Genomic DNA, 136,490 nt, shown 5'->3' on the forward strand with positions numbered 1-136,490 from the left:
AAAAATATACAATATTAATATACCAGAATACTGCACTCCAACTTGACGCAAAGCTCAACCTTATGGAATAAGACAACATACCTTAATGTTTAATCACTCAAGGTAGAAGGCCATCACCTGGCCCAGTCGATTCCAAATCGTTCCCAAAGCACTGTCCCACAATAGTTATGTACTTTTGTATCCAGCAAGAAACAGGTAGTTGCTATGGCAACTATACTGGAAAGTTGAAGATGGAATTTAAATTTGTTAAAGTTAAATTATTTGGGGGGTTTAGTGGATTCAGTTATAGATTAGATTTTCAACTTGGACTAACCTTGACAATCAGAAAATCACCTGTTGCTCCAGGTCACTTCCGGTTTGTCGGCTTCGCGAGCGGCAGGGATTTGCGGCTGCGCGATCCCTGCCGCGCTAGCGTTTTGGGGCTCCGACCCACATGGGTACGGAGCCAGGCTGCCCCTGCAGGGGCAGCTGAAGGTAGGGGGATCCGGAGAAGGGACTGGGGGTGTTGCAGACCCTCCCTGGCCGGCAGAACCCCTTTTCCCAGGACGGTGCAGCGGCGGTCCGTAATGGCCGCCACAAAGAAGCTGGCAGCCGGGTAAGAATGCGCAGGAGGAAGTGGAAAAAGTGATTGAGAGGAGAAAGTTTTTCTTGGCTCCTAGGACTCTAAGACTTATTTAATAAAATTCCTGAAAAGTATGACTTTCTGAATAATACCTGCCAGAAGAGGAAAAAAGCGGCTGTTTGAAGGTGCTGAAAGGATAGCTTTCCTCTTTTCCTACGGAATAAATAACTGGATATTAAGAAACCTATTTTTAGGTGGAAATTGGTTTTAAGCGATGAGTGGGAAGAGAGAGGATTAAAAAGAAAATATTTGTATGCTAAGATTTGTTGGAGCAGATGCCTTAAGGATTTGAAGACTAGAATATATTGTAATAAGATTTTAAACAGATTTGGACTTTCTTTCTCTTTGATTGATATTACCCCAGAAGGAGAAAGTGAGAACTCTGCCTTGGTTTGGACTGATTGATAACTTTGGGACTGTTTTATCTTTTTTATTTTCTTTTGAATATTCTGGTTGTTGTAAGAAGAAAGAAGGAGAAAAGAAAAGAAAAGATTTATAATGGCTCTTTCTGTTGAGGAACTAAGAAATGGTGTGGAAGAAGCTTTCCTTTTCTTAGAAATGGCGCTTACTAATTATCAACAAAAATTACAACAGATGAAGACAGCAGAGGAACAAGAAAGAAAGGAAGGAGCCATCTTTAATGAATCTCAGAATTTGATCCAGAAAAAAGGAAGAGAGAAAGAAAAGAAAAGAAGAGAAAAGAAGAAAACTAAAGGATTTAAGGACTTAAGATCTAAAAAACATTTAAGAAAGGGAAAATAAAGTGCAAAACCAATATGATGATTGTAAACAAAGGGGAAAAGAAATACGACAGAGAAGGGAAGCCGGTAAGGCAGAGGCTAGAAGAAGGGGGTAGAAAGGTTTGTTGGGAAAAGAAAGAAAGGGAAAAGATGGAGAAAAGCTACAATGTTTTGAAATTAAATGGAAAAAAGGAATTTTTATGGATAATGGATAAAGTATAATTTTTTTTTTTAAAAAAAAAAGATTTTGCAAGGTACATAAGATGAGATGGTAGTATTGCAATGGTTTAAGAGTTGATAAGAGATTAAAATGTTAAAATGTTTAAAAATGATTGGTTTTAAAACTTATAATAGGAGAGGTTTAGAATATTGTTTTAATTAAAGAGTTTAATAAAAGTATGGTATTGATGTTATTATAAAATTTTTTATTATAGTATTTCTTTTTAATATTTGGATTTATTGTCTAATTATGCACTTAATTGTGTTGGATGTATTAGTTAGATAGAATGTACCAAGCAAAATCTGATTGGGTATTAGATATTATTTTAAAGATTAATTTGATTAACTGAGGGGGAGATAGAAAGGTATCATACTCTGATTAATGATTTCAGGAGAAACTGATTTTCTTTTTTTTCATAAGGGATGAGACAAAGGGATGATAAAAATGGACAAAAGATACAAATATAATGATTTAAACTAAGATGATTAATTAAGGTAGAATTAAGAAGTGTGAAATATGTGGAGAAGTTAATATAGAAGGCTTAGAATGGTAAATAAAATAAGTAATGATATGTAAGATGAGCATGAATATAATTGAAGTCCATGAAGAGAGAGACACCTGGGTCCAAGTTACTTTCAAAAAGATTTTTTTTATGTTTTGTGTGTTGTGTGTATATGTCTTTTTGGGGGAGAATTGGTAAAAACTTGTAGAAATATAGAATGAGAATAATGGTAACTAAGTCAGAAAGAATCAGATGAAATAATAATAATGATATTGAATAAGAGTAAAGAGAAGTAAAGAGAAATTGAATAAGAGGTTTTGGTATATTATATGGAAATGGTTTAAAACAGAATCATAATTTATCTGACTTGTTAAATTTACAATGGGAAAAGGTTTAAACATGTAATGAATAATGATAATTTGTGTGTTTTAAAAATTAATAAAACTTGTTTAAAAAAAAAAAAAAAGAAAATCACCTGTTGCTCCAAATGACAAATTTAAAATGATCTGTATTAGTTTCTGTTTAAAATTATTACTCATTGCTAGACAGACTGAGGCCGTAAATGGACAAAGAAGTCTTCCCTAACACCAAATTGTGATCAATTGATTTTTCTTCTTCTTCTTCATCATCATCATCCCATTCCTACTTCATCAATTTTCCATTGATTCTTATTCAATTAATTGGCTTATCTAATTTTCTATTCATCTCTTTTGGTCTATTTTTTCTTTCTTCCCTTTTCCATACTAAATACATTTACTTCAAACTTTTAGAATAATTCTTCACTTTTATTACTTTTAAAGTATTTCACTGGTTAGTGGTCTCTCATACATCACTTATTAATTCACTACTTATTGTTTCATTGTAAAATATAATTGTAATTGATCTGTCTTTGTCAGAGGGAGGGAGGAGGGGGGAGGGGGGGGAGGGAGAGGGAGAGAGATGGAGAGAGGGAGAGGGAGAGAGAGGGAGATGGAGAGAGGGGGGGGGGAAATGATTATTTCCTCATAGTGACGCTGTATTTTTCATGATTCATATATTTGAACTGAAAACAAATTAGAATAGTTTATATCTTGAATTGCTATAAGATGGATAAGCTACTTTGGGACTCAGGTCCAGTCATAAATATTCTGTATTTTGATCCAGTTTTCTATGATTTCTGCATATGTTTTAAGGAATAGAGGGAATAAATGTCATATACTTAAATGCTGACTTTAGCTCTCCCTCCCTCCCATCTCTAGCTTATGGGAATAAGTGTCCAGAAACTAATACCAATTTCTATAACAAAATCTTGCTTACTTTTTAATTATTTGTACAATTAGGTTCATACCAAACATTCCATATCTTAATTAGCATTACTGCAATGTTTTCTAACTTCTATATATAATATAGAAGAAGAGGCTCAAACTTATTTAAAGTAGTCATTTTAAATAATATGTAATACCAATTAATATTTTGATACCAGATGCTTAATTTTTTTTTTGAATTACCAAATATGATATATTATTTAGAAGATATATGCCTTTCAGTATCCCTATCTACATTCTTATAAGAAAAGCCATTAAGTTAGTCATTGTCAGCATAATGGGTTTTGAAAGTTTATACCAGACATTTACATATTCCGTGCTTTAAACATGTCTAAAATATAAATTTACAATAGATTATAATATTTCTGAAATGTCACTGCATCTCATTAGATCACCTCATGCAAACTTCTAGCCCAATATTTGGGATTCTTTCTTTATAGAAATTAAAAACAAGTTCTTTTTAGTTAACTAATAAAATCTAGTATTTCCACATATGTGAAGAAATACAAAACCTCAGAAAAAAATTAATTTGTAACATGATACATTTATTAATACCCTCCTTAGGGAAAGGGAAAGGAAGAATTATGTGTGTCACAATGATGCAGTATAATCCATATGACTAACGTACTTGATATGGCACCACAGCAAAAACACGGCCAGGATCTGCATCATTATATTGCAATGCACTTTTCATTATTTTTTCATCACCATAGTTTGCTCCGAATTGCTTACGCATTTATTCCATGAGTACATTTGCTTATCATAAATATATAAATTTAATAAGCAGCTAAAGTCCTATACTATGAATGGAAACGCACCAATCTCCCCAGAAAAAAGACAATTTTGTGACTATTCCCCCTTTATTCATAATGAGTTCTCAAAATGTGTCCAACAATCCAACTGAGGTAACTCCTCATTTTTACAAGCTGGCTATTATAAGTAGCATGAATTCTCTACTTGGAAACATCTAACATAAAGCAGATTTTATTTGGGTTCCTCCCTGCATTAAAAAAAACACCTTAACATTACAGTACAGAAACTAAAATCTGGTGAGGGCGTTTTTCCCCCTGACGTTTTAATTATAGTTGTTAACAGCTCTATAAATGAACAGAGGGGGAAAAAACTCAGAGAACTGAGACAAGACTTGTCTATTAAAATAATAATGCCAAAATGCTAATCTCTTCTTCCATTGAGCTCTGAGCAGTTCTCAAGCCATTAAAATATAAAAATACTGTAGGAAAAATACACCTAGGTTTGAATCTGGGGACTACTATCAATAGGGCTTAAATTCCAAAGTTTCAAGTTACTGATTTTCTAAAGTATTGTTTTTCAAGTATCTGCAATAAAAGTATTTCATGGCAACTGTGTCCTTGAATCTTTCTCTGCTTACCTTCTAGTCCAAGTATCTGCCCTGTTTAGAATGACAATTCTGTTCCTAACTATTGCATCCCTACTTTTTAATGCTGTGTTTTTCCAAATCTTACTATCACAGAACTTTTTTTATACCTTACCATGGATATATCATCAAAGTTACATAGGGAAACATTGTAAACTTTGGCCATGAGTCAACATATTGAAAACAATGCTACATAAATGAAATAAATAATCCTGACAGTGCCCATCTACATACACCTTAAACTCTTGTTCCTATAAATGGGCATTGGTAAATTTACCTGAGAATGCCCTTTCTATAGATGCTGCTAGAGAGCCCAGGATGGGTTAGACTCCTCCTGATGACGTCATCAAGCTGGGTCTGTCTTGTATAAAAAGGACTGCCTGTAGGAGTTTCCCCCCAGCTTTGGTGAAGGTACTTGACAGACTGTAGGAAGTGTCTCTGAAAGCCAAACAGAATCTTTAACATTAACATTAACACATCTTACCATGGTCCGGATGAAATAAGGGAGGGGCTGGGCTCTCTAGCAGCATCTATAGAAAGGGCGTTCTCAGGTTAATTTACCAACGCCCATTCTCCTAAATGCTGCTGTGAGAGCCCAGGATGGGACATACCAAAGCCCGCATGTCCATGGGAGGGTCCTTGTCCAGTAAGTCTCTCCAAAGTTGGAACCACTCACAGAAGCAACCATCTGCCAAAAGCCGCATTCCTCGAGGCACAGGAGTCCAGACGGTAATGTCTGATGAACAGAGACGAAGAGGTCCACGTAGCCGCTCTGCAAATTTCCACTAGGGGTGTCTGGGTGGCCCAGGCAGCTAAAGTCGAAGCACTCCTAGCAAGAGTGTGCCGTTAGGCCCTGGGGTACTGGAAGGGCTCTGGTTAGAAGACCTGTGTGATGCATGCCATGATCCACCTACTCAAGGTGGGAGGAGAGGCTTTGTTGCCCCCAATGGGAAGGGGAAAGGACACAAACATGGCTTCAGTTTTGCTAAATGTAGAGGGACGTCTGATGTAAATTCGAAGTGCCATGCTAACATCTAGGGACTGCCACTTGCACTCTAAGTCGTGGAATGGAAGGGGACAGAAATCAGGTAACACTATGTGTTGGGAGCTGAGGAACCCAGTATTAATCTTAGGTACAAAAGGTAGGGTCTAGATGTCTTTCCTGACAGACAAGACCGCCAGGATCGAAATCCTTCTAGAAGGGGTGATCGCTACCAGAAATGCCACCTTACAAGACAAAAAAATGCAAGGGAATTGACCTCAGTGGTTTGAATGGGGCCTTAGTCAGCAACTGCAGTACTTTAAAGAAGTCCCATGTGGGATCTTGATGACCACTGGAGGCCTCAGGTTTGTAGCACCCTTCAGAAACCTGTGGACCGCAGGATGTCTAGACAAAGGTTCCACTCCCCCCCAAGGATAGAACAGAGCGCAAGGCTGCAACCTGCCTCCGCAGAGTGTTAGGTGAAAGTCCCTTGTCTAGGCTCTCTTGGAGGAAGTCCAGCATCTGGCAATTAAGGCCCCAGAAGGGGCAATGTCATACTTACGACACCAATTGCTGAAAGCCTTCCAGGTTGCATCATAGATGCAGTTGGTGGAGGGTCCCCTGGAGGCTTGGATAGTTCTTATTACTCTGGAGGAATGATAGTTCCAGATCAGGGATCCCCGCTCAATCTCCAGATGGCCAACTGAAGCCACTGGGGCTCTGGAAGCAATATTAGCCCCTGTCTGAGCGACACTCTGTCTACCAGAATCCTCCCAGGACTGGAGATGGAACGGTTTACTAAGTCTGCGAACCATGGCCTCCTGGGCCAGTGAGGGCTACAATTATAAGTTCTGCTCTTCTGCCCAGTTTCTGGAAGACCCCCGGAATCAGGGGCAGAGGAGGAAAGGCATACAGGAGTTCCCGTGGTCAAAGGCTGCATAAAGCGTTCATTCCCTCAACCCCCGGAACCGCACACCTGGAGTAGAACCTCGGGAGTTGTGTGTTGTCCTGGGAAGTGAGGAGATCCACTGCTGGCAATCTGAAGCACTCCGACAGCTCCTGAAATAAATTGGGGTGCAAACGCCACTCTGCCTGGTCACTGGTGGCTCTGCTAAGCCAGTCAGTCTCAACATTGGCCCCACCTGCAATGAGCTCAGCTCTGAGCGATACCTGGTGTATCTCTGCCCATAAGCAGAGTTGATCTACCTCTAACATCAGGGGTCCTGAATGTGTCCTGCCTTGGCAGTTAAAATGTGCCTTGGTTGACACCTTGTCAAGCAAGATCAGGATGTCCCTATTTGAGACAGCATCCTCTAATTGTGTCAGGGACAAATGGACCACTCGAAGCTCCAGCCAATTAATATTATGGGCCAAATTTGCCTGGGACCATGGTCCCTGGACCACCCTGGATTGAAGGTGGTCTCTCCAGCCATGCAGACTGGCATCTGTGGTCAGCACTAACCTGTCCGGTTCCTTGAACAAGAGTCCCATGGAAAATGCCTTAGATGACCCCCATCGAAAAGATTTAAGGACCAATGGAGTTAATCTGACCTGAAAGAGGAACAACTCCTACCTGTCTTCTGATAAGGTAGAAGAAACCATTGGAGTGACCTGGCATGGAATCTAACCCATGGCACTATATTAATAATATTAATTATTATATTAATATTAATTATATCATTTTCCCCAGGAGCTTGGAAAGCATAGCCAGGGGCACTCTAGGGTTAGATTTTATATGGCCAATTAACTGATACTCTCCTGACGTTCCTGGGACAAGGACACCTTGCAGGAAAAAGTATCTAATACAGTTCCCAGATGAAGTAAAGAATTGGTGGGAGTAAAGTGGCTTTTTTGGCCTCTTTAACAGAGAAGCCGTGCTCTTGGAGAACTTGAATGTTGATATCCAAACCTTCTGCTGCCCTAGATGGGGAAGATGACTGGACTAGTATATCATCCAGGTAACACTGAACTCTTACTGGGACTGCCCTAGTAAGGGCTGGCAGGGTTGCCACCAGGTTAGTAAATGATCTGGGGGATGAAGAAAGGCCAAGGGGAAAGGTCCTATATTGGTAGTGTCCCCCATTATAACAGAACCTGGGGAGTTGCCGATGGGTCATAAGTTCAATGGAAGACAGGAGATAGCCCTCCCGAACACTCTCTAGAATAGAATGTAGCATCTGCATTTTAAGGCGCCTGAATGGGATAAACGCATTCAGAAATGTTAGGTTGAGAATAGCTCGCCAGCCCCCCAGGCCTTGGGGACAACAAAAAGCCGAGAATAAAACCCACGTCCCCGTTGGAGTTCAGGGACTGGTTGAATGGTCGTTATGTCAACTAGGTATTGAATGGTCAATTCCATAAGGGCCCTTTTTTGAATTGTCCCACGAGATGGGGCAGGGCAGGAAATTTCCTAGGGGTGATGATAAAAATTCTAGTTGTAACTCTGACCTTACTGTATTGAGTACCCAGGTGTCTGTCATTGACTCCTCCCATTTGGATGAGAAGGCCAAATGACCTCTGATGGGAAGAACAAGGGATTATTTAGAGCGACGGAATGAGCGACTCCTTCCCCCATGCAGTTTGTTGTTGTCTGCCTGGTTTTACCCGCAGTTTGTTGTTGTCTGCCTGGTATGTCAGGGCATTGCTCTTGGTGCTGGGAATACGCTCTCTGCGGCCTGAAGAAGCGAGAAGTAATTTTGGGCCTAAATGGAGGTAGCAGGTAAGGGGCAGGATGGAAGTCTGCCCTCCAGCCTGGCGAGGAAGGAACTTTTCCTTTGACCCTCATTTTGACGATGAATGGATCGAGAGCATCATTGAACAGCTTCTCACTGGTGCTGGGGCCCGAAGCCAGCTTCCACTTGTGCTGAGGCTTTGCTGCCAAATTCATAACCATAGCAGTCTTCTCCTTGCCACAGACGAAGCCATGGTCCTGGAGGAGAACTGGTGGAAGTTAGGGTGGTGTCCCCGTGAATTCCGCTGCTGCTATAATCTTATTGAGATCTTGATGCGATCTCAAGTCTGATGGAGATATGCGGTCTTGTAGCTGGTGCAATATCAGTTAATTGGCCATATAAAAACGATGCAGCAGTCGAGGCCCGGAGAGCCGAAGCAGAGGCCTGATGGTTACATTTTAATGTCTGCTTGGAACGTTTGTCCCCTGCCTAAAGTCCATCCTCGGGCTCAGTTGGAGTGCCCAAGGAGAAGGAAGCCATGACTGGAGCGTCTACAGAGGGAACTGTAAGGGCGGCAGCGAGGGAAGGGCCCACATTGTAGAACCGCCTGTCATATGAAGATGGGTAGGGGCCTGCAGCAGGAGAGGTGAATTAATTCTGATCAGATCCAGAAAAACTGGGTGATGGAAGGACCTTCCAGTGGACTATGTTTTTGGAAAAGAGGGAATCCCTGGACCCCTACTGTACCACCTGAGGTTCGGGGGCAGCCTTCTCTGGGGACACTGGGCAGTAACCAGTGCCTTGTGGAGGAGAGGCTTTAATAAAGCCAGTTTGTGGCTGATGGGGGTTGATCGGGTAGCAGATCTTCCTCTTCCTCAGAGAGGTTGGAGTCCCAGATTTCTCCCTCCTCCTGTTCAGAAGCAGGAGAGTGGCTACATTCCAATGGTTCTGTATAGTCTCCCTGCTCTAGCACCACCCCCCCATTCTGATTGAGAAGGAGCCTTGGGCTCCTGTGGGTGAAGCAGTCCCCTCTGGGGGATCTGGCTTGTAGTAGGCCAGCAAAGGGGGGCTGAGTCCCGTTTGAGGGTCGAAAAATTCATAGCAGCCCTTCTGTTAGGCCCTGTCTGATGGCAATGGAGACTATATCTTGGGTGTAGTTGGGTCTGCCACCAAATGATGGAACTGAGGGGTGAAGGCCTGCAGCGGGGGTGAAGGAAGCCTCAAGTTTAGGTTGAGAACACCTTGGGCCATGGAGGGCGAAGTTGAAGAGAGGTCCCACAAGGCCTGTTTAAAAATTGGGGCCTGATCTGCTTAACAACTAGAGGATTGGCTGGTTGGGAAGCCTGTTGTAGTTGACCCCTCATTTGCTCAATAGTTTTGTTGAACTGCCTTTCTAAGGCTGCATGCCTTCGTTTCTCTGCCTTTAATTCGGCCTGGGATGTTTTCTTAGGGCCCAAAGCTTAGGCCCTAATCTTGGCCGCCACCTCCTTTTGAACAGACTGGGAGCATTATCTCCTTCTCTTTCTTTTGCCAGCTTGGGGTCCTAGAGAGATCAGGCCTGAAGGTTCTGTGTGGGCCTTGTCTTGATCCATAATATGCATAAACAGACACAAAGGTGCTGGAAGTGATCCTTACTATGTGTTGTCTATGCAGTAGCCTGAATAGGAGTTTATGAATAGTAGAAGCTTGCCTTTTGGGGATGATGCCAGCTAAAACGGTCGCTCACTACTTTCTTTAAAAGAAGAAGCTTTCAAAATGGCCACTGACCACATGCGGTTGAAGAAGCCTCCAAATTGGCCACTCGCAAGAGCTACAGGCTATGCAGTGGTTAAATTGCTCCTTAGGCTGTAAACAGCCTTGAATGGCTCAGCAATAAAGTGAAAATTTATGATTAGCTGAGAGGCGCTGTTATCACCTGATGCGATCTTTACAATTGTGGAGGCCGAAATCGCTGAGGGAAGACTGTGGGGGAGGATCAAGGGTTACTCCCTATTTACAGTCTCCGTCAGTTGAAGAAAATGTTGAATCCTCATTGCAGGAGAGTGGGTGTTAATGATGAAGATAGCTTTTGCTTTTGCTAACTAAACTGCTTTCAGAGACACCAGCTTATGGTCATCAAAAGAAGCTGAGTCAAAGCTGGGGGGAAACTCCCACAGACAGTCCTTCAGAGGACAGACCCAGCTTGATGATGTCATCAGGAGGAGTCTAACCCATCCTGGGATCTCACAGCAGCATTTAGGAGAACTTTAAGTGCATTATAGGGCAACCATTTTTGATCCATGATATATCAAATGGGCTAACTTATAGAATGTATCCAAAATCTGGGATCCATGATGTTTTATGTAATTTGGCAAATTTCATAAAACATTTTATGACAACAAAATTATCATAAAACAGTTTATGATATAATACAAAATGTCATAAAACATTTCCTGTGCTCATGTTTGACTGTGCTATACAATTCTACATGGGCTATTTTGAAGGTAAATATATCTCTAAAGGAATCCCAATGAAGTGCATTAGAAGCTCTATCACTGTTGAAGGCATTGAGGAATCTGGTAAGGATGTATCTCTGAAAGCATGACCCAATGGTTCACAGGTTGGCTAATATTAGATGTTGTTCAAAACAACATCTCAAAACAAGTTGTTCTAAGAATGCGGAACAGCAAACCCATTCTTTAAAGACTTAGAATTTGTATAGATAATTTTATCTCTGATTACTTCTGATGGGTTGATTAAAAAATAAAGGCCGAGAGTCATACCATCGCTCTTAGAATTTTTGAATTTACAATTGTCACTTTCAGTCCTTCGTCCTTTTCTTATCAGATCATTATTTTTAAGTTCTCTAAAGTTAAATGTATTGCAGAAATGTTTCACATCCCAATTGATTAAAAAAAGTGGGCAACTGATCCTTTCAAGTGCCTATTAATAATATCAAATGTAATTTATGGTCAAACTATTGAAAGACAAGGGGAATCCACAAACCCTTTTGCATTCCTAAAACCTCAATGAAACAATCCCTTTTCATTCTTATTTTATAATAGAGAACTGAAGCTAAGAGCATGACTAGCTTGCAATAATTTGCAGCTGGGATTTGTACACAGAACTCCATGTTCAGTTCCAATAGTCCTTCTATTGATCGAAAAATTGTTCACAATAGACTTAACAAAAACTGAATAGCTATTTTAAAAAAATCTCCTTAAAATAGATTGTACTGTAAAAGCACATTATGATATGTTTTAAATCCCAACTAAATATACTGTGCAGATGTCCATGGCACCATTTATACTACCAATTAAAACAAACATCCATCTCATGGCAGAACTTTCCTTAATGGTATAAGAATATAAAATTAGCACTTGATAGTACTATTTTGTAAAAAAATTCAAGCAGCTGCAGAAAAACAAAACAAAAAAATCACTATAATTTACATTTCTTTTAGTTAAGGAATTAAAGTGAGCTAAATGTGAATAAGTACTTATGAACATTTCAATCCTGTATAAACTAATAACTCATTATATACTATTAGACATATTTGTACTATGTAGTTAAGTACATAATTTCTGCCAAATGTTTCTTTTGTTACACAACTGGCAATAAGTCAATCTGATAATGCAGTTGTGTCACAGTAAGCTTCTTTTAAAAACCAGATGCTAAATTGATTTATGGTACATTTGAACCAATATAGTGTTATGACAATAGTTGAAATAAATAAATAAAGGTAGTTATAGACAGCCATCTAATCAGTCGTACTGTTCATCACTCATGTTTCCCTACATAAGTTTTTAAGTATACAAATAACTTTCTACAATGGAGTAGTTGTTTTTTGTATCTTCTGAAAACATGCATTAGTTGTTTTCTGAAACCTCCAGAATATGTTATTAATTTCCAAAATATCAGGTAGTCCTCAACTTATGACCATAATTGGAATTAGACTTACTATTGCTAACCAATTTGGTATTAAGTGAATCATCACATGACAACTCCCAATTTGACAAATGTCGTTATGTGGTTATTAAGGGAAACCAGTTTCCTTTACTGACTTTGTTTGTTGGAAGCCAGTTTTGAAAGTCACAAATGTGACATCAGGATGCTGAAACCATTGTAAACACATGTAAATAACCAAGTTCACAAATTGCAATAATGTGACCACTGGAACACTGCAACAGTTGTAAGTGCAAGCACTGGTCATAAGTCCTTTTTTTCAGTGCCATCATAAGTTCACATAATTGCTATACGAATGGCTGTAAGTTGAGGACTACCTGTAATAATAATGTATACAGAAAAAGTAATGTGACAGATTTCATGTGATCATATAGTTTATCTACACCAATATGTGATACAAGGCATATAATTACACCAACAGACTATTTATAGAAGTTGCAATGCTAATTGTTTAAAAACTGTGCTCTGTCAAAAGCATATTTTATTTTTACTGTAACTATCTCAAGTGAAAATGTTGTAGTACATTTTACAATTAAAGGACATTAAGGCACTGCAGTATGCAATGGTCATTCTGGATAAGTATTACATTTGAAGCATACATATGTGTCTAAAATAAGCAATAGATCACAAATGTGAACATAAAGGAAATCTTTACAAGTTTACAAAAGCTATTTGTGCATATCTTCTCAGATATCAATTGACTGCTTTGCATTCTAGATAGCAAGACAAGCACCAAATTAATGCTATCCAAAGAGTCAGCCAACAGTCACAATAATAACTTGAGAAAGAAAGTCATTAGTTACAGCCAACAAAAAATTATGAATGGTTTAGCTGAAGTTCAGTGGCCTGTTTGCAACATAGCTCATTTCAATTACTATAAACGAATGAAATCAATAAATGGTGGTAATTAACAAATTATACAGAATGTTTCTTCTGAAAAGTAAACTATGTTTCTGCTCTGCCTGTATCTTTCAGATTATCTTTTTTTTAAATGCTACTATCATCTGTGGGAGGATCACTCTCTGTACACTGACAGCTGCATCTAGTGTCGGGAGGAAAAAATAGACAATGCTAGATAATGGGTACAATGTAAGCTAGATTTGCAGTGCTGTCAAATTTCTGCCAAGATTTTATTATTAGACACTTGGATGAATCTACATTCTAAGCCTTTCTGTTCTGTGTCCAGAAACAATGAAAAGAAGATGACATATTCGTATAAAATTACACATTTCAATTTCTCTTATTATTCAGATTTATGTTAATAGATACTGAAGAAATTAGCTCTGCAGCACTTTACCAAAGCCAAAAGTTATTTCAGAGGACAGGAAGTGGCCACCTTAACCAGTTTCAAATACCTATTGCAGTTTTGCCCAGATGGTGTAACACCTGGGGTGGGATTCAACCGGTGTTACTACCGGTTCGATGACTATGTTTTGCCCGCGCGTCTAAAAAACCTTAAGCTGTGCCGCTCGGACAGCTGAAAAGCACTGTGCACGGGTGCGCAGCATTTGAAAAGCTACTTTTTTTCCTGCTTTTTCAACCTCAGCTGTGCCACGCAAAGCAGCTGAGGTTGAAAAAGCAGGAAATGAAGGACAGGTAAGAGCCCAGGCGGGCAGGAGGCGGGTGGGCCAAAGAGTAGCAGACACAGAACCAGTTTGGTATCTGCTGCTCTTCAGAGCTACTGGTTCTATAGAGCCGGGCAGAACCGGTAGCATCCCACCCCTGTGTGACACAGTGTTTTTACCTTTGAATCTGAAGTATTACATACCCTCAGTGATTAGGTCAAGTGAGAATCATTGGTTAGTTTGAATTTCCTTCCTTAGGGTTGATTATGTACCATCAATCAGTATCAATTCTTAGTGACCATATAGATCAATTTTTCTCCATGAAAGTGTCCCTAATCTGCCTTTAACAGGTAGAATTGAAGTTATGTTATTTTGGTTAGTTAGCAAAAGGTATCAAATGCCAGACGTCTGGGTTACACATTAATCTGAGGTTTAAGAAAATGAAAAGAAAATTATGACTACTCATGGATAATGGTGCCTTTACCTCTGAAATATACAACAAGCAGTGCTTGGCAGACTGTCTTATTTTTCAGAGTTAGAGATTTTGACATCCATTTGCCGCAAGGATCAAAGCAAGATTAACTCCTCGTTTTACTTTGGAGAAACCTTCTCAGCATTTTCTACCTTTCTTCCTTTTTAGAGCTAGTAATACTGTGAAACAACATTTCAAATTGTTGCTTTTCAAATTTGCATATGACAAAAAGAGGCTGGAAAAAAAGTTTCATTTATTTTTCAGACAAATAAGAAAAAAATTGCAACAAAAAACATAAGTCATCCACTTACAGCTGAAATTGTATTTAATTATTTCAAGGAGACACTCTCAAGTGACTTGCTCTCTGTATACACCAGATTACTATGGGAAGATTTTTAAGCATTAGCCAATTTCTTTCTTCACTAGTTATTTCCATAGTTGTTCTTAGCATACTGTCTTGGTAGTAGAATGGTGTACCATTTGGGTTTAAGACATTTTGGCATATTTCATGTTGAATCAGCCTTCCCCAATCTGTTATTCTTCAGGTATGTTGGATAAGAAGTCTAAATATTTCCAGCCAATATTAGTCCCCACACTTGGTAAGGATCAGACTTAACAAAGGTATCCATGGAAGAGGCCAGATAAATAAGATGGTAGCTTCTAATGTGTCATCAATTCTTTGTCCTGTTTTTATATGTGCCACACACATGACACATGTAAGAAAAAAGAGTGGGGTTTCTGCCATGCAGTCATAGAAATCATCTTCTTTTTTATCCAGCACACACTCATAAACACCCCTGAGACTAAGGAAAGCCGTGTCACAATTTCTAGAGGTAATCATATGAATTTGTTGCAGAAGAAGTGTAAATACATTGTGTTTTTTTAAACCAACATTGTTATCAGAGCATAAACCTTTGTAGATTATATGTACAGAGCAAAATGAATCATAGGAAAGGAAAAGGAGAATCTAGAGGAAAACAAAATGTTGCTAAGTGACAGAAGACTCTTCATTAAATTGCTATACTTTCTAGTTGAATGATTTTCTTGTGAATCTACATGGCTCAGACCGGTTGTTTGTATACCGTACTATTTCAGGTTGATCCTAACAGAATTTTATGTACAAGCCAGGCTGTGTTTTGTTAGATGGGCTGCTATACAAATGTGACTAATAAATCCATTTAATAAATACACAGGAATCTCTCATAGACTGGCCTCATCCTATAATAAACAGAAATTGCATGGTTTCTTTCACTCAAAAGATAGGGAAGAAACAAAACTCAGTAGTTCAGTCCCTGGTTCTCCAGTTAAATACTTAGAAAGTAATGAAAAATCTCCTACTAGAGAACATAAGAAGAAGTATGCAACAGTAGAGGTAGCCCTCCACTTATCACCACAATTCAGCCCAAAATTTCTGTTGCTCAGGGAGACAGTTGTTAAGTGAGTCTCCATTTTACAACCTTTCTTGACACAGTTGTTAAGTGAACCACTGCAGCTATTAAGTTAGTAGCATGATTGAGTGAATCTGGCTTCCCCATTGACTTTGCTTGTCAAAATGTTGCAAAAGATGATCACATGACATTGGGACACAGCAACGGTCGCAAATATGAACTAGTTGCCAAGCATCTGAATTCTGATCACATGATTATGAGGATTCTGCAAGGATCAGAAGTGTGAAGAATGGTCATAAGTCACTTTTTTTCAGTGTCATTGTAATTTTGAACATCGCTAAACAAACAGTTGTAAGTTGATGATTACCTGTAGTTTATTTATAACTAAGATCCAGTTTGGTGCACTGTAGTCCTTTATTTATGATTATAATTGAGCCCAAATTTCTGTTACTAAGCAAGAGAATTGTTAAGTGAGTTTTGCCCCATTTTATGACCTTTCTTGCACAGTGGATTAAGTAGCCATTAGGTGAATCACTGTTAAGTTAGTAACATGGTTGTTAAGTGAATCTGGCTTCTCCATTGACTTTGCTTGTCAGAGGGATGCAAAAGGTGATCACATGGCCTGGGGCACTGCATCCATCATAAATAAATGCCAATTTCCGTGTGTCTGAATTTTGATCACATATGGATGCTACAATGGTCGTAGGTATGACAAAATGGTAATAAGTCACCTTTTTCAGTACTGTTGCAACTTTGAATGGTCACTAAATGAATGGTTGTAAGTCAAGGTCTACCTGTAGTGGTGGTTAAGGCTCTGGACTAGACCTTAGGAGACTGTGAGCTATAGTTCTCCCATATGTATGAATACCCGCTGGATAACTCTCTTTCAACTGAACCCACCTTACAGAGTTGTAAAGAGAAAATAGGAGGCGAAAGGTTTATGCACATTGCCTTGAGTTGTAAAAATAATGGCAGGATAAAAATCAAATAAAAAACAACTCAATACAGGGTAGTATCTTATATTCATAAGATATATTTATATCCTTATGGAAACCCCAACTCTTATTTGTATGCATTTCATGTACATATTGAGTTCTTATGCAAAGAGTAGATTGTTGTATATCATAATATATATAATCTACTCATAAAAATTTAGATATACAAAAATGGGGCATAAGGAAGTATAAAAATGTTATCTATTTTAGCTTTCCCTCCCCCGCCCAGTATTAATATCAAAACTTAAACAGGCAACATTGTAGATATTATTTGTAAGATGCTGTATGGTATGCAATCATATAGCTGAAATATGCCTTGTCATTGTGAACAAAGAATATGAACCATTGAGAAAACTCTGATAAAATAGTTGTTTCTCTTTTTTTTTTCCCCCAAAGAAAAACTAGTAATAACTACTACATTTTTGTGGCTTTCTTGTCACTTTTGATATGCCATCCCACATATTTAAAATCCATTGAATATCTACAAATCCTGAGCATGGTTTAATCATTTTTTATATCCACAAGTCCTGAGCATGATTTAATAGTATCCTATGTGGTCATTCCTATTGCAGTAAACCAGAATATATTTTTTATGACTAAATCCACATTTTCTGACTACATCCATACATAGAAGATATCTGGCACAAAGTGGTTTTTGGTAAGGTCAGTCGTGAACTGGAGGACAGAAGGAAATATTTTAACATCTAAATTGGGATTTTAAAGGCATGGTGTGGTACTCCAGAGGAGACCCGTCTGACCACCCTACAAATTACACAGAGCATCCATCCTCTACCCTGCCTCTGAAGTGCAAATGATAACAGGATGCCCACACGGACCTGATGTGACTGCATCCCAGCTTTCTACACCTATGTATTCCTCCCCTAATGAGCCCTTAAATAAAGAGCAAAAAAGACTAGCCGTTTGGACTTAGAAAAAGTGGCTGTGACTGACATAGCTTGAGCTTCCAGAACTCCTCTAAGATCTTTCAAGTCCCCGAAGGGCTGTTCCCAAACCCCACGTCCCTGAAGCATTGCCTCTTTCTTCAAGAGTTACTCGAGTCCCCTCAGCTCTCATAACCCGCAAATTCACCCCTTGCTTTTCCTGCCTAAAAGGTTCTTGTCCCCCCCCCCCCCACACACACACACACAAACACCTTTCATCTCCCTCACCTCCGCCTCCGGATTTATTGCCCTCAACTCCTAGATAGTAACATTCAGCAGGAATGGTTTCCATTCAGTCAGAGCAAAGGGGGCAGGAAAGCCAGTCCCAGCTTGGCTACGTCGCGACCACCCAGCCCAGAAGCGCTACCCCGGAGGGGAAGGCTCTCTCCATTCTCTTCTGCCAGCCGCCGCTCCGCCTCACAGCTACCCTCGTCTCCAAAGCCTTGTTCTCCCCGGCCCATGCCTGCCCAGTCCCCGTAGCCCCAACCGGCCAATAATTCCCCTCCCTCACGGGGGAGGGAGACAAAGCAGCGCGGGTGCACCTGCCCCCACCCCCAGGGCTGCTTCCTCTTTCTCCTCAGCCGAGTCCTCGCGCCCGAGAGGAAAGGGCGAAACGCACCGGAGTTCTCCTCCTTCTCCTCCTCCCCCCCCTTGCCTCGCGCAGCCCGAGCCCCAACTTTCCGACCTCCTCAAGGACGCAGCAACAAGCCGCCTTGGCGGAAGAAGGGGAAAAGGGGGAACGAGGCGGCCGGAACGGGGCTCCCCTCGCTTTGCTTTCTCTCCCCCCACACACAGGGTAAAAACAAATAAACAAACAAAAAAAAAAAAAACTCCGGCAGCTGGATGCGCGGGCTGAAACAGGCCAAAAATATCCAGCCAAGCCGCCCGGACTGGGTTGCGGCGCCGAGCGCGCCCTTCAGCCCGCCTTGCTGTGCTTTTGCAAGCCGGCCACCTGCCTTTCCTTTCCTCCTTCAGCCCGACTTACCGTAAGGAGAGCCCGCGGCGTCCCCTTTCCTAGCCATGGTCCTCCACCGCCTTCTGGGCTGACGGAGCTCGGAGCCAGGGCGCCTCTCCGCCCGCTGCTCAGCGTGCTCTTTGTTGCTGTAATGGCATGAGAGGCGGGCGGAGGGGTTGGGGAAGAGCTGCGGTGAGGCGAGTAACCGAAACCCAGGTGCTTGTTTTTCTCCTCCTCTTTCTCTTCTTCTTCTTCTTCCTCTCGCTGCACTTCTCTGGCGCCCCCGAGCGCCTCCCCCAGGCTCCCCTTTGTGCCTCTCGCTCAAGGCAGAAGAGCCGCTGCCGGAGAACAGCGAGGCGAGCTCTCCGAGAGGTGGCAGCGGCGGCGGCGGCGCTGGCAGCCGCAGTTGCTAAAAAGCTTCCTCGGCCTTCGCAGGCATGCGGAGGAGGAGGAGGGGGCACGTGGGACTGCCGCCCCCCTTGGCTTCAGCCCGCCCCTCGATCCGTATGCAGCGAGCCAGAGCTCACCAACAGCCCCGGGAGGGCGCCACAAGCTCAGCCCCTCGCGCGGGGTGCGGCTGCCGAACTTCAGGCGGGAGCGGAGAGCAGAACTTCACTCCCCCCCCCCCTGCGGTAGCTTTGGGCTGGCTTGCAGGGCTGCCGGTGGGGATGGGAACCAAAGGCATCTTGATCCCGATGGCCTTCCCTCACCCCCTTTCCTCTTTCCGTTTGCATTGTTTTCTGAAATTTAGGAAGGGTGGGGGGAGTTTCGATTGGAGGCATCTTGGTACGAATTTTCTTGCCTTTACGAGCCTTGGATTGCGGGCCAGAGGGAACCTTAACCGTTCTAGAAATCTTTCAGAGATTTATATCCAACTTCGGGGGGGGATGACTTAGACTTAAATCAATAATTTGGGGATAGATCGACTGTATTTTTCGGAAGTGATCGGCCGCTTCTGACCAATGCAAAGCGGGCGGTCTGCCTTGGAAAATTGCCCGAGGAAAGTTTTCAATTCCCCCCACCCTCCCGATTCCGGAGCTGTCCTTTGCTTCTCGTGCTGATATCCTGGATTTTCTCTTTACACGAAGATCGCGTGGTTGAATTCTTCCATTTGCTGTCAAAAAGAGGCCTGGTGAAAATTCTATAAATGAGGTTCGATTCATTGGGTAGCACTTACCTTTAAAAAAAAAAGTATTCCTGATTAAGCAAGGGAGGAGAGAAGGATAGCAGTCTGATCGTACGTTCCAAATGACCCGTATCAGATTAAAGTAAAGAAGCACTCTGGCATTTGAAAGGCTAACTAGAATAGGATAGGATAGGATAGGATAGGATAGGATAGGATAGGATAGGATAGGATAGGATAGGATAGGATAGGATAGGACAGAACAGAACAGAACAGGAATGGAATGGAATGGAATGGAATGGAATAGAATAGAATAGAATAGAATAGAATAGAATAGAATAGAATAGAATAGAATAGAATAGAACAGAACAGAACAGAATAGAATTCTTTATTGGCCAAGTGTGATTGGACACACAAGGAATTTGTCTTGGTGTAAATACTCTCAGTATACATAAAAGATACATTCATCAGAATCATAAGGTACGACACTTAATGATAGTCATAGGGTACAATAAGCAATCAATCATACTAGGAAACAGTCAATATAAATCATAAGTATACCAGCGACAAAGTTACAGTCATACAGTCACAAGTGGGAGGGGATGGATGATAAGGAGTGATGACAGTAACAGTAGTGCAGACTTTGTAATAGTTGAACAGTGTTGAGGGAATTATTTGTTTAGCAGAGTGATGGCTTTCAGGAAAAAACTGTCCTTGTGTCTAGTTGTTCTGGTGTGAAATGCTCTATATTTTGAGGGAAGGAGTTGAAACAGTTTATGTCCAGGATGTGAGGGGTCTCTAAATATTTTCACAGCCGTCTTTTTGACTCCTGCAGTATACAGGTCCTCGATTGAAGGCAGGTGGGTAGTAATTGTTTTTTCTCCAGTCCTAATTACTCTCTGAAGTCTGTGTCTGTCCTCTTGGGTTGCAAAACCAAACCAGACAGTTATAGAGGTGCAGATGACAGACTCAGTATTTCATCTGTAGAACTGGATCAGCAGCTCCTTGGGCAGTTTGAGCAGTTTGAGTTGGCACAGAAAGAACATTCTTTGTTGTGCTTTTTTGATGACGTTTTTGATGTTAGGTTTCCCTTTTAGGTCATGTGATATAGTAGAACCTAGAAATTTGAAGGTCTCTACTGTTGATACTATGTTGTCTAGTATTATAAACTTCAGTATTTTAACAGGTGGATCGTTTGAAATGCAGTCATTGGTATATAGGAAGAAGTGGAGAAAGCACACAGCCTTGGGGGTGGGGGGGGGGGGCTGTGCTGAATGTACAAGTATTGAATGTGATTCTGCCTAGCTTCACCTGCTGCTTCCTGTGTGAGATTTCTCTAGTCTGTGGAAAGTTTATGCCATAATAAATTGTCAGTTGACAAAGCTCAGAGTTGTTTTGGAATTGGGCAAACCAAATTGAATTAAATGTTTATGTTACTTCTGAAAGTCTAAAATTGCCACCCTTTAGGTACATTTAATGGATACAAACAGTAATGTGTAAAATATAAGAATATAGATATATTATATATTCTCTTCCTGGTTCTATATTTCCATTGGGCTACATTGTTTCTCTCTGTGTATTAGTGAGTCTGTTTATTTGAACAACTTCTATTCTCACAGAAATATTGTATTTTGCATCTTACAATTTATAAGCAGGCCACTTTAATTTAACCATAAGAATGCAATTAATCTGTAACCTGTACTTTCCAGGTCTGTGAAATATCTATCTAAATAAGGATTGAGTTAGAAAATATATGAGCTTTTGTGTGACATAAGATGGTTTGATGAGACATTGATACCCACTTTCAAATGCATTAAAATCCTGGTTTTCTTCATTGATTTTTATGGTTGCACTAACTTCTGCCCATTAATAATGTAAAAATTATTTTTTCCTGGAAATCACATAGTTTCATCTTATACGACTCTTTTCCTTTTTTACAACCATTCTATTCCATTCCATCACTTTTTCCACAATCTTTTTTATTACTCTTGCTTGTTGAATTCTCTATCTATAAGTATAATTGATTTTACTTCCACAAAATTCAAGATCAGCTAAATTAGCTGGTAGTTCCTCTTGCACATGGATACTGCCATTTAACCTACATCCCTATTTTTAGCATTAAAAGCAAGACTATACACCTGGTGATATGAAAACATAATTGGAATGTATGCAAATGCAACAGTAAAGCATGTTGAGATAACAATTGATTCGACCACATTTCATTACATTGGTGATTCTTTTATGTGAATTACAGCAATCTGCAAATAGTATTTCTATTTTCATTACTGAATGGTTGACTCCAGTTGCCTACTTCAGGTAGCAATTCATCAAACCAGTATAAACTCATCCAAGTTGGGCTTTGTTATATTTAGTATATTGGATATATAATACATCTCTTAATGCTCTTAATGCTTACTCCTTGTGTAAGGAAATGATGCTTGCTTGCTTTGGATTTCTTTCCCTACATTGAAATTCCTTTTATTCTTCCTGGTGGAAACTCTGCATCCTTTATTCTTCTGAATATGTACATTAGGTTATATCAATCTAAATGAAAGAATCTCTACTATATGCAAAGATATGTTCTTTCTGAAATCCCCTGAATATTGCTATTTATTTCATAATAGCCAGTATTATTATTTTAAATATATTAAGGGATGTATAACCGTTATCATTTCTATTAAACAGAAGAAATATCTGCTGATATATATTGTAAAATATACAGCTTATTAGCCTCACTTGTCAGTACAATTTCCTGCTATAGCTCCCTCTACTGTTGCTCTACAATTTTACAATGAAGCTATCTTTAGTTAGGTTTCATCCATAGGTTAGATGAATTGTGGGACTATCTTTCATTTGACTTTGAAAATAGTTAGCTTCCTTTTATCTTATTGCCCTTGGCAATAATTACTTGAAGACTAATTTATATATGCATTCTTCCATGCTGATTTATATTTTTAAAAATACAAATTCAGATGTTCAGCTTTCATGAAATCTGTATCGATACGTTCAAAACAAAATAATTTACCAAATAAATTGTTATCACCATGACCTAAGAAAACGGTTAAAAAGTTATTAATTTTAGAAGCACAGAAGAAAATTCTTCACGTAAATCAAGTATAACATAGTGAAAGAACACATTTTTAATATTACATGAGCACCATGTTTGACCACATTTACTATCAGCATATTGTGTTCAATATATAGGGAAGTTCAGGTAAGTTATTTATTGGTGTATATATACTTGGCAGTTGGATACAATCAGTTACTTTTTAATTGAAGAAAGTCTGCAAATAGAGCGAAGAGAGAGAACAGAAAGCAAGATTTCCCACCTTCCTTCCCAAAAAGAATAGTAATACCATAGCACAATACAAAAATTAATTTATCTTCCAGCATTCACTTTCAAGGACCAGATTGTGAAGCCCTGTTTTATGACATTAGAGCCGTGAGAAAGAAACACTAGGCTTATCTATGGGATGTATTCTCACCACTGTAAGTATGGAGCTTCCAGGTTCCATAATGGTTACTATAAATCGGTAGTTGCTGAAGGAAGTAGCTGAGACATTCTTGCTAATATGTTCCTCAGCTTCATTCCTTATGGCTATTTGGCTATGTTCTCTTTACCCCTTACACATTGATTGGAGTACATATCGATGACAATAGCCTGGCCTTGAATGCCACACTAAAATATATTTCTTATATATCATATGTGAAGGCTTTAATCTTGCCGACTCTCAATTTCTTTCTAGCACAACTGCAAGGAGATTGGAAGCTTTTAGTTCAATTTTCAGCTCATTATATCTGAACCATGAGAGACCATGGTATGAACTATGATTTAATGGAAGAGGTCAATGTTAATAATTGTGCCTTGTTTCAATAAACCCATTCCCATTTTGGATATAATGAGAAACAATAAATTAGCGGGAAATAAGTTTTGGGCCTTCTCATTACTATGCAGCAGAGGAAGGAGGAAGAATGATCAATCATGTCTCATGCTCATAAAATGAAATTGTAGTTTAATGTCATATGGGAAGGGAGCAAATTTAGATTCTCCATTTTTAAGAAGGGTGAATAAAATAATGTCTACATAATTCTGTATAGTTTTCAAATGCTAAATACAAGTAAATTGTTTAGTATATATATATATATATATATGTACAATAGCCTACTGTTGTTTTACTAGTGTAGTGGAATTCATTATATTACAAAACTGCTTTTATAATGGTTTTTAACTAAAATTAGAATTCTGTTTCTCCTTGATTTTCAAAATAGGTACATTAACAATCGCACATCAAATATTCATGGAATGAAATTTTTTAAAAATTGTATTGGGATGAGATGGAGGGAAAGAGTTGAGTTTTTCCCTCCTCCAATCTCCTGCTGAATCCATTCCATTATTGAAAGTAATTATGTCTTTCATTGGCTCCTCCCCCACCATACCAAATTCTCAGTTTTCAGAATTATAATCATCTATGAGCCGTGGTGACACAGTGGTTAGAATCCAGAACTGCAAGCTACTTCTGTTGATCGTAGTTTGGCAATTGAATTCTTACTTACTCAAGGTTGACTCAGCCATCCTTCCAAGGTCTGTAAAATGAGGACCCAGACTGTTGGGGGCAAGATGCTGATTCTGTAAACCGATTATAGAGGGCTGTAAAGCTCTGTGAACTGGTATATACATCTCAGTGCTATTACTATTGCTTAGAAGACAGATGATAACCCCTCATAGTATAACTATTGCAAGGTGTTTTACATGGGGCTGCCCTTTAAGACCATTTGGGAGGCTCAACTGATCTAGAATTCAGCAGTGTTGCCAATCATAGGTATGCCTCAATATGCCTATGTCACGTTCCACTTTCACAAGCTCCATGAGCTGCTATCAGGTAGTTGATTTTGGGTGCAATTCAAGGTGCTGGTTGTGTTCTCTGAAACCCAACATAGCACAGGGTTTAATTATTTGAGGGATCAGCTATCTCCTCTGGTATATGTCCAACTAGTAGGAGCAAAGATTGGCATGCTCTGAGTCCCTTTGGTTAAAAAGCATAATCTAGCAGGACTCAGGAAGTATGTCTATCATTGTGCCTTCTTCCTAAAAGAAGATTCTCATAAAGATCCAAGCGCTTCCCATTGTAACTGTGTTCTGGAAGACTTAAAAGAATTGGCTGCCCTGCCAAGTCATGGAATACAGTAGTTAGGAATCCTTGTTGGATATGTTTGTTACCGGCAGATTCACCATCTTGCTATTTTTTCTATTTTCTATTGTATTTTTATTCTGTATGTTTATGCTGTGAGCAATCCAAAGTCAGAAAGCACCTAAATCAAATAAATCAAAGATAACTTAATTCCTCTATATAATTTCCTTCTAATTAATCTACAGGGAGGGAAGGTGGGAAGGAGGATGGACAGACATAGGAACCAATTACTTCAGTTTAAAAAAAAACTTCAAAGGTACAAGAAATATGCTTGGTTAAGCAACATAGAGCACAATTATGTTAAAATTAATACCTGTGCTTTCTAACACGTTAGCCATACTGGTTGCATCAGCTTTATAATACATTATAGTTTATAACAAACTTCATTTTACACATAGTACATTGATATTTGGCTATATCTTGCTTTCGACCTATTCAGGACTAAGGGGTCATCCATGTACCTACCATGTTCCAGCATCAAAATAGTTTGCATTCCTTTTATTGTGTTTCTGACAATGGAGTTTTCATCCTGGTACTAGCCCTTTCTCTATACATTTGTCTTCTACATTTGTGAAGAAAGAGCCTAGAAGAGGCTAGTCATCTCCAGGGCTCCAATTGGCTTAATGCACAACTGCTCCTACACAATCTGACCAAGAGGTTGTGCACCTCCATGGCCAATTCCTCAACTTCCAAGATCCAGTGCAGGGGTGTCCAACCTTGGCAACTTTAAGACTTATGGACTTCAATTCTCTTCAACATGACTGGTTGGGGAATTTGGGGGGTTGAAGTCTACAAGTCTTAAAGTTGCCAAGGCCACTTCCCCCCTCCCCCCATTCTAGAGCTTTCCTGGCAACTAATAGTTCTGTTTCTAATGTAAGAGGAATGTCCCACAAGATTGCATTCAAACTATTGAACTCTGCACTACTCACTACCATCTCCTATGATGATAGTCTTCCCATTTGGAATCTTCTTAGTTATCCCAACCTCATTCCTTTTTATATCAGCCTACTTTTCTCTCCTTCACTCAAGCAATGCAGATGCTTCATCTTCAATTTATTAGAGAATACCCCAAGTTCCATCCCTAATATTGACAGCAGCAGCTGCTGGTAACCACCATTCTTACAAGTATTTGGACACTGGAAAATGTAAATCTATATAACTCACTTGTAATTTAGTGAGCTTTTATGTTAAAAATACATAATAAATAAATTATAAACATAGAACAGATTATTGCAATAGCTAACATAGCAGCAACATATTAGGAAAAATCATGGAAGTGTCTAAACAAATGGGTTTTTAATATATATCTGGTTGATAATTCACATATACTTATTAGAATAAAAAGGGGGATTCTGCTGCATTAATGAAGCTAGTTATCCAATTTATATTCCACCCAGTAACAAGAAAAATTCTCAAAATACAAATTATATACCAAGGAACTGAAGGCTTACGAGCAAAGTAGCCCAATACTCAGTTATAAGCAGTGTAACTAACACTGTATCTCTTGTGAGCTCTTAGGGAAAATGTGAGATTGGGAAGCCAGAAGCTATTTTTCTTTCTAATTATATAAAATAATATGAGAAAACTCTAAAATACTGAGCTATGTAAAGCAGCCTTATTCCTTAAAATAAATATAGAATTGATGCCTCTGCATTCCCCATGTTTGTAATTCAGAGCAAGTTCTACAAATGCAATTCCATTCCCACCTGTATCATAACAATAAACTCAGCATACTTCCATATTTTGCAAGAATGTGGTTTTTTACTCAGATTTTTATTTTCTAATCATGGCATAGTTAGATAAAGTTACTATGAACAAGTTCTTTCCTATAGAAACTGGAAAGTTACATAAGGATTCCATGAACAAGTTCTTTCCCATGGAAACTGAAAAATATAATATGACTAGAGTTAGCAATGGTGAGCAATTGTTCAACCAGTTTACTGAATTGATAGTGGTTGAATTTACACATCACACAGCCAACACAAAACACAGTGTCAACTCATGCAACATTTTCTATACACGTTTTATAGTTGCCAACAGAAGAAGGGGGGGAGTTTCAAAGAGCAGGCAGCAGTGTGGAATTGAAAGTACATTTCATTCATATTTTCTTCAGAGACTGATTAGATGACTGAAGCTTTTGCCAGGAAAAAATCTAACTGGAGAGCATGATCGATGACTCTTGGCTATGGATGTATTTCGTTGGAGAATATGAATTATGAGACACCCAGAGGGGTGGGGAAAAAAGTAGGGTCAAGGGTGACAGTAAATTACATGTCTCAGAGTTGGCTACACACAGGTCATGCCGACATGTTGACTTCCAATAAATCCTTTGAAGTTTTGGGAATTTGGCTCGAGACTCATGCTTTAATTGGGAATAACTGCCGGAATCCTGACACACAATGCATTAAGCTTAGTACTATATGAGAACCCAGCCTACGAATTGTAATTTAAATGGAGAACAGATAGAAGAAAAAAGTATCCCTAATGAGCAGATCCTCTGCCTAAATCTTTGACATAAAAGGCCTTTCTTTATTTGCATGCTACATATTCCTAGACAATACCTTTATTTAGCCACATCTTCCTGACAATTGTTTTTGCTTCATCATCAGTCTATGCATAGCATCATCTTAACTTGTGGCTAGTTATGCTTGTGTTTAAGGAGTGTTTTGCACTTATGCTAGCAGAATCTTGTAGTGGTTTCAAAGTGTGTAACATCTGGTACAGGTAGTCCTCAACTTACAACAGTTCATTTAGTGCCTATTCAAAGTTACAACGGCACTGTAAGTTTTTATTGATTAGCCCTTGGGCCATATCAAAGTGCAAAGTTCCAGCAACATTTTCTTACTAAAATTTAATAAAAGCAATTCAAAATGGAACTTGATAAAATACAATTTAAAATGGAATCTAGACAAAATACGATTTAAGATGAAATAGTAATAAAATACAATCCAAAATAAAATTGTAATAATGTACAATAATTTAAGATATAGATAAAATATAATAACATTATATTTCGGAGTCACCCTTGCAATCTACCCCAATCAATCCCACATATGCAGATCTCAACCGAATCATTTTGTTTAAATACTGTGCTACTTTAAATGTTATTTTCAAGTTCTGGCCGGACATAAGGTAAGTTATTTTGATATGGGTATCCCAATGGGTCATTCGTCTAATATATAGACCAAGATATCTGTCTCTCATCCTCTTATACAGTCAAATAAGATGTGAGCCAGGTCCTCTACCTCTGCCGCTCCACAGATGCAGAGATGCTCATTGTACGGTATTGCATGAAATCTCCCGTATCTAACCATTGTGTCAAGCTGTTCAAATCTCGCTCTCGTGAATATCTCCCTAAGATGTTTTGGGAGTTGTGACTTCAAGTAGCTATCTACTTGGAAAGTACATTTGTATTTACTCAACCATTTCAAGTTACCTACCTTACTAAGGATAGCTATATTAGTTTGTGCATCTATATCCTTAATTCTTTGGGCAACTCTTTTTTTAGATTGTTCTCCTGTTAGACAAGAGATAGGAAGACCACAACTTCTTACAAAATTTGTTAGTTTAATGATCCAGGAGATTTGTGATTGTGGTTTGATTTGCTCTAGTAGGCATAATTTGGGTAGTCTATCAGTCTTCATTTCATTAACTTTGCACCAGTAGTTATAAGCTCTAATTTTAGATAATGCCTGAATTATATAGATTCCCAATTCATCTCTAACTGCTGCAGCAGATGTTCTTGGGTCTACACCCAAAATACATCTCAAATGCTGGGACTGTGTTTGTTCTAGGACTGTGGTTGAGTAAAGACTCCAAATTTCTGCTCCATACAAGAGCATTGTGGTAACCTTAGCCTTATAAGCCTTGATTAATGGGACTAGGGACCCTGGATAACTATGTTTCTTTTAGTTTGAGCAATAAATTCAAACAGGCTTTTGCTCTAAATGTACTCCGTTGATGATGGCAGGCCCAAGATCCAGTCTTGGAAAAAATTACGCCCAAATATACAAAGGAATTAACCTGTTCAACTGGTTCACCATCCAACTGCCACCTATGTCTCTGATGGTTTCTTCCAAACACTATTATTTTTTATTTAGATTTACTAATGATTAGAGAGTTATCCTGGCAATAAGATCTAAATCTTCTTAATAGCCTACGTAATCCTACTTGTATGATAATAAAATAATATCATCAGCATAAAGCAAGCTGTTACAGTAAGTATTTAAGATCATCAGCATGTGTACCATGGTATCATTCATTAACCCTGGCAAGTCATTGATGTATAAATTAAATAATAATGGGGCCAGGATACACCCTTGCCTTATCCCTTTATTTGTGCAAATCCTGTTAGTCAGGGCCCCGTTAACCCCATACCACACACTCAAACAGGTACTTGTGTAAAGGGCTTTAATCAAAGCTAGGAGTCTAGGTTCTATTTTAAGAGATGTCAGTTTATTCCATAGTACGTCTCTATTTACCATATCAAATGCTGCTGTAAGGTCTATGAAAGCAGCAAACAGGGGTCTTCTCTAAAAGGCATATTTGGCAATTAGATGATTCAAGACAAAGCAGTTATCAATAGTAAATCTGCCTTGTCTAAAACCTGCTTGTTCTTCTGTGAGGATGTTGTTTTCCTCTACCCAGATTTCAATTCTGTTCAAAAGGTACCTAGCATATATTTTTGCTACAATGTCAACCAGGCTGATGGGCCTATAATTACTAGGATCCTTTTTATTCCCTTTTTTATATATGGGGACAACTATTGTCATCTTCCACCCATCTGATATATGGCAGATGTTATTTATGTGTGTAAAAAGGCCTGCTAATACAGGGCCACACTAGTTGGGAAATTTCTTAAATAGTTCTGCTGGTAGAAAATCCTCTCCTGGGGCTTTATTGCTCTTTAAGCTTTTAATGATGGACTGTATCTCCTTTTCTGAGACTGGTGGCCAAGTGGGGGGGGGGGGGAGTTCTAGGGTTTATTAAAAATAATTTCTTTACCGGTTCAGTGGAGGCAAACAAGCACTGATAATAATTCTCCCAATCCTCAGCAGAGATTGGTATGTCAAATGCAAATCTCAGTTCCTTCAGGATACCTGCTACAGAATGCCAAAATAATACTGAGTTATGACTTCTGGCAGCCAACTCAAGTTCTGACCAGATTGAAATGGCAAAACTTTTTTTCTTTAATGTTATAGTTTTTTTATATTCCCTTCTTGTGTGCAACATCTTGGCTTGTATATAAGCAGTAGGGTTCCTCTGGGCAAGCCTCATGGCTGTCTTCAATTTCTTTTTCAGTCGCTGGCAATCCAAATCAAACCAGCGAGGTCTACCCACTTGGGCTCTTTTTGTAGCAGGTTGAGGATAACAGGTTGTTAGATGTTTCTTCAGTATGTTACAAAGATTGGAGAATGCATTGTAGGCTGACATCTAATCAGTAGTAAATGACTGGATTGTTCTAGCCCGCTTAATAGTATTCTCTGTTTTAAGGCATTCTAATATTGCCTTAGTATCAACCTTAGCCCAAATTAACCTTTTATTTTGAGTCACTTCTATCTTTTTAGTAAGCCATCTGTCAGCTATGTTATATGGTCTTAAATCTGAGCGGCCTCACAATGTCACACTTATAGGCTGATGGTCGCTATTGTCGCTAAGGTGTACTGTGACCTCCGAGAAGAGGTCAGCCTTATCTCTAGACACACAAGAGATCCAGTACACTACTTGAATTAGTTGAGTGGTGTGTATAAGGGTATATGTAATTCTTATCCTTACCTCCCAAAATTTGGAGATTACCCTTAAAAATTAAGGAGACTAGGAGCAAACCAGTGGCATTACTTTTACAATCTCTCGAGAGCCACTGAGGATGGTTCTCAAAGAACTCCCCTGGGATTCCCTTCTTCTGGGACAGCTCATACAAAGAGGGACCCAGTCTAGCATTCAGATCTCCTAATAAAACCACTATGGACTGATGATACAGTATTGCTATATCTTCTAGGATAACTTCCAAGCACATCCAATATTCGGAATTATAGTGCTGGGATGTGCTTGGGGGAATATACACATTTACCAATATTAATTCAAACTGGTCATATTCAAATGTGACAGGATACTTATCTTGTTTATATAATTTCTCTCCCTGCCATTGCAACTCTTGCTTTATAAGAATGCATAGTCCACCAGAGGGTCTCCCTTTGTTCTTTGTTTTTTTGGGCTGGGGAGGCCCATCCCTGAAAGCTTGGCAGTTGTACTGGTTCGTCCACTTCGGTTCGCCAAGTTTCTTGAAGGGCTATTACATCAAGTCTAGAGAAAAAAACTCATTAGTCCACTATCAACTATCCCTTTCCAGCCCGTTATGTTCCAGGTCACCAACTGTATGGGGTTCTCAGAAGCAAGATGATCTGGCTTGGTTAATTGGCTGGATGATAAAGATGTCAGATGTCAACTTGACATTGGAGCCAGATCAATATCATCTAAGCTTCCCATATAAACACAATTGTTGTGAGGTTCGATATTTCTCCTCATGGGTTGCAGAGCTTGTTGTTGCTCCTCTATATCTCAGTTGCCAGTATGCCTTTGCTCTTGCTCCAAGAATGATTTTTTTTCCCATGGGCAGGTACTCTGTTTTAAATCTATAAATGTAGATTTATGTCCATTTTTGGAGTGGCATAGCTGAGGATTCATCTTGTGGAAAGCTGTTATGGGAGCTTCTAAATCAATTGAAGGAGGAAGCTGGATTATCTCCTTAGTGTTTGTCAGCTTAGGGAGCACTGTGTGATGAAGCCCTTTGTCTTTCAGTTGTTTCTCAGAGGTTGGGTCAGTCAGTGCAGTTACCCCACAGTCAGCCTGTGTGACAGTACCTTCTTTTACTGTAAAGGTAAAGGCAGTTTGTTGATTAAATACATTGTCACAAGATTGTGTGGTTAGTGGAGCCAAATTAAATAGAGGCTTTGCTGTAGATTGAGTTGTTGTCAATGCCTCTTTTAGGTCATCCAATCTTTGAATGATGTTAACTTGCTCAGGTTCTGACAATGCACTGAATAAGTCAATCAACGTTTCCTCTGGCATATTCGCAGCAGTTCCTACAGCTGTGGGTAACAGTTTGGATATTGCTTCTTTGCCTTCTGGGGTCAGTTCAGTTGCAGCATCAGGTTTAGCAATGTGAGAGCTGTTGCAACCTAGATTTAAAGCAACAGTTTCCACTTGGTGATGATATTTCAGGAGTGGGTACACTTTTTCTGAGCAAAAAACCCTTATTGGAAATATTGAGAAGGTGCTCAGAAAGGGTAGGCACTAAAAAAAGTGACTTATGGCTGTTTTTCACACCTATGACTATTGCAGCATCCTCATGATCTCATGATCAAAATTCAGATAATTAGCAACTGGCATGTACTTATGGTGGTTGCAGTGTCCCAAGTTCTTGTGATCACCTTTTGCAACCTTCTGACAAGCAAAGTCAATAGGGAAGCCAGATTCACTTAACAACCATGTAACTAAATAAACTGTGATGCACTTAACAACTGTGGCAAGAAAGTGGAACAAAACTCACTTAACAAATGTCTCAATTGTGGTCATAAATCGATGACTACCTGTATTCTTCACCAATTAGCGTGGGCACATTTCCCCCTTAAGATGTTGAATATTGCCTCCTTTTGGCATGGTTTCCCCTTTTGGGGATTCTCTCATTTTACCATGCCTACTTAAAAGCTGGTCAGTAAACTTGTTTTAACTGCAAGTTTAACTTGTTAAGCACAGATCAAAACAAACAGATGCATGGCAACGCAGAAAAGTTCTTTCAGAATCTGGCAACACCTTTCTGCTTTACCAGACAACCCTCTCAATACATGACAATATTTGATGGGCTTGTTTTGACTGTGGACTTGTTAATCACCAGGATGCTTATTCCATGGTTCCGCACTCAAAGCAAATTGGTAAAGAGATGAAGATTAAGGATTCATGAACAGAAAACATCTGTTGAGGAGCAACACTTGCAATATAGAAAAAACCCCAGAGTTGCTTGATACTGAAATTATTTAACATAATAAATAAAAGGAAAAGTGAAATTTGAAACAAAAAGGCTAGTAGAAGGGAAAGGAAGCAGAAATACCCACAAAAGATTGGTTACTGCCTCAAGTTCAGTATCAATGAGGGGAGAAGGATGTGTGAAAGTTAGAGTGGAGGATTTTGTGGATCCTTGTCCAATCCTGAGACACATAATTTTTCAAGTAGTAGATGCTTCTCCCCTTTAACTTGACTTGAAAGAGAGGCTTGTGTCACTGATATTTACAATTCTTTCCACAGAAATACAATTTAAACATTTCATGAAAGAGTTAAATAATAAATGGTCAAATATGTGTGTCAGGTTTTAAGTTATTCATAACCAAAATGAAAGTACAAGAAGATATTAAATATTCTGATATCCACATGCATTTCTACATAGAATCTAAAATGCAGAAATTAGTAATGGAAAAGAAAAATAATGTCAAATGAATAACTGGAAATATTAAAAGGATAAATTATTTTTATTACCAGTTTAAGGAAAAAATAGATACAGATAAGAGGTATAGTTTAAAAAAATATTTATTTAAAATCTAATTGGTAGAGATAATATTTTCAATGAAGCAAACTATATTACATTTTGAAACTGGATTCTATACATACTTGGAAATAAGACTTACTGAATTCAATGGATAACTATTCTACAGAATTCATATATACTGTACATGACATTGAGATCCTGAAAACTGTTTATACTTAACTTATATTTTAATAGTTACTATGAATATTGCCAAAATAACTTAATGAAAGGAAAAAAGGGATAACATTACATTTTTCTTATTCAAGAAGCATTTTTTTAAAAAAGCAACATATTAACATATTGTGTACTAAGAGAAAATCACAACTGTCTATAAACTGGATGTGTTACTGAAATATCTTTTTTTTTTTTTCCTTTTTAAGAAAGAAAAAATTATCAAATTTCTTCTTATTTCCCCCATTGGCTAATTTCCAGCTAATATTACTTTCAATAACCGACAATTTCTTTGGGCATCTTTCATTCCATTCCTTTGTTGCTCTGACACAGAGAAGAATAAATCCACAATAAATATTCCTGTTAGTTCTGTGTCACAACCCTTTCCATGCCCTTAGATTTTGATAAAGCCAAGACAGATAAAGAAGCAATAACTTTGCAGACCAAGAAGTTTTCAAGACACAGATTTATTGCTTTTTCTCCATTGTATAACTTTGAATAAGGGTGTGGAACTGCCTCAAGAAACATTGGTTGTTGTACTTACTTAGCTGCTTCCAGATCTTAAGATTGTCTGTCAGTAACTAGTTGAGTTGTTGTAAGGTCATGCTAAAGTTGTTTATGATATAATAAAGAAAACAATAAATCATGACTAAGTTAAGCATTGGTAAGCATGTTGTACAATCATGGCATTATGACAAAATCTGTCATATTAGGAACTAACCTACTTCGAGATGTATCATTTTAGCATCTGCACAAAGTTGCCCATAATTGATGAACAGTTATATTTGTTACATTTGCAAGATTGGCTTACCCCAACTACATCCATCTGTCTCATCTGGTCCAGCAGGAGTGGTATATGGCAGATCACATCAGCAAAGAGCTTCATGCCCAAATCAAGACTTTTTTCTGCCTTGGTACATCATTCCCCACCCACTACCCCATGAGGCTGGTCACAACATGGCTTAGCTATTAGGCCTGGGGATCCCATGGAAGCATGGAGCCCTTTAAATGGCTAGTTTTCACTATTCTCTGACTTTTGTAATTGTGGTTTACTGTTTAATGGAAACATTACAGAGCATTTAGTGCTTTTTAACTGTGAAAGAGTCACATGCAAGTGACAGAGGTGGCTATTTAAAGTAATTAAATAAATAAATAAAATAGTAAGTGCCTATGTTCTCCTTCTAGGTACTACAAGATTTCAACATCCCACTAAGCTATGGTTTAATCATGGTTTATCAAGTAAGAACCAACTAACTAGGGTCAATTCTTTGTGGCCTAAGACACAATTTATTGACTAGGTTCCCACAATAAATCCCAACTCAAACTATATTTTATTCTACCTTAGCAAGGTTACAGAAGGAAGCCTTTGGGCTGCTTCAGAAAAACAGCAGGGATGGTAGCCCATGCAAAATAAATTATTGTGGATTGGCATAAAGTGTAGTCAATCCAGATGCAAGAACTTCACACTCCTAATGCATTGAATCCATTCTTCCTTCCTTCTTCCTTTCTTCCTTCCTATCACCGTTCAAATGCATCCCTTCCTTCCTTTCTTTTCTTCCTTCCTTCCTTCCTATCACCGTTCAAATGCATCCCCATCTTCCTTCCCTCCTTCCTTCCTTCCGATCGCAAGTCGAATTTATCCCGGTGCTGTAAAACCAAAAACAAGACTAAGCCGGGTTTCTGGACGCGCTTTCTCATGATTTGGTCTGCCCAGGGCACCGAACCACAAACTAACCCCTCACGCTTGGATCCGCGCACCCCGCGGCGCTAAAAACGAGACCAACTCCCCTCGAAGTTGATAACCAAGGCAAGCACTTCAACAGCAGCCGCCACACCAGCCAGCCACCAGCCTTCCTCCTCCTCCTCCCTCTTCTGTTCTCCGCTTCAGCCGCCCGGGGCCTCCGGAAGGGCCAACCTCTCTCTCTCTCTCTCCCCCCCCACCGCCCGCTTCGCTCGCTGGAGGCGGGTCTAGGCTCGATGTAAATCGGTGTGAAGCTCAGTCACAGCAGGTTCGGTGAGGAAGAGTAAAAGAAAAGCTTTGTCATGGCTGCTCTGAGAGCCTGTCGGGTAAGAAGAAAGCTGCCAAGAGAGGACGCGGGCTCTTAGGGGACGCGGAAGCCATTGGGGAGGGGGGGCGTGGGGAGGGCGACTTCGGCTCAATCTTTCTGATTCTTCTCTGCCTTGCTGGAGGGTGTCTCCGTTTGCAGGATTTGGAGACAGCCGCCCGGGTTAGGTTGGGGTGGAACAGGCTTGGGTTGTCCTGCTTGAGGAAAAGTCCAGGGATTGAAGAGGAGGGTCGCCAAATCTCGACTGCAGCCCGCAAGATGACACTCATTGGTAGTCAGTTGCGGTGGAGGAGGGGAGATCTGGGTGTCTTTTTTTTATTATTACGATTACGGTTACGATTACTATTACTACTACTACTACTACTACTACTACTACTACTACTAGCAAAATTACGGGATATCGTATCAAAGTATGTCAAAGGTCGCCTATCTATTCCCCCTCCCCCACTTCTGTCCGCCCGAGTAAAGTGACTCCAAAATCACTCCCATTGTTTTTGCTTGTTTTTTCCCCCCCAAACTTCCCCACTTTCTTTTAAACTTAAACATATAAGATGAACTTTCCGAAGCAGGTAAGCATACAAATAGAATAGTATTGTTTGCCATCGCAACTGGGCTTCTGTTACTTCCTACCTTAGTATATGTGAAAATAATCCACGTCAGAAACTATCATAATCTCAGAATTATAAAAATGTTTTGCTTTATCTAAAATATATATTTCTACATCAAGAAATTACCTAATCCCTGGTAAAATTCAAAGTGTTTTTAGGATCTTATTTTAAAAGTTAATTTTTAAGTTTGTCAGTTGGCATTTTTGTTTTTTTTTTTATATTTTTTTTTTTTTTTTTTTTTTTTTTTTTTTTTTTTTTTTTTTTTTTTTTTTTTTTTTTTTATTTTTTTTTTTTTTTTATTTGTGTATATATGAAATGTGTATATATAAGAAAATAAAGGAATAAGGCAGTAGGCAAAGTTGGTGCCTTGTTGTCGTTACATAGCAATGCTGCATTATTTTATCGTTTCATACAGATTATTATAGGGTCTGGGAGCCTTTGTGGTGTTTGAAAATATAAATGACATATAACAAATTTTGAACATATTATGTTCAAAATGATTGCAAACTTATATAAAAATATTTCTCTAGAAATTGTTTGCAATACTTATCTATATAATTTGAAAGTCCGTAGTGTTTATGGCAGAGTACTGATGCTAATATAATATGAAGAATCATTAGTCATTTGGCATGATGATATGTGTGTTAAATGTCAAGTAAAATGTTCTGAACAATTAATATATCAAGGTTGTAAAAGAATAACATAATGTAATTAGTATATTACTGTCAATATTCCTGTTGCAATATTACTGTCAATATTCCTGTTAATTTTCTCCTAGGAAGTTCCAAGAAATTAGTTCAGGATAGGGTATTTTTTACCAGGGATCAGGTAATTTTTATTTACATCTGTCCAAATGTGCAAAGATTTAGGAAACGAAACAATTCCTATGAATTTGAAAAATAAGTTATTTACCATAAGGAAAATTGGAATATAGCCACAATAGAATGGTCCAAACAAAAACTATTGTGATGTAATAGAATAAGGTGACACTTATGAGCAATCTGCTTTTTAAAAAAAATGTGCCACAAGAAATCATTCAAAATCTTGCAAAACAAGATATCAAAGGTCTGCTATACAAAATATCAAATTACAAATATAAATGATTTTTGTAACCAGTAACAAGTAATTAACAAAAAGTGCTTGCTTTCTAGTTAATATTATACTTTAGAATAGATATTCCAGGGAGTTACTTGCAGCCGTCTTGTGTAAGATCTATTTTTGTTCTTCTTAAGGTCTTTTTGCTTATGGGTATTCATTTTTTATTGAGCTAATTGTGCATTAACTTGAGTAGTTTAGGTTTGTCGTTCACTTGCCATTTAATTTACAGTTTATATACCAAAGACAAGATGTGAATTGGAGTTCATGTAGTCTTGCACATTTCTGCTTTATCCAGAGAAAAGTAATTGAATCAAGGCCAATTTTGGGAAAGATTTTGTAGTCTTAGGGGATGAAATTGGTTACTCCCAAGCTGCCAAAAATGCAAAAGTGAGTCTTTGGTTGCTGATATAAAAAGATATCTGGTATAAAATATTGCACTTGACTTTCTGTTGAGTTCCTTCATTCTTATTAACATTTCAGATACCATGTCTAAAGTTATTATTTCATATTTAATATATAAGGGATAATTATTTTCCCCAAATCATCTTGTTCATCTCAAATTATGGCATTCTGCAGTCTTTCGTGCAAGCTGTGAGTTAATGTACTTTTTTTTTTTTTGCTCATTAAATTATTGCTTTTGCTTTACTTATACAGCACTTAGAACAATAGCACTTAGACTTATATACCGCTTCATAATACTTTACAACACACTAAGCATTTTACAGAGTCAGCATATTGCGTGCAACAATTTTATTTTATTGATCTCGGAAGAATGGAAGGCTGAGTCAACCTTTAGCTGATCAGGATAGAACTCCTGGTAGTGGGTAGAGTCAGCCTGCAATACTGCATTCTAACCACTGCGCCGCCATGGCTCCTATATCTTAGATTGCATTTTTTCCTTTCCATTTGATTCTTAATAAAAAGAAATTTATTTTTTATTTATTTAATTTCTAAGCCTCCCATCTCACTGTTGAGAGATTCTTATAACCCTAAAATAAGTTTTCTTATGTTGATTTATCATAACTGAATTTTTGAGGAACCTTTTACATAAATTTCCCTCTTTTAAGGATTCTGTTAAGGATTCTTAACAATTTTGCTTAATTTTTCTGTTTTTTTAAAAAATCCATTTCTTATTTGTGTTAACTATTGCGTAACTGCAAATTGTTTAATACTTTCTTCCTCCCCTTTTTATCATCAGCACAGAAAATTGTTTTCATATTTGTTTTTTTTAAGTCCTGTCTATTGACTTTAAATTACTAAGCGGAGTACATAGAATATGCATGTACTGTGAAATGATAATTAGTAAAACATTGACTTTGACTTTGCTGGGTCACAGTTACAAACAAAGTAACTACAACTACTGTGAGCCATCAAATAAAATTAACAAAGAACCAGCATTTGGAGTCCTTGGTGCTGTCTGAGCTTGTTTGCTTGCAAATATTTCATTACTGCCTGCAATGAAGAATAACATGAGATAACATTAGTGCTAGTGGGTGTGGTGTTTGTTTCTTGTTTATATTCACTAGCTTGCCCTCTAGGTGTTGATGTGGGTGTAGTTTTCTCCTTGGTAGTTCCTTAGAGCAGCGGTCCCCAACCACCGGTCCGCGGACCGGTACCGGTCCGTGGAACAAGTCCTACCGGGCCGCTGGCTTGCTGGCGCCGCCATCTTGTTTTGATGAAAAGTGCTTCCGTGAGCTTTTCCGGGTAGAAAGCTCACCGGAACCACTTTTCATCAAAACAAGATGGCGATGCAGCTGATGTCGTACCGGGCGCGCCATAAAAAGGTTGGGGATACCGGGCGCGTAAAAGGTTGGGGATCACTGCCTTAGAGTATTGTTTTCTGCTTGTTTGGTATAAATTTTGCTTATCTGGATATTGGTTGCTGGAGAAGATGTGTTCTTTTTGTTTCCTTCTTAGCCTTTTTTAATTGTCTCTTTAGAATGGTATGTAAATGTGCTTTATGTCTACAGAAATTCCTCAACTTACAACCACAATTGAGACTGGAACTTCTTTCACTAAGCACTGTGATCATTAAGTGAGTCAGTTATTAAGCAAATTATGCAGTTATATGAATCTGGCTTCCCACATTGTTTTTCCTTCTTGAAAGCCAGCTGCAAAGGTTGCAAATGATGATCATGTGTCCTCAGGATGCTGCAACCATCATAAATACACTCCGGTTGCCAAGCATCCAAATCATGATCATGTGATTGCAGGGACACTGTGACAATCAGTAAGTTCAAGGATTGGTCGTAAGTTACTTTTCTGAGCATTGTCATAACTTTGAAGGGTCTCTAAACAAATGGTCATAAGTTGAGAAATACCTGTATGGACAGCTGATTTATATGCCAAGTTTCCAAGAATCCTCTGGCATTTTTGGATTTAGTTGGTCTATTTCTGCCCATGTGTTATGAGATTAAGGACTTTGCATCATGTCTTCTATTTGCCAGTTGGTGTTCAAGAATGCTCAATGCTAATCTTCTGCCTGTCTGGCCTACATAGAAGCTGTTGCAGTCATTACACTGTATGTTGTAGATAAACCACTTTATTTTAAAGAATTAATACTTCATTTTTTTTAGACAGTAGTTTAACAGTAAACAGTAATGTTTTGTATTCTTTATAATAGTAAAACAAAATGCATTTTATATTCTTTCCCCCCTCTTTAGATTGTATTTATATTATAAGTTTAATAATTGACATATGAAAATTTTTAACCATATCTGGGATAAAAATTGTATTTCATTCAATGCATTGGGCTCTATAACCTTGCGATGCTTATGCATTGGTAATAAAGTTTGGGACATTTATTGAAAGCTTCTGTGACACTTCTTTTTCTACATTAAATTTCAGGTTGGGCGAAGCATTGTTGCTAGTGGCTTGAGAGCACAATCCAGTCATGCTACTGCAACATCACCAAAAAGCAAATCTGCCGCTGGTTATAGCTTTGGTATGTAAAACTACTCCATAAATGCTTCACCTGAAGGCCCTGAATTGGCAGCTTCTAGTATTATAAATCTAAATTGATTCCTTTGTCATGATTTGCTATATACTATGTGAGTATATTTGCTATCCAGTATATGAGCATATGCAGGCATGTTCTGATACATCCAATTTTTTCTTATGGTTTTTATACATCAGCCTAGGAAGAAAAGGATAGAATATTTAGATAGGATAAACCATGAAGATGTAAGGCTGAAATGTATTCCTTTCTGGACATTTTATTCACCTGCTTTCCCTTATGTGCATTATCTACTGCAGCTTGTTAAGAAGCATTTGCAGTTTCTAGACAGAGTGGAAGCGGTTTGTAATAAAAGGTAATACATTTCCTGAATTACTTGAAATGCTTCAAAACTATACTTGGTTTTTGGACAATTACTACCAGTATGTAGGGCAGAATCCTAATACATGTTGCTTTAAGGTTTAACATTGAGCATACATATTTCCATATATGTGTTTTACACATGACTTTTGGTAGACTAAGTTTTGGATCGATATTTGTGGTTGAAGAAAAATAGTGTTTACTATAGGAAATGGGATATGGGATGCATATGGTTAAGGATGAGAGTGATGAAAGTATTTCATGTAAATTAGTCTGCATATTTTTCCAATTCTAGTTCTAGTTTAGGCATGAAAGCCAGCTGGGTGATTTTTGAGCCAATCACTGTCTCTCAGCCCAATTCACTTTACAGCCTATTGTTTTGTGGAAAATAGGAGAAAAAAGGAGCATTATGTATGTTTGTTACCTTGAGTTATTTTTAAAATAATAAGGATAAGATTTTAAAATATAAAATAAAATAAATATTTTATGGCCTACTAATTTTTATGTATATCTAGGAACTTGAAATCTTATGTTTTCTAGAACTTACAGATGAACAGAAGGAATTTCAAGCCACAGCTCGTAAATTTGCTAGAGAAGAAATTGTACCTGTTGCTTCTCATTATGACGTAACTGGAGAGGTAGATATACAATAAATAGTAGTAGTTAAATAGTTTTAACCTTGTTTAAAATTTCAGTGAATAAGACTCTAAGCAGAAGAGCTCTGCATCTTATTTTTCATATCTGTTTCCTTTTTAGTATCCTGTTCCTCTCATTAAAAGGGCATGGGAGCTTGGCTTGATGAATACACACATACCAGAAAGTTGTGGTAAGTAAAGTACTTGATAAGCTATAAAATCAAATAAACAGTGCAATATATTCATAAGCAATAACAACACAAAAGATACTACAATCCAATCTGATTTTGAATATATGAGATAAGAACAGGTCTTGAAGAGATAAGTTACAGTATGTAACATGTTACAGATGATATGTAAACATGAGAATTGACCTCATTGAATGAAATTCTGTTGAGCTCAAACTGTTTCTCTCCAACAATTATTAATTATAAATATAATTATTTACACTAGTATTCATGATATTCTTTGATACTGTATTTAAGTTGGAAAGATTTGCAACTAAAGGATAGCATATTTATAATAAATCTTTTTAACACCCGTAGAATTAAATCGGTTATCTTTTGTGTGTGTGAAGGACAGTATTTAGTATATATCAAATTTGGCATATCTGTTGGTTAATGTACAGCCGCTTTATTTGTAAACTGTATTTATAAATACAGTTCACAAATACATAAACAGTAATAAAAAACATTTTCTGCTTTCATGACCTGACAACAAAAAAGCTTCAGTGTGAAAATGATCAATGTCTAGTCAGTTTCAGGCAGCAATAAGAGTTCTAATTAATTAATCAAAGTAGAGTTAGCTTGTTAACACAAGGGTGCAAGGAAAAGCAGCTCAGGAAAAGATAGCTTGGTTAAGCAACTGCACCACTCTACAAGGGGCAAAAAAGGGATGGAAATGGATCAGACACAGAGTAATTTTATCTGAATGATCAGCAGCAACCAGGAATTTTGCATGTCTTCCCCCCACCTCCCCACTACCCGTAAGCAGACATTTTGCTTAAGTTGCTGGAATGGCTTGCATCACTAAATCAGGAGAGGGTGCAATAGAGCATAAAATAATTAAATTTGTGACATAACATTTATTTGTATGGAATATTATTTGTTATCCAAAACAATTTCTGTAGGTGGTCTTGGCCTTGGCTCTTTTGATGCTTGCCTTATTACTGAAGAATTGGCTTATGGATGTACAGGAGTTCAGACAGCTGTTGAGGCAAATTCCCTAGGTGTAAGTGTTTTGCTTTAATTTCACTTACTATTTACATTATTTTAACATTGGCATTAGGCTATGTCTTGTCTTCCCATGTTAAATAATAAACTTTTTTTATTATAGCAAATGCCAATCATAATTGGGGGAAATGAGCAACAGCAGAAAAAATATTTAGGAAGACTGACTGAAGAACCCCTAATGTGTGTAAGTGTTTTTGCAATATTGATAGAATGGTATTTTGATTTCTGTCGTGAAAGAAATCTACAAAAGTATATTATGTTATACTTATGTCATAGTATGTTATGTTATTATTCAGAGTAATACACTGAACTTTAACAACATAACTTAATAGTAATCAAAATATTTATGTGAGCATGAAGTCATACCTTCCTATAATAACTATAGAATTCACTACAGTACTAACCGAAATGAACAGCTATTGTGTTTACACAAAGTAGAAATGGCAGTTGTTCATTTAGGGTCAGTAATGTCCAAAATTGAATGAGTCAGTGATAAAATAAATAGGCAGTTTGTGGTCTTGGAGTGTGTGTGTATGCACACCAGTGGTGGGATTCAAATTTTTTTAGTACTGGTTCTGTGGGCGTGGCTTGGTGGGCATGGTATGACTTCGTGGGCATGGTATGACTTGGTGGGTGTGGCGGGGGAAGGTTACTACAAAGTCATCCCCATTCCCTCCCCACCCCACTAACCTGCTTTCCAGCTCTGTTCTGTGCATGGCAACAAAAGAAGACCCAGCTGATCAGCTGGGACTCGGGAGACAGAGAATAGATGGGGGCGGGGCCAGTCAAAGGTGGTATTTGCCAATCTCCAAACTACTCAAAATTTCCACTACTGGTTCTCCAGAACTGGTCAGAACCTGCTGAATACAACCTCTGATGCACACACACACACACACACACACACACACACACACACACATACAGTTTTAATGGTTGAGCTATATAGAGTTCATTTCATAAAATGGTTCTGCATATTCTCAAGAATTTAAATATGAATTGGTTTCAATCTTTGTGATTAACAAAGTAATATAAACATTTAGCAATAAAATAGTGATGTTTCATTAGGATTTCTTCATATTCTCAGTAGTTCTCCACAATTTAAAAGTTTTTATAATTTTAAGTTATTAAGTTATTCATTTCTTTATCAATAAAATTATAATGAAAGTTAACCAAATTACTGATGATTTTGTATTATGTTCATGTAGAATGGATTTAATGTTCATTTCTTCACATTTTAGTATGTGTAATACTGTATAGTTTGTAATTTGATTATTTGCATTTTTTTCTTTAAGGCATATTGTGTAACAGAACCTGGTGCAGGCTCTGATGTAGCAAGTATAAAGACAAGAGCTGAAAGGAAAGGAGATGAATATATTATTAATGGACAAAAAATGTGGATCACCAATGGTGGCAAAGCTAATTGGTATAGTAATTTATTTAAGATACTTAAATAAGGCTCAGTGATACAGTATATCCCTTACATTTTTTAAAGGAAATGTATAGAGGATCCTACTATATCTTTATATTTTCAGTAGTGGTCATAATTTAGATATAAACATTTAAATGTTTATTTAAACATTTGAGTATTTTCATTCTTGTATCACACTTGTATCATTCTGTAAGAAGCGATAGAGTGTTTGAACCTGAATGGTGTGATATTATTAGATACCAATTTTTATCCCATTTGTTTGGCCAATAGTACTATTTCCCTCATTCTAAAAAAGAAGAGAATAATTGAGTAGATGAGCGTGGGCTAAAAAGAAGATAAATTTGTAGAGGTGAAGTCATTCCTTCATCCAGAATCAGTGTACAGTATTGACATATCTAGTTTTATGTATGAATTGAAATTTATAATCAAAATCATATTAAGGTCCACTGAATTTATTGGGGCATATGTCTGAATAAAAACAAAGGATTATGCTATAAGACTATCTATCTTTTCATGAGAAATGTGTGATCAGTATTTTATACGTTATAAGAAAGCTACAAGAGATTTAATAGTTTTTGATGGTCTGTGAGCAAATTTGTAAAGCTAATATTGTGCTTTTATTATGTTCCAACTAGGTATTTTTTATTGGCACGTTCCAATCCTGATCCAAAAGCTCCTGCAAGTAAAGCTTTTACTGGATTTATTGTGGAAGCTGACAGCCCTGGAGTACAGATTGGAAGAAAGGTAGAAGTGGAGCATTTTAATGCTAATTTAAAAATTTAGTATTGGCTATTCTTAGTCAGTAGAATTTGTTCCATTCTGTTATAAATCATTTTCCGAAATTGTTGAGCTTTGTGACATTGCCACCAAATCTGATTTCTAAAAAACTTTATTGAATTTATTTTTAATATATTTGTAAAAACAAATACATGGTGGGAGGAACAGGTTTTAATCTTAGCTTTCTGATGAACCTACTTCATTTTTTTTAAATTTTGTTGAATTAAAAATGGTAATTATTTATCGTATAAAATTCCTTTTCAGGAGCTTAACATGGGCCAGCGCTGTTCAGATACGAGAGGGATTGTTTTTGAGGATGTAAGAGTACCCAAAGAAAATGTACTTATTGGTGAAGGAGCTGGCTTTAAAATTGCCATGGGAGCTTTTGATAAAACAAGGCCTCCAGTAAGTATTCAAAGTACATTTGAAAGAGGAATTTTAATTGTAGAAATTCTGCTTTGTAACATTTATTACTGACCTACAGGTAGCAGCTGGTGCTGTTGGATTAGCACAGAGAGCTTTGGATGAAGCTACAAAATATGCCATGGAAAGAAAAACCTTTGGGAAGGCCATTGTAGAGGTATGTGGAATTCCAATTATGATGTAATATGGTGTTAAATAAAATATTCCATTAATAAATTTAAGCTCAATTAGCTTCCTTTTTTCTTGCCCCATTCCACACCCTGTATCTTCTTGTGCAGGGGTCCGCGGACCGGTACCGGTCCGTGGAACAAGTCCTACCGGGCCGCTGGTTTGCTGGGCGCCGCCATCTTTTTTTGATGAAAAAGTGCTTCCGGTGAGCTTTTCCGGGTAGAAAGCTCACCGGAAGCACTTTTTCATCAAAAAAAGATGGTGGCGCCCAGCTAATGCCGGTACCGGGCCGCTCCATAAAAAAGGTAGGGGATACCGGGCCGTGGCATAAGAAAGGTTGGGGATCACTGTTCTTGTGGATTTTGAGCAGAGATAGAACAGTGTTTTTCAACTTTGGCAATTTTAAGCTATGTGGGTTTCAACTCCCAGAATTCTCCAGTCAGCACTGGGAACTCTGGGAGGTAAAGCCTACGCAGTTTGCCAAAGTTGGGAAACCCTGGTGTAAAGAGTTAACGAGGAAGAATCATACCATTAAGTGGAACTTTTTTCCTGTTAATGGAAGCACGTATTTGAATTTTTGTAGTTTGTAGGAGGTAGGTTTGAAATATTTATTTCACAGAGTACTTACAGTTTTGTATTTGGAAATTTTCAATAATGCAAAAGTCACATTAAAGTCACAATAATGTCATAATAAAAAATATTAAGAAAATAATAACTACAACAAAATACTCAGACACAGTAACAAAATATTCATTTAGGTTTACCAGACTCCGCTTACTGTAAATGAAGAGAATCAAGAAATTTAAAAATGGCTTCACTTTTACTTAAGGCCAGTGATGGCTAACCTTTTCCATGATGCGTGCCAAAAGTGTGCGTGCATGCGTGCACTCTCATGCCTGCACCCATGATGCAATGCGCATGTGACTCCCCCGCCCCTGCACATGCGCACATGATCCCTGCGTGCGTACCACGCATCTCTGCACATGCGGCGCAACCTCCCACACTGCACATCTCTGCCCATTCGCACACTCCCTGCACACCTCTGCGCATGCACATGCATCTCCCACATGTGCGTCTCCCCATGCGCATGCACAGCAGATACCCAACAATCAGATGACTGACGGGGATCGCGTGCACATGTGCAGTGGGGCTCTTTGGGGCGACTTCTCACATGCCAGCATCCCTAGGTTCGCCATCACAGTACTAGGCCAATGTATTGTACACCTATTGCTGATACTTCCATATGTTACATTGTATGTTCCATCTGAAATAGTGGTAGGTAAATTCCTGGTCTTCGGCAACAGTGGGCCAATGGTTAAAGATAGTGAGCATTGCAATGCAATATCCCAGCAGGAAGCATATACTTACAGAGTGACTTTACAGAGTCACTTATATTTGTATTGTGCTTGCTGTTTACTAACATACGTTTTATGCATATTGATCAATAAGCCATTTAAGGACTTTCTTATGGAGTTCTTGGTGCCCTTGAGCTTGCACTTTTCATAACCAACTAGGTAACATCTGTGCTAGCTTACCCTAGTTGTGAATGAAATATCTACACAAAATAACCAAGCTCAGAGAGCAGTAGACATATAATAAATAAGACTGAATTGTATATGCTGCTTAAATACATTCTACCATTGCATATTTGGAAGTCAAGTTTTCAACACTAATTTTTATCTCTTCCTCAAATTATCCCAGCACCAAGCAGTGTCCTTCATGTTGGCTGAAATGGCACTGAAAGTGGAACTGTCTCGCCTGGCCTACCAGAGGGCAGCATGGGAGGTAGATGTTGGTCGTAGAAATACCTATTATGCATCCATAGCAAAGGCATATGCTGGAGACATTGCAAATCAAGTAGCTGCTGATGCTGTCCAAATTTTTGGAGGAAATGGATTCAATAGTGAATATCCAGTGGAGAAACTAATGAGAGATGCAAAAATATACCAGGTAAGTAACCTTAGTCAACTGCATTAGTATATTTAAGCTAAATTTACATTTATATACTTCTAAAGAAAATGTGCCTTTTTTGGTTGATGCGCATGTAGACTATCTGTATTAACAGGACTCATGGCAGCTCTTCTGTTCCCATGTTTTTTTCTATTCCCATGTTTCTATTCAGCATGTTTAATATGCCCTTTTTTCATTTTAATTAGAATGTTTTTCTTTTTTCTATTAACTAATTGTAGATTTAGTAATACAACAGATTTTATCATAGCACTGAATAGCAATAATACTTAGACTTATTTACTGCTTCACAGTACTTTACAGCCCTCTATAAGCAGTTTACAGTCAGCATATTGCCCCCAACAATCTGGGTCCTGGTTTTACCGACCTCGAAATGATGGAACGCTCAAGACCTTGTGTCTGCTAAGATTCGAACTGCCAAACTGATGGCAGCAGGCAGTAGCAGAAGTAGCCTGCAGTACTGCATTCTAACCACTGAGCCACCACGGAATAAAGAAAAGGCCATTTTTATATGGAAAATAGTGTAAAGAGTTTAGCTTGAAAGTATGTGTCAACTCATAAATCATTCCTATGCCTGCTTCTGAGTTGCCATAAGGAGATGGGGAAAGGTCTGAGGGAGCAATCTGATTTATGACACACCGGGGGGGCGGGAATCAGGGTCATAGGTGGTAGTAAATTACCTATCTCAGCGTTGGCTTCATACGGGTTAATGCCAGACATGTTGCTCCTAATAAATCTTTTGAATTCCTTTGAAGCTTGGCTCGAGGCTCATGATTTAATTAGGGTAATTGTTGGAATCCAGACAGTATGTCCTTTGTTGTACTCACTTCTGGTCCCATTAGAGTTGCTGGAATCTTATTTTATTCAGTAGTATAAGTAGTCCTCACTTAATGACTACAATTGAGACTGGTAACTCCATCATTAAGCAATGTGGTTGTTAAGCAAAATATCTTATGACCATGTTGGTTTTGTGATGGCAATTCCGCTTCAGTCATAAAGTAAACCACTGTGGTTGCTAAGCAAGACACCACATGACCACGACTTGTGGTTTTACTGCCCACTTATCTACCAACTCTCCTTGTTGGAAGTCCAACTCAAATAGCAATCATATACTATGAAACACAGTAATGATTGTAAAATGTGCATCAGTTGCAAAGCACTCAAGTAGTAACCATGGGATATCATGTCAGTTGCAAATTCAAGGACCAATTGTAAAGTTACTTCTTAAGTGCCATCATAACGTTATATAGTCATTAAAAAGGGTATTTGTTAACTAAGGACTACCTGCATGTATTTCCAAGTTGAAAAATATAACATTGCTATTTCTGACTTAAAAACACCACTTCTTGGTGACTATTTTTCTTCCTGTGTTTTGCTTTGCTGAGGCGTTGCAATGTTTTGTTTAATAATAGTTTCTAGAATATGTAGCAATGCAGTTTTTAAATATACAGATGCAGATTTCATCATATCTGCTTGTTACATATTTTCACATTAGACAATATATAATTAAGCTTAGTTTTATACAGAGTAGGAATTTTGAGTGTGATGTGCCATGGTAGCCTATTCATGAGAAAAGGAAAAACATCCTAGTACCCCTAGGTTCAGGTTTAATCAAAAGTAGCTCTTTGGACTATCAATTAAGTTTAGATTTTAGTTCTCTCATGTTTTATTATCACAATTATGCATTTATAATAATGTTTACATATTACCCACAATAATTTAAGCTGTACTGTTTTCATTAACATTTTGTCTTTGTCCTATTTTAAATTGACTCAACACTATATTTTCTCTTTTCAGATTTATGAAGGAACAGCTCAAATTCAGAGAATAATTATAGCTCGTGAACATATTGGCAAGTTTAAAGCTTGAGAATGTCCCTGATGTACATTATTAGCTTGATTTACAAATGTTGGGCTTTTTTCCCCCTGATGCTTTACTTTTAATATTGGACAAAAATGGCATCAACAGTGGCAGTATCAATACTTAATACATGAAAAAGCCAGTCACTTAATTTCTAGAACTATTCAAGAGATTTCACATTTTTGTTCAGCTTTATCATGACATGATTATCTCTGTTCTCTGAAATCTCTATAGTATATTTAAAGTGCCTTGGATTTTTGTAGTTGAACAGGTCACTGACATAGATTAGATGAATAATTTCATAGCAGATTGAAGTCTGGGAGCCATGTGTAAATTAGATGTTGTTAGATCTGTATTGCATATTACATATTGACTACATTAAAAATATTTTTGCAGATAAATTAGTTGTATTGCCTGGAGTTGGATTCATAAAGAATATATAAGTTATTCTTGTTTTACAGAACATAATGAAATTTAATGAAAGTTCCTTATTGAAAAATGCAAAAAAAAAAATCTATCCCAATTTCCTTTCCCATGCCTTAGCTCCACTATTTGGAATCTACTTCAACTCTCTAGGATAAATTTTTGAGGGTGTTGTAAAAGAAGAGAGATAATGGTACCTTAAATGTTATGGTATTCCTTGATAGGTATTATTTGATCTTTGATCAATCAACAATTCCAAGTTACAATGCCACTTAACGAATGGTGGTTACAACTAATTCTTGGAGTTTTGGTCATCCTAGCACCCTGCTAGTCATGTGATTACACTCTGGGTGCTTGACAATCAGTTCACACTTACAGTCAGTTGACATGCATCCCACAATCATGATTGCCAGCAATCTTTCCTGCTGGCTTCCCCAGAAGGCCAATGGAGAAGATGGAAGGGACGATTGCAAGTTGCTGAGGTGTTTCTTATCAGTTTCCCAGCCTCTGTGCACTCGCTTCGCATTAGCCACTTATCCTCTGATCCATACCCCGTGCACACCCTTTGAGCTGCATGAACACTTTGTACACCTTTACCAACCCCTCCTGGCACCTCGCATACTGTTCCTGATCCATGCAGCACCTTTCATGCACCCCCATACATCACATCACTTGAGAATGCAAAATTCCTTTCACAATTGCTGTTGCGAGGACATGATAAACGTATCAAATATGATATAGTTATGCAATGCAATTTTTCCCAATGATTTTATATTTATGGTATTCTTATGAGCTGTGATTTCAAATTACTAATGAGCCAAAATTCTATATGCTTAAATATGACCTTTTTATTATAATGGATGTATATAGTTACTTTGGTACTGCTCCCAAAGTTTAGCGAATACCATATGGAAGTTTTAAAAAATAGCAAAACCAAATGGAAAATTTAAAAAAATGTATTTGGGCTTGATTTTATTTCCCCAATAAAACATTATTTGCTAATGTTCTTTTTTTCCTCTCTCTTCTCCCACCCTTCACAAGCCCTAGGGTCCTCATTTATTTTTGAAAAGCCTCCATCATACCAGTAGAAATCTGTTAAAATAACATTAGATTTATAACAGGAAGACGAATATACTTAAGTTATGTTTGCAGAGCTATACAAGCACTGAAAGTTTTTACTTATATAGGCTCTTTACCTCTAGCCTGTTTACTGTTCATTGAGAACATTAGCACAGCAATCTTGCTGGATTAAGATTATTTGGAAGAAGATTGCCATTTTCTTTTGGAAAATGCCAGAAAACCTCCTGATCGAACATTTTTGTGCAGTATTATCTCCCATCTATTGCATTTGGTCAAAGGGGGATAAGTGTTGAGGTAATTCCCCGTTAGGAGAATGAGCGTACACAGGGAGACGTAGTGAGAGTGGTGAAGAATAACACACAAACAGCACACAGCTACATTGTATAGTAAAATGTAGGTTTTTACTTCCAGTAAAACAGTTAAGCAAAGTACAAACACAGTCCAAGTCATTCAAGGTTAAAGCAGTCAGTTTTCAGTCCAGCGATAATCCAAATAACAAAGTCCAGTATCATAAACAGTTCAGTAACAGACTTACATCAAATCCAAGACTAATGATGATCAGTAACAGTCAATAGGAAAATGTAGGAACGGCAACACTCTAGGAAACAGAACAATCCAGGTTTCTGGCTCCATCTTACGGCAGTTTGAGGAATCACACCCAATTACCATTTTAGCATTCCCTTAAAGAGACAGTATTAAAATGTCTATCCTGGTTTATATATTTTCCAACCCAACTAACTATTAGGTGACTTACATTCCTAACAGTAAGGACAAAGTAACTTGCTGCTGAAGAGCTATACCTCTTTTGTATAGCTTTTCCTCCCCTTGGTGGGGGTTCAATCTGGGGAATGTGAACCTTGTTGAATACCTTTTTTTAAATCAGAAAACAGTAGACAACACTTATTGTTACCCAGATCTGCGAAGTGCCCAGGCTAAGCACAGATTGTTATGTTTCCCTACCTGCCTATCAATGAAGCCATCATGGGTACTTCAATAGATGCAATAACTACTATTGTGAGGGCAGCAACACTGCAGACTTTGACATGGAGCCAAAGTAAGGAACTGAGACTGATTTTCAGATGACATACTTTTCCCCCTATCCAGAATAGGATGAAGGTATGGTACAGAGGATAACAATGGTTTTGAATGTCCTCCCTGTGTACTCAGTCTGCCTAATAGTAATGGTGGAGTCCAATTTCTTCAAAAATAGTTTTGTCACCTTTCCTAGGCTGATGAGTGTCAGCAGCTATTTTTCATAGATCCTCAGAAATCTTTCTTCCAGCTGTGACACAATTATGTATACCTGTCATGAAGATCTCATTTTGATAGTGAAGAACCTGAATCTACTCTTGAGCTAAGGTAGGATCTCCCACACTCACACCCAATTACCATCCCATTGAAACACCTGACTAATTTCACCATCAAATGAGGGTGAGATTTATATACTTTTGCCACACAGAAATATATACCTTTGGATAATTTTCTTCAATAAATGAACAAGTCTGTTTTTGAGTCCTCTGTTTAATTTGCTTTTCTAATTGTAGGACTTATATGGAGAACAAATTTTAAATTATATAAGTAATATCACTTTTATTTCCTTTTGGCATTTTAAGAAAATGATCTTGCATGATTCAACCTTAAAACCACAAAGGCGAGGAGGTGGGAATCAGGAATAGGGCAAAAGCAAGTCAAGGGTAGTCCTTGATTTACAACAGTTCATTTAGTAACCATTCAAAGTTAAAACAGAACTGAAAAAAAATGGCATGACCGTTTTTCACTCTTCCAACTGTTGCAGTATCCCCATGATATCATAATCAAACTTCAGATGCTTAGCAACTGGTTCATATTTATGATAGTTGCAATGTCCTGGGATCATGTGATTACCTTTTGCAACCTTTTGATAAACAGTCAACTGGGAAGCCAGATTCACTTAACCACCCTGTTACTAACTTAATAACTGCACTTAACTGTCAAGAAAGGTCGTTAAAAGGGACAACGTTCACTTAACAAATGACTCAATTTCCCAAACAGAGAGAAATTTTGGGCTTGATTACAGTCGTTAAGTCGATACCCTGTAAAGAAGGCACGAACCCCACCCCCCCACTACCAATATCTACCTTCTATAAAGATAGAAACCAGATAAGATTATTAAATGAAATTGATAACCCCCCAATTTAGTGTTCCCCAGTATAAAAAGAACGTCTCAGAATAATTTCTTTCAATAGAAACAAGCACCAAACTCCTTCCTCTGCTTCAATAAGTAGCTTTCGCCGTACAGCTGTTGATTAAAAATAATAATAATAAAATAAAAATGAAAACAACGCCGCGGAAACAAAAGTTTTCTCTGTACAGGAACTTCTTAGCCAGCTCCACCGGATCCATTCGGAACACCGGACGGAAATCGACTTCTTTTTCTTACTTTTTTTTTTCCGGTGAGTGATGCGCATGCGTATGGGAATCACGTGAGCAGCTATCGCCGATGTACCATTATGGTGAGTGTCCACTTCCTTTTCCCGCTCTTGTCGCTTTTCGCGCCCTCGCTGCTCCTGCCGCCTCTCTCCCTCCTCCCCGCACCCCTCTGTTGCTTTCCTCGGGGAGGGAAAATAGTCGGCGGAGCCCCCTTTGTTAGGCCCGTTGGCCATTCCGCGAAGGGTTGAGGCTGAGGCCGAGGCTGAGATGGTAGCTTGGGGGTGGGAAAACCAGCCCTTTTCGCGGTCTTTGGCCGGGATTTGTATTTGCTGGCGAGCGAGAAATTGGTCACGGCTGCTTAGGGGAGCCACGTTTTCCCAGGTGCCATTTTCCCCCCTCCCACATAATCTGCTGAAAAAGGCTATCCATCACGGTAACAATTGATGATTAAACCGAAAATGCTGCGCGCTTTCCTTTATAGTCCACAAGTCGTAGCCCCTAGCTATTTGCGAGGTACCTTGGCAATTTTCCTTAACTTCTTGCTGGGTGAGTACAGCAATGTTTATATAGGGCAGGGATTTCTCTCTGTATATATAGAGAGGGTGGGGGAGGATGAGACTGTTCAGGTTGTGCAAAAGCCAAAACGTAGCATGTAGTTTAAGCAATTGCTTTGATAACTTTTTTTGTTCTGGTTTAAAAAGAAAAGCCTTGGCGATCTGCGAATTAAATCCTAAACTTTTCGATTTGCTGGGCATGTTGTTTTTTAGCCTCTTCACCCACAAAATCGTTAAGGGAAAAGTGGAATGCCATGTGCTTAACTTCAAAATGGCGAGAGTCAAAAGAGTTTACCATGGGACAAACAGCATCAAGAGAAAGAACTAGAATGAGATAACTAAAATGTATGTCCCCTGAGAAAAAATTAACTGTGAGCAAGATAGTAAATTGTTAAAAAATAAAAGAAGCAACCAATGGTCAATCACATCCACTCATTCATTAACTAGGTGGCCATCTTGGTGGGAAAAACAGTTTAACCTTTATGAACATAGTATAGTTCTCTGTTGCTGACAGATTTATGTAATATGTATCTTTTTACTAATGTTGATAAATGGCTTAAGAGAAAATTTATTTTTTTCTGCCTGTAGGAAAATATGTACAGTAAAATTTACATTATTATTGTATCCAGATTTTTTTTTACTTCTATGAATGTTAGCATTTTAAAATTTAGTTTACTAATTATAATAAATATATGTAATTCATTGTTTGAACATAAGTTGGGAAACTCTATTATGTAATTTGATTGCAACAAGTTTTTTGATAAGTTTTACCATAACATTTTTAAGGGAACACCACAAAAAGATGTCATAATAAAAAATGATGTTCCATCAACATTACTGTTAGAAAAACATGCAGACTACATAGCTGCTTATGGAACGAAGAAAGATGATTATGTGAGTATATGTTAACAAATAATATTTATTTAGCTCTCCGTAGAATATGTAGATATATATGGAATATAGAAGAGGTTTTCTTTTTTCATTATTTAATGTTAATTTTTGTATGGTGCACATCTACTCTATGAGGCAACTCTCATAAACATTGCAGATAGTTTCTTTAGGTCAATGATGTAATCTGGCATGTATTATCTGACTTCAGCTGTAGAAGTCTTTAGAATGATACTGAGACCTAAAAAAACCTATTTTTAAATTAATTGAACATATTTTTATGTTAAATACTTGTTTCTGGTTTTCAAAATGTTCTTTGCTTAAAAATTTGGAACAAAGTAATATGCTACTTTAGCCAATTAAAATGGTTAATTATAGGCAATATTAATCCATGATAGCCAAAATCTGGTAGCACCTTTCTAGGCTAACAGATTTTATTAAAAGGCATAAGCTTTGAGGAACCACAGCTCATTTAACCAGATGCATGGAGATGCTAATGTAGATTTAAATAGGATAGGATGGGTGATGGCTGAGGAAGGAAAGATGGGATGATTATACAAATGGCACTATGAGATAGATTACCAGTACCTAGCATTTAACAATTGTCAGCTTTAAGAAATTATATATACACAATTGTTAGTTTAGTGAATGAGTATATAAAGTATATATGAATATATAAAAATATATAAAAGTTCACAATAAATAATTGGGAACTTTTAGCAATTTGCAAGATATTCTATGTGCAAATTTGTTCCATGCCTGGAACAACTCCATCTCAGACGTTTCTGTACCTGAATGACATCATACTTGTTTTAGGCTCTTCTATACTTGTAGGTTTAACAAATCCTCAGTGTATGTATGGTAAAATAAAAGTTCCTGTGTTGGGAATTCTTTCCCTAATCATTTAAATAAATAGTCATGCTATCTTTTACATTCATTATTTCTTTATATTCTTTAGATTAGAAACTAATATAAATGTGATACTTATTTCAGGAATACTGCATGTCAGAATATTTAAGAATGAGTGGCGTCTATTGGGGATTGACAGTAATGGATCTCATGGGGCAGCTTCATCGAATGAACAAAGAAGAAATTCTAGCATTTATCAAATCATGCCAACATGAATGTGGTGGCATAAGTGCCAGTATAGGCCATGATCCTCATCTTTTATATACATTAAGTGCTGTTCAGGTAAACATATATGTTATTTATACAGATTCACTGATGGTTTATCCATAGTGTTAATGTCTAAGTGAATTGTTTTCTAGGCTCCAAGATACGATTTTCTTAAAAAAAAAAAAAAAATTCCTTACATTTACTGAGTTTTCTTTAGATTCAGCATTCATTATTGGCTAAAAAATAATGCACCTTCTTTTGTTTTTTACAAACTCTAAAATAAATGGTTTAGCTTATTTTTTGTCTTAAGTTTTTAAACTGGAGAAATGTAAAGTACAGTTGAATTTTTGATTGTTTGATTGGATTTGTATAACAACCCATCTTATACAGTGTAACCCTGGACCAATCATAATGATATTTCACCCAAACCAACTTTGGCAAGTTTAAGTAACTTCCTATAACTAATACTGATGCTTTTAACACAAAGCATTATAGCTTCTTGGGTCAGTGATGGAATGATGTTTTATCTGAATCTGCAGTTGATGTGGTTCAACACTCAGCTCTAGAATTACTCTGAGACCTGAGAATTTTTTTTTAAATTATGTATTAGATTTCTGGATTTTGTCAGAGCAACTTAATTCTAGAATCTTAATTCAAAATTCCAGAATATCTTAGACTTGGATAAATAAATCATCTGCCTTCCAGATTGTAGCTCACATCATATTAACCAACACAAACTATAGTAAAGTACATACAAGACATATTAAATCACCTGCCTTTTATTAAGTTAATCAGATGGGAGCTGCAATGATCAAATCCCAAATTAGCATAAGGAAGAGTAGAAGAAATGTAGATGTTTCTTGTCTATTCTGTTTCAAAAATTATTGTAAGTTTGTTAATAAATTCTATTTGTTTTACATTCTAATTATTGTACACCTACACATGCCTAAAACATGGAGTAGTAATTTCATCATGCAAACTGTTACTATAATTAAAATAAATGCATGATAATTGAATAAATGTTTATGGTATTCTTTGAATTCCCTTAGATTAAAAAGATTTTATTAGTGGAAAGAATTACTGTAGGCAGTTTGAAAAAAATAATATTTGCATATCAGTTATTTAAGTACCGTAGCTTGGAATTATTTACTATGACATACTTGCCTTTTTAATTAAAAAAACAACTTAGGTTGGATCTTAAGTCATGCCTAACATGGAAAACAGTCTTGTTAGTCATGCCTAACTTTCTATTGATTCATATAAGTCTTAAGTATAAATATAGGTTATAACTCAGCATATTTTGGATATAATTGGAAACTCTTAAAATTTAATGTACCTTTAAATACTTCATATTGGAGGTAGAAAAATAGAGAAAACAAGATTGGATTTTTTGTATATTTCAGACTAGTGAAATAAAATAAAATTCTAATTAAAATAGTTTTGAATTGTTTTCAAATATATAACTATGTTCTCATGTATTTTTATATTCTAAACTTTTAATGATTGGTTTTGTTTTCCAGATTCTAACACTATATGACAGTCTGGATGTTGTTGATGTAAATAAGATTGTTAATTATGTAAAAAGCTTACAGAAGGAAGATGGATCATTTGCTGGAGACATTTGGGGTAACTTAAAGTATATTGATTTCCATTTTCTGATGAAAGATTTAAAATCATAATTCAAGAGGATATGTGATGGTATTTCTACTTTTTTTCTGAATTGTAGTTACTTAGATCTATGATGAGATTTTATATACACCTGATTCTAAATGTGATGTATATCACCATTTTAGCTCTAGAATTACTCTGAGATCTGAGAAATATTGCTTAATACTAATAATTACAATTTTTTGCATAAGCACAATTTTTGCCAGTCTTATTGTGAAAATATAGTTTGGTTGTGCATTTCTATGTAAATTTAACAACAGTAAGACTTGTGTTTAAATAGGCGTGCGTGTATATATGATTGAATTTTTAATTTGTTAATATATTTACTTTTAAATACAATAGTTTCTTAAAATGTTTTTATCTTATTTGGGAATATTTATATAAACAAGCTAACCTTGTCTATGATGTCTTTGTTTTTCCTTGAATTGATACATACTTGTTTTACTTTTGTATTTCTGAACTTAACTCAATTTTATAAACTTTTTTCATGTCATGTATATAGCTACTCTTATTTCTTCCTCTAGGAGAAATTGATACTAGGTTTTCATTTTGTGCAGTAGCAACCTTAGCCCTTCTGGTAAGTCCTTTGAAACAAATATATATATATATACTGAAATGGTCAAGATATGTTTTCCAATATTCTGTATTTTATTTTTTTGGACTTTAAAAAAACTTCCCAGGATATTATTAGGAATGTAACATTTAAAATATTCCTAGAGTGGAAAACTAGTATTAACCAGGTTATCTAGCAATGCCAGGAATTAAAGCTCAAAAATTAAATTAAAAGATTCCAAGTTTGAAATTGGTATTGTCAGATTACAGGAAAAAGAATAAAGTATAATAAATTTAAAATGCTATCTTTCTACCACCAAAAAACCCATCATATTCGGTAGATGTCTTCAGTCCTTTGTTGACGTTTGTTAGTTTTGCATTCCATGTTCTGCATTCAGAGCTCCTTGTTCATTCAGACACTGGAAATTATGAATTTGCTAAATTGTAGAGCAGTCAATAATGGAAATTAACTGCATTGACTTTTAAATATTTCTGTTAACATTAGATGTGTCAAATTGAGTAGAAAGTCATTGCAGAAGGAGCACCTCTATTTTATTCTACAAAAAAAGTTGTATTTTCCTCTACCAAGTTGAGTAAACAACAATGCTTCGTTGAGTTTTGCCAAAGAAGTAATTTTCAATTTTCTGCTTTTCAGGGGAAGTTGGATGCAATTGATATGGACAAAGCAATAGATTTTGTGTTATCTTGTATGAATTTTGATGGAGGATTTGGTTGTAGACCAGGATCTGAATCGCATGCAGGACAGGTAAATTGTAATTAAAGCTTAGTAATAAAATAACATGCTAAATTGTCTTTGATTTTAAGGTTTTTTAAAATATTAATTAGTCCCCTAAATATTAAACATACTAAATCCTTCTGCATAATTTTATCAAAACCCCGGGTAAGGAAAATCTAAGAAGAAAAGTAAGGATATCGTTAATGGCATCCATTGACCCTGTGCATCACTATTGATTTTTAAATGTTACTAGGTTAAATTAGTTTCATATTTTAAATACTTAATTGCAAGTATGATAGATAAAAGTTGAGAGATTTAATTTGTCGCATTTATTATATAAATAATTGATATCCCGCATTGTATTTTTCTTGGTTTTTTTCTGAATATCTTTCTAAAATAGACATGAACTTTATATCTGTAATTTTAGATCTATTGTTGCACAGGATTTCTGGCTATAACTGGCCAGTTACACCAAATAAATGCTGATCTTCTAGGATGGTGGCTTTGTGAACGTCAATTGCCATCTGGTGGCCTTAATGGAAGACCAGAAAAGGTATAATTTGCCCACATTTTGTTTTTCAGAATTCCATAATTTGGAAGGAAGCAGAATTTTGTAAAAAAAAATGACTGACTGGTTCTAGCCATGTGTACTATTGTTGTAAGACAACATTTGGAATTCATTGATACTTCCATTAACACTTTCTATTTTCAGCAAGGATTCTTGATTCAATAGAGGTGGTTATTTTCTTTATGCATTTGCAAATAACCTTGAAACATTACTCTAGATCAGGGGTACACAACATACAAACTACCAAGCAGCATTGGGTTTATTCTAGACCAGGGTTGTCAAACTTGTGGCCTGCAGGACAGATGTGTTACACGCTGGCCTTGCCCACACCCAATTTGGCAAAGTGGGGGAAAGTTGTGATATGTCACGTGACAACTCAGGTTTGACACTCCTGTTGTAGTCGTTCACCATAATAAAGGAATAGCACTAAAGTCATTTTCTCCTGCCTTCATTTGGAAAACACCATGAAGCAATGCTTGGATGGTATATTTATAAAATGGTTTTGGGAGTAGATTTGACAGATAAACTATTCCTTAATGTAACAGGGTGGTGTTTCCCCTAAAACAAGACCCACCCTGAAAAGAAGACCCATCATGTTTTTAAATGCATGCGCTCTAATTAAGCCCTATCCCCCAAATTAGCCCTAATTAATACCCCACCCACTCGGGTGCACGGGTGGGGCGTGGCACACAGATTAAAAAGTAAGCTATGGGGGGTGGAGCCACCCTACTTACCAGGCCTCCCACACCCTGATGCCTGCCTTGCCTTCTGCGGCCGCTTGACGCCACTTGCCCCCAGCCTTCCTTTCGTCATCAGAGTCTTCCGGAAAGCCCTCTGCAGCTGTGAAGCGAGCTTCAGACGGATACGTGCGGCACCCACAGCCTCTGTTTTGCCATCAAAGCCTTCTAGAAAGCTCTCTGCAACTGTGAAACTGACTCTGAATTGACACGTGCAGTGCCCCCTGGCTTCCGTTTCACCTTCAGAGGCCTTCTGCAACCAATAACGGCTCTGAATCTGAAGCTCTCTTATCGTTTGCAGAAGGCTTTCCAGAAGGTCTCTGAAGGCGAAATGGAAGCCAGGGGTTGCTGTGTGTGTCAATTCTGAGCTCGTTTCACAGCTGCAGGGGGCTTTCCGGAAGGCTCTGATGGCAAAATAGAGTCCAGGATTGATGCATATGAGTGGTGGCAAGTGGCCACAGAAGTGGGCCAGCAGCGGACTGCTGGATGGGGCTGTCAGTGCCACCACCGTAAAGTGAGCCAATAATTAGACCTTTCTGAAAAGAAGCCCTAGCCGTTTTTTCGGGAGTCAAAAGAAAAGTCTTATTTTCGGTGAAACACAGTATCAAATTTGTCAAGACACTAGAAAGCTTACAGGTCTACCTTATCAATGTGCTATGACTAAACAAGTGGTGGAGTTTCCCCATATCTTACTAATACTATATATTGGTTTATTATACTTCCATTAATTCAATTACCTTGTTATCTTTTTTGAATTTAGTATCTTGTTTCTTATATTCTTTTATTAGTTAAACAGAAACAATCTAATCCATACATTTTAGGAAATTGCAAGTCCATGCATATGTATTTTAATGCATTCAGATACCACAATAAAATCCTTTCTCACTCTGTTAAGACATAAAAGTACTATTTAAAACAAAGGCTGAATTACACGAAGAACTAAGCTGCAAAGCAACTGCATTATGACTTCATTCAAACATAGTCATTGTAATTCTAATTAACCATTTAGAAAAAGTAAGGCAGTAAGAACATTTCAAGATTTACTGTAAATTTATGATATGCTTTTAAAGATTTTGTTTTAATCTATATTTTTATTCATCTTGTTAGCTATGGACATAATAAACATAGGTCAATATTGCATGGAAGATTTCTCAAAAAATTAAAATAGCAAGCATAACGTAATTTTAGGTAAACTTTGTACAGCTTAATTTAATTGTGCATGTTTGGTTTTAAAAAAAGACTCCAAATTTTTCTGCTCAGTGATAGAAGGAAAGACTTCCCATGTCTTTTTAAATTTTTATTCAGGGAAAATATCTTATTTTGACTTAAATCACATTATTCTTGCTCTTAACAATCACAATTGCCTTAACATACTCTGCTGTCATTTCATTTGGCAGTTACCAGATGTATGTTATTCATGGTGGGTATTAGCATCCCTGAAGATAATTGGCAGGTTGCACTGGATTGACAGACAGAAATTATGCAATTTTATCTTGGCTTGCCAGGATGAGGAAACAGGAGGATTTGCTGACAGACCGGGAGATATGGCAAGTAGTCTCAAACAGTTTTGATTTTACTAAATCATAGCAGTATTTGATGCTTAGAAACACATGTGCATTAATTTCATATTATCTAGAAATCTATAACAAATGATGGTGTTCATTAAAGGATTTTTCTTTTCAAATTAGATTAGTTCCACTTTAGTGGATGATCCGAAGATAACATTATTATATTTTGTTTCTAATCATAAGTAGTTATTACTAGGGAAATTTGTTACCAGAATCAAGGATATAGCTAATCAAATGCTTTGGAAATCTTGAACCAGTTAGAGGAATAAACCTTCTGAATAAAATGTCTCTTGAAGATGTAACACAAAGGCTTTCAAATAAATGCCAGTAGATATAACCTTTATTCCTTGCCAAGATTTTATCGCAATCTGACTTTAGATATTATTTTAATTCAGAATGAGAAGTGGGGATATTGCAAGGAAAACCACTAGCCTATAAGTAAATATATTGTCAAAAATATGTGGGGCCCTTAGATTAGTAAAACTGATCAATTTAACTTCACATTTAGTATAGAAGTACATCTTCCTGACCAGAAAAAGTATAAATATAGGTTTCATGATAATAAATCTCTGTTTGGAGTACATAGGTAGCAAGGAATAGTATTTTGTTAACATTGTCATTTTGGAATGGCTAAGCCCTAGAGCCACATATTAAAATTATACATGAAATGGAAAATATATTTCATTCCAAGCTCAAAACAAACTACAAATAGTTCTTGACTTGCAATCATTTGTTCAGCAAGCATTCAAAGTTTACAATGGTGCTGAAAAATGGAACTTACAACCTGTGCCTAAAGTTACAGCCAGTGCCAAAACCAAGGTATATCATACATGAAACATACCTATGCTCTTAATGTTAAAAGTACTCCTACCAATCTAGGAACCCATTCATTTAGCTGCACTGAATTTGAAGTTCAGAGGCAATGAATAAATTGACAAATGATGAAGATAGTCCCTACCGTCAGATTAGAATATAGTAATTTCAACCTATTGCATGTATAGACTTCTCTGAATTTTAGCATCATACCACAAATGGAGGTGCCCTGTTTCTTTTCCTCAACATTTTAAAGTATATACTTTGGAATTTAAAAAGAAGCTACAGTATTATTGATATATTGTATTCTGGCTAATTAGTTTGCATTTCCTTTAATTAAAATACTTCAAGCTTTTCCTGGTATTCTAAAAATGATTTGTTAATAAAATGTGTATCTCCACTGTTTTTAATTTGAATCTTCAAATTTACTTCATAAAGAAGACTGCCTAATCTTTTAAAATATATTATCCCATGGAAAGTAATGTTTTCAATAAATATACCTTAATATATTCTAGGTGGATCCATTTCACACCTTGTTTGGAATTGCTGGACTATCATTACTGGGTGAAGAACAAATTAAGCCTGTAAATCCTGTGTTTTGTATGCCTGAAGAGGTCCTTCAAAGAATAAATGTACAGCCTGAACTTATTAGCTAGGGTACAGTATGTATAAAATACTTTAATCAGCAGCTTTAATTTTTTCCATCAAGGCATTTCTAAATGTGTTTACATTATAAATTGCTACTTTACTGTAAGCACTATCATTTTGTACATGTTACCATAAACAGAGTAAATGAACAGAGTGTGACATGTACTTGAGGTTTTCAGTAACAGATATATGTATTTAAGTATTTTGCCTCCAGTGCTGCTTCACTTTGAAAATAACATACTGTGTTAGGTGCAGTAGATAAATACTTGAATTATGATTATGATACAATCATTCATCCATCTGGGTGATAAGCAACAAGTACTAGATAGTAAATTGTCCTAGGTATTCCTTCTGTTGATAAAATTTACTTGTTTATTTTGCCAGTGACACTTCATGCACTTGAATTCCCCTTCAGGATATGCAATAATTAAATCCAGTTTTATTTATTTGTCAAACCATAATAGAAGTAATACAATGGTATCCAAATAGTTACTCTCTATTAAAGACATTATTTAATGAAAGCTAATAATACAATTATAATGTAACTTGGTTTTAACTAATGGCCTTGCTGAATTCTACAACTTGTTTTCTTTGCTCTAAAATATTTATTGTACGATGTGGCTTGAATCCCAATTTTAGCAGACTTGGAATAATTGTATATATTCAAGAATAAAGTTGTATAAGATTGTTTTCTGCAAGAGAAAATACTTGTTTCCATTAGAACTCTTGAAATACCTCTTTCACACGTCACAACTGCATTTGTAAGTTGACTGAATTTGAAGTATAAATAAATATGTTTTGCTTAAAACAGATTAAAGTTAATTGTAATTATAGAAGTATTTGTCCACAGTCCATTGGAGGTAAGAAGATTTCAGGCTTGCATTTTTGTTGCATTTCTGTTTTCAAAAAAGTGTCCCACAAGGTTTTTTTAAAAATCAAATATTTAGGTTCTAGCCTTTATGCTACATATGACTCATGCACATTAGACCTAGAAAGACAAATTGTACAAGTGGGTCTTCTGGTTATACAATACTTGTTTAGCAACAATCCAAAATAATCACTAAACAAGTAATTTTGATCAGTTCTCAGCTTTCTGGCTACTGCAGTGTATCCACAGACATGTGATCACAATCTGGACTTGGTGCCGTATTCATGATTATGTAACAGCAAGCCATAGTCACCTGAATATGATTTCCAACATTCCCTGCTACCTTCTGACAAGCAAAGCCAACAGAAAATCTGAAGTTATGGTCATGTGAGATTATGGCAACCAGAATTGCCATTGGTAAGCAGCATGGTCATAGGACATCACACTTTGCAACCACATCACTTAGTGACAGCAATTCCCATCTCAAATACTGTAAATGAAGCACTAGCTATATATTTTCATTTGATAACTTTTTTTCCCAATAGCTGAAAACACAGCAAGATGGGGAAGTGGATTCGTGGGATGCTGAATTCTGGACCTGCACCATGTGCAACTGCAGAATTAAATATTCAGCTCTATGTCAATTCTGATCTTTACCAATGGACTATTTTCATTTGCTTTCAGTCTGTGGACATAGATGGAATATTAAAATAGCTACAGATTATACCAGTCCCAACCATACAATCTTCCATTTTTTTCATTCTTGCCATATGGAAGAAGAAAGTAAAATGGTGCTAAAAAAAACAAAATCATCTTCAATCTTTTCTGCAGTAGTCACTCAATTTCTGTAATTTTAATTTTTAAAGAACTACAAAGTTACTTAAAGTGTGGCCTAAACACCAACCAAGATGTCTGATTCCAATTAAACTGAATTTTATTAGGTTATATGGTCAAACAATGTGTCATGCAAACATCCATTTTCTGAACTGATAATCCTATAAATATTGTATATTTTTAATGTGTCTTGAAAATCAATTTCTGGTACTAATAAAGTACATTGCTGCTAAACTGGCTTCAAAGAATATCAGGAAACCCGTACCACCATTCATTTGTACTGAAGAAAATGTATCCATTCTCCATTATCAGTCAATTTGCAACTGCTGCATTTTTAATTTTCAGTTTTCTTTAACAATGTATTTGGAAAGATTTTCCCTCTCTTTAATTTTATCTACATCTATCTGGATTAGATTAGCCTGTAGTATAAGCAATAGTTAGAAACAAGGATATGAAACCTTCATCCCCAGTAATGCTAAGGCTACTGACAGCACCGAGGGGGCCTTACTCTGGACGAAACAATCTAAAATTATTGAAGTTTAAGTGCTATTACTATCATTTCCCTTGCATTCCTGCTACAAATGAACTCTGCAATGTTAACTGCTTTCCTAGGAAGCGCCTTTTTTTAAAGTACTTTTTTAAAAATACAACTCTGGGCTAGTATACTTGAACGGCTTAACCAAAGGTCCTGTGTAAACTCTGGATTACGGTTCCCATCATCTGAAAGTGGTGACACGCATCACGTTTGGACAACCCAATAGATTGTCAAAAAGATTTGTCAGAAAAGCCGTCCCGCTGAACCCTCCACAGTTAAGGGTGTTCTTTTCTGGTGGGTTGTTCAATTTTGAGACAACGGCTGGAAATGTTAAGAGGGAGGGGGCATACTTAAATCATACTCTCAAATGTTCACCTGTGTAAGAAAGTTCCTCCCCAAGGTTGAGGAAACTCGGATGAGAATTTTTTTTGTCACCTAGCGAAATCAATTAATTGGGAGACACCCCTCTATGCTGTTTGAAATAGTACAGTCCGCTTTCTCCATTCTGCACAGCGGAGGCACGGGCTGACTTCTGAGGCAAACTGGGCGGAAGGCTTCTTCAACTGCCTCGGGCTGGAGTTTCCCAGAGGCGATCCTCGAATCAAGTAGATCATGCAGGAAGCAAGTGCTGCTTCCACCTCTTATTCGGGCCGCTGCTCGTCTTCTTCTGGCCCCGAGCGTCAACCCCGTTACCAATTCGGTCTTCAAGAGACGCCGGGCTTAACTGACGAGCCCTCTCACCCCCAGCCGCGGAAAACGGCCACGAGGGGCTCCAATGGCGCCGCGATCTTCCCTCCGAGAGGGTTGGAAGGTGGGCATTGCTCGAAGAAAATCCGATCGCAGCTCCCGAAATAGTGAAAACAACGCTCTCTTCTGGGCGGAAACCTCAATCCCCAACTCGCCTTTCAAGGCTTCTCTAATAAGTGAATGGGAAGCATTAGAGCAACTGATTCTCAAAGTTTAGGTCTCTTTGTAACAAGTTACCCAGTTTTTGAATGGGCAAAACTGCAAAACTTCAATTATTATTTATCGAATATACTTTTATCCCACCTTTGTCACTTCATTAGTACAGGTAGTCCTCGACTTAAAACAGTTTGTTCAGTGACTGTTCAAAGTTACAATGGCACTGAAAAAAGTGACAACTGTTTTTTCACAATTACCATCTAGCATCCCCTTGATCGTGTGATCAAAATTCAAATGCTTGGCAACTTACTCATATTTATGACCTTTTGCTGTGTCCCAAAAGGCCATGTGATCCCCTTTTGCGACCTTCTGACAAGCAAAGTCAAATGGGGAAGCCAGATGCATTCAACAATTGATTTACTAACTTATCAACTGCAGTGATTCAATTAACAACCAAGTCAAGAAAGGTCATGAAATGGGCAAAACTCACTTAACAAATATCTCACTTAAAACAATAATTTTAGGTTAAATTGTGGTTGTAAGTGGAGGACTAACTGTAACTCAATTTGGCAGACATACATAATAGTCCTCCCTCCTATTTTCTCCATATGAGAAGGGTTGACTGAGAGAGTCATTGGTCCAAAGTCCTCCAGTCAGGTTTTTAGCTTTTTCTGATGACTCTGGCTATTAAGCATTTTATTTTATTCACATCCTTCCTTTTGGTCAGTAGCTCAGAGTTATGCTTAGTTTCCCCTCCTTTTTTTTCCAGAACAGCCCTGTGGGGTGGCTCACAGGCTTTGTTCTCTTTTATGGCAATTCCACTTTTTAAATACAGTCTACTGGCTCTCTCTATTGATCTGATCCAGAGGTCTCCAAACTTGGCAACTTTAAGACTTGTGGACTTCAACTCCTAGAATTCTCCAGCCAGCGTCTTATAGTTGCCAAGTTTGGGGACCCCTGATCTGATCACACATCTGACTTGTTAACCCTTGAATGCAGAATATTTATCTGAATATTGGAATGATGAATTTTATCTTGGTAAAAGTATCCCGAAGAAAGCTTTTCCTATTATTTTTAATTATGGGTAAATATATATACATATTAATACATATAATTAATACATATAAATACAGCTCATGTACTAAGATAACATGTCCTATATGAGGGAAACAACCATTTTTTACAAACTTGAATAAAATATATAATTAGTGGATGTTGCATTGGACAACTTTCAACACTATTAGATGGGGTTAAAATTCTGAGGTAAATTAAGCCATATTAAATATCAAATAATTTATTAAACATATAATTTAAGGCTATAATTATAAATATGCACAGACAATTTGACTAATGGATCTGATATGTAGAAAATAAAAGGTGGAATTCAAAATAATTTTTAAACTAGGACATTAAAACTCTAAAGGGGCTTAGTTTTTTTCTAAATAAACTTGCAAATGATCAAGCAGTTAGAGAGCAAGAAGATTCTGCTCAGTTATATTACATTATATTGATTGATTCACATACAAAATATATTTTTATAAGAGGCATTATAGTTTGTGTGTGATGCTAAGAAAAAATATGTATATTTCTGACTTGATTATTGTAGTTTAAATTAGCTTACCTATTTTATTTGTTTTAGTGGATCTGTTCTAAATCTAGCTCCAGTCCATAGGATGATAACCAATGATGACATTCTACTAGCATACTTTTTTATGGCTAATTGAAATATTTTCTCTCACACATATGTCACTTATCTAGTCGTAATCTTAATGTAAGAATGTAACCATACACAGCTTCTAAATAATAATAAGTCTTTATTGATTAGCCCTTGGGCCATATCAAAGTGCAAAGTTCCAACAGCAATTTGTTACTAAAATTTAATAAAAGCAATTCAAAATGAAATTTGATAAAATACTATTTAAAATGGAAATTAATAAAATACAATTTAAAATGAAATCTAGACAAAATACGATTTAAGATGAAATAGTAATAAAGTACAATCCAAAATAAAATTGTAATAATGTACAATAATTTAAGATATAGATAAAATATAATAACATTATATTTCGGAGTCGCCCTTGCAATTTACCCCAATCAATCCCACATATGCAGATCTCAACCAAATCATTTTGTTTAAATACTGTGCTACTTTAAATGTTATTTTCAAGTTCTGGCCGGACATAAGGTAAGTTATTTTGATATGAGTACGCTTCTAAATAAGCATGCATAGAATTGTCCCACAAAACAAAGAAAAGTACATATTATTGAAAAATATAAAATGGGGAAGTATTAGTGGGCTAATACAGGAGGTGAAACTATTTGTGGCTTTGCTTTCTGTTTTTTTTAAGATTCCAGGCTAAATTTGGATTGTATTCAGGTTAAATTAGTTATACTTTAGTTCCATTGAAAATAATGGGATTAAGTTATTAACTTGTTCTATTTGTTCAGTGTAACTACATTTTCTTCCTTAATTAATGGACCTATGAATTTTATATATCTGTTCCACTGTGTAATTGAAAAGGAAATCTTTTCTTAGGTGAGCAGAACCTAGTAATTTAGGAAATAGAACTTTGTGACTTTGACAAGGAGTACTTAGAAATTGGTTAATGGATTGGCTCCATTTTATCTCCAATGTGGGTGTCAGTAATCTGAAAGTATCATTATCTAGTTTTCTGCAGTATCAGGTGTCCCCAATTTTTAAAAATGTAGGAAAAAATTATCTTGAAAAGTTTAGAACTCTAATGAGAGGTAGATGAGTTTCAATTTATACTATATTTAAGATATATTTATATATCATATATTAATGTTGGATATCCCAGAGCATCTAAGGGTGGAAATGCTATGGCACTCACAGGCACCAAATTTCCAAAAAACTTCTTTAAAAGAATTAAATGTTTTATTACTAAATAGTGTTTCAAATAACTGTCTTAGAAATAAAGAAATGCGACTACTTTATATTAAGTGCTTTCAAAGGAAATTTTTTATTTTTATTAGATTCATATTTTGGAGACAAAAGTTCTTATGCAGAAAACATTAGTACAGTAAATATGACAAGCCCTTCTTCCACTAAGGATATAAAGATTTCTAGAGTACGGAAAACACCTGTCTCATCCAACAGACCAGGATGTAGAAACTGGACTCCTTTCATGGGATATTCAGGTAAAGAAGCTGGTTTACTTCATTTCAAAAGCAATATTCATACTAAATATACATATATTGTATCCAGATTGAAATTAATTTCAGTTAATTTACTTCTATGTTACAAAGTGATTGTAAAGATCTCTAGAAGGATCTTTTTAAACTGGATAAATGGTCAACCAAATTGCTAATATAGAGCAATTTAAATACACAAGGTCTTCAACTTACAACTATTCATTCAGTGACAAATTAAAGTTACAACATAATAGCAATAGCACTTAGACTTATATACCGCTTTATAGCTTTACAGCCCTCTCTAAGTGGTTTACAGAGTCAGCATATTGCCCCCAACAATTTGGGTCCTCATTTTACCCACCTTGGAAGGATGGAAGGCTGAGTCAACCTTGAGCCTGATGGGATTTGACCTGCCAAACTCTAGGCAGCTGGCTGCAGAAGTAGCTTGCAGAACTACACTCTAACCACTGCGCCACAGAGGCTCTATAAGTTGTAACTTTACAACTCTTTTCAGAAACAGAGTCATGTATGATTGTTTTTTACACTTGTGACTGCTGCAGCATCTCTGTGGTCATGGGATCAAAATTGGATGCTTGGCAACTGCCATGTATTTATGACGGTTGCAGTATCTGGGGTCATTTAATCACATTTTGTGACCTTCTCAAAAGCAAAGTCAGTGGGAAACCAAATTCACTTAACAACCATTTTTCTAACTTAACAACTGTAGTGATTTACTTAACAACTGTGACAAGAAAAGTCTTAAAATGGGTCAAAACTCACTTAACAATTGTCTTGCTTAGGAAAATAAATTTTGGACTCAATTGGGGTCATAAGTCAAGCACTATCTGTTCAAAATATGCACATTAAGAGAAAAAAAGTAATTTTGCATATATGCTGATTTAGGTCCGAGCTAACTATGACTAACCAGAAAAGAGATCTTGGATTCATAGTCCATAGTCCATTCAATAGGTCCATAGTTTTAAAGTTAAATTCCATGATGGTATGGATCATAGGAAGAGTTGAAAATAAAAGCGAACAATACTGTAATTACATACACATTTATTGTAGAACTGTATCTAGAATGCTATGTCTGTTTGCCACATCTGCAAAGCAGTATTATAAAGATGGAAAAAGTGTAAGGAGATAGCTGTCAAAATTGCCATAGGGCTTGAACTCTCCTGTGAGAACAAGCTAGAATGTTTGATTTTAAAAAATCATGACTGATAGAGGCAGTTGTATAAAATAATGCATTATTTGGATGTCTCTCTTTCCAAAGTGTGCTGAATGCAATGAGATTTAGAACAGGTAATCAAAAATACTTCTTCACCTTATGCATTTGTGAAAATAAAAAAAAAGTGGTGATAGCTACTGACTTTGATAGCTTTAAAAGGGCATTGGATAAATTCCGAGTACATAAGAGGCTTGGGGTACAAGCTTCTTCTGTTAGCTCTAGTTTGTTTGGGGATGTGGGGGAGGCAGCATATCATTTGCAGAGGAACAATAGCTGGACAGGAGTGTCCTAAAGGAACATGGCTTCTTTGAGACATCAATTATGGTAGCAGAAGGAAGGAGTAGGTTACTGTTTAATAAGTCCAGCAAGGTAGCCAGAGCCAGAAGACCCCTCTGAGTGCAGTCTCTATTGACATGGAAATAAAAATGTTTTTGTAGGCAAGAAGTGGCTTTTTTCAACTAAAGAAAACACATACACACACCCCTCCATGGCACTTTATGCAGATACTGTATGTTTGTTAGTGTTATGTTACAGAAATATCAAAAATATCAGTTAAAAACAATGGCTGGTTTTCAACATCACATTAAGCTATTTCTGCCCTATGGCTTAATGAATAAGACAAAATTAGCTAGGCCATTAATTCTAACTATGGCTAATATACTAAACACCTTCAAGGTTCTGAGGTTCAAATAATTCCCATTTAATGAATGCAAAAAGAGCAAAATGGAAGTAATAGGTTAAATTTAAAATGACATTGCCAATTAGCATTTTCCAACTAGCGTTTTTACAGTGGGGTTTAGAAGCAAAACCAACAGGAAATAAAAACAGCAAAACTCCCCAAGATTACTTTGGTATTTCAAAGACTGAGGAGAGTGTAGAAAATCTAAGAAGAAAACTAATAGGTACTTATAATGGTCATAAACAAAATAAAGCATAAGGTACCATCTTGACATCTTCAGATTTTCTTACGACGGAAAGCCCAACCAAATGCCCCACCTCAGTCTTGGCAACTTGCCCATGGCATCTGTGGCACATGCATATTGTTTATAGTCAGAGATGTGAGAAAACAGATGCTGAGTTCTGGAGAATAAGATGTGGGGATGATCTAGTCATAGATTCTCTAATAAGAGGACTTTCTATGGAGGATTATACTAACTTCTTGTGTATGGAGATTCTCAATCATCCAGGTCATGGTTGTCCCAAAGGTGCTTTTTTTCAAGAGGCAACTGGACTTTCTGGTTTTTCTTTGATTCGCTTCTCACCCAAGAAGCTTCTTCAGCTCTGACTGGATGGTAGGGAATGAAAGGATTTATGCTATGCTATGTTATGCTATTCTATGCTATGCTAAATCCTTCCATTCCCACCATCCAATCAGAGCTGAAGAAGCTTTTTGGATGAGAAGCAAAATGTCTTCAAAGAAAAGACATGTCAAACAGACAACAAATGATCAAAATCGGGAGCGTCCTATCAAATCCGGTACCTGTCAATAGTGGTGTCCCCCAGGGCAGTGTTCTAGGACCAACTCTCTTCATACTCTACATAAACGACCTCTGTGATCATATTAAGAGCAATTGCGTTCTCTTCGCTGATGATGTAAAGCTGTTCAATACCACAGACAATACTGCTACCCTACAAAAAGATCTTGACTATGTATCTGAATGGTCAAACAAATGGCAACTTCAAATCTCAACAAATAAATGCTCTGTCCTACATATTGGCAAAAAAAAATCAGAAAATAAAATACAAGCTGAATAGCCAAGATCTTGTTGATGACCCAAGCTCTGTAAAGGACCTTGGAATACTCACCTCTAATGATCTAAGTGCTAGAGCCCACTGCAACTACATAGCCAAAAAGGCATTAAGAGTTGTTAACCTAATCCTACGTAGCTTTTTCTCTGGTAATATCACACTACTAACCAGAGCATACAAAACATTTGCTAGACCAATACTCGAATACAGTTCATCAGTCTGGAACCCTCATTACGTATCTGATATTAACACAATTGAGAAAGTCCAGAAATATTTCACAAGAAGAGTTCTCCACTCTTCTACTCGTTGTAGAATACCTTATGCCACCAGACTTGAAATTCTAGAACTAGAAAACCTTGAATTACGCCGTCTTCGGTCTGACTTAAGCATGGTATATAAAATCATACATTGCAATGTCCTACCTGTCAATGAATACTTCAGCTTCAACCATAACAACACAAGAGCACACAATAGATACAAACTCAAAGTAAACCGCACCAAACTTGATTGCAGGAAATACGACTTCAGCAATAGAGTGGTCAATGTCTGGAATACTCTACCCGACTCTGTAGTTTCTTCCCCAAACCCCAAAAACTTTAACCTTAGACTGTCTACTATTGACCTCACCCCTTTCCTAAGAGGTCTGTAGGGGCGTGCATAAAGCGCACCAACGTGCCTACCGTCCCTGTCCTATTGTTTCTCTTATTCTTTTATTTTTCTTATATGTACCCATTTCATGTATTCACAACTATGTATACACTTATACTTATTATCTTGTAAACAATTGGCAAATCAAATAAATAAATAAATAAATAAATAAATAAATAAATAAATAAAAATAAAAAACAAGAAAGTCCAAAAGCACATTTGGTACTAAGTTGTTGCAGGTGAATTCTGCAAGAGGCAACAGTTGTCCTATTTTAAGAGACATCCATCTTAAGTATTGGTTAAATAATTTATTCACTCTTTATGACTACCTTTCCTAGGTCAGAAGATACAAAGATGACATTAATTTGAATGTCTAATAGTGGTTTAGAAAAAATTGTGTCTCTTCAGCGAATGAAAAGTCCTTGCAGGAATAAACACAGTCACTTTGCTGTGTTTTGCTCAGTGACATGCACGGCAGGATGAAACATAGCCCTCAACATTTATTCTCACTCTCAGCTACTCGAAGTCTCTTGAGAAACCTAAAGCAAGGTTTTAATTCTCCCATGTGTTCTATTGTCATGGCATGGTTGCAATATTTCTTCTATTATAGGAAAGGGAGCATATGAGTTGCTGTTGTGATGCAACTATCTGTCAATCATAGAGAAAGGGGATATATCAGTCAGTGGGGGCTCAATGGAAATAATCCATCTGAGACCTGGTTAAGCCTTTATGGTAGTCAGATCAGGAAACAGGCATCCCAAGGAGTATAGGAATACTGCTTTATTGTAAAATATAATAAAACGATGTTGAATGCCCATCAATAAAAATAACCTAGTTTTGAATGTTAATTAAAAAAACCATTGTTATTTAGAAAGAATCAGCATAGTCATACTCCATTTTGTGTTAAGGCTGCAGCTGTGGAGATGGTCAATGGCATTAAGTATCTGGGGGTGCAGATAATCTGACTTGGTCTCTATATATGTTATCTTTAGTGAAGTGTGCAAACCAGCATTTGCATTTCCTGTGTCGGATGAGGAGACCACAACTCTCTCCTTTCAGTCCTGCCCACTTTTTACAGAGCCACGATTGAGAACCTTTTAACAAATTGCATCACTGTTAGCTTTGGTGGCCGCAGTGCCTCAGATAGAAGATCCATACAGAGAGTGGTAAGGACAGCTGAGAAGATTATAGGAAGCTTGCTTCCTGTTATTCAGGATACTGCTTATAATGTGCTCTAACTATGTGCTTAGAACTTGATGCATTGTTACCACACACTCACTTCATGATCTGTTTCTATTGCGCCATTCTGAGAGGGAGTTTCAAAGTACCTATAACAGGACTACTAAATTCTGTAACAGCTTTTGTTTCTTATGCCCTGTCTTGTAAATTCCTAGGATTCCCCCCCGCCCCCAATGTATATGCATACATTCAAACTAGACTGTGATGTTCCTCTGTCGTGTGTGTGTGTGTGTGTGTGTGTGCATGTGGGTATTTGCATAATGGTTATCATTTGAGAGCTGAATGCAATGAAATTCCATTTCAATGTTTGCTGAATAATGTACATTCAAAGTTATAATAATGATCTATTCTCTTCCTAATCTATTCCTATTCTATTCTAATTCTTTTAAACTCCTGTTTGTAGCAAATAGCATCATGATAGGTTCTTTGTTTTCTTCCCCCTCACAGCTCCTTTCACAGGACTGAGTTCTGTTTAGTTTTTCCTAAACTGTTCGTTCAAGGTTATCTCTGTGCTCCTTTATAACATGATACCTTAGTAGAAAATTATGCTGAAGGCAGTATTATTAATAAGAGTCAGCATTACTCTGGAGCTCTTGTAGCATTTCATTTTTACATCAGAGATACTAACAAAGATCTTCATTCTCATGGGAAAGAGAAATTTGTTAATAAATCAAGATCTCTGAAATGTAAATGGAGTAATTCCAGTTTGTATTTTTGATCAAATTCTTTTGAGTACTGCAAAAGAGAAATGCAAAACATAAAACAGGTTCTAAACTTTTATATTACAATCTTATTCAAAATTGTTACATGACCACCAACTGACCTAAGCAAACCTACAGAGCTTTTCAATAAATTACAAGATGCCAGAGATCAATACTGTACACTATAGTTTAGGAATGTAGTTTGGCAATGGCCCAGTTCTGGGAATATATCTCAGAAATGTCAAAATTTATTGGTGTCGTGGGTGAAGAAGGCATCCTTTGTGAGGGTCAAATACCAACATCTGCAGAGAACATATACTGTACAGTAGGCATAGTCTTTCCTGCTTGAATAAAATAGTTTTTGAATGTTATACTCTATAGCCATTAACTATGATATCAGCAGCTGATGTCACTATCTTCTATTTATATATCTGGAGAAATTAAGAAATATAGTCATGACATTGGATACACTTCCATGAAAATTGCTCTCATTCAGATCATTTGATACTTCTTTACAAATCATAAGTAAAGGAAATGGTAGAATGTCTTTGGATAGAAAACTATACTCTGTCATCAAATGTTATTGAAGTTTGTCCTGAAAGTCTGGTTTTTAAAAAACAAAACAAAAAACCCATACCTATTACAATGACAACTGCAGATAGGTAATTCTTTAAACTTAAAACTGTAGAAAACAATGCAAGGCAACATACCACAAAAATAAGAATAAGCTGGTTGGTGCTCTCAACTGAGAATGAGCATGCCAGAAAACGGGAAACTCTGAAGATAGTCACTATGTTTGCAGAATAAAAGACATGGCAGAAAAACTTTTGAGTAACCCTGTACAACTCCACTGCCTGCTTGCAAACAATAAGAATAATGTTGCTGGGCCCTGATTACTGCCCACATGATTTGTAAAAAGTTGTGCTGTATCTGAGACCATGCAACATTCATGCAGTGTGGATACTCTGACTAGCAAATCAGACAAGCAGAAGAAAAGGAAGAATGCCTTGCCTGCACAGAAGGAAACCTATCACTGTTGCTGTTTCTAATTTATTAAGATTTGGTTTGACATACTGACATGTTTTATTTACTATTATTGTACTCGGCACATGCTGAGTCTCACGTTTGCATTTACATTTACATTTTTAAAAAAAACAACCAATTCAGTTTGGTTTACTGCTGAGCTTTGTATTGCTTATCATTGCATTCTGTATATTTGTTCACCACTCTGTGGTTTAATTAGACTGCACAGTATGATCATTGATAATATCAGTGTTCCCAAAAAGTTGCTGAACAATATGGTGCCCCTCAAATATGTTGAACTATAATTCACTGATTGTTATATAATCTACTAGGTGGCTGTAATAATTGGTCCAAACTGTTATTGTTTGGACCAGTAATTGGTCTTTCTGTAATAATTGATCCAAACTGTTTTAACAAGAAGAGTTTGGACCAATTATTACAGCCACCTAGTAGATTGAAGAAATTCTCTATTTTTTCCAGAACTTTCCTTAATTTTAAGAGACATTGAAGTGTGGTCCAGTCAGTTGTCAAATTACTTTTTGAAATAACCACTTGACGTACACTTATCAGTTCAAATGGACAAAAATGTCAGAGTATTCATTTACTGGCAGAGACATAATTAACAAAGTCAGTGAGTAGGCATGGTAACAGACCAGCCAATGGGAGCTGACCTGGAAAGTGAAATTGGAAGTTCTCTCTCTGTTTTTGCTCCTGTGCTGCTGAAGTTACTTGCAACGTGTTTCTGTTTGAGTTTACTCCATGTTGGAGAAATCTACAACTGGTTTGTAAGACATTAAATGAAGCATAAGCCATCTGTGTTTGTTTTTCTGGCGCTGAATTAACGCTGCAAAAACTCTGAATAAGAAAATACAGAGAAAGGCTTCCAAACTGATCAATAAAGCAGCCTTCTTTAACTTCTGCCCTCCAGGTGTGTGAACTAATTCCCACTATGTTCAGCCAACACAGCAAAGTCAATAGCATGGAGAAGGATGGTTAGCAATCAAATGGAGTTTACAAATTCCTGTTTAAAAATACATTTTTAAATAATACAAAAAACTGCTTGTTTCCTGTTATTTCAAACAACTAGCAAACATATTCAACACCTTGTGAATAATTGATAGAAACTTAAATATATTAATAGTTTGCATGGCATTTGATGTTTTTGATGATTATTGTATGTATTTTCTTTTATGTAGTTGTTAAACTGGACAGCAGAGGGCAGTATAAAATTGCACTCGGATTTTAAATTTGTTTTTATTGAAAGAGCTAGAAATATGATGTTAGTTATGGTATAAAAGAATTATAATTGAATAGCACCTTCAGGAGAGGAGAAAAAATTGAAATAAAATATCTTACATTGGGATTCCAGTTAGTGTTTCTGAACTAAAATGTTAGAGACTTCTCAGATACATAATACTGAAAATATTAGGTGATTATTTTTAAAAAACATTTATGCTATTCCAAATATAATATGTACAAATTCTATGTTAAGATTCAACAAATACCTATATAGAATTATAGATATGGAAGGTATTGTTTAGATTATCAAGTCCAATTCCTGCTCAGTACAGGAATACAATTTAAAATATTCCAGATTGATTACAGTTTAGCATTGCTTAATAATTATGCCAGCCAGCCCACATTTAATCCTGCAAATAAGCCATACCACAGTCTCAACAGAGACTTTGTTGACATATATGTTATCATATACTACTTCCAGAATTTTCTCTAAATCTATCAAGGAAGATATAATCCATTAAGGAAGACAAAACAAGAAATAAATGAGGTTAGTCTTCCAAGATGGTAACAGGATGATCTCTTTATGATTTTTATTTAGATGTCAGCATGGCTACCTTAAATTATAGATGTCAGAGAAAGTACCCTAAACTTGATTCTTTAGGATTTCTTTGCAGGGGAACAACCCTGGAGGCAATTAAAGTTGAAGTGGTGTCAAACTTCCAGAATGTTTATTGGACATACCTTAAAACACATAACTAAATTTTTAATATATAATTTTTATTTATTTTAAGGTTTTATATTGTATTTTAATTTTTGAGTTAAGCTGCCTAGAGTAGCCTCAGTGAGACGAGTGATATAGAAGTTTAATAATTAAATAATAATAATAATAATAATTTTTAAATGTTCAGTTGACTGAGTTTCATGTTTAATGAATAAAGTATGAAATAATCATGTCTGCTGTGTAGTGGAAGAGGAAGGCTTGCTAAAGTCTTACTTTGTAGCAACCATAAATCCTCAAATGGTTATCCATTTGCCAACCTCTTTGCAAGGTACACTAATAGCCAACTGATAGCCAATATATGACTGGGATGCTATCATTTATTTTTCTCTGATTCTGGAATGGGAACATTTCCCATGAAGATAATATGTAATTAGCCAAGAGTGCAGAACAATCCAGTTTGCTTCCATTTAGTCCCTCCCTTTAGGCACAGCTAGATAATTATATGTATTATGTGCAAAATGAATAGGTGTGAATTGAATATATTTTACTAACATTCATTTTCATGTTAGAGATAGTCTGAGTTATAAAACAATTATATTTACACAAAAGAAGTTTTGAAACCTATGATATGATGTTTTAAGCAAATTGAAATGTTTACATTTAAATCCCATTTGAAGGGAAAGAAACCTCAAGAATATATCTCAGACAATTAAAAAAAAATATCCTAATGATTGTAGCAATGTAAACACACAATTAAATTGCAAGACCCAAACACTGACCTAGCAAAGACTGTGAAAGGAATTGACAGGAAGTTAATAGCTCAATATAAAGAACAATGTTTAAAGAGCACTGGAAAAATAAGTGAAGATGTGTGTTATTTGAAAAATATACTCTAATTCTGCACAGTAATTCAGAAAGCAACAACATGAATATAATTACATTTTGAGGATATGTTTGTTTTCCACAAACTGATAATAGCCTGATGAAACAATGAGAATGTTCCAGACTTAAAGACTGCATTCTTTCCATAAGAGCAAAAACTCTCCCCAAGTGTAAATTTAAACTTAAAGTATTAAATGTAAATTTAAACCTAAGCACTAAATTTAATAATATAAATCATCAAGGAAAAACAGAATTCATATTCAGCTGTTTCCTATTTATTTATTTGTTCAATTGCTGAAAAATATAGTTGATTTTTTAAAAATCAAGTTACAATTTGGTACATCGATTTTTTTTGCATTTGCAAAAAAAAAAAAAAAAAAAATGCCCTGCTGGCACTTTTTGGCTAGTATGCCAAATTTTTAAGAGTAGGACAATTATTTTAAATACCAGTGGCAATCACCAACTGCCACTCATTATAAATGCTATCCATTTTGTAAGAGGAGTCCTTGGTGCTCTCTGAGCTTGGTTATTTTTTTGCAGAAAACATAATCCAAACTAGGTAACATCATTAGTGCTAGGTGGTGCTAGATGCTGCTCGTACTATTGATGTTACCTGGTTTGGTTAATGAAATATCTGCAAGAAAACAACCAAGCCCAGAGAGCATGAAGGATCTCTCATTTTAGCCCTGAGCTACAAATATTCTCCTTTATTGATTTTTGTAAGACTTTTTCAGAGCAGGTCTTGGCTCAGTCAGTACTTTAAATGTATCTTCCACAGTTACATCATCTTCAGCAGTCTCCACTCACAGTATTGCATCGGTTATTGTGGCTGTAATAGAAGGGAGAGGATTTGCTAGAGGTGAAGTGGGAATGGCAAGTATTGACCTAAAAAATCCAGAAGTCGTACTATCCCAGTTTGCTGATAATACAACATATACCAAGGTAAATTCTGAATACTATAATCTTCATGATATAAACAGCTAAGATACTTGCACTGAATCAGCAGAATTATGCATAGCCATTGTTCTGGCATTAGGTTTCTAAATTTTTCTGATTGCTTTTTATTGACGTTAGAATTGAACTTGGTTGATTGCAAAATCATAAAACTGTATGTGCCAAATCCAAATAAACATAATGTTATATATAATGGTTTACAGGTAGCAATAACAATAAAACATAGAAAATAGTGGTTCAATAGTACCTGCTCATCCAACAAGATCCCTCCATATTCCTTTGGTCAGGAAAGACCATTTACAAAGATTACAAAATTAGTCTTCCCAATTGTGGTACCCTTTCTATATAACAGTTTCTTCCCAGTTACCCGAATTACCCCTACAACTGTCTAGGAAGGCTGTTATAACATGATTAATATGCCATCCAGCTTTGAAAGCCTGAATACTGTGAACTTATCTCTGGCCGTGAAAGATTTATTTTAGTTAAAGAAAATGGTAATTAATATGATTAATGTTATATGTGTTGGTTATGATATCAATTAAATGTTTTATTTTTTTAGTGCGTTGTTTTAATGGGATTCATTAAAACTCATTAATGGAAGGTGGGATGTACGTCACTCATCACTATTGGAATAATCTATGAACCAATAAAGAAAAAAAGAATGAGAACATTTAGAGTTTCAGGCACTATGGAAACTTATCAGGGCTGAGACCAACAATGAATGAAACCAGAGCCCGTTGTGTATTGAAAGAGAGTACAACAGTAGCCTCTTAAGTCTGGAGAGATTGACAGTAGTAACAACATTCTGGCATGAAGGGTTGAGATCTCCCACTGCTTGAAATCTATAGTCCAGAGCAAGAGAAGTTTGTCCTCCAACTGATGGGTGGGACAAGACTTCTTTTTTTGTTGTTTCTCTCAAACAAGCAAAACTTATGGAAGACATATTTATTGCAGTACTGCTTGACAGAAAATGGTGAAACATTGATCCAGGATTGTAGTCAATGAGTGTACAACAACCACATTTTATGAACAGTTTTGGCAAAACTCTAGTTTTGTTCACATGGAAATGTTTGCCATTGCTTTCTTCCTTGGTGATTGGCCAAACTTGGCTGAGTGTTCCCATTTTCTCCATTTTAAGAAAAACAAAAATTTATATATATTTAATTGTCTCAGTCTTTCCTGTATATATTGCCTCTAGTATTTAAGTCTAGATGCAGAAATGTGTTTATTTTACTGACATTATATGAGTAAATACAATAAAATTTATAATAAAGCTATATGTTCTGAACACTGTTCAAACAGACCTTTTTACTAAACTGTTGTACATTTTCTAGGTTATCACCAAACTCAGAATTTTAACACCCTTAGAAATAATAATGTCAAATACTGCCTGTGATTCAGGAAATGCAACAAAACTGTACACTTTGATAGCAGAAAATTTCAAGGTATGTTTAAAACTCCTTACTAGTTTATTTTTAAACATTATACTGTAGTTATTTCCCAATTTTATAGAGCCTTTGGTTATATCCAGTTCTGGAGGCACTCTGCTGGAAGGCAGAAAGTAGAATTCACTATCCATTTATCCTTTCATCACACCCGAAAAGATACAAATAAATGTATCTCAGGGGTAGCAATTTTACATTAGTCTGGATACATCTGAACTTGCATCTAGTTTTCTGTGGTTAAAGCCCTTTCTCTGATTTAGAAAGAGAAGTCTAATAATCTTATGGCCCCTGAAGTACCTTTCCAAGGGCCATAACCTAATATTGACGGTGTGAATAGAAATGGCTAGATGTAATAAAGATGAAGTTCTTTTTTCTCTCAGTCATTTATCTCTGATATGCCAGATCAATGCTTTTATTTGGGAATATATCCTACCTAGATAATAAACGTTTCACAAGCATACTGACCTTGCACTGAAGAACAAGACATTTTAATTTCAAAGGTCATCTTCCTTTCCTTTTTTGATTTACATTATAAAATGAAAAAAGGATATCAAATAGTACTTTATTTTTGCAGCAATGACCAAATCACAATGTCCTAGTGCAGGGGTGTCAAAAACTCAATTTCATTGGGGGGGGCATCAGGGTTGTGTTTGACCTCAGGGAACCAGGGTGAGTGTGGCCAGCATGATGTCACTCATGTCACCTATGGTGGCCTGAGCTCTTTGCCAGAGAAAACGGGCTCCCAGTCTCTGTTTTCAGCTGGCACAGCCTCCTGCAACCCTCTGCCAGCAAAAATGGAGCTTGGGGGGCTGCATGCAGCCCTCATGAGCTCCATTTTCAGTTGGGATGGCCTCCTGCAAACTTCTGCCAGCGAAAACGGAGCTTGGGAGGAGCCCCATTTTTGCCAGTCCTTCACTATTTACAGGTCAGGCCCTCAGGCCAGATCTAAGCACCCCACAGTCCAGATCCGGCCCCCAGTCCTTGAGTTTGACCCTCCTGTCCCAGTGTCTCTCCCCCCGCCCCACTGTTATTTCTTCAAATTTTCCCTATTCTTTCCAATCTGCATGATGGATATCTTAAGTCTTTATCTGACTAGCAATTCAACTTCTTCCCCCATTAATTATCCCACACAGTCTGGTCCAGGTATTCCTTGACTTGTGATTAAAACCGTAAGTTGTAGCAGTTGTTAATTAAGCAGGTCACCAAATGACCATGCCCAATTTTACAACCTTTTGTTTTCCAGTGGATGTTAAGTGAATCAAACATCCAGTGGATGTTAAGTGTTGTGTGCATCAAACACTGTGATTGTTAGGTGAATGCAGCAATCATTAAGGAATCCATTGTCTGCAATGGGTAGGGTTTTTTGTTTTTTTTTTTTGCTGGAAACAAGAAGTAAACACCAGATTCTGGCAAAAATAAAATGTCACAAATCATGGTTATGACTGCGGGATGCTGCAAATGGCTGTAAATGTAGATAAGTTTCCAAATCCCAAAATACTACAGGGTGGGGGTTTAGGAGACCATCAGAATTTTGAAACTAGGTCATAAGTAGCCCTGGGAAGTTCTGTTGTAATTTCAAAGAGTCACCAAGCAACTGGTCGCAAGTCGAAGACTATTTGTACAGATCTGTATAAATATAAAAAGCCTCAGATTTGGAAGTCATGAGTCAGAACAGTGTCAACAGTGTGAGTCCTGCAAAGAACTAGCAAACTAACATCAGAGATATCATGAGTCTCTTGGCAATTGTAAGCAAGAGTAGCACAGAAGCAGAAAGCAAGATGGGGGATTGTTCTTTTCTTTTCCTATGCCCAAGCAAGATAATCTTGTGCTCTGCCTCAGCTTAACAGTGTTTGTACAATAATAATTTCTCTTAAAAAGAAATTTAATTGTACATGCATGCTAGAACTGTCATCTGTGAGCTGCACAAATATGGACAATCACCAGAAATCAACAAAGGTAATATGTAGATCTGAATCAATCCAATGGTAAATTCCTATTTTGCCTTTTATCAGTATTTGAACCTAAATAACTTTGTTTTTATTACTTTTAAATATTGGTAATACACTAGAACTGTTTTTTTTTTATTACAATGACACCATTGCTTCCTTTCAGAATGTGACTTTTACCACAGTCCAGAGAAAATATTTTAATGAAACCAAAGGTTTGGAATACATTGAACAATTATGTACTCCAGAATTCAGCACTGTTTTAATGGAAGTTCAGTCTAAGTATGTATGTTCTAAAAATATTTCATTCACTTTAGTTTACTGTATTATTGATCATTTTTCAGTTAGTAACTTGGAAACACTATAAGTCTTTGTCACCTTCTATTTGACTAAATAAATATTTTTAAATATAACACCACATATATTAACTTGGACCCAACTTGTATTTTAGACTGAAATGGATCCAAGGAATATGAATAAAAGTTTCAGTAGTTGCCTTTCTGTAGGCCTCTTGGGACCATGAAAAAACATCTTGGAATGTGACATGCAAGAATACAGTGAACTTGCTAGATAATCAACAAATGGAAGTTTCTATATTTCCTAGTTTACTTTGGATTACTTTGTTACTTTGTAATTATTTTCCTAGCAGATGGTTCATTTACGAAGTTCCTTTTTCTGTCACCATGACTCTGTCTTGGATCACATGATAATATTGTCAGGTGCAAGTAATCAGGAACCACAGTTGTTTAAGGGAATACAAGTTTATTCCATGCTATTCCTAAATAAGAATCTGAAATACTAGCAGTCAAGGAAAATTGTGGGTAGGTAAGAGTCAGTGGAGTTCAAGAGGGGCTGGTCTTGGATCACTTGTGGGTGCAAAGGTACTCCAAACGGATGGTGCACTTGGGTTCAGCCTGGTCATATCCTACGTTGATTCTGCAAAATAATAATTATTAGCTTAATAAACCCTTATTCTGAGTAACTGGGTAGGATTTATGTATAACTTACAATGTTAAACTAAGTTCATTGGGACTAAATTTGATTTAAAAACCTCAGCTATACTGAACTTTCAAATGAATATATTTAGGATCTCTGGTTAGATAATTCTTAAATAATTGTAGTAACATAAGAATAACTATTTCCATGTAGTTTTTGCTAATGGTTGTATTCATAATAAAACCCCAAAAAATTAACTGCTGCTTCAGTTTCTTAAGAACTATGAATTATGGTCTTATGCTGAGGTTAAACATGTCTATCTGGATTTTTTTTCCCATTAGAGGCAATATTATTTCTCTCAAATGAAAAACCATAAAATAAAGCAGGGATTGTAAAACTATGGGTCAGTCGAGGGCGATCACAAAACCATAATTAGTCTACAATGGAAGTGATGGGCTGCATGGGTTATAGGGCCAATAGAATAGAAGAAAATGTGTAGCAGAGCTGGCTCCAAGACCAGAAGGGCTCAGGAACAGGGTCAAGGCATCTGTGGGCAGAAGGTATCAGGAGAGGAACACCTTGTGACTGGTCTTGCAGAAGAGAGATCTGGAGTTAGTGAACATCTCACTAGGTTATGGCTTCCACTTTTCCTCTGAGAGCAATTTGGATCTGTTGTCCTCTTCTATCTAAATCCTTAATGTTTGCTGATATGTAATAAATAAATGCCAAACCATATTTTGCTAGCTGAAGTCAGTAATGTATATGCTTGTTTTGATCTGAATGTAGCAATTGATTAGGAACGTGCTGGATGGAAACTAAACTCGAAATTACCCATATTAATTTCCTATCATCGTTCATAACATCGAATACTCTTGCCTAGCCTTTTTTAAATAATAGCATCAATGTTTTTAATAGCATTGTGTTTTGATATTGTTATTTTATGATTTTATTTTATGCCATCAATAGTTATGTACTATGAAATGGGTGTGATTATATAAATATGATTTATAAATAAAATTAATTTTCCAACAAGATAGATATTATGTATCTATCATCTGTCTTATAAACTATGCACAAGTAATCTTTATTTTTCCAGTTTTATGTCTTCTTTTGAGTAAGTTTTTATTCTCCTTGAGTGTTGAGCTCATTAGAAAGATTCTGGAATAAATCCACAATTTTCTGCCTTAAATGTATTTATTTCACTTTTATCTTCCCTTTAAGACATTTAGAGTACGATTTAGGATTCCTGACCATAAATTACACCAAATAAATTGCACCAAATTAGAGTGAATTGCTATGCCAACTCAGTGAAATTCATGTCTGGAGATGGATTTGAATTGACCTTTTCACATTTAAGTGCAACATTGTAGAAAAATACGCTGTTCATTGAAGACTTTAATGTATGCATAAATTTTCTAAACTGGAAAAAATCCATTTGGATACTATCCAAATTGTTTTCACCTTTTGTTACTGAAAGCCTGACACTATTTATTTTATTTATTATGATGTCTGTGGTGACAGATGCTTTTTGAAAATTATCTGATTGTGCACAAGAAACGATCAGATTATTGTAGAATGAAAAAAGGTTACAACTTTGCTTGCAAAATGAAAATTATTTATTAGGTCTTTTGTCATATTTGCTTTTGAAGATAGCAATAGCACTTAGCCTTATATACCACTTCACAGTGCTTTACAGCCCTCTCTAAGGTTTACAGAGTCAGCATATTGTCCCCAACAATCTGGGTCCTCATTTTACCAACCTTGGAAAGATGGAAGGCTGAGTCAACCTTGAGCCATTCAGAATCAAACTCCTTGAGTGAGTAGTAAGTTAACTTGCAGTATTGCATTCTAACCACTGCACCACGACGATCCTGATCAGATCAAGATTCCAGTCAGAATTTCTGGAAAGTCCCCTGTTTAATTAAGTACCGTATTTATCGGCGTATAACACGCACAGGCGTATAACACGCATCTTCATTTTAAGAGGAAATTTCACTCCCACCCGCGCGCTGCAATCCACAGTGTCCCATTCTGCCTGCCTGCCTGCCTGCCTTAGTTTCTGGTTGTTTGGGAGCAGCTTCGGCTGAGAATAATAACTATTCGCCTCTTTTACTCAGCCGAAGCTGTTCCGATTCAACCATTAACGAAGGCAGGCAGGCAGGCAGAACGGAGCACTGCGGGCGGGCGGGCGGGCGGACGGGGTGGGGGAGAAAGGCGACAGGAAAAGCCCCCGCTTCTTTGAAGCAGTTTCTTCCTGTGCTGGTGGAGGAGCGAGAGAGCGACTGAGAGAGCTGACCCAGAGAGAAGGACAGGCTTCGGTTGCTTCCTCCCTCCCCTTCTTTCATTTGTGTCCTTGATCCCGATCCCAGCAGCATTCACCGAAGGCTTCTTAACATTATATCGGCGTATAACACGCTACATCATTTGCCCCCTATTTTCAGGGGAAAAAAGTGCGTGTTATACGCCGATAATCTGATAGTAACCTTAGGGGAAACCCATTCTGGGTGGAAATTTTTAACAACCGTGAATATTTATGTACAGCTTCTTTTCCTTCAGATTTTATGTGTTTACTGTCTTTGAAAATGAAACATACTTTTATTTTCCAGAAGTCAGTAGTAGTAAATTTTGTAGTAAATCTACAAAAAGCTTTCATCTTATGTGAGCGCTAGCGTTATGTAGTGATCAATGTGGACCAGCACTGAAGAAATTTTAATTCAGGTTCACTCTGAGCGATAGAAGCTCATGAGTGACTCTCAGTCTCTCAGATCAAACTATCTTGCAGGGTTGTGGTTGTGAAGAAAAAGTTGTAGAAAGAGTATAATTAAGGTCCTGAAGAAAAGCCAAAACATACACCTAATAAATAGATAAAACAAATTCTTTATGTGATATTTTCAGTGTTATTGCCAGCAAAATTGGTGACATTAAATCTTAAAAGCTGTGATAATATAATGCATTATTTAAATTGTTTTTTCATTCATTTGATTATAATTTCTTAGGTATTACTGTCTTGCAGCTGTTGCTGCCTTGCTGAAATACGTTGAATTCATTCAAAATTCAGTTTATGCGCCTAAGTCACTTAAGATTCGTTTCCATGGAAGTGAGCAAACAGCAATGATTGACTCAACATCAGCCCTAAATCTTGAATTAATTACTAACAATAGAGATCCTAGGTAAGATATTTTTGTTTCAAATTCTAAACTATGGAGAAGATATGACAGTTATATTTACAATTATGATATAGTGTTGGATGCAAGTCTGTGCTTTAAAGTTAATGAACGTACATTTTCAGTCATTAAAATGTTTAAAGGAAGATGATAGAACACAAAAAAGATAAAGGTTTCCCTATCTAGTCATGTCCACTTCTAGGGCGCAGTGTTCATCTCCATTTCTTGGCCATAGGAGCCAGCATTGTCTGAAGACAATTTCCATGGTCATGTCACCAGCATGACTATATGGCAAAGGCATACAGAATGCTGTTACTTTCCCACTGAAGTGGTATCTATTAATCTACTTCAATTTGCATGTTTTTGAAATGCTAGGTGGGCAGGAGGTGAGGCAAGTAATGGGAGCTCACTCGTTGCATGGAACTCAGGTCCAAAACATAAGGATTCATTTATTAGAGAAATCTTGTAGCATGTATCTGTGTATAAGGTCTCCAACTATTTTCCTCAGTTCTGAAGATCAAGACATGGCTCTATGCCAGGGGTGGGCAATTATGTCCTCTTTATTACCTGTGGACTTCAACTCCCAGAATTCCTGAGTCAGCATGGCTGGCTCAGAAATTCTGGGAATTGAAGTCCACAGGCTGTAAAGGGGCCATAGTTGCCCACTCCTGCTCTATGCTGAAACATCTTTGAATCCAAAGAATGAAAACATACACACATTCAGAAATGATGCTTAAGGAATCAGTTAAGGTAGGTAACTGGGTTTTCATCACGGTTTGTGTGATTCACACACACAGATGAACAGAAGGCTAACTCATCAGAAGCTCGATAGGCATTTCAGTAGTGGCAAAACCTTGGCTTGTCATTGCGTGTTCGTAGAGTTGAGAGAAAGTGACTGGCCCAAAATCACCTATTGACTTTGTGACTTAGATAGGACTAGAACCCAGGTTCAGACTAAACTGGAACTGGTTTGTTCATTGTGCCTTTCTAAGAGAGAATGACTGGTCCAAGGTCATACAGCTGTTTTTAGTGGTGCCAAAGGCAACATTAGAAGTCATGCTCTCTTGGTATTCTGCTTCCCATCCCTCACAAAAAATCCAGTATGGCAAATGAATAATATACAAGAGAAAAAGAAGAGCCTTAAAACAAAGTGTGTGTGTGTGGGGGGGAACGACACATGGATGTACTGTTCCACATACAGCCTAGTTGCTGCATTTTACCACCATCTGCACCCTTCTGAATCAACTCCAATAGCAGCCCCAAGTAGATCTTACTGCAGTAATCCAACTGCGTGATGATGAGGGCATCCTAATTTTCAGCTAGTTCACTAATTTGTCAACTGAGTTATTGCTGAAATCAAACTGTTTCAGAGGCCATTCAGTTAGCTCAGAGCTACATCTGCAGTTTTCTTTCTGGTATCTACCAGGCTCCCATGTATTTAGAACCTCCCACATTTATCCAATAATATCCTTCTATTCATATCTGTTTGTGGGAAACACAGACAATAAAAAAAAAAAACAGGTTGCCTTCCTGTAACTGATTCTTTAACCATCATTTGTGAATTTGTTAACACCTAGATGTTTTCCTGTTTTGGGGTCACAGATGACATACTTCAACTTAAGGCTATCCTCTTCATCTTCAGAACTGAGGAAAATAGTAGGAGCTCTGCTTCACATACGTATGATATTTTCTATAAGAAGCTCCTGATATAAATCCCAGGCTCCAGATTGCTGCATCTTTGCTACTGTACTAAGTAAGAATGCATTTGTTTGGATTCATAAATGACTACCTGAGTCACATTTATATAAGCAACCAATTATTTAAGGGTTTTTTAAAGTGCAATTTTTATTAAAGGTTTTAAAAGCAATTAGTTCTTATTATTGCCTTTAATACCAATTGTGTAGTTTTAGTGATATATATAAAAGAAGGGAAATTGGTTTAATATAATTGATCTTTCCCCACACTATCCCTGCATTTGGTTGATTTTATTCAACACATTTCATTAAATAGCCTGCATTGGATCTTGGCTGCAGAATTCATCAAGATTTTAGGAACTGTTATCTTACTCATAAAACCTTAGTCAGGTCTGAACCATCAGGATCAACCATTTGTGATTAGAACTAGACTTCCTAGGGTCTAATTATAATCAGCAATTGACCAGAGACAGTTTTATTCTAGTATCATTGCTATTTGTTTTTTCAAGAAAGTGGTTGGATGATTCTTGGTTTTCTTTTCCTCTGCTTAGTCAGTCTATAATAGCTATCTAAATTTAAACATTTAAGTAGCTATTTAAACTGTTTAGCTGTTTTAATTATTCATCTGAGTACAATTCAGGACATCCAGCTTTTCGTAAATGGGGAAGGAATTGTTTATTCAGCTCAATAAATTGTTTATTGAGTTGGGGTTTCTGCATCTTCATCCTCCTCGTTACCTGAAAATGAGAAGAAACTATCTCAGTTGAGCCCATTGAAAGCCTCTTAATAATCAAGGGTAGAGACTTTCTTACCAGCAAATGGTTCCTTTCCTCTCACATTAAACAACAATTCAATAAGCAACAATAACTTGGTACCAATAAAAGAAAATAGCTCAGGTTGAAATGAGAGGTTCTTGATGCTTTCTGAGCTTGGTTGTTTTCTTGCAGACATTTCATTACCCAAACTAGATAATCACTAGCATTGTAAGTGATCACAAGCACTGATATTACCTATTTTGGGTAATAAATCATCTCCAAGAAAACAATCAGGCTTAGAGAGCACCAAGGACTTTTCACAGTAATTTGGGTCAGAAGAATTGGAAGGTTATATATTTCTCCCACTCTCACAATACTATACTCCTACAACACAATTTGGCTTTTCTACACCACCATCTGAATACCTATGCCAATGTCTATATTTAAACCAGCCAAAGTAACATTGTTAATATAGTGACAGACTAGTTCCCTTTTTTTAAAACAAAGTATGCAACGGCTTTGATCTTTCAGGAATTATCTGCCATTAAGGATAGATAAGTTGAGATACAATCTTCTATTAACAGCTTTGCAAAAATAGTTGACAGGGTTATTTCTGCTAGTGATGGAATGAGTTCTATGTTGTTAAATATTAAATGTACAGATTTCCAGATATAAACTTGCTTCTTTATAGTCAGAAAGTTTTGTGCTTTCATTAAGTATTGTGGTATGTTGAAAGCATGAATACTCTACTATAAAGAGAGGTGAACTTCAAGAAAAGCAACTAGCTACAATATACTTAGTTGCAATATTGTCACCTGTCTTAAGGTGATTTTGATAGTGGAAAAATAGCTTTTAAGTGTTCCAGTATTGTTCTTAATTTAGGGGCAGGATAACTCTATCTTTATTTATCTTGCTTCCTAAGGGATTGAAAATCTTGCCTAGAGGATACAGGTAGTGCTTGACTTATGACCACAATTGTTGCTAAGTAAGACAGTTGTTAAGTAAAGTTTGCCCCATTTTATGACCTTTTTGCCATAGTTGTTAAGTTATTAACACAATTGTTAATTAAATCTGGTTTCTGCATTCACTTTGCTTGTCAGAAAATCACAAAAGGTGATTACATAACCTCAGGACACTTCAACTGTCGTAAATATGAGTCACTTTACAAGCATCTGAATTTTGATCACATGACCATGGCGATACTGCAATGGACATAAGTAAGTGTGAAAAATGGTCATAAGTCACTCTTTTCAGTTGTAACTTCAAATGGTCACTAAATGAACTGTTTAAGTCGAGGATTACCTGTACCATTAGTAATTTGCCCTTTAGGAAGTCTAATCTGCAATAATCTGCCTTCTGGATGGGAACTATGTTTCTCTCTGAATTTATTACCTTCACCTAAGAACTCTTTTGCCACTAAGTGAGAGCTGCCAGTTTCTCATCCTTAGAAATTTCTATGGTGTAAATGAATGGTGACCTACACATATCTCACACACACTACATTCTGTCGGCAATTGGCCATGCTACTTTTTTTATACATCTGTATTATATTCTCTTTTGTTTGTTTCTTTTAAGTACAATGTGTGCAGAAATCAATCTGGTTAATATTTTCTTTACTAAAACACCAAATGTTTATGTACAGTTACGGCCTCGCTTAAAACTTAAGTTATAACCATATAGAAATAAATGATGGAGGAGAGGCTAGGACTCAGGAGGAAAGTAAAGAACAAGGAAGCTTGCTGAATCAGGAAAACTGGAAATAGACATTCTATCACTCATTACCAATCTATTCAAAGATGGAGTTTGGTAGAACAGCAAAGAGATTGGTAGGAGAAGATTGGAGACACCAGGGAGTGAAGTGGCTAGATCTTCCTTCACAAAATCTTTCTTTTGAAAATGCTTAGAATGGAACAACATCTCTGCTTAACAAACTGTCCTGCTAATTGATTCTTTTGTCCGTGTCAAGAATTGATGCCCTTAATTTCTAATTTTAAAGTTGTCAAGACCTATAAATAATTATGGTTTTCACACAGCAGATGTTTGGACAAACTATGTGTCGGTGGTTTTTTTCCCCATATGACTCTTTGTCACTAGTTAGCAAGAGGGATCAGAGATTTGAGGCTTAGGTTGTATTAGTTATCTGTAAGATCTCATAAGGGAGGTAAGAAGGAGAAGGAAGAGGGAGTTGAAACTTTACAAGAAGGGAAGAGGTTTCAGATATGAAGCAAAGGTTCAAGCTTTGGTTATGCTTTTTAAACATGGTTTTTGTGCTTTTTAACATAGAATTTCTTACAAAAGCCTATTTCTTGACCTATCAAGAGATTGGTTCAGAATGTTGCTAACATTTAGCACAGAACTATCTCTTTACATTTTTTTAAATGAGAAAGCTCTTAGCTGTTTTTCAGCTTTATATTTTCTTGTTTTTATGATAGTGATGTAAGACCCTTATAACTGATTAGGATTATAAGTTTTGCCTTACAAAACAGACTCTGCTACAAGCATTGTATCTAATAAAGAGATCTTGAGAAGCAGGAGTAGAAAGTGTAAGACAAATTTAAATATTATAATACAAATGATTAAATCTTGATGAGTAACTTTAATGGTATTTCCTGGGAACTGCTTACTCTCACTCTTTTCCTGGGATTCTAAGGATCCGTCTTTATAGGTAATAAAGTTTATTTTAAAAGGCCACTAAATTTGATCCCATACTCTAAATGTACTATGTAGTCCTCACCAGGGTGCTGCTACCAAGGTTCTTGTTCTAGTATTTACTAGATTTTTATGAAATATCACCTCTCTCAATTATCAACTCAATTTGACAGTAATGATCTCTTGCTCATTATGAAATGCAATCCTAGGCTGCATTAATAAAGAGATAGAATCAAGATCACGTGAAGTTTAAGTACCCCTTTACAAAGCCTTAATATGGCCATACTTGGAATACTTGGCATCCAGTTTTGGTTACCACAATACAAAAAAGGTGTTCAGACTCTGGAAAAAGTGCAGGGAAGAGCAACAAAATGATTAGGGGGTGGAGGCTAAAACACGAATAATTGGGTATGTCTAGTCTGATGAAAAGGAGGACTTGGAGAACATGATAGCACTGTTTCAATATTTGAGGGGCTCCTAGAAAGACGAGGAGGTCAAACTATTTTCCAAAGAACCAAAAGGCAAGACAAGAAACAATGATTGAAAACTAAGGAGAGAAGCAACCTAGAACTAAGGAGAAATTTGCTAACGGTGTGGGCAATTAACCAGTGGAATAGCTTGCCTTTAGAAGTTGTGGGTGCTCCATCACTGAAGGCTTTCAAAAAAAAACCAAAAAAAAGACTGGAGAACCATTAGTCTGAAATTATATAGGGTCTCCTGCTTGAGCAGGGGGTTGGATTAGAAGATTTCTGACCCATCCAACTCTGTTACTCTATGTTCTAAATCAGTCAAAAATGCTCAAATTGAGTCTCACCACCTGATTACTCCTGAGATGTAGGCCAAATGTTTCCTGTTCAGCAATGCGCCAAAGACTATGCCATTTTGGGGTCCTTTTCCTGGTGCCGTAGCAAAACGATCCCTCATGTTTTTGCTGGAGCCTTCTAAATTTGTTTTACAACTTTAAGATGGCAATGCAGTCAGAGATAATCTGATACAGACAGAATTTCTAAAGGCAAAGTTGGATTGGTCAGCTTTAGTCCTGGCATCCTGGTCACAAGTTTGGGTTCTTTCTTTGTGATTCCCACAGATTGACGAAGGTTCATCATAATGCAAGCGTACCAAAAAATGGGATATGAAAGAACCCAACCAATTTCTAACATGTAGATTGTATAATATAGAGGAGGAGAATTGATCCAGTTTCAGGAAAGGGAAATGGCTTACTCTTCATATTACAGAAAAATACATTACTCAGTGAGTTTTGTTTATGTTGTCTTTATTGACTTGGCCTTTGTTGGCCTTTGACCAGATCCCTTCAACTTTAGGAGAATTTAACTGCTATGGCCCTTCAGAGAAGCCTTGATGTTGACACAGTGATGATTGTGTGATTGTATTAAATAAAAAGACTTACTACTCCTGCTTATCTTGTTCTCACTATAGGCACAAATTTTAAATTTGTGCATTAATTTGTCGCATTGATGTCAATTTATTGCTGACATAAATTCTTGTGAAGGCAGTCCTTATTTTGCTTGACAGAGCATACATGTTTTGTGTACTTTCAGTTCTTAGTAAGATCACTATGAATAAATGTTTAACATTTTGTCTTATGTGTTGTAATCACAGCATTAATTTGACAGATTGAGTAAATTATTTCCCTTTCACCAAGAAACATTTATTTTCTAAAGAAGCTTTTTGATCTGTCTAGTCAGACATTAACAGTCAAAATATACACTTGGATCATTAATGCATATTTGTATGCATTAATTTATTCACTCAATTTGGCTGCCACCAGTCTCAAACCTGCATTAATGTATTGCATAATTATTGTCAGAAATTTCTATCTTCCTATATGCAAAGTTTTGGATCAGCTCCCTATAAGTTACTTGCATAAGCTTTTCCTGCCCCACAAATAGGCTGTTGTTATTCTGGATATGCTGTGATATAAAACTCAATTTGCTGTAGGCGCAATACTTTATTTCTTTAAAGCACAAACTACTTTCTCTCCTAAACTCACCTATCTGGGGACTAGAAGAGAAAATGTTGGAAGATATTTCAACTTTAATTAGCACTGTTTTTTTAAGCTAGAAGTGAAATAAAAAGGCAAGATACATATTTTCCAATTATAAATGCACTTCCTAGAAAGTAGACATTTAACATAATTAGATCTACTTTAGAGTAAACATGTAGCATTTTATGGTTTGTTTGTTTCAGCAATGCAGTTCTTCTGTCTTAATCATAATAAAGCCCTATCAATGTTTCTTTCCCATGTTATTAAAAAAAAAGAATTTTCTAAATTGGTTTACGTTGTGTACTATTTTTCTATGAAACTGATAGAATATTTTTTCCCTCCAGTACTAATGTCGTTAACTGTTCTGGTTGGAGTAGAGTAGATGTAAAATACAGCATAGATTTAAAAAGAATACAGGTAGTCCTTGATTTCCCACAATTCATTTAGTGACCATTCAAAGTTAGCTGGACAACCAGCTAAATATGAGCCAGCAGTGTGCAGCAGCAGTCAAAAAAGCTAATGCAATCCCAAGTTGCATCAACAGAAGGATACAATCAAGTTCAAGTGAGGTACTAATACCACTCTATAAAGCCTTAGTAAGACCACATCTAGAGTACTGCATTCAGTTTTGTTCACCACATTATAAAAAAGATGTTGAGACTCTAGAAAAAGTACAGAGAAGAGCAACCAGGATGATTGGGGGACTGGAGGCTAAAGCATACAACGAGCAGTTGAAGGAACTGGGCTTGGCTAGTCTGGTGAAGAGAAGGACCAGGGGAGACATGATAGCTATAGTCTTCCACTATTTGAGGGGCTGCCACAGGGAGGAAGGGGCCAAGCTCTTTTCTAAAGCGCCTGTAGGCCAGACAAGGAATAATGGATGGAAACTGAAGAAGGAGAGATTTAACCTGGAAATAAGGAGAAACTTTCTGACAGTGAGAACAATCAACCAATGGAACAGCTTGCCCTCAGAAGTTGTGGGAGCACCATCACTTGAGACCTTCAAGAAGAGATTGGACTGCCATTTGTCAGAAATGGTGTAGGGTCTCCCACTTGGGCAGGGGGTTGGACTAGATGACCTACAAGGTCCCTTCCAACTCTGATTATCTGTTATCTGTAAGTTACAATGGCACTGAAAAAAATGATTTATGATTGTTTTTCACATTTATGATGGTTGCAGCATCTTCATGGTCAGGTGATCAAAATTCGGCCACTTAGCAACTGACTCATATTTATGGCAGCTGCAGTGTCCCAGAGTCATGTGATCTCCTTTTGAGACCTTCTGACAAGCAAAGCCAAAGGGGAAGCCAGATTTATTTACCAATTTAATTACTAACTTAACAACTGCAGTGATTCACTCCACATGTGTGACAAGAAAGGTCATAAAATGGGACAAAACTCACCAACAAACGTCTCACTTAGGAACAGAAATTTTGGGCTCAGTTGTGGTTATAAGTCGATTATTACCTTTACTCGGCATAGGCAAGAGACAACAAGCGGACAGCATTGTCAAAGTAGTTCAAGTACAAATGTAAGGCTATAACAAAATGTAGGTTACAGAGTTATTTGCTGGTTGGAAGCCTGAATCAAATGAGCTACAGTGATCAAGGGCCATAGGATCTGATACAACAATTCTGCCATTGTTCGTGTTTCAGCTTTTTGCATCTGGATATTGAATATGTAGCATAGCCTTCATTTAAGGAGGACTTCTTAGCCAGAGCTATAACGTCAGATCTAAAAACAAAGAGACTCAAATGAAAGTAAAGTAACCATTAAATCTATCTCTAGTCAGCAGGAAGAAATAACAAAACATTATTAGATTTTACATCATTAGGGGAAAATAAAATATTTTTAAAAAATAATTGACATGATTGGACAGTAGATAATATTTTCCAAATTCACCATAACTAATGAATACATAATGGAATGGGTATTCTAGAGAAAGATCTAGTGTTAAAGCAATTTAAGTGATATGATTTTTTTATAGCCAATTAAACAGAACATTGCGTTGAGTTTATGCAACTTTGGTAGGGGTGGGTCCACCCCGTGTTCTCTGCCTTTTGAAAAGGCTTTGTGGTTTGTGCACATATTGTGTTGCCTGTTTTGAAAGCCGAACTATTAGTATATAAATGTACACTTACATTTGCATTAACTTTATTTAATGACATTTTTCAAATTTGTATTGTTTTCAAAGGAAAGGCCATACTCTTTTTGGCATTCTAAATTATACTAAGACACCGGGGGGAAGTCGAAGACTTCGGTCTAATATTCTGGAACCTCTGATTGATGCTGATAGTATCAACACAAGATTGGATTCTGTTCAAGAGCTCCTTCAGGATGAGGAATGCTTTTTTCGTCTTCAGTCAGGTAAACAAATTCTGCTTTGCAAAAGGAATAAAATAGTTTATAGTTAGATTGGTGCAGCCTACAGGGAGTCATTGGCTTACAACAGTTCATTTAGTGACTGTTCAAAATTACAGCAGCATTGAAAAAAATGACGTTTGATCGTTTTTCACACTTATGATCATTGCAGCATTCCTCTAGTCACGTGATCAAAATTCAGGCACTCAGCAACTGACTCACATTTATGACCGTTGCAGTGTCCCAGGGTCATGTGATCATCCTTGATGGTCTTCTGACATGCGAAGTCATTGGGGAAACAAGATTCACTTAACAACTGCATTACTAACTTAACAGCTGCAGTGATTCATTTAACAATCGTGGAAAGAAAGATCATAAAATGGGGCAAAATTAATTGAACAAATATCTCACTTAATAACAGAAATTTTGGGCTCAATTGTGGTCGTAAATCAAGGACTACCTGTATCGTACTTTAATTTTCAAATCTTCTGAATGTATTAGTTTATATCATTAGTAAGTTAGCATTGTAAATAAATTACCCAAATGTAATAAGTTAGCAAGTTAAATATAGGACAGGGATTTTTAAAAATTATTTTACCTATGTTTAATTATAGCTTCAAGAACAGCCAAACAAAGAAATACAAGAGGCTCAGTAAATAAAAGGATAAAATTATGAAAAAATCCAGAGACAATAATGAAAAGGAGGTATCAGAGAATTTCAGAAAGGATTTTACAGCCTTCTTGTACAATTGATCATGTAAAAGAAAAGTGATTACTGTATAATCACAGGAGCAATGAAAATTTTCAATTGCCATTGGGTATATAACGAACATTTTAATAGCATATGTGATATAGATTCAACTTCTCTATCTGAGCACAAGCAAGTGCAGGAATTTAATCTATCTGACTAATTGTCATCCTAATTTGATAGTATACCTGTTCATGTCAAAGTAAAATATCTCCAATGGGAGCATTAAATATTTAGACCAAGGAACAAGGGAGCGATTGCACTGTAGAAAAATATGGAAAATACTAGCTCTATCAGTCTGAATATCTAAATCCCAAATTCTCTGCTTCAGTTCAGCCAGAGTTTAATCAAAGCAGAGAGTGCTGACAAGTAAGGGCTGCAGTACACCAAATCATTGTTAATTTGTCTCCTTAGGGTAGATCTAAACCTAACTGGTAATGTGAGATTTGCTCAAAGACTTCCATGAGCCAGAATTTATGCCAGCCAAATTGGACCATTATGTGCACGATCAAAAGGAATTATTTATATCTGTAAAAAAGGGGGGATAGCACAGTGGCCCACATACAGAATTTTATTTTATTTTTTTTGACAAAATTAAATGTTTACCAAGGCTTTTGCAGTTCATCAATTGAGAAATTCATTTTTTAACTTCAGAAGGTAAAACCTGGAGGTCATTCAGAGAGAGATTCATCAAGAAGCTGGACATGGGCTTTGTTGCCTTGGGACATAGTAAATTACCAAGAAAGTATGTAGTCCAAGTCTCTGGAGATTTGGTATTATTTTCAGAGTTAACTCTGGCTGGAAGTTGAGAAACAAGACTCCAAAACAGAGAATAATTTTTATTGATGACAGTCCACTGGATACTTTAGATTTTTCAAATTTGTGGGGTTTTTTCCCCCTTTAAAATCTTCTTATAGTCCTTCTTTAAAGACTAAAATGTTTCATGTTAGGGAGAATCATTATCTATATAGGCATTTTTTAAAGCTAGAATTACATTTTGAGTCAAGATTGGATCAGTTGTTAAACTGATGTGAAGAAGATTGCTGGGCAGGCTAAGTATACTTTTGGACAAGGGTAATGACTCTTTGATAAGTAGAGATTATTTCATGGGGGTTGACTGACTGCATATGGATTGTTCTAGGAGAGTAGTTAATGGGGCAGCAAAAAAACAGAAAAAGTGCCATGGACAGTTTACTAATCCAAATCAGTCTGTTTCCTGTCTGAAGGGATGAATCATTGAATGGTCTTGAGTAGCTAGGTTCAATTAAATGAAAAGCAAAGACACCCGTGTGAATGATATGTGATCATTCTCGGGACAAAGAGTGTAAAGTTGTTGGAAAATATTTACAGGAAAGGGCGAAGATGTTTGTAATTAGTATTGTCAGACCTCCAGAACACAGCAATAGCACCAAAACAATCATCTCACAATGGTATCTATGTCCATTGTCTTGTTTGCCATTATTTCCTAACCCCACATCACGTTTATAAGATATTGTTATTTCATGGTGTAATTGGAGAAAGGAAAAAGGAAATGGAGGCAAATATTTTTACATTCCAGCAAATATGATTTCCACATGTACAGGAAACAGGTTCCATCTCAGTATTGATTATGTTATCACAAATCTAATTTCTGCTCTTTTAATAAAAAACATGAAACTTAAAATACACGTATCTTCAAAACATTTTGAACTTGAATAATTATGTACATGTGTATAAATAAACCCTAGAATTTAAGTTTAACTGGTTTGTGGATCAAACTAAAAGTTCTGTTTGATTTTTCCCCCCAGTTATAGGAAGATTTTTGGACACTGAACAATTACTTTCAGTTTTAGTACAAATTCCAAAGCAGGATACGGTATGTTTATAAATATTTTTATGGAATACATTATAAATATCTATTCATTATCTGTCTCTATTGCTTATCTGTCTTAGAGAATTCTGTTCTCATAGTAAATACAAATCTTTTCTAAAAAGATTTTCAGATATGAATACACAGACATACATATATTGAGATATGGTATTTTTATCCTTTGCATTATGCTAGAAGTGTTGGATTCTCTATAATTTATTTATAAAAAAATTTAGCTTGGCAGTTATGATATTGCTATCTTCTAATATGCACAATAGAATTTAGTTATTTCATCTTCACTAAAGTAAATATATAATTTAGTTTTAATTACACAAAATTAAACTCTTAAGATTTTTTGTTTGTTTTTTTATCAATAATCAAATGGCTAATTATTTAGTATTATATTGGATGACTGTAAAATTATCTATAATTAGTAGGAAATGAAATGAAAGTCTTTATTTAAAGACTCTACAAATCAGAAGAAATAGTTGTTGCTCAACTTGGAAACCATATCTCTCTTTTTTCCTTCCCCTTATTTCCTTCCCATTTTTCTTCAAAACTTGACAGTATGAGATTACCCAATGTTAATACTAGAGGGATGCACTGTAGTGTAACACTGCCAAACTAAACACCCTAAGAACGAACAATTTATAGGAGAAAGGAAATACCTTTTAACATTTTTTTCTAACATACATCTGGTTATTTTGCTTACAAGGAAAATAGTAATGACAGTTAAACACAAATAATTATGATAATAAACAGTATCTAGGCTGTTTTCTACTATACCAACAATAATGTGATGTATTTTTAAAATAGGTTAATGCATCTGAATCAAAGATAACCAATTTAATTTATCTGAAGCATACTTTGGAACTTGTGGAGCCTTTCAAGGTATTATATCCTAAAATATTATGTAAATGCCAATTATGGTTATAATTTTATTAATTCTTAAATCAAGGAATAAACACTATTAAATCAGAACTTTATACTCTATCATGTTACTACACCAGTGGGAGGAATTGCTTTTCTTCTATTTAAAATATTACTATCATGCCACCCAGAATGTGATACAGCTAAGCTAAACAGAAGATAATGGAGACACTAGGATATCACCTGATCCTTAAATATAACAAATATCTGTGTACCTAAATATACCCCAGTACATAGTCACACACTGAACTCTCAGATTGTCCAATCCCTGTATATTTATCTGCTGGACTGTGTATTCATTGCTTGAAGCTATCTAATAATCATGGGTTTATATATGTGTGCTCAAGAAAGCAGATTAAAAATAGGTGGAAGGAAATTCAGAGGGAGCATGTTTAATTTTTGACCAAAGCATACCCAGGAACTTACAGGTGGTCCTCGGTTTATGACCACAATGGAGTCCAAAATTTATGTTGTTAAGTGAGGTGAGTTTTGTTACTTGAGTTTTGTCCCATTTTATGACCTTTCTTGCCACACATGTGGAGTGAATCACTGCAGTTGTTAAGTTAGTAATTCAGTCGGTAAATAAATCTGGCTTCCCTTTTGGCTTTGCTTGTCAGAAGGTCTCAAAAGGAGATCACATGACCCTGGGACACTGCAACTGCCATAAATATGAGTCAGTTGCTAAGTGGCTGAATTTTGATCACATGACCATGAAGATGCTGCAATGGTCATGAGTGTGAAAAATGGTGATAAGTCACTTTTTTCAGTGCTGTTGTAACTTTGAATGGTCACTAAATGAACTGTTGTAAGTCAAGGACTACCTGTACTTCCTTGTAGTGAAAATGGTAGAGCATAACTGCCTCTCCATAACCTGAGTATCATTTCCAGGCTGTCAAACTGAACTCTATTAGATAGCAAGAATAATCTGTTTTCCTCAAAATGATCATATGGAAAAGGCACATAACGCTTCAAAGGCATTTTACCAATAATATTGTTCATATATTTTCCACAGAAACTGGAAGTGGACTGGCTGCATATAGAGAATCTTTGATAGAGATTCTTTATAACTTTTAGAACCAATCTGTTATATAACCTTTATGCTTGATTCTTGTCGTTTATGCTTACTTAAAAGTTCATACTTGGTGGAATTATTATCTGGTAAATAATTAATACCCCTTCAAGGAAAAGAATAGTCTCTTTATAACTGCTGTAATCCTGATCACTCTTGTGGAATATATTTGCCAGAAGAACATCAGATGTGGGATCTTTTGAATATATTTTTAGTTGCTCATGCAAAAATATAAGCTTAGCCAATCACCCATGTCCTAATAACATACAGATAGAGCTACTGCAATTGTTTGATAGTTTACTCCTATGAAAATTCATAGAATTTTAACCTTTAAATAGGTTTGGATCCACTATCCACTATCATTGTGTGCACATACCTATCAGGCAATTAATAGATCTATTAAACTATGATATAAATCAAAACTATCTTTTAGAGTACCTGCTTGGAGGGCTTTCATGTCCTGAAATAAACTGGATAGTAACAATTATTAATACTTATGAGTCAGGATATCTTGTCGTGGCATTCACTTCTTTCTGCCTGTTTACCAGAAATCAGTGTTATTTTTCTGAGTTTATCATGAAAGCTTTTTAATATAATTTCATTAAGGTAAACTAATTAACAAACAGACAGTATGACTGACACAACAGTCATGCAAACAACAGGAATAATCTAACTTTGTAGCTAATAATGTGATTTACAAAGAAAAAAGAGGGAGAGTCCTGGAAAATTTAAAGAAAATTTTAAAAATTGACATATTACTTAGAAGCCTTCTTTCTTTTATCAAAAAAAAAAAAAAACCTGCTTTTCTAAATGAAAATTGACAAAAGATAAATATCAGTTATTTTCTGCAAATCAGGTGCAGATTTTGCCTTTGACAGTTGTATGATGATTTTTTTGTCAGCTCCTGAGCCCCTGTTTTGATAAATTCTAAATACTAATACAGTTAGTGGTATATTTTATGACATAGCTAAAAATCTATGCATATTTAATATGATTCAGTGTGGTGGGATTCAATTTTTTTTTTACTATTGGTTCTGTGGGCGTGGCTTGGTGAGCATGGCATGGGAAGGATACTGTAAAAGCTCTAGTCAGAGGTGGTATTTGCCAGTTCTCCAAACTACTCAAAATTTCTGCTACCGGTTCTCCAGAACTGGTCAGAACCTGCTGAATACCACCTCTGATTCAGAGTTATTTTACTAATTCAATTGATACCTACCTCATAAAAAATACTACTAGGACAAATAAAAACCATATGCATTAAAGTTCTAAACCTGAGTTGCATTTCTAATTACAGGAGGATTTTAAACAATTAAATACTGTTTTCTTCAACATATTATTAATTTAATTTTCTTCAATTTATATTTTATTATATTGATACAGATAATATTTTTAGTAATGGCTTGGTTTAGGTAATCATTTTTGTGGTTAAATTTGCATGAATCAATTTTTTAAAGTGATTACGTTTTAAATTACTTGGTTGAAACTATTTAAGCCAATTCTTTTGTGCATATATTTATTATACTGTAATTTTTATTTACTTATATTTTAAATAATTTTTAAAAATAAAGTTATATTTCTTTCCATCCAAACCTTAGTGAAATAAGATAGTAATACATTAACATTCCTCTACTCTTGTTTATAAATATTTTAATTTTATTTAAACAGGAAGCCTTAAAAAGCTATAAGACGCCATTGTTAAAAGCTTATTATAGTTCTTTGGAAGATAGCAGGTACTATATTATAAATACAGTTTTATATCTAACATTTTACACCAGACAATAAAAATTAAAGTTACTATTCATTGTAATTGTTGGTATTACTCATGTCAAGAATGTAGTAGTATTTAGATTTTAGTGTCATTATTAACTTGTTTTAAACATATCTATCATAATGAAACTGTAAGTAACTAAAGAATCCTGACAGAAATAGTATCATTTGAAGATAAATAGTTTTATAAATAATAATGAAAAATAAATATTGCATAAGGCAATTTAACATATATGAACATAGTGAGATTATAAAAATATCAGAGTTGGGATAAATTTTGATAGTTAATACATTGAAAATATAACCGTCAATTATGTATAATTTCTCTAGGTTTGGAATCATTCTTGAAAAGATTAAAACTGTTATTAATGATGATACAAGATACACAAAAGGATGTTTGAATATGAGAACTCAAAAGTGCTATGCGGTGAAACCTAATATTAATGAATTTCTTGATATAGCACGAAGAACGTACACTGAAATTGTGGATGATATAGCTGGTATGGGAAGTCAATTTAGAATAATAATTTATTAGAATATATTTGTTTGTTTATTTGTTTCTTTATTATTAAATGTACTTGCCACCAACTCACCATGGGGCTGGCTTACAACAATAGAAAGTGAAATTACAAAACATGTAAATTTAACAATAAAAATAAATAGTACAGCAATATATATGCTTTAATAATTTACAATATAGTGCAGAGTATTAGTGCATACAGAAATATGTTCCTTATGAATAAATATATGAATGTATATTTAAGGAAATGTAGTCTTAAATTTTAAGTGTTCATGTCAAATAAGAAAATTATTTACAGATTGTAAAATGTTATTCACATTGGGCAACATCTCCTAGAATATTCTTCTTTCAGGACCATTTTGAAATAAATAGGAATTGTCTCATTGGTCCTATGCAACCAAAGCTTTAATAATTTCTTTATATTTATTAGCCAGCTGACAAATGAAAAAAGTGATATCAGAAAGAAGCAAGTATAGAACAGGTGATAGATATGCAATATAAGAATAGAATAGAAAGGAGAGTTACGTGTGAGATAAATTGGTTTTTTATAGATCATGACAGAGCTAGTGTATGGAACAAGAATCTCTACTTGTGGCCTTCTAGGTCATATTGTATCGGTCCTCCCTTCCTCCCTCCCTCCTCTCTGTTTCAAATTTATTTGTGGGAAAGGCCTATCATTATTCTGTCTTCTTATTGATGTATAAAAATGTCATGATTAGTTTTAGTGCCCATACAGTGATTAGTGATTACTGATTAGTTTTAGTGCCCATACAGTGTGGTTGACTGTCATAACCAAAATATTTATTTATACCTTGCAATTAAGGAATGATAACACAACTTGCAGAAAAACATAACCTTCCTTTGAAAACAAGTTTTAGTTCAGCTCGAGGATTTTTTATCCAGATGAGTGCTGATTGTGCAGCAGTACACAATGGTCAACTTCCTTCAGAATTTACCAAGGTAAGCAATTTGAAAATGTTGGATCTCAAATCTATTATTTTATTTTTATTTATATGATTTTCATCCTGTATTTAGTATTTTATAAGTAACTCAAGGCAGCAGACATACATAATTCTCCTTCTTCCTCCTATTATTGCCACAATAAAAAATAAAAAAGCCTAATCTCTCTTGAAAAAAATATACAGCACAGATAAGTGATTACCTATCAGCTCAAAATCAAATCCCACAACTACCACAACCACTACCTCAACTACAATCACAACTACAACCAAAAATAACCACCAAACCACAGCCACAATTACTATCCCATCAAATAATCCCATAAATAATATCTCCTTACTCATCAAAGACATCATTGAATGTGAACAGAAATGTCCAAATGCCATCTTATTTGGTCTCGAAGACGACATCACCAAAGTTCACAATATCATAAGCAACTCAAATACAACAAACAGCTCTCCTGCAGATATCATTGAAATAACCAGAGATGGCTCTGAGTACAAATACAATGACGGATCTGTGGCCCCAAGATTTTGTAGAGTTGTTTGCAAAAATGAGTCCAGCAAACGTATATTTATTCATACAATAAAAGCCATTGCAAAATCCAATCCCACCCATAAAAAACTTCACTCAAGACCAGACTTATCCATACTGCAAAGAATCCGCTCCTGTGAACTCTGCGCAGAACTCAAAAACGGTCTAGACAATGGAGAAAAGGATCTATACATTGACTACAGAGCTGATTGCATCAAAAGAAAGTCGCACAACCCACAACTCCGCATCCAACCCCACCCATCCAATCCAACATCACTCAAAACTAGGCACGCATGCCCCTAACTACCTCTATTCCAACCACAACTGACCTTAAATGCAAGCTACTCAATGCAAGAAGCCTTGTAAATAAAATACCTGAATTTCTCCTCTTACTAAATACGGCTAAATTCAACATTATATTTGTCTGTCAAACAAATATACCCAGGAGTTTGCTATTCCTGAGACCATCGTCTGTGACTGTCCTTAAATATCATATTTCGGTTCTTACTATGTTACAGAGCCCCTGGTTATGACATCGAAATGCAAACAAGTTAAATACACTAATAACATGGGCAGCATCCTGCCCACACGCCTTTATCTTTTTTGGTGACTTCAATCTACCTCATATTAACTGGACCCTTAATGAACCCGTACAACTGAACCCACACATGCAACCTTCTACAATGCAGTAACAAATCAGGGACTAGAACAACTTGTAATCAACAACACGAGACTTAACAACTGCCTCAATAGTTGTTAATACTTCTGCAATAGTTTGAATTCAATTTATGGAATACAAATCAAAGAACCCTTTTCCAACAGTGACCACAACATGATTGACTTTTGTCTCAACATACGTCCACACAAAAATCATCACAACGACAGAATCCCCAATTATAACTTCAAAAAAGGCCACTATGATCTTATAAACAACGATCTCTCATCCCTTGATTGGCAATTTCTATTCACTGGATACAATACTATAGAAGACCATTGCAACACATTTTTACTTGAAGTCAAAAGAGTCATCAAACTATATGTACCAATAACAACTCCCAAAACAAGAAAAAACAAATTACCCATAACAATAAGGAAGCTTCAATCCAAAAGAAATCACTTTGGCGGAAAAACAAATCTGGTCATGTTGCCAACTTCAAAAGCCGACACAAAAATTTATGCCACCAGATAAAGACTGAATGCACCAATTATCACATTAAACAAGAGGAAAATCTTCTACGCACCAATTCCACCTGTGCTTTCTACAATTTTGTAAACAACAAACTAAAAGAATCAAGGTCCATCCCACCCCTGAAAGTACCTAATGGTAAAGACTGCAATGATGACACTATTAAATCCAACCTCTTTAACACTTTCTTTGGCTCAGTATTTGTAAACAGCAATGGATCAAGCCCAGTACTTCCTAGCTGAACCATAGACAACTACAGTGATCTAATACATATTGATTTTACAGAAGACAATGTTAAAAAAGCACTATGCAATCTAAAACCATCTCTATCTATTGGACTGGATGGAATATGTGCCTACTTCTTAAAAAAGCTATCCACTGCCATAGCCGAACCTCTAAGCATAATCTTTGAAAAATCGTTCAGGACCAGCTCCTTGCCAAAACTATGGTCACAAGCCACGGTCATCCCCATCTTCAAAAAGCGAGACCCCAGCCTAGTTGAAAATTACAGACCAATCTCTTTATGCTGCGTCACCTGTAAAGTCATGGAATCAATTATTAACCAATCCATCATCCTCTACTTGGAGACAAACAACCTACTCTCTAATAAACAATTTGGTTTCAGAAAAAAACTATCCTGTAATCTGCAATTCTTACACTGCAAAACATATGGACTACACAACTCGATCAGGGCAAAGCAATAGACACGATCTACATAGACTTCTGTAAAGCCTTTGATTCAGTGGTACAGACAAACTACTCCTAAAACTAAAATCTTATGGTATCTCTGGACACCTGCATTACTGCATAGAAGCATTCCTGTCAAACAGACAACAAATGGTCAAAATTGGGAGCATCCTATCAAATTCTGTACCTGTCAACAGTGGTGTCCCTCAAGGCAATGTTCTAGGACTAACTCTTTTCATACTCTACATAAATGACCTCTGATCATATTAAGAGCAACGGCGTTCTCTTCACTGATGATGTAAAGCTATTCAACACCACAGACAATACTGCTACCCTTCAAAAAGACCTTGACTATGAATCAGAATGGTCAAACAAATGGCAACTTCAAATCTCAACAAATAAATGCTCTGTCTTACATATTGGAAAAAAAATCAGAAAATAAAATACAAGCTGAATAGTCAAGACCTTGTTGATGATCCAAACTCTGTCAAGGATCTTGGAGTGCTCATCTCTAATGATCTCAGTGCTAGAGCCCACTGTAACTACATAGCCAAAAAGGCGTTAAGAGTTGTTAACCTAATCTTATGTAGCTTTTTCTCTGGTAATATTACACTAATAACTAGAGCATACAAAACATTTGCTAGACCAATACTCGAATACAGCTCATCAGTCTGGAACCCACATTACGTATCTGATTTTAACACAGTTGAGAAAGTCCAGAAATATTTCACAAGAAGAGTTCTCCACTCCTCTACTAGTTGCAGAATACCTTATGCCACCAGACTTGAAATTCTAGACCTAGAAAACCTAGAACTTCGCCGCCTTCGGTCCGATCTAAGTATAGTATATAAAATCATACATTGCAATGTCCTACCTGTCAATGAATACTTCAGCTTCAACCATAACAATACAAGAGCAAACAATAGATACAAACTCAAGGTTAATCGCACCAAACTTGATTGCAGGACATACGACTTCAGCAACAGAATGGTCAATGTCTGGAATACTCTACTTGACTCTGTGATTTCTTTCCCAAACCCTAAAAACTTTAACCTTAGACTGTCTACTATTGACCTCACCCCTTTCCTAAGAGGACTGTAGCGGGCATGCATAAGCGCACCAACGTGCCTACCATCCCTGTCCTATTGTTTCTTTTATTTTATTTTATTTTATTTTTCTTATATGTATCCATGTATTCATAACTATGTTTTTACTTATACCTGTTATCTTGTAAGCAATTGACAAACCAAATAAAATAAATAAATAAATAAACAACAACCTCGTAAGGTTGTTGATGAGGGAGTGACCCAGCTGGCTTTTATGTCTAAGATATTAAAATTATAATTAACTAATGTATTTTTTCACTAAAGAATATTGTTGCTTTTAATAAAAATAACAAAGTCTATGAAGTAATGCATTGTATTTTTATTTTATTATTGCCATAATCAGAATAATTTGTATAGACTGAATTTCATTTGTAGTCTGTTTTCAGTATTTGTGTAATGTTGAAGCACCGTATAATAGAAGGTACTGACTGAATTTGCTGCCTTTGTATATCATGACTGGGATAAAAAAATATCTTTTATCATTTATTACTATTTATCTTTTAATAATGAACAGTATTATCATCATAGCTTACTAATGCTTTAATTTTGTGTCCTTGCTTTGTTACTTAGTATAATTAGCTGAATCGTTTAAAAAAATAATCAAGATATTTCTATTTCTATTTTATCTTTTTTTTATTTTATGTTTATTTTATGATCATGATCATGATTTATCACTTGTTGCTTGCATATACACTGAGAGCTTATCCACTGGAGAAAAATTTCTTGTTTGTCCAATCATACTTGGTCAATAAATAATTTTAATCTATTATAAAGAATTCTATTCTATTATAAAGAATTCTATTCTATTGTACTCTATTTTAGCACACACTTTAGAGATAATTTTTAGTTGATCTTTGGGAATTAGGAGTAGGAGTATTCAGTATATTTAATATATTTTAATGTTCAATTTGAAAATTTCCCACAGATTACTAAAATGAAAAATGTATATAGTTTTACTTCACCTGATTTAATGAAAATGAATGAAAGATGCCAGGAATCCCTGAGAGAAATCTATCACATGACTTACTTGTGAGTAACAATTATATTGATTATTCTAAGTAGAATCACTGTGTTAAATGATAGTGAGGCTTTTAAAATTGTTGTCATGAAGAACCATAGACTATAAAGTTTTTAAGACTGGGACTGTGCCTCAATTCTGGAGCCCAAAGACCTGGCTTTTTAGAAGTTTTAGGACCTGTTCCTGTCTTCATGATTCAGTCTCTACTTCAGCCTTGATTGTACAATGTACATAATTTAGATGCCTGCCAATAATCAGACACCAAAATGGGTGCTACATATAAGCAAATACAGTACTGTAATGTCTTAAATGTGTTTCATCTGGCCTTCCCAGAATTTTTTTAAAAAATTTATTTATGTTTTGCATTTCTGGACTGACCATTTCCCTCAAAGAGGGATTCTGGCACTCTTTATCAGCAGCCTCTACCAAAGAAATGAAATATTACTGAAAACTTAGAATTTTGAAGGCAAGAAGTCTTTAAGAGCCATCTTGTGTTATCTGTACAAAATGTCACTGGTCTTGTGACAAGCTGTATAGCAGACACACAAGTGATTTATATTTTATATCTCATTTATTATATCCTTGTGTGTGAGTGTGTGTGTGTATGTGTTTATACACACACAAACACTCCAAAAGTAATTTAACACAAGCCAGAAGGAATAAAAATAGAGTTTCGTAAATTTAGTTTCCCCTTTAAATGAAATGTTTTGTTTGATAATTGGATCAATTCTTAGTGTATTAAATAAAGAATGTATATGCAACATTTCATTCACATTTCAACTCACCTCTGGCATTCGCTAAAAACAACTGGAACAGGTTTGACCCATTTCCAAAGAATAGGTACAGTATATGTAGCTAGGTAAGCTTACTTGCCTGATATCATGACCAGACTAATGAGCATATCTAATGATGTAATTAGAGAATATATTTCTATATCACTTAGTGATATAGGTAGTTAAGGAGCTAGACAACTGAAGGCATAAAAGAGAAATCATTTACAAAGCTTTTTATTTTTCTGTCCTCCATTTTGTAAAAAGGTGATTAGAGCTTGATCCAGTAAATCAATCTGCAGACTATTTCTCCCGAGTTGTATTCTATTGTGGTCACGAAAGAAAGAAAAAAGTGCTAAAATCAACTCTTTCACTGTGGAGCCAGAAAAGGAGCATCTCAATTCTAGTCACAAACTGACTTACCAAGAAAGAAGGCTGCTTGTAGGTTTATTATCTTGATGCCTCCAGAGATACCGCAAGCAAAGTTTAAAGACACTAGTCTCAATGTTAGCCCTTGAGTGACTAATATTCTATGGCATGCAATCAGGCCTAAGAGTTATTAAACATGCCATTTATCTTTGAATTTGTCTACTTTGTCTGTTTAATAAAGCCATTGAAATGATTGCATAATCAATACACTTTGCAGCAATTGATTTCTATAAATTAATTATGCATTATATGAAGAAACATAAAAACATTCTTCCTTATGCTCTACATCAAATGCTAATAAATTTTATAGAGTGACTATATGAGAGTTTCATAAAAATTGCGCTGTTTTTAATACCCTTCATAACTGCATGCACTTTATGAGCATTTTCTATATTATTTTAAAGGACCACATGGATTTTCCTCACAGGAAAGTTTCTGTAATCTTTTAAAGCTGCTGTGTCTTTTAGTTGGGTAAATTTTATTTAAAATCCCACTAAACAACCAAGCTAACAACTATATTAATTTATATGACATCAAATTGTAGTAGCAAATTTATTTTAGCTCATTTATTATTAGCCTCACATCCAAAATATTTCTCTTTCAATATTGATGCCTCCAAAATTGTTGTTTTCATTGAACCACGGTAACTTAATTTCAAAATTCCAGTCATTCAAAGGTCTTCTAGAACCCTAAGGTTTTTAAATGGGCTTGCTCAAAGAACAATAGGAACCACTTGAGAGTCATACAGAACCTGTTGGCCATTAAATGTATCATCTGGTATTATAATATTCACTTAAGTCATTTCTTTAAAACAGGGCTATCAGTAGATTTCTTTAAAACAGGGCAATCATAATCAGTAGATTATGTTTCTCTTAAATTAGATATATACATTAACAAATACATATCTCAGCCAAGCATTCCTAAAACAAAGCATTGTTTAGAGATTGCAACCTCTAAAAGTCCTGCGTTTGACAATTTTAAATTTTTGTCCCTTAAAATGGAGATAAGTTAATTCACAGCTTTGGATCCTGAAGATCCAAAACCTGCTTTGATCAGCTTATGTCACATTTCTAATATTTCTTTTTCCCTTTTCAGAATTTCTTTACTGACTGTTAGGGCCTTCTTTATGATTTCAGATTATATTCCTTGGCATGTTAACCCATGAACCCTAAACATGCATTTTGCATTTCAGATTTTTGAATCTGAAAATGTCTGATAGTAAAGTGTATTTTCATAAGATAACCAAGTCCCTTTTATACCAATACTAGTTTATTTCTAATATTTGCAAAATATTTCCAGCCTTAATTGTTATTCAGTTCTGATAAGGTATGATGTAATAATGTCATTATTTTGTGCCACATAAATTCTACCAACAATTTTTTAATATTACAGTTATGTAAAGGAAAATTTCTTAGACTATAGTGATACATTTATTAATAGTAAATTACTTTAAACGGTAAAATAATACTTATGCTTGTTTACAGGATAGTGTGCAAACTATTGAGTGAAATCTATGAGCATATCCATTGCTTGTACAAACTCTCTGACACTGTCTCTATGCTAGATATGTTGCAGTCATTTGCCCATGCTTGCACACTGTCTGACTATGGTAAGTAATTTTGTTTCTTAAAACAACTCCCACTGAAACTTACACCAATTATTTTTTTAAACCATATCTTCAAAGTAATTCACTACAATAGTCCTTGTTTTTTTAGCAACTGCCTTGCTTAGTGACAGTTCACAGTTACAATGGTGATCAAGTTTCAAAGTTTTTTTTTATGCCCAATCCTCACATTTAGAACCATCACAAGTCTATAAAGCAAAACAAAAAAGCTGAAGTAAAATCATAAGCATAGTTGCAGTTTCACTTAATGATCACTTTGATTAACAGTCAAGTTGTTCGTCTTAATGGTAGTTGCTAAACAAGAACTACTTGTAGTTCTAATATAATGGAAAGAAATACTTAAGTAATGTAAAAAAAAAATAAACAATAGTATCAAGCATAATCTTACTGCCTCATTGAATCAGCATGCAAGTTCCTAAGATGTATTTTACAGTACTGTCATATTATGACAGCCCATACCTTAACTGTAGGAATTTTTTGGCACACAGATTAATATTTGGGTAAATACTATCATTCTATTATAACAAAGTTAAAGATAGAATACATAATATTTGAAAACCTTCTTGGAAGGATCTTATTAACAGTGTTGATAAAGGTTGAAGTGTGTGAACATATTGCTCTCGAGGTATTCCACAATTCTGACAATGGACGTCTCAGAATATCGTATCTCAAAAGAAATTATTTTTAAAATAGCAGTTTCCTATTACTTTCTTTGTTTATACTTCATTCCTGCCACAGTTCTGATTTCTAAAATAAATACGCAACTGGAAAATTATATAGATTAGACTTATATTTAAATTTAAAGATGCTGCATATGTGTTAAGATATACAAGTTTCACTTTTGTTTAATTTAGGCTGCAGGCAGTGGCACACCTAACATTTGATAACCTGAACTGGATCATTTTTAACAGCCCCTTTATTGCTGAGAGCTAGTTTGGTGTACTAGCTAAAGTTTTAGACTAGAAACCAGGAAACTATAAATTCTAATTCTACCTTAGTTACAAAGCCTACTGGGTGATCTTGGACAAGTCTCTTATCTCACTCCTATGAAAAAGAAACTGGCAAGCCATTTCTGAAAAATGCTGCCAGGAAAACTACAGGGGACAGTTACCAATTGTGACTTGAAAGCAGTCCCCCCCCTGCTTCATCACTGCTGTGCTGCTACCCACTGCCAAACAGCAGATTGGCATGAAGGCATTAACAATTCTACACCCACTGCTAGCTTCTTTATGTTTCAAAAAGCATTCCCTTTATTGCCTGCCTCCAGGGTGGACCACACGTATGTAGCCCTCCTTGGCACACCACTGGCTGGAGGGCTGTGCAATTTTGTGAGAATAAGCCTTAATGAAAAAGGCCACTTATTTACCTATATGTAGGATTGCATTACTCCTAAAATGTTGCATGTTCTGCAGATAGTAATATTAAAAATTTAGGAATAGTGCAAGCCTACACATTGTTTACATTACATAACATATACATTTCTGGATGGTTCATAAACCAGCTTGTGTTACACTATATACTTGTCAGTAGCAAATGATATTAAAATATGTTATTGTCTTTCTTCCTTCTAGTACGTCCTGAGTTTACAGATACTTTAGCGATAAAGCAAGGATGGCATCCAGTTCTTGAAAAAGTACATTTTGAGAAACCTGTTTCTAATGATACCTATATCACAGAAGGAAGTAATTTTATAATAATTACAGGACCAAATATGAGTGGAAAATCAACCTACCTAAAACAGATAGCCCTTTCTCAGATTATGGCACAAATGGGTAAATAATAACTTCTCTAAATACGTGTGTGTGTGTGTGTGTGTGTACCAATTATGATTTATAAGTAAAAGGATATTTTAAGTGTATAAAAATAATATACAATTTTCTTACTATTTCACAAATTTGACAAAGCTAAAGTTAGTTCAAATGCAGTAAACCCATTTGTTTTGTTCCTTTCCTTAATCTGCAGGTTCTTTTGTCCCAGCAGAATATTCTTCTTTTAGGATTACTGAACAAATATTTACCAGAATAGGTATGGATGATGATATAGAAACAAATTCATCAACGTTCATGAAAGAAATGAAAGAGGTATTCATTTAATTGAGTTAGAGGTTGTTAGTTAATAAATGGCCTTGATTCATATTTAATTGATTTATAGGATATATATTCATAAACAGATTTAGATGCAGCTAGATCAAAATGATATCATGTGTGTCATGATGTCACCATATAAATAAGGCAAATGTGATGTCTGTGTCCTTTTGCTTCATATGATACAAAACAATGAATGAAGGCGAATATATGTGTTTCAGGAAAATGTCGCAGGATCCAATCTAGGTTGGTCACAGCATACACTCTGCTAGGGAGAAGTTCCCTGAAGTTGGGCTCCAGCACGAGTCCAAAAACTTGGAAGACAAAACCTTTCATCCCAATGACCCCGACCCAGATTGGATCCTGCAATCCAAAACCAATGCAAATATCTTTTAACAGTATTTACTACTCTTGTTATTTTTTGCTTTATTATTTTAATGGGTAGTAGTACTAATGTTTGTAAGTCACCCAGAGTCATCTCTGGACAGGATGGGTGGCACATAAGTAAAATAAATTAATAAATTGGTGTAATGAATTACACATTTGTATTGCTTTGTGTCATACTTGTGTCATGACATCATGACATAGATAGCTTTATGACCTATTTACTTCCCTTACCTACAGTCCCTTATTGTCTGCACCCTTAGCTTAACTTGAAAATAACTTTTTCAGTTAATTATACATATTTAATTTTATTCTTTTAGGAAAAATGTTTAAACAGATACAAAACCTCCAAATTTTGTAAGAGGTACAAATCCATCTGTATAGCCTACGAAGGGTTTCCATGTCTTATGGAAAAGATACAGTAATAAGAGAAATAGCAAGTAAAAAAACAGCAATCAAAATAGCAATCAGAATGGAGCATTCTTACCTACTACACACAGATATGCTTCTCTCGGCATTCCTCCTTGCGTCCTGTTTAATAGTCTAAACTTATGTATTTATTTATTTTACTTATCAAACTTATTTGTTGCCTATCTCTTGGTTCAAGGTGACTCTGACAAGTATTGGATTCTGACAAGCTACTTTTCATCAGTCTTGGTATGCAAATTTGTTATGATTTAGAAAATGGTTTGTGAAGGAGTCTAGGTGTTCTTGATCAGTTTTAGATTATAGAAGTTCATGCCCGATTCTTGGTACTTTTATCCATCAGTCCTACTCTGATCTTCTCCTGATCTTTGACATATCATTGTTCTAGTCCACCCAAGCATGCAGGGTCCCTTTTAATGCACTGACACATTTGGATTGATTATATGCACTTTATTAGATTGAATATTTTATCATGTAATTCATTAAGCTCATTATCCATCATAATCACTGGAACAGGTCATTTGCTGGGCAAGCCTGCAAAGTAGCTATTTTCTTTTCAAGCAGGTTTTAATGGTTCAGCTAAACCTTATTTGCATTCAAACTACACTTTTAACAGGTTTAATAATATAGGATTGAATCTTAAATTTTCACTTCAGTCTTATTGTTTGAACTGTGATTTAACTTGCTGGAAGTTGCTTCTTGTGTAAATGTGAGTAGAATATACAATTAACATGATTTTTAAATTGATGATGTCTCTTTTTGAGGATGTGTCATGAATTTAGAAATTTTGATCAAGCACAGGCCCATCTGAACCCATCACTACAAACAAAGAATTAATCAAAGGTGATTGCTGTACAATAATTTCTTTTCAATTACTCCAGCATCGTGGAAGATCAGCATACAGCATAAAGTTATGCATGCATTTGTGGAAATTGAAACTATTGTGAATACAGAGAACTTTTGAATTGGGCTGTTTGTGCTGATTAATGATTTGTTTTTAGGTGGCAGCTGGTTGACTGTTACTAAACTAAATTTCCTATCTGGGGTTTGAGCAGGAAATGAAAGTATCTTTATCCACATATGGAATATTAATAATGAAATTTGATGTCTCTTTCATTAGGTAACATACATCATACAAAATGCTAATGACAGATCACTTATCATAATTGATGAGCTTGGCAGAGGTACCAGTCCTGAGGAAGGCATCGGCATATGTTACGCAGTCTGTGAATATCTTCTAAATTTAAAAGTAATATTATTTTAAAAACATATTTTCTTATACCTTCTGCTATTTTTTCCCATTTCAATAATTCAATTCAGTTCTTGTTTCATTTTGCAGGCATTCACACTCTTTGCTACTCATTTCTTGGAATTATGTCAAATTGATAACTTATATCCCAATGTGGAAAACAATTACTTTGAAGTGCAGCATGTAAGAAGCAGTTGTGAAATTAGGGAGAAAATTGCTTATACTTACATTCTTTCTAAAGGATGCACAGAGGAAAAAAATTATGGTAATAGTCCTGATTCATTAAGGCTTATGACAACACACACAAGAAAGTTTTGATATATGATTTGCATATGCGGAGGGGATCATCTAGCATAAGAGTTTGCACATGCAATTTTAGCTATATTTAGAACAGTATGCTTTTATTTAAAAAACAAGATATTAATATTTTATGATGTGTTCGTTATTGAGTCTAGCAAGTCACTAAGACTAGAGGCTAGTTTTATTAGCCTCTCCATTTCACAAGGTGTTTTATTTCTTGTCACTAACTAATATTTTTCTCATGGCATTTGAAATATTATTAGGAATAAATGAATTTATATTTGGATCTGGTAAGTTTTCATGGACGAGGATCTAGTTCCATCATTCTGTTTTATGTTGAAACGTATACATAAAAGAGTCAAATTTGTTAGCATTAAGATTAGGAAAGAAATTAAGTGCATGAAATACAAGCTGTAATAATTATGCTGTACATGCTCTTCGTTTTCTTGTCTCTTGGCCTCAGTAAAACAGGTGTTTCTCAAATCCATAACAGAGTCTACAAGCAAGTTGTGGAAAGGCTGCTGATCTGCAAATTGCTGTAATGTTTGATATATTTGAGTCTAGGTGGTTACTCTGTAGGATTCCGAATATAATATCACAATTGTGATATTATATGGGCAGCTATATAAACTTGATAAATAACTAAATGAAGTGGATTCTTGGTAGATTACAGTATTTAGAATGGAGAAAACAGAATGATATGTAGGTTTGTTTTTAAAAATATAGAAGTCTGATGTCGGCATTGTGCTTTTGATTGTGTAAATATAATTAAAAAATAGATCCATAAAAGTATGTCATATTGTTTAGTCTTCTTGTCTTCTCAATTTAGTATCACATCTACTTGAACTCTCACTTTAGTTAAAAAAAATGTTCTTAATTCTGATCTGCAAGCCTAATTCTGATCTGCAAGCCTACTTCAGATTTTTAAACAGATCCTATTTAAAAAGGAAATGTGCCAAGGTAACACTGACTCATGGTTAAGATTAATAATAGGAAGGAAAGAGTTTGAATTGCATTTGATCTGGTGTTTGGCAAAACAGATGTTTTTATTAAACGACCTTATCTTTCACAGTAAAAAAAAAAGGCTTCATTTTCTTTTTTTACATTTAGGCTTGAAAGCTGCAGAGGTTTCCTCTCTTCCATTATCAATAATATTGGATGCCAAGAAGCTAGTAACTCTTATTGATAAACAAATGATGGTATGTATTATTAGCAGATAACTTCAGAACATATAATAAAGGTTGTTGTTTTTTTCATTTTATATTCTATTATTAACATGCTTACTTTTCATTGAATTTTGTTGAAAAAATATTTTGAAATGTGCTCTCTACATTTTTTTTTGTAGTGACATGTGAAGTAATGTACAATATGAATTAAACCGCGGAAGTCACAGAAATACCAGTAAATCTGGCTATAAAAGAAAAATGGCTTCATATATATATATATTTAGCCAAAAAGCGTTAAAGCCATAGATTTAAATCCTAACATGCACTAAACTTGGATTTGTTTAATCATGTTTCCTCAATACACTAAGCATAATATAGTTTGCAGATCAAAGGCTGGATTCACTCAACTCAATAAATCATATTAAGTTTCAATACAATAAAGAGAATTGGAGGAATATTTGGTCCTCATCCAATTCAGTATTGCATTGGTATTTTAGGATGGCATGACAACATCTCTGACAGATGGCTCTGTAGAGCCCAACACTTCACAGGCAGTGCTTTTCAAAGCTAAAGATTCCTAATATTATAAAGCTTTTTCCAATGTTTAACTGAAAACTGCTTTCTTGAAGCTTCAGTCCTATAGTTTTACTACTGCCCTCAGGGTCAACAGAAGATCAGTTTTGGCTTTTGCATTTGCATTTCAACCTTTCAGATTTTTAAGACTGCTACCATATTTTCCTTAACTATTCAGGCTAAATCTACCAAACACTTTAAATCATTTCTCTTAGTACTTGTTTTCCAACCTCTGTCTATTCTTTTGATGTTTCCCAGGTTGTCAGTGTCTGTCTTGTAACAGAATACATCAGAGCAGCTGATCGATGGAGAAGAGAGCAGAAGAGAGATCATTTTCTATGATCTGAATATTATGTATTTTTTATGAGTTAACATTTTTAGCAGCTTTCTCATGTACTGCTTCCAATTCATCAAAACTTTCACATTTTTTTTTTTTACATAACGAAATGCAATAGCTTATATTCAAGCCTTGAATTTTATTTCTCTTTTGTTTTTATTTTTATTTTGTTGATTTTAGAGCAACGCTCTGGGATCCCAAAATAATTTTGAATACCCTTTCTACCTTTATTTTATCTGAAGGTCTGACAAACAGTCCCTCTTTTAGATCATTTATAAAAATGTTGTCAAGCATAGTCTTGCAATCTTCCATTTAGATATCTGCCCAGCCTGGCAACATCCATTAACAAGCAGATAAATCTAAATATTCTTTAATCATAGATTAATCCTTCATCATTACCATTTCCTGTCTGGATTAAAGCTCAGATGATTAGCCTACAATCAGTACTACCATTTATGATGGATTAAATACTGCCCCTGTATCTCATGAAAATCTTTGTCATAAAATACGGCAGCATAGAGCTTCAAATCCACATTTATCTGTTTACTCAGGAAGTTACCAGGCGGAAGACTATATCGCATAATGCCAAAAATCTTCCCGCACAATCTTCTAGCAGAAAAGATATTTTGATAACATGGTGGGGTTTTTTTTTCTTTTTCTTGACAAACTATCCCTATCAGACCGAGCAGTCTAATAGTTCAAGCTTCTTTATTAACCAACCACCTGCAACCCACCTAATGACTTTAAAGAAACTTTTAAACTTTTCTGTGAGAATGCAAGGGTCTCTTACTGTAGGCATGGCAAAATTTTTGGTAATTATATCAAGTAATCACCCCTCGTTATTTTGAAAGAATGTGTTTATTTTTCGCTGAAAACAGCTCAGTTAAAAAAAGGTGGACATTATGGCATACTTATAGACCAAACTATATTAAATAACAAAAATTGGAGGATTCCCAATTCATTATTTCCAGCACTGTTGCAGCATCTGTATTTGCAGGAGAGAAAGCAAGCTGGCTTTCCCTTCCCCCTCCCATATTCCAGTAGTTATTCTCTGGAAATGGTTCTCCCATGAAAGTTTCCCAACTGAGCTGGAGATCCTTGTAAGGAATAATAGAAAATGGATACCTAAGTCAGCCAATCTCCCAATTATCCATTACCATTCCTGCTGGCAATTCTATTCAACTAGAGTTTTGAAGGCTAATACTGGCATCTTCTTTTTCCTACATAGACCACATTCATCACATTCCTCAGGACTGGAGTGCTGCCATTAGTACACCATACAGATAATCCTTGGCTTACAACCATTTTGTTTAGTGATCATTCAAAGTTACAGTGGCACACACACACACAAAGAGACTTATGAACATTTTTCATACTTATGGCAGTTGCAGCATCCCCACAACCACGTCATCAAAATTCAGATGCTTGGCAACTGGTTCGTGATGGTTGCATCGTCCTGGGGTCATGTGATCACCTTTTTGCAGCCTTCTGATAAGCATAGTCAATGGGAAAGCCACAATATTGCAGCAATTCATTGAACAACTGTGGCAAGAAAAGTCATGCAATGGAGCAAAACTACTTAACAGCTGTCTTGCTTCATTGTGGTCATAAGTCAAGGACTACCTATATTCAGAAAAGAGGATAAGAGTGCTCCAATCAACTAACGTCTTACAGGTTTGCTGAGTTCTATTAGAAAACAGGTATATGATTTGGCTAGAAACAGGAACAATGAGCTAGAAGGTTTTCATTCCGGCTATTTCCTTTTAATCATCTTGTTCCTACAAACTCTTACCCTAAAGTTTGACGGCAAAAATAGGTCTGTAGCTTTGCTTTCTCATCTTCTACAGTGATTTAATTGATTAATGTGAGAATACGTTAATCAACTATAACTAACTGATAACTGATGTTGTGAATATCCTAAACATTCAGTTTTTAATATGCGCGTGTCCTTTTAAATAAACAGCAACAGCAAAGAACAGATCCTGAAATATTAAAGGAGAAGGCTATGTATCACTTAGCAAACAGATTGATTCAGACTGCTCGCAACTCTCAACTGGATCCAGACAGCTTGCGAATATACTTGAAAGGTTTAAAGAAAAAGTATGAAACTGATTGCATTGCCTCTGAACAAGTAGCTGCAGATGTTAGATGACGGTAAATCATGTACACTCTATTCTGCAGAATTAACTAATGCAAATACAGTTAGAATTAAAATTATATTTACATAACCATTACTTTTTATAAGTCACTATATGTCTGGGATATTTTTTTCCTAATATATAATTGTTATATTTTAATTATACAGTAAATGCATTCTTAATTAAATGGGAAATATTAACAAGAACATATAATGAAATTATTACTTTAAATAACCCCACAAAAATTAAGATTAACCGAAAGGTTTTATTTACAAAAGATCTCATCACATTTTTTAAAAGCATGTATTGATCCATTAATATGACTTATAAAAATGCAGTATTAGACAAACAAAAGAACTGTTCTTTGTCCAAATGTAGACTGAGACAGAAAGAGAACAAAACAACAATTTGCTAATCACTTTATTTGAGACTTAGCGATATCTGTTCATTTTAGGCTATGTAGATATGTTCACTTAATATTTCTGTTGTTTTCTTTTTAATGATTTTTAAAATTTTCTTGTATTAATAATGATTACAGTTTACGTTAAAAGAAAAGAAAAATGTAAACAAATCTGAACATTTGTATAATGTTCATATTATATATTTATTAAAGTTTGATTAAAGTGACCTCAGTAAGCTGAATAAATCAAATTTTCTACACCTTTGCTCCAAATTTTGTAGAGCCATTTGTTTGTTTCAATAGAAGATAATATTTGTAGGTTAGGGTTGATGATGTTACCTAGTTTGGTAATGAAATATCTGCAAGAAAACCACTAAGCTCAGAATACCAAGGACCCAAGATTTGATTGATGGATTTCTGTACCTACCCATCTCAACAATACATATGCTTACTAAATAAAACTATTAATGTTTAATACAGACAAGAAATGGGACCCTTAATATACTGGGACCACAGATATTTCCTATAACTATCAGGAGACTATTAAGCAGCTGTTTGAAATATAAAAGCAATATCTACATATTTTCTGTATATTTTATTATAAAAATGTATTTTGTGGATTTATAGAGAGGGTGATCTCCTAGGAAGCAGATTATACAGAAAGCAATAATACATTTTGTTATGCTTAGACCTTTTGGCAGAATTAAAATAAGTTCATATTGAAGTATCATAATAGCAGTATTTCTTTGAAATACAATTATGGCAAATAATTATATATATATAAAAGCGAAATACCACTCACACATCATCACAAAATCTCCAGAACCATAAAGCCTACAAACTTGAAATTTGGCACGTATGTTCCTCTTGGCTTCTAGGTGCTCACTAAGAAAGAATTTTTCAAAATGACCATCAGAGCATTAGTATTTCGTATATTATTATTAACACGCTCTGATGCTAAGGAGTTCTACTCCCTCTCCCCACCTGAAAAGAAATATGTCCCAAATGCAAAACACAAGCAGAGGAGAGGAGTTTCAATTTCAGTTTTAGTTTCACAGCACCAAGCAGCTTTAGTACAGAACAGTTCAGCTAAGGCACGCCCAGGCTCCTTGCTGTCTCTTTCTTGCTCACAGAGCAAATACTGTTTCAGTTTCCAAACAGCCCTCACATCTCTCACACATTGACAGGACGCTAGCCAGATGAATACCGATGGATGCTGATAGGCAGAGGCAGAATTTTTTCCCCTTATTTTCCTCCTGAAAAACTAAGCCTGACCATATTAGTTTCGTAGCGAAGCAAGGGTATCAAGCTAGTGTGAATATGAAGCACACACCAGTAGTACAAGAAAAATTAGAAGTGCTAAAATTCAGCTCTTTTTTTTACAACAAAGTTGTACGATTGTAGAATATGTTTGCTGCTGGGGGCAAACTTTACTAATTGTCTGTATACAGGAAGACTTATACTGTAATACTTCAAGATTGAAACCCTTTTTATTTGATAATGCATAGAAGTTGGAAAACTGCCATAAAGCAGGAAACATGAAAGATTAAGGGAATACAGTGCCAAGAGGACATGCAGGGCAACATGTCATCTGTTTTGTGAGTGAGCCAGATGTCACTGTTAGAATAACATTTTAATACAAATCAAGAAAATAACTTTAATTTATAGCTTAGATTGGAACAGTCCAGCAATCAGAAGCAACTAAGAATGAGATCAAGTATGTAATGTTTAAGAAAAGAATTAAATTTTACATTGTCATGATCAGAATATAATTTTAAATATGAGATCAATTCATGTGTTGCATATACAATACCTGCCTCCAAAATTCAAGCAGCAGGTAAACTGAACTGTCACCTAGCCTAAACCAGAAAGAGATCTCTGTTACTTTAGAAAAGTGTGGGTATCATGTGCTTTGTTTGAGTCCATATTCAGGGACCTTGTTGCACAAGATAATCGGAGCAGTCCCCTTCACAATATATTTTCTTAACATCTGAAACCTTGACAGAATGGTTTCTAATTATTACAAACAAACCCATTTTTGTCTAAGCTGTATTTGCTTTATTTGGCATCAAAAAAGATTCCAATCGATGGATCATCTACAGACTCCTCTTAGGCATTTGGTGGACTATTATAAACCGAGAACATAAGATAAAGCTAGAATACAAATCTAGGTTACATTTATTGTTTAATCCATTGAGTTCTCAGAAAGTGGCAAGTGCATGGTTGTCCTTGTTTGGAAACTAAGCAGGCTTGCTGGTTAGTTCTTGGATTGGATGGGAGATTTTCATAGAATTCCAACACAATAGGCTAGAGTGGGAAATTGGGGTGGAGGGACAACATAAATGTATCATTGAAGGTGCCAGAATCAAGCTTGACTACCGGTAGATATTACTTCAATGTCTGTGGTCCAGATGTTAATTCAGAGGTAGACTAAATACAGTCTTGAATGGCAAACACAATTCTCAAGCTGGAAGGACTTGGACACATGACCTGTACTTCAAACCAGTGGTAGTGAGTATTTAATTTTTTAGTTAAGATGTTTTGTCTTCTGATAGATTTAGTTACCCATATATTAACTTGTATGGGGGGGTTCTATTTACTCAATCTTTTTACCTTTTTAAATAGTTTTTAGGTTGTGTGTGTATGTGTGTGTATTTAAAACTTTTCTTTAATTTGTGTATTTTTTTTAACTTTTAAAATTATTAATTGCTTGTATTTTACCATTTTTATATTGGTCTGTGCCTGTAATAAAGATTTGATGGATTGATTAGTGTACAGAAACTTTTATATCATTTTATTTATGTTATTTTTATTTATTTATTTGATTTGTCAATTGCTTACAAGATAATAGGTATAAGAATAAACCTGAGTATGAATATAGGAAATAGGTTCGAATAAATGGGGACAATAGGACAGGGACGGTAGGCACGATGGTGCACTTATGCACGCCCCTTACAGACCTCTTAGGAATGGGGTGAGGTCAATAGTAGAAAGTTTAAGGTTAAAGGAGTGGGGGGTTAGAGGATGTAACAACAGAGTCAGGTAGTGCATTCCAGACATTGACCACTCTGTTGTTGAAGTCGTACTTTCTGCAATCAAGTTTGGAGTGGTTTACATTGAGTTTGTTGTGTGCTCTTATATTGTTGCAGTTGAAGCTGAAATTGACTGGTAGGACATTGTAGCAGATAATTTTGTCTACTACGCTTAGGTCCAACCTTAGGCGGTGTAGTTCTAGGTTGTCCAAGCCCAAAATTTCAAGTCTGGTGATATAGGGTATTCTGTTGCAAACAGAGGAGTGTAGTACTCTTCTCGTGAAATACTTCTGGACTCGGTCAATTGTATTAATGTCCGATATTTACAATGCAGATTCCGGACAGATGAGCTGTATTCGAGTATTGGTCTAGCAAAGGTTTTGTATGCCCTAGTTAGCAATTCAATATTACCAGAGAAGAAGCTTTGTAAGATTAGATTTACAACTCTTAATGCCTTTTTGGCAATGCTGTTACAGTGAGCTCTGGTGCTTGGGTCATTAGATATGAGTACTCCAAGGTCCTTGACAGAGTGAAGGTCATATCCACTAGCTTGTATTTGGTGTACTGATTTTTTTTACCAATGTGTAGGACAGAGCATTTGTTGGTCGAGATTTGGAGTTGCCATTTGTTTGACCATTCAGACACATAATCAAGGTCACTTTGAAGGATGGTAGTATTGTCAGTGGTATTGAATAGTTTTACATCATCATATATCATACATATAAACATTCATTTCAATTGATTGGACTGTGATGATGTTTCATCTTATTTCCTTGTTCTTAAGGAAAGTTGACCTTTACCTATGTAAAAATCAGTTGACTTCCATATTTAATTTTTTTTGCAAAAGTGTAACAGGGTACACTAAGCAGTGTGGTGGCCTAATGGTAAAGATGCTCACCTGCCATTCAGAAGGTTGAGAGTTCCATCCTAGGTAGCGCCAAATGTTTCTCTCCTAGGGTGCAAAGAAAAAAAAATTCTACTGTGAACTCTGTGTGGGTGTCTGGAAGGACATCTGGCCAGTTAATGCTCAGCTCCATTCAGTCCCCCCAACTGTACCCCTAATTAAGGAATTACTGGGTTGTAAAAAGGGAGATAACCGAGTAGATCCATATGTTTCTCTAGTTCTCCAAGTAGATCCATACGTTTCTCTGTGAATGACATTTATACATAAGTGTAGTTGATAAAATGGAAAGTTTTATGAAATGACTTCTTCAACACATGCAAAGTTGCCTTGTTGTTCCTAGAAGATATTTACAGCTTCAAAAGAGAATAGTTTCGACAAATACCATCCATGTTCTTTTTAGTTACAAGGATACAATTATCCAAGGGGCAAACTAGTTTGATACTATATTTTGTTAGGAAGGAATATATTACTTTTGACAGCAAATCTATTCAGTATACCTTGTTCCAATGAAGTCATAAAAATTGCAAGGTCACCAAACTATGAAAAATGGTCTGTCTTGGTATCTTTTCTCTAACATATTCTACTAGCAATAGTGTTAGAAGAAATGAGAATGAAACTTTTTGTCCTTCAAATATCTTCTAGGGCTTGCCTAAAAAGTAACCACTGGTCAAAAACATTCAAGAAAAAGATTAAAAATATAATCATGGTTTAATATTTAACAAAAGGCTGCAAAGGCTAAGCATGGGACAAATAGCCTGCTACAGAGAAAATATAGCAGTCACTCCCAAATTCCATGCTAGTGATACTAGAATAATACAAATTGATTTTAAAAACAGAGATCCTATATAGTTCATACTTATCTCAGATTTCCTTCTGTCTTATGTTCTCTGATCTCTTTTATTCAGATATAAATCTCAAAAATGGATTCCTTGACTAAAACACATTGCTTGAAACCTTTACTAATTACACTCAAGATTTATAAACAGTGTAAAAAAAATTGTTACAGAATATCTTGTTTGAGTAATTTTGTTTTTCCTAAACAAAACTTTCTTAAATTTAGGAAAGCCTATATTGCTATCAGCCATATTTCTTTTCATTCTCAAAAGAATGGAAATTTATGGAAACTCTGTGAAAGAAACTGCAGGGACTTGTCCAAGCCACACTTGCTGGATGCCACATTGAAAAATTATCTGGAACTAGCAAGCGCATTCAGTATCTTTCGGCAATATTTCTGTGATTTACATTTCCAAGAAATAGTCTATTATTTTTTACTGCATCTTAATTAATCCTAAATAATCCTAATTAGCTAACTTTCAGCAAAGCCCTGTTCCAAATATTATATGACAATAATGACTCAGGTTTTTCTAATGGTCAGAATGCCCAATTCATTAGCCCTATTTCATTGAGCATCCAGATAATATCCTTTTGTCAATTTATGTTTTTCTACCTTTCATCTATCTTGAAGAAAGATAGTGTGAATAAGCCATAATGGAAGTGGCGTGTAAATATCCAAACCTGTGGGTATTCCATTCTGTTTTGCTACCATAATTTTTTAGAGAGGGAAAGAAGTTTGAATGTCAGTTGTGATACTCCTATACAATCCTCCAATTATTCCCATGAAATGTTCCAATTATTTGAGAGCACTTATGCAGGAGTTGCATACATTTGTGCACAAACCTTCAATTTTTGTTTCTTTATACTGAAATTTCACAGTACAACAAGAAATTAACACATTTCACTTAACTTTCCACTTTGTATTTTCAAAAACAAGTAAATAATTTCCCATATATGAGCAGAAGTACAGGAAATAAGCTTCCTAAAAACAGGGGAAATTGTCTTTTCTGCAAATTATGTATCTAATAATTGTTCAGGGTGAGAATTCCAAGGTTTTTTTTTAATGTAAATAAAAATAGTGGGTGTGTGATAAGAGAGGCAAATGTGTGGATTAAATCTATAGAAGTGCGTATGCAACCAATTAGTAGGAGAAGAATAGGCAGAGCTGGGTTTGAGCTTCTTCGGCGACAGACCAATCTCGTCTCTCCGAGGCTTTGATCCGTGCCCGCTGCTGGAGCAACCCGAGCCGGCTGGTTTCGGGGCTAAGCCACCCCATAGAGGTGGTGAAGAGGGGGAAACTGCCTGCAGGGTTGAGGAGAGCCGCATCTCTCCTCCCCAGCTGGCCATTACTCCCTTTCCGGGCGGTTGCAGCGGTGGTCAGAAATGGCCACCACAAAGAAGAACTCGACCGGAAAAGAATGTGCAGGAGGAAGATAAGAAGAGAAAGTTTTGGTTGACCGGGTCAAACAGCAAAAGCAACAAATAAGGTACCCTGGAATTTAAACTTAACAACATTGTTCCCAAAGAAGATTTTGAAGCTGCGAAGGAGAGAGAGAAGGGAAAGGATTAGGTTTTTTTTCTTCCCTTCCTTATACTGACAGCTAAGAGACTTAAGCAAGAAACTGAAAAAAATCCACTTTGACATTAATAGGCATCTAAGCTGAAAGTAAAAGTCAAAGGGATAATAAAGATTTCTGGACATTTAAAAGTTTTTAAAAGCTGGAAAGGAGAAAAAAAAGAATAGAAGGGCAGGATCTGGAAAAATGGAGGAGACTGCCTAGAATTAAGGAATGGAACTGTAATTAAAAGGAACTTACAGTGAAATTTTAACAAGATTCCTCAAAGATACATTTTAATGGAAACTTGGTAACAACCCCAGGAAGAGAAAGTGGAAAAAGAAGAAAGTAGAAACAGCTTTGGATTATTTGGATTACTTGGTGATTTTTGGTTTTTGCATCTAGATGACTAAAATTAACTGGTAAAATTAATTAAAATGGTATCACTCTTAGAAGAACTGAAAATGGAACTTTAAAAATGGAAAGAAGACGCACAAGAAGGGAGAAGTTCTTTTGGCTTCGTGTTTCAATTCTTAGAAATGGAGATCTGGAACTATGAGAAGCAACAAGAAACGCTTGCAGAACAAGAAGATTGGGACAAAGAAGAAGCCATCTTTAATGATCAAATAATTTTAAGGGGGGGAAAGGGGGAAAGAGAGTGAAAGGTTTAAGATTAGAAAAAACAACCAAAAAGAAGAAGAACAATTTGAAAGATAAGTATAATATTAGAAAGCAACAGAAGAGGGGATTACAGATGAGAGAGTTAGAAGTAGAGAGACGAGGGGTAAAAGGGGAGGGAAGAAGAGGGGGAAGAAGGCAAGGAAAAGAAGTTGTAAAAGACAGAAACAAGAAATGGAGAAACAGGGAAAAGATATAAGGATTGTAACCAGAAGTTTGTTTAGAGATAATGGGTGAAAATTTAATTCTAAAAGGGATTCTGCAAAGGTACATAAGATAGCTTTGTTATATTACAAATAGAAATAACTTTAGAAAATATGATGATGGATAAAATATTTATTGTAATGCAGTGGGATATTTGTTAATAAATAAATGAATTAAAATGATTGGGAGAATTAAAAGGGAACATTTTTAATTATTAGTAATGATTTATAAAAATATAAGTGAGAAATATGGGGAAAAAAAGAATTAACTATGGAAAGTTTATAAGTGTTCCCAAGGAAGTATGATATTCAATTGAAAAGAAATGTTAAAGATTTTAATGCATATTAATGATAGAATTGAATTGGAATGGAATGTGTTTTATTTACATACGGACCAGAAGACGCACTGCAGCTGCATCACTACCCACTTCAAACCCCTCCAAGCCATACATGAAGCGAACTGACCCCCACCATGAAGATGCGGCACGACCACGAACTCAAAGCCAAACAGCAGGATCACAGCTCACCAGCTCAAATCCCCCAGCAACTAAGACTAACCTGAGCACAACCAAGCCCCCACCTGAACAGAACACGCCTCCAGCCAATCAGAACACGGCCAACCCCCAACCAATCAGAACACAGCCAAACCCCCTACCAATGAGAACACACCCCCACCCAATCAGAACAAGCCAAGCCCCACCCAATCAAGTTACACCCCCACTAGCAGTTAAACAGCCACCACCCGTAGCCCGAGCGGGAGAACGAGCGAGGTTGCGCCCGCCAGCCGGCGAGATTTGGGAACGAGGGGCAGGAGGAGGCACGCACACACCCGCGGCTCACTTTCCCAGCTTTGCCCAGCCCTTACGGCTCTGGCGCGCCCTGGCGGGCAGCGAGCGCCTCCCCGCCGGACCCTCCGCTCATCCTGCCAGGGCCGCGCCAGAGCCGTAAGGGCTGGGCAAAGCTGGGAAAGTGAGCCACGGGTGTGTGCGTGCCTCCTCCTGCCCCTCGTTCCCAAATCTCGCCCGGCTAGCTGGCGGGCGCTAACCTCGCTCGTTCTCCCCGTCAGGCTACGGGTGGTGGTTCTGCTCGCTGCGAGCGGCTCAGACCCGCTGCTGCTGCTCCGCAGCCGCCCGCCTGGCCTTTCTTTGAGGTGGAAGAGCTCGCTGGGCTGAAGGGAGCGGCGCTGCGTCAGAGGCGCGCAGCGTAGGGAGGTCGGGAGGAACGGAAGAGGCCCCGGAAAATTAGCCTCCCCACGTGGGGTTGGGCTGCCCTCTCGGGCAGGGGAGGCTTTGTAAATAATTCACTTTACCTTCGAAAGCAAAGGGAAGACGGGAGCGCCTGAAGCCAAGTGTCTCCTCAGGGCTCCGGTTGCAGGGAGGAGCCTGACTGGCGCGACGTGGCTGCGCCAAACGCCGCATGCAGCAAGGGCAGCAAGGAGAAGGGAGAAGCAATGGTGGAAGGTCTCCGATATGAAGTGCCCCACCAACGCAGGCAGCACCATATCCGGGCATGCAACAAAAGTACTTACTAACGGCAAGCCCCCTGCTCCCCCCATTTCGCATGTTTAATATGGGGCTTAATTTGGGGGAGGGGCTTAATTTGATTTTATGCCAATAAAACATGGTGGGGCTTCCTATTGGTGGAGGCCGTATTGTTGGAGAAACACGGTGTATATATATATATATATATATATATATATATATATATATATATATATATATATATATATATATATATATATATATATATATATATATTTCTTTTTAAGAATATAGTGTCTATTTTAAGAATGTACCAAGCAGAATTCGATTGGAAGTTATGTATTATATTGAATGCTATAATCTTAAAGCTATACATTGAAGCTTAAATAAGAGCTTGAATGGATAAAATTAAAGGATATAAAGGTGTCATACTCTAATTGGTAACTACAGAGAAAAATTTGCTTAATAAGAAAAGATAATGTGAAATTGTAACAGGACAGACAAAAGTATAAATATAATGATTTGAATTGAGATAATCAAAACAAAGTTGAGAAAATTAGAAGAGGGGAAAAACTATGTAGAAAATATAAAATGGTAATAAGATATGGAATAGAATATAAAAATGAGCATGAAATTGAGTTTTGTGTCTGTATGAAGAAGTGATAACCTGGGACTATGCTATTTTCAAAAAAGATGTTTTATTTGTATTTTGTTTTTGTGAAAACCCAAATAAAATTTTCAAAAAAAAAAAAAAAAAGAATAGGCAGAGCTAAGCACATCATAGAATAGTTGCGTTCCCACAAGTGCTCCAGGTCCAATCTCTCCTGAATTCTGTTGTCTCTTTTCTGGCACCAATTTAGTGTTGAATTTTAGTTGACCAGATTCTTTTAGAATCATAGAACAACAGAATTGGAAGGGAACTTGGGGGTCATCTAGTCCAACCCCCTGCTTGAGCAGGAGAATCTACTCCAAATATTAGCCTCTACCTAGGATGGAATTCACAGCCTCTAGGCCACCAGAGCTGCATAATTCTTGTGTATAGGTTTGAAAAAAAATCTACGCTGCAATCTTATGAATGGTCCTGATTCTTTGCATGTGACACAATCGCAGTCTGCTAATTTGTATGGATAATACAGTGGGTTTCTGAAAACGAAACATTGCACTAAAAAAATTATTTGTATGGAAGTTAGTAGACCCCCAAGTCATCCACTTTCCCAAAAGCACACAATAATCTTAGGGAAAATGAATCTTGCATGTCACCAGGTCTGCAATTGTGCTACTTCATTTGGAATTTGTATGCTATTCCCATTTATTTTGCTCACAAAATAGAAATCATTTGTGGCATTCTGGTCAAACACACCAATGTATTGAAACTATTAAGAAAACATGTTTTCAATAGAAGCAACTTCTCAAAAAATTTTGTTTGAATAGAAACGATAATTCACGCTAATGTTCTGCAGAAGAGATCTAAGTCTTTTTTCTAAGTATCTCAAAGAATATGTGTCAGTTTTAGTCAGAAAAATATGGTAAATAAAAGGCAATGATGTTGATGTAAGTGCGGTTTCGCTTCTTTACTAAGCTCTCATCTTTGATAGACACGTCATAATTATTTCACATTATATACATGCTATCTAATCAAGACTTTTAAATACTCTGCATTATTTATGGCTGCTAAATTGAAAATCATTAATGGTAACCTCTTTTATGGCATTTAAGTAAGTACAGAAATAGCTAACCTTGATTAACTAGCATTTATATTGGTCATGGAGCTCTTAAAATTCTAATTATTTGACTGGAACTTTCTCCTTTTACAAAGTTTGTATTTGTACATATGGGCTCCATCTTTCCTAACAAACCATTTTCCAATTTCTTCTTAAAATGCTGTGTCTACATTTTTCTCATGAATGTATGCATGTATGTTCAGATTTTGAAAATGATTATGACAAAATAGATTTGGGAATTTGTGCTAGGTCTTTACTTCAGAAAAAAATAACATTAAAAAGTAAAAGGTTTCCCTTGTTCAGTCAGGTCTGACTCTAGGGGGCAGTGCTCATATCTGTTTTCTATCTAAAGGAGTCAGTGTTGTCTGAAGACAATTCCATGGTCATGTGACCAGAATGCTGTTATCTTCCCACCAAAGTGGTATCTTTATCCACTTACATTTGCATGCTTTTGAACTGCTAGGTTGGCAGGAGCTGGACAAGAATGGTATCTCACCAGTGCTTGGGTCTTCTAAGCCTTTTAAATGCTAGGCCACTGTGCCCCATAAAATTAACATTAACTGCTATTTAAATTACCATCTTTGTTCAGGTTAACACAAAGAAACCCGAAAAAGGTTGGTTTAAGTCAATGTATAGCAGGTTTTGAAATTGATTCTACTCTATCCCTTTATCTGCTACACATTGGTTGTCACTGGAGTGGATTTTGACTTTGCCAAGCTTTGAGTTGTCCACTTTGAATGAACTCAAATTATGTTTTTATTCTTCTGTGACTCATAGTGATTATTTTACGATGAGCAATCTAGTCATGGCAATCAATATACAGCCCTTATGATTAATAACAATCATCATCATCATAAGGACTACATATTTTCATTCTTTGTCCAGGTTGGTTCTATTGTTCCTCCTGTGATATAATGGTATGTGGGAATGTTTTTGGGAAACAGCAAAGGGAAGGGTCATATAAAAGACAGTTGAGCCCCTGTCAGAAACATGGGCTGGCAAGAGACACAGAAGAAATTCTTTGTCACAGAAGAGTTTCTTGGACTATAAAGGAAATGGAGGAAGAGATGTATTTCCAAACTTTCAAGATTCTGTTAATGTATCTTTTACAATAAATTTATTTGGTTATGTTTCCTGTGTATATGGACATGTGGAAATAGATTCAGTTGTGTAGTGATGCTATGTGAAGAAGCTACTTCTGGAGACTAGAAGCTTGTGGGACCTTATCGGCACTGCAGTATGTACCTATGACACTTTGAGGAGTAAGAAAAAATTGCTGGTTACCTTGGCTTTCTTATCTGCTTACTAAACAGCTACAGATGCTGAAAATCTGTCTCTGCTTAAAATCATATCATTGCATTGCTGAAATACATTTGTCAGAGAAGAATTGACCATTTTCTGGTCTTAGTGTGATTTCATAATAACTGCTGAAGGGAATGGGGTGTGGTGTTTTAAGAGGGCTATTGGAGAGCTACATATGTATTACATTACATTTTTTAAAAGGTGTGTGTGTGTGTGTTTGTGTGTGTGTGTGTGCACTAGATCTTTCTTGCCAGCAATGAGAATGAGGCTATTCCTAGGGTTCCCTTGAGTTCAGCTCATCTCTTGGTGATATAGACACTTCCATGCAGTTTCCATGGCAGTAATATGGAGGTGGGTTTTGGTTTTTTTTTAATCTTTGCCTCCTTTGAAAATTATTTTAAATTTCCATGTATAGTTTTCAGTTCTGGGATCATCTAGTGCTCTCTCTCATCCAAATATCAAGCAGTTGTAATTCTGCTAAATTTTTCAAGATCAGCTAAAGTTGATCAGGTCTACTTATGGGTTAGTTTTTGCTCCTTTTTGAGACTCAGATCTTAAGTCTGTGGTTACTTCTTAACACTTTATTAGAATTAGAAAGCCTGGATTTATATTTATCTTTCAGATTTAGATCTTAAGGTCTTCAATCTTAGATTAACCATTATACCCAGTTTTACAATAAGTGTATGTAAAGAAATGGATCCATACATCTTTAATATCAGGAGTTCTTTCCACATGGGCTGAATGCCAGCTTTGATAAGGCTAGAGTCAGGGGTGGGATTCTACCAGTTTGCACCTATTCGCTAGAACCGGTTGTTAACATTCTAAGCAGTTCGGAGAACCGGTTGTTAAAAGAAATTACTGGCCTAATCCTGTAAGGAAGGCAGGAAGGAAACATTCTGGTGTTGCTTACAGAAACTGCCTCTCTGTTAACCCTTATTACATTCTTGGCAGGACTAGACTTCCTGTCTCAGGAACATCTCTGGAGTTTTTTCCTCCTCCTTTGCTGGTACTTTGCTTGTGTGAAGTGACCATTCAAAGTTACAATGGCACTGAAAAAAGTGACTTCTGACCATTTTTCACACTTACGACTGTTGCAGCATCCCCACAGTCATGAGAGGCCAGGTGAGGAGATGCGTGCCTCGATGTGAGTAGTATTGACTTGGCCACACCCAGCCAATAACATGACCACCAAGCCATGTCCACCCAGTCACATGACCACCAAGCCACACCCACCAACTAAGCCACGCCCACAGAACCGGTTGTTAAAAAATTTGAATCCCACCCCTGGCTAGAGTTCTTCATAAAATATCATATTTCATAGTTTTGAGATATAGTTCAGCATCCCATCTCTTTCTTTAACTATTACATTTTCCCCCAAGTTTGTATTAATGTATGCATTAACTTGGGACGCAAAGAAGGACATGAAGGAACATATCCAAATTATAGGATCAAAGCCCTACACTTCTTACAAATTCAGCACAAAAATTCTAATATCCAACCTTTTAAGATAATTCTTTGAAGAGTCCAATAAGTTGGAAATAATTTAAGTTTATTGCTAAGCCATAAAGGTAATATTTTATGTTTTCCCCAGATTGTATTAATGTATGTATTAACTTAGGCCCATTAATTTTCCAGATTTGGGTGTTTTAATTTCTTATTTCATATATATATATTATTTATATTAACTTTCATATTTTTATTTAATGTCACATAAAAGTGAACTGTTGGTTTTGCTTCAAATGCAACGTTTCTTATACATCCAAATATTTTAGTTACTTCTGCAGCTGCCATTACATCTGAATTACATTTTAACTGTATATCATGTCAGGCATATGATTCAGATAAGTTCTATTTAAAAGTAACCTTTCAAAATGCTTAAAAGAGCCTTTACTAATCAATTGATTCAAAACATTGATCCCTTGCTTAGCCAAAGTCTCTCAATAGCGTAATGATGCTATATGAAGAAGCTACAAACATGTGAAGAAGTTACAAACATTTTCCCATTCTTTTTTCAAAATGGGATTACTTGATTACATCAATTTCTTATGTGATTCCAAGTCAAAGTTCAGCTATTTCCTAATAAGGCTCAATTATGTCCCACAGCTTCAAAGATGGGAAAGTTAGCATCTATACTCTGAATTGATTTGCCAGTATTTCAAAGCAGTCACATAAAAAAACCTCATTCAACATCCATGTAATTGTCATTATAAAAGACTAGAAATAGTTAACAAGTTGGGAGATTAACACTACCAACTGCACAAGACAAGCTCCACTTGAACCAAAGAAAACTGGAAGTCCTTGTCGTGCCATAGGAACATTATCAATAATGTATTTAATTATGCAAAATATCTACAATGAATATTGAGGACGTGATAGTGGCTAATGCAAGAATAAATAATGAGATACTTGCAAAACTGCATCCAACTGTAATACATAAAACAACAATTTTGTTTTATGTTATGCTGTTTCATCCTCCTCATGTCAGCCTGTCCCATAGGGTCAGGTAGGGAAGGTATGCTCGGTTAAAGAAGGGTCCAGGAAGAGGGCTTTCTCTGTCATGGCTTCTTTCCGGAATAATCTGGTGGGGTCAAGAAGAGCCTTTTCTGCTGTAGCACTAATCATATGGAACATTCTATCACAGAAAGGCGCCTTTATTCAGAACAGCTTATGTCCTTTGACATTATCTCCAACACCATCAAACATCAACATCCGCTATCCCAGGTCCTTTGGAAAGACTCAACAGGTGAATAAAAATGCCACATCCAGTTTGAACATCTGTCTGACTGTGCAATTAACAGCAAAACAAATAATAATAATAATAATAATAATAATAATAATAATAATAATAATAATAATAATAATAATAATAATAATAATAATAATGTTGTCTCCCCCAGAGGTGACGCAGCTCCTCTCTCTCCTGGCCTTTGTTAGGAGCTTGAAGACCTAGCTCTGCCAACTGGCATGGGCATTGCTAAGCGGCATGCAATCCTTGGGGTGCCTGGAGCCTTGACAGCCTCCCACCACCACCTTTTAATTTTTAATGTATTTTATTCTTGATTTTATCTGGCTGTGTTTATGCTATTGTATTTTTAGATTTAGGTTTTTAGGTTTTGTATTTTAAATGTACATCATCACAGACTTACTTTATGAGTGACATGGGTGGTGTTCTAAATTCAACAAATAAATACTGCCTGTTTTATCATGCATTATTTTGTTCTGGTAGGATATCCTATGTTGTTGGCCTTGCACCATAATATATTTAATTAATTTATGACAACATTAATGAATTAAGGGTGCTATTTATTGTACCTCCTTGCAAAGGTTAATAATATGCTAAGATCTAAACTTCATGTTGCCTTATCTTTTGGTAAATTGTATATGATGCTTCATCTGTGGGTCTCCATTTCACATTCCACATAAAGCACACTATTGTGCCAATTTTATATGGTCCATTTCAGCTTCCATTTCATTGCTTGCTGGTAATAACCCCCTGAAGGGTCCATGGCTTAGGACCACAGTATCTGAAGAACACTTCTTCTCTAGGGTTAACATCTAAAGCCTAGTTTATACTGAGATACAATGAATGGTGGCTTTTACATCAATTCAGTCACTGAGTAATATAATAAAATAAGTTAATGATGTAAATCACATCCTAAGTATCTTTTGTGTAATGATATCATTATGCAAATGATGAAAATCACATAATTTCCATAATGTTACAAGAACTGATGTTATTATTTAAATGAGAAAAATTATGTGAGTGTATTGTTAATATGCTCCCCATGAA

The 136,490-nt window shown here is 36.1% G+C and overlaps 4 protein-coding genes and 3 non-coding genes across 10 annotated transcripts in view; 6 read left to right on the forward strand and 1 right to left on the reverse strand.

Moving 5' to 3' along the window:
• Nucleotides 1-19,207, reverse strand: part of SLC44A5 (solute carrier family 44 member 5) — a 198,570-nt gene extending 179,363 nt beyond the window's left edge. Inside the window, exon 1 of one of the 2 annotated variants that reach the window (XM_087960483.1) lies at nucleotides 18,730-19,207. In XM_087960483.1, the coding sequence (XP_087816609.1) occupies nucleotides 18,730-18,766 (37 nt within the window). In that variant the 5' untranslated portion in view covers nucleotides 18,767-19,207. The remainder of the gene's footprint in view (nucleotides 1-18,729) is intronic. The other variant, XM_026679332.2, reaches the window with a different exon arrangement.
• Nucleotides 19,208-35,765: 16,558 nt separating this feature from the next.
• ACADM (acyl-CoA dehydrogenase medium chain) lies at nucleotides 35,766-49,741 on the forward strand. Its single transcript, XM_026679327.2, has 12 exons — nucleotides 35,766-35,827; nucleotides 40,380-40,476; nucleotides 41,389-41,486; nucleotides 41,605-41,674; nucleotides 42,613-42,713; nucleotides 42,819-42,899; nucleotides 44,008-44,138; nucleotides 44,780-44,888; nucleotides 45,186-45,326; nucleotides 45,406-45,501; nucleotides 47,214-47,462; nucleotides 49,278-49,741. The coding sequence occupies exons 1-12, from the start codon at nucleotides 35,804-35,806 to the stop codon at nucleotides 49,347-49,349; spliced, it is 1,269 nt and encodes a 422-aa protein (XP_026535112.2). The 5' UTR covers nucleotides 35,766-35,803; the 3' UTR covers nucleotides 49,350-49,741.
• A 3,454-nt stretch (nucleotides 49,742-53,195) lies between these two features.
• RABGGTB (Rab geranylgeranyltransferase subunit beta) lies at nucleotides 53,196-63,908 on the forward strand. Of its 3 annotated transcripts, none has more exons than XM_026679330.2 (9): nucleotides 53,196-53,335; nucleotides 54,593-54,700; nucleotides 55,688-55,885; nucleotides 57,331-57,436; nucleotides 58,003-58,055; nucleotides 58,686-58,796; nucleotides 59,194-59,319; nucleotides 61,469-61,618; nucleotides 62,968-63,908. In XM_026679330.2, exons 1-9 carry the CDS (start codon nucleotides 53,333-53,335, stop codon nucleotides 63,106-63,108), a joined length of 996 nt encoding a protein of 331 aa, XP_026535115.2. In that variant the 5' UTR covers nucleotides 53,196-53,332; the 3' UTR covers nucleotides 63,109-63,908. The 3 variants fall into 3 exon arrangements, with proteins under 3 accessions (XP_026535115.2, XP_087816610.1, XP_026535116.2); XM_026679331.2 differs by having other exon boundaries at nucleotides 53,327-53,798; XM_087960484.1 differs by lacking the exon at nucleotides 59,194-59,319.
• Nucleotides 54,867-54,938, forward strand: LOC113419789 (small nucleolar RNA SNORD45). The gene has a single exon (XR_003371968.1). It is a non-coding gene; the product is annotated as a small nucleolar RNA SNORD45 (small nucleolar RNA).
• On the forward strand, nucleotides 56,313-56,393 carry LOC113419787 (small nucleolar RNA SNORD45). Its single transcript, XR_003371966.1, has one exon. It is a non-coding gene; the product is annotated as a small nucleolar RNA SNORD45 (small nucleolar RNA).
• On the forward strand, nucleotides 57,544-57,626 carry LOC113419788 (small nucleolar RNA SNORD45). Its single transcript, XR_003371967.1, has one exon. It is a non-coding gene; the product is annotated as a small nucleolar RNA SNORD45 (small nucleolar RNA).
• A 2,013-nt stretch (nucleotides 63,909-65,921) lies between the features above and the next one.
• MSH4 (mutS homolog 4) lies at nucleotides 65,922-121,033 on the forward strand. Its single transcript, XM_026679302.2, has 20 exons — nucleotides 65,922-66,148; nucleotides 69,235-69,399; nucleotides 79,605-79,768; nucleotides 81,115-81,225; nucleotides 83,338-83,453; nucleotides 87,104-87,277; nucleotides 96,569-96,741; nucleotides 99,271-99,338; nucleotides 100,149-100,223; nucleotides 102,997-103,061; nucleotides 103,429-103,598; nucleotides 104,442-104,578; nucleotides 109,017-109,120; nucleotides 111,793-111,917; nucleotides 113,504-113,704; nucleotides 113,895-114,013; nucleotides 115,947-116,075; nucleotides 116,166-116,340; nucleotides 117,486-117,574; nucleotides 120,415-121,033. The coding sequence occupies exons 1-20, from the start codon at nucleotides 65,950-65,952 to the stop codon at nucleotides 120,601-120,603; spliced, it is 2,748 nt and encodes a 915-aa protein (XP_026535087.2). The 5' UTR covers nucleotides 65,922-65,949; the 3' UTR covers nucleotides 120,604-121,033.
• The last annotated feature ends 15,457 nt before the right edge of the window (nucleotides 121,034-136,490 follow it).

The sequence above is a fragment of the Notechis scutatus genome, chromosome 3 (assembly GCF_049901735.1).
Source record: "Notechis scutatus isolate UNSWTSFEM ecotype Mainland chromosome 3, rNotScu1.2, whole genome shotgun sequence".
Lineage (NCBI taxonomy): Eukaryota > Metazoa > Chordata > Lepidosauria > Squamata > Elapidae > Notechis > Notechis scutatus.

Bases quoted from the DNA above. Each gene is read 5' to 3' on its own strand.
- ACADM (XM_026679327.2), top strand. From the start codon at position 35,804: ATGGCTGCTCTGAGAGCCTGTCGG. The intron at 42,900-44,007 runs GTAAGTGTTTTT...TTTTTCTTTAAG, and splicing joins CTGAAGAACCCCTAATGTGT to GCATATTGTGTAACAGAACC. The intron at 44,139-44,779 runs GTATAGTAATTT...TGTTCCAACTAG, and splicing joins AATGGTGGCAAAGCTAATTG to GTATTTTTTATTGGCACGTT.
- RABGGTB (XM_026679330.2), top strand. The intron at 54,701-55,687 runs GTGAGTATATGT...TACTTATTTCAG, and splicing joins GAACGAAGAAAGATGATTAT to GAATACTGCATGTCAGAATA. The intron at 59,320-61,468 runs GTATAATTTGCC...TTCATTTGGCAG, and splicing joins TTAATGGAAGACCAGAAAAG to TTACCAGATGTATGTTATTC.
- MSH4 (XM_026679302.2), top strand. From the start codon at position 65,950: ATGCAGGAAGCAAGTGCTGCTTCCACCTCTTATTCGGGCCGCTGCTCG. The intron at 99,339-100,148 runs GTATGTTTATAA...TTTTTAAAATAG, and splicing joins AAATTCCAAAGCAGGATACG to GTTAATGCATCTGAATCAAA. The intron at 100,224-102,996 runs GTATTATATCCT...TTATTTAAACAG, and splicing joins AACTTGTGGAGCCTTTCAAG to GAAGCCTTAAAAAGCTATAA.